The sequence below is a fragment of the Nelumbo nucifera genome, chromosome 3, assembly GCF_055504915.1.
Source record: "Nelumbo nucifera cultivar China Antique chromosome 3, China Antique-T2T, whole genome shotgun sequence".
In the NCBI taxonomy this organism is placed as follows: domain Eukaryota; kingdom Viridiplantae; phylum Streptophyta; class Magnoliopsida; order Proteales; family Nelumbonaceae; genus Nelumbo; species Nelumbo nucifera.
Genome location: NC_142651.1, coordinates 27,764,844 through 27,909,022, shown reverse-complemented (window position 1 = coordinate 27,909,022; position 144,179 = coordinate 27,764,844). Strand labels below are relative to the sequence as shown.

Here is a 144,179-nt window from a genome sequence, read left to right as displayed (position 1 = left end):
CTCATGCTGGGTCAGCCACCTACTAAGTTTGAATCCTTTGCGGTAGCTCGTCGTCCCTACCTCGACCAACTCTTTCGAGTATTCCACTGAGGACTTGTACCCCTTGACAGCCTTAGCCTTGGCCTCCCCCATTGCCTGAAGAAGTAGCTCGGTTCGCTCCTTCACATGAACCTCAAGGTTCTCCACCCCCTCTTCAATGCCGTCTCTCGCTCTTCGAGCTCCCTCTTCAAGGCCGCCTCACGCTCCTCGAGCTCCTTCTTCTCCGACATCAGCAATGTGAGCAGCTCCTTCTTAGCCCGCACATCATTCTTCAACTAGTTATTTTCGTTGCAAGCTAAGTTCAGCTCAGCGTGAGTTTTCCGAGAAGACTCCTCGGCTCCGAGGGCCCGCTTCAAGTTCACCTCGGACTGATAAGCCAAGGCATGGATGGCGGAATTCACTTGCCAAGAAAAGAAAACAAGCGTAAGTATATAAAGAAATTCAAGTACAAGATTAGAAAGACAAGTTCAGGAACGTACCACCATACAGTGAGTAGCCGCTCGAGCCCCGAGCTGAGCAACTGGCAGTTCGGCCCAATGAGCAACCTCCTTGGCAAATACCGCGTTCTTGCTCTTGAGGAGGCTGAACCTCCGAAGACGTAGCCTCCTCGGGCATCCGGGGTGGGGAGGACTTACCTGAGTCCTCCTCGACTAGGTCTATTACGAGAGGTTGATCGGTAGAAGGGTGCTCAAGCTTGGGAACGGTAGCTGGTGGGTGCTCAACACGAGCCCTTCTTCATGCTCCTGAAGAGTTCGTTGGCGGGGATGTCCATGATAGCTGCGACAAAAACGAGCTGTTAGAAACAATATCAAAGTAAAACAGAGAGAAAATATAGCAAACAACGACTTACCAGGACTCAGATTGGCTTACACGAGCTTCTCCTCGGTCACGAAGTTTTCGAACTTCAGACCAAGCTCTGCCCAAGATCGGAGCGCCTCCCTTGTCTTCAGGTCCAACCTAACACCGGGGTCCTGGATGGTTGCCCTCCAATGAGTCGGGAAAGGCTACCCCTAGTGTTGCGGACCACGAAATAGCACCTCTTCCAGGCCAAGACCTTGTTCGGGAGCTCGTTTAAAAGCTTGAAGCCAAGACAAGGGAACAGATAGTAAGTTCGTTTGTGCTTGGGCAGAACACAAGACGAATTCTCTTTTATAGAAGGGATAGAAGAAAAAATATCGAGGTCAAGGGGAAGATTGTAATTGTGGAAAAGTGAAATGGTCCCTACGACATTGCGGATGGAGTTTGGGTGCAACTGGTCTATGGTGATATTGAACAACTTTATGATCTTGACTATGAGAGGGTGAAGTGGAAGGCGAAGACCAGCTGCGAGCTGTTCCTCAAAGATCACGATCTCGTCATGACCATGATCCCAAGGGAAGTTACCTAAGGGAATGCTATAGACGAGGTCATTGGGAAGTCTGTACCAAGCTACTAGGGTTAGGAGCCTGTCTGTCGTCATTGTCGACGAGCCAAAGTTATCTGGCATGACCTCGATGTGAGATGGAAACCAAGTTACTTGAGGCCTCTCGCTCCCGCCGAGGTGAGTTCACCTCGGGAGGACCGTGGACTGCATCCTGGCCCGAAGTAACCTCCTTGGTAGGACGAGGATCTACGGCCTAAGCCGAGGTACCCGTCTATGAGACTATCGAAACTAAAACTAGACATGATAGAAAGACACGGAATCGAAAAGAAAAGGCAAAGGGGGACTCACCAAAAGAAAGACCGAAGGAAGGCGACCTCGGAAAGACACCGAACTGAAAGACTCGAGCGCGGCCTCAGATTGCGGATTAGCGGACTTGTAGCGAGGAAAATGAGCCCCTTGGCCCTTATTTATAGCCAGTGTATCCGGGGATCAACGATCAACATGATCCAATGGCTCCAAGAAAAACCGGTTGCACGACCCCTGAGGTTGAAATCGATTTAGCGCGTGTTTTGACGTCCACGGAGTTTATAAAACGGCGTGACGTCCGTGCGTAACTTTGACGCAACCTGGGTTATTCCTGCTTGAGTCGGGCGGTCGAACAGGTCCAACCAACGATTCGCCCATCAAGCCACCTAGACCTTGTGCCAAATCCACCTGGACTCGTCATGAACTCCCCGCACCGGATTGAGACCCCTGGCTCGGGGAGTGGGGGGCAATTGATGAAGGGTGATTTGGCCCGACCTAGCGAGAAGGGGACACGTGGACACAACCTGACCAAGGGATGACAGCTCAGCCTGGCAAGCCTAGTTCACGGCGTTTGAGCTCGGGTATTCAGCCCCCTCAGCCCAAAACTCACCTCGACATCCAATCCAATTCGGAACTGAAGAATCAAAGTATCAGTTCGGGGCTAACAACCTGAATCGCCACGTAACCAACTCCCGAGGTCTCTCTAACAGATCCCGAATCTCTTGAGATCACGATGAGCTAACAAATCCCGACTTTTCCGAAATCACAATGAGGACTCATCCCGGCTCCGCTAGAGTCGAAAGTGAAACGATAAACCTTATCTACATACTGCTCCTTCGGAAGCGAAACGAACCTTATCTCCACAGCCCGGGGATCCCAAAACTCTTTCGTGAGACCCACGATTAATCGAATATATAAATACGGGAAAGACAAAGTTACGCGTGATTACTACACGAGATCACGTAGTCAATTTCCTAAACGTTACTAATAATTTAAGAAATTTGCTCACTTGAGTCCAATAACTATTATTTTCTTCACTGACCCACATCCACATGCTTGTTTCTCAAGTAGGGCAGTTTGCATGCTTTGCTTTCTGTGAAACACAGCACACATAGTTGTCATATGGAGTCTATTGACTTGCCACGTGTCATATGGGACCCACCAAAGATCCGTTCTTATCATAGAGCCTGTAACACCATACCAGACATTTTTTAAATAAGTTCAAATTTAAAAAATGAAACCATTTCAGTTTTCATCAACATTCCTAAAAGGTATTTTTCTCACACGACAACATGCATGCCACCAAAAAGGCAGAACAAAGTTTTTGAACCATTTTGGCGCCTAATGGCGCCCAAATGCCTCGTGAGAAAACTAAAATCAAATGATTCAATTGTACATGACTACCAGACAGCCTCTCGACGTTTTCTGTGAAATATGAGGTGAGGGTTTTTGTCCAAGCTTCTCAATTGTATTTGTCTCTGCTAGTTGGACGGCTCAGTGGTTTCCGATGTCCAGTCTAGTTTTGGTATTGAAAAGAAAGGACTATAAGTAAAGGAAAGGGATAAATGCATGAGAGCCTGAGAATCATCTGAGAAATTGTATTTCAAGTTTCAACCAGACCAGAGAAATAGCCGCGTGGCAAATTTGCTGCCATTGGCCTGACTGATCACTCGCTCCACAAATGTCTCTACTGTCAATTCTGTCCATCTAATTCCACTGCAATTTCTGTTAAACGAAACTTTGTAAAAATAACGTTACTAGGTTTTGGATGATATGGCATTCTCCCATTAAACCCAAATTTTCCAGGTGGCCTTCTTTGAGTAGTAGTTTGATCTGCCACGTGGTCATGAACTTGGTCACATCAGAACATCGGTGAATCACCTGGGCTAGTGCTGTAAAACCTAGCAACAAGGCTAAATCGATTCTCTCCAAGTCAAGGGGTCAGCGGCTCACTGTTTGGGCCACGTCTGAGCCACCTAGGGGGATGGCAATTTTCCGTCCCCACTGGGCATCAGGTCGGGGATGGGAAAGAGAATAATTAGGATGCCCAGTTGGGAACAGGCATGAGATGGAGAGTGAAGTCACCACCCCAACCCGACCCCAAATAATTCTATTTAGTTACAATAATGTTATGACAATTTTCAATTTCTATTTTATTTTGGTGAATAATGATGGTTAGTTAAATGCTAAATCAATTTAGATTAATGATCTTACTCTTTAGGAAAAATCTATGATATAGACATGGTATAGGAAGAGATTTGACCAATCAAAATATCTTTCATGAATTTGATGAGTGCTACTTTATAAATCCTTTCTTTTATGATACTCATTGATTGGTTGTAAGTTTTTCTAGTATCATATCTTTTTGGTACAATAGTAGATTTTTAAGTAAATCTTCTTTCCAATCATTTGTAAAATCTTATGCAGTTCAAGTCCCAAACAAGATTTTAACTAAAAAAATGAATTTAGAAATTTGGGTCCTTAATGGAGAATCCATCTCCGCTAGATGAAACCAGATTCAGTTAGTACAAGGCCTATTAGTTGAACTAAATAATCATCATCGGTCCAACCAGTCAGGTCAACGGAGGCTTGAACAAAACACTGCTGGTAGGTGACCCAATATGGCAATAACTACGCAAAGGAGAAAGGAGTATAAGAAGATGCCCAATAAATAAAATAACATGAAATTGTGTTATTTTATACGTTGAAATATATAATAATAATTTTTTTAAATATTTAAATGTGAAATTTATCAACTGAAAATTTTGACATTTGAAATGCTCCAGAATATTTTCTTTTTATTAAAAATTATTTCCAAATATTATGACATAAAGAAAAACATTGTTAAATATTGACCAAAATAAATCTGTGTAAAATATTCAATGCAACATTTTGATATTACTTATAAAAACCCAAATGTTCCAAGATTTCATTAAAATTATACCCATTTGTCTTGATTAATATTCCCACCAACTTGATTCTTCTGTTCCCATCCATTAGCCTACGCAAAAGGGATTTTAAGGGAACAATGTAGGGCCCAATCCACATATGTAACATGACATTGTGATACTTGTGAAACACCTAGGGAACAATGTAGGGCCCAATCCACATATATCAATAGGGAACAATGTAGGGCCCAATCCACTCTAACTCACACTTGATCCTACCCACCCCACCAATGATATGTGTGTATTTTATGTAGGGATGCAAATCGGATTTGAATATATCCATATTTGAATCCGATTCAACATTGATCATAACGGATCTGATCTGAAGATTTGGTTGGATTTTATTGGATTTGATTCAAATTCGAATCCTATCGGTAAGTTGGATCTTCGGATTTGATCCGATCCGACTTGTTTTCTTTAAAAATTAATAAATTATTAAAAGAAAAATAAATATACTAATTTAAATAAAGTAAATATAAAAATATAAGGATTTTTAATTATTTTCATCATATATATATATATATATGTTTTTTATAAAAAATAAATAATATAATAAATTTATAAATAAATAAATAGCATGTATATGTATATGTATTATATATATTTATATTTATAAATATATAATATATATTGGATCAGATATTCTCGGATAGAGGTGATCCGAATTCGACCAAATAGGATCGGCTCATGATCCAATCCATTTGCACCCTTAATTTTATGTTATATTGTATGCTTATATAAATATTATAATATGAAACATGTAATTCATATTTTATATTACAATATATAAAATAAATTTTCTACTCGTATAAAAACATGAAATATATTTAATGTATTTATAGTAAAAGTTATAGACCTGAAACCCAGGTCCAAGGTATAGCCGTTATCACAAGTGCAAAGCCTGGTCCAAGCCCAGCCCAACCAAGCCCATGATCACCCTTAAATTGTACTCCTTTACACAAAAAAAATGTTATTTTTATATATGTTCCAATGATAATGAGTTGGGTTTCATGTGGGTTTACCTAGCTCGAACATGACCTAGAACCTAACTAAAGTTCATCCAACAATAACTCAATAAGATTGAGTGGAGGTGAAATCAAATCGAGTAATAATCGAATAGTTCGAGTTCAAGTTTGATTAGGATTGCTTTGAGTTAACTTCTAATCGAGTTCAAATTGAAATCAAGTCTCAGGGTAAATTCAATTAGTTATTCGAACTTAATCTTGACCAATAAAAATTTCAGCTAGAAAACTTGTAAGCCTGGCTAGATTAATATTTTTATGCCAAATATATTTGTACACTAGTATATTATAGAAATATATCATATAATAATATATATTTATAAAATATGAAAATATATAAATTTTTGAGCTTTGGATCCAAATTCAAACTCATCAAATATATAATTAAACCAAGCTCGAATTGAAAAATAGAGTTCAAATCGAATTCAAACTCAAGCTTAAACCTAGTAGCATTTTAGTTTGGCTCGGCTCGGCTCAATTACTACCCTAAGATCAGGTAAAGGCACGTGGACTTACCACTTAAGGCTGTTTTTGGTTGCAATGCAAATAAATATGCACTGATGTAAAATCATGGCAGTGTAAATGATTCGAGTGTAAATTCTAACCTATTTATGTTTCAAATTTTAACTTATTTTGTTTGATTGCAGTACAAATGAAGTAAATTAAGACATAAAGCAGAATAAAGTAAAATCCAAAACAAAATTAAACAAGAATTTATATTTGTTACATTTGCACTCCCATGCATTTGTACTAGTACAAATGAATTTGCACTGCAACCAAACAGAACCTAAAGAAACCCATTTACATATTCTTCCTTTTGGTTGCAATAGAAAAGGGGATTGAGGAATAAGAATAGTTGCTAATTACATTTTGGTTTTGCTTCCATAGAAGAGCCTAATGTGGAAATTAGCAAAGTTTGAGCTGCCAAATCCACAAGAAAGATGATCTATATTTGTATTATATAGAGGAAAGAGGGAGGCCAACAGTCCTCTCACAAGGACCTCCTCCTCTCATTTCTCACACATGTGGTTACTTATTAATTTAAAATGTCCAATAGATAACATTTTACAATATATAAAAACATTCATGTTAAAAATGCCAATTGTGATATTTCACTTTGTCACGGCTCATTTTTTGCAGGTAGATTTTGCCTTGCATTAAATTATTAAAAATATAAGAAATCATAATAAAGACCCTCGTAGGTCTTAACTTTCTTTGTAAGGATTAAGAAGTAAAAAGACCATCAACATCACCTGTAAGGATTAATGGGAAGTAATTTGTTTCTAAGTAAGAATAAAGAATAGACCAAAAAGAATATGGGTAGAAGTAGTAAAAAATGATTTAAGTGATAATAATTAACAATCGCAATTGCATTAAACATAACAGAACAAAATTCATGTAATCGACATAAGGCTTGGATGATGATGATGATGACTCTCTCTCTAATAAAATCATTCTTAAATCTCCCCCTCCCCTGTTCAGTCCCTCATTCCTCTTAAATTTTTAAACCCCTTTTACCCTCTATAATAAATCAAAGATATGATCAACCCAAGACCAATCTTAAACATCGACCTTAGCCTAAACTCAAACTGATGTAAAAAGTAAAAAACCCAAATATATCCAAATTTCTATTCTTGATAATTTCAAAATATGAGGGAGGTGGAGGTAGGATCATTTCTCTATTGATTCATTGATTTCATCAAAATAATTCACAAAGTTCTATAATATCAAGTTGTACAATGTTTGATAATTACAATACAAGGATCTAATCGGTTCTCTTGTCTAGATATGTTTATGTTAAATATAAATATTGTGTCTTTAGTCAAAAGAAGTATATTGAGTTGTGATTTGCTTGATTTAGCTCACCTGTCCCAACAGAGCATCAACAGACTGCTTGATTACAATTAGAATGTGGACTTTCATGAAAGAGAACCGGCAACCAGAAGGATAGTTGGTACAAATTTTGGAAGGAGAGCAGAACAAATGTCCTTACCGATTCCTTCTCCCACAGCCTCCCCAGGCTCCTTTTTCAGAAGAAAAATGGGCTTGTCCAAGCTAAAAAACAAAACAAAAATCTTGCATCTTTTTTTAGTTCAAAGATGGTATACATATCTACCTTCATTTTGTATTATTTGTTAGCTGTTAACAGAAGATTTTGTCTATATTCAAGATAACGAGTTTGAAGAAACAGCCAGGATCTGCAGCTTCTGGACATTGGCTTTGGAAGGATTGCTGAAGAGCAGCAGAGCACTGCAATCAGCTTGTCTTGTTCTCTCATCTCACCTATAGTAGCATGGAATCATGGATCTCCACTATAATTGCCACATCAGGGGTATAATTTGGGTACCTGGTTTGAAGATTTTCCACAAACAAAGTAGTCTAGGGCTGATGTGGCAAATTCAAATGGTGGGTGGATGTGTGTCATGTCATCTCCGCCTCCAATGTGGCGGAATCCGGAACCCTCCTATATTAAAATATAAACTCAGAATGAAAATCCAACGTTATGTAAAGGAGGTTTTGATGTACCCAAGAAGCAGCAAATTGAATAATCTCAACAGCCCAAAGCAATCAAACCCTTTTTGGATCACAATCAAGAGGAAAAGGAAAAGGTCTGTTTATATAGTCATAGCTATGTTGTTAAATGCATCTTATCAAGCTAATCCCTTCCTATATTTGGTAATACAAAAGATATTGCAACTTGCAACAAAATATTTATATAATTCTAGTGGCCTGTGAATACAAAGAACTAGAAACCCTAACCAGACAGGTTGGATTGACTGACCCTCTTGAGCAAGTTCGATCTACCTTTACTAAATGCAACTGGTCTACCTGAACCAGACCAAGTGCAAATCCTAAATCCACATATCACATGCCCTTAAGCGTAATTTTGTTGTAAATTAGACTTCCACTAGTTCATACAACTGGTCTACTTGAACAACTTTGTTAGACCCTAGTTCATACAACTGGTCTAACCGAACCAGACCAAATCGCACTGCTGACCGGGTCAAACTTGGACCAGGAAAAACTCTGAATCCTCATCAAACACACATAAACGTAAATGCGTAATTTCAATGTAAAATTACACTGCCACTGAAGTATGGATTAACTAATAGCCACATGTTTCTGATTAAAGAATGAAAAAGAGGTTAGTCTTCTCAAATTAAAATTAGAGGAAGGAAGGGAAAATGATGATGAATCATAGCTGTCCCATAAGCATGATCTATATTACAAGAAAAAGGCAAAATGGGCCTACAGAAAAAGAGGGTTTTCAATGGGAATTGCAATGATAGTGACTTGAGAGCAGTTGGATTTGAATGAATAAAGAAAACCTAAGTGATGGTGGGATGGGGGATATGGGATCCTCTCTTCTCTTCAGGTTGCTTTCCTCGCTGACTATCTCTCTTTGTTTAGCTTTTTGCCTCCTCTTTCACATTTCTCCTCCTTTTATCTTTTGAAAAAGTTCTTTAGCAGCTGGCCCTGACCGACCCCTTTACACAGTTATATTATGAAATTTTAAACTGTATAGAATCAAACTTATAAGAGTTTGAATGAGTAATCTAAAGCATTAACAGATCCAAGAGAATTTATTATATTAGGTATGCAAGCAACCAACCAAAGGCCGAAAGCAGGTGAACAAATAACTAATACTTTAACCCATCAGGAAAAAACAATAAGTTAGTACTGTCATTACCATATTGATCTATATATACTTAGTTAGTTAACAGAAAAAATATTCACTGCTTCGCAGTCCTCATCAATTATTAAACTTCTCCTAAAGGTTCCGACACCATTGACGTCACAAGTCGTAGCGTTGTAATTGAATGATTCCATCTGTTAAGAACTGTTGAGTGTTGATTTGATTGGATCCGAGAGCAACTCTTCAGGATGGTAAAGATGGTATAACAGGACTGATTAAATTTGGAAATTTCATGGTCATAGGATCCGAAAGCAATTCGAGGCCATCCCGATCTGATTGGATTTGGACTTGGATTTGTACTTCTAAAAATCGATTTAGACTTGATTCTTCAGAGATCTAATCCAAATCCGACCTACTTGTGTGGGTGGGGCCGGGGTACCGAACTAAGATCTTAAAATTGAATTTTATTTGAAAACGCAAGGCAAGGTAGATCCACGCACAAAGTCATGAAGCTACAAGTTAGGTTTGGTGTAATTTAAAAAAAAAAAAAGCCTCGAAAGGTTTACAATGAGCTGAAAAATCGATATTTCAATAAAGAAGAGATAGTCCAAGCAACGCTAAAACCTTCGCAGACGGACCCTAAATAGGATTAGTGGCTGGATTAGTCTCTCAATTCTACGATTCGGGTGAGGGATAAAAAAGGAATGGAATTTGCAGCACTAATCCTCAAGTTTCCAAATTTCCTCGTTTCTCTAAATTGTAATACACAAATACTATTATACTAATGGACTGGATGGAATTGAATGGAATTGATTTCAAGGCCCTCCTTGTGATCCAAACACAACATGCTTCATACTATCATAGGATTGCGGTGAGGTGTTGCTCTTAATCATAGTTTTGAAAACCGGATTGAAAACGGAACCTTTTTTACCACAACCGGACCCAAACCCATGACTGATTCTTGGGTCAAACAGGTCCAACCGTCTGGTCGATCCGAATGGTTCTTATGATTAATATAAATGAACTGAAAAAACATTATATCCAGGTAAAAAATGCTAGTCATACGGGTCCAGTCCTACGGAGTACGGAAACAATCACCGAACATATGAACCCGTGTGACTATAACTTTTCTATTCTATTATCCTATTATTTTTGATAGATGGGGTTGGGTTAAATTTGAACAACCAACCCATTTTTGCCAGGGGCGGGTTCAAAATTCAAATCCACCAAAATCCCAACTTGGCTGCTTCAGCCTTCAAGCCCTTGCTAGTTACAACGTGTAGAAACTTCGTATGTTATTGTATTCATGTGTAGATGCAGCAGGTTGGGTTAGGCTGCCTACGCAATCTTTCTGTGTATGCTGTCAAATGGGTTGGGTTCCATCTGGTCTGGGTCAGTATAGATCCGAGTCCGACCCAATAAGCAAATGTGCTGAACCAGTTTATAGGGTATGTAATTGGGATTTTACCTGATCTGATAAGAACCGATTGTAATCGGTAGCTCAATCTATAATTTACTTATTTTTGTCAAATTAACACATTTAGGCATCATAATATATAATAATTAATGATAGAAGTATATCATGACAAAGGTAATTTTTATGGTGAAAAAAAAAATAGGTATTAGATGAGGATTGTTTTTGGGTAATATATCACTAAGTGCACACACACATATGACATAACAATCACCCAAAATCCGTTCTCAAAAGTATGCATTTAACTTACCAACCTAGTGGTAGCTCGGTTCGATTGGCAATCCCGCTATTATCATCTTCGTTGAAAAGTTAATGTACCAAAAAAATACGTCCCACATCTCAAACATGATGATTACAGTCATCACAGTATGCCATGGCCCAATCAATAGCAACATACAATATATTTGAGATGTGTGCTTAGAGATCATGTTGAAAGTAATGTCGGTAGATCCAGTCTCAAGTTTTACACCCTTGTTTGGCATGTAATATACTCAATATCATGCATAGTTTTTTGAAGAAAGAAAAAAAGAAAATTCAATTCTCATTGACTGCATTGTTTTCAAAACCGGATCAGACCGGATGGTCGGATTGGAAAAACCGGAAACCTGTCATCTGATCGATTTCGTTTTCCTTCAAAACTGTTTTTTCCTCTAAAATCATTGATTTTGGTCAGTAAATCGCTGAACTGACCGGTTAATTGTTTGAACCATTCAAACAGTTTTGATCATTTTCCAATTTTTTATTTTATTATTAAAAAGAGTCGGCCGTTCAAGTCGAACGGTCCGACCATTCGAACTGATAACCAGACCCCTGATAGGTTCGGTCACTGGTTCATTTTTAAAAACCATGATATATACAGTGCAAATACAAGGTTTAGAAATACAATATGTCAGATTTTACACTCTATATATTTGTATTTGTACTCCTAAGCTTTGCAAATACAAGGTTTAGAAATACAAAATAGCAGATTTTGCATTATATTGTACTCTTCCCAAACCTTGTATTTGTACTCAGTTTGGGAACGGTACAAATACAAATATTGTAAATTTTCTTTTGCATTTAAAATAGGAGCAAAGCTTGCATCCAAAAAAAAAAATTGAAACAAACTTTTGCATTCAAAGTTAATCAATGTAAAAAAGATCAATTCCAGTCCTAAAATTTGTTTTATATCTATCCGCAACATTTTAGAGTGGTCAGATAATAAGAAACTAGTCCAAAAGGCTAAAACAACCTAAAATGCAAAGAAAATGGCCTGAAACTTTCAGAGTCCCTACATATGATATATGAAAGTGGCATGATCCAATATGGTTTACAAGATCAGACTTGAAAAAATACTATTGAATTATTCTCAAGTATTGCTGTTAAATGAAATCTAGTTTTAGCCTTTTAGAGCCCGGATCAATGGATGGGTGCAGTTAGGGCTTTAAATACTCAATTCAACAGTTTGAGATCTGATCTTAAAGTGGTTTTTGGATCAAGGGCGGAAATGGAATTCTGAAGCTAATTTTGTCAAATTTCCAAGATTTCCAAGTTTGGGTAAAATTCTATATTTCTGCTTATAGAAGCATTGTTCATCGGAGAACCATTTTCATTTCCAGTCTGCATAAATTCTTGAAATTACTGACTCCACTAGAACATGGAATTCAGAAGCTTCTTTTTCCATGTTTCTCCAAATCCCTTGATTCAGAAAGAGCTGCCAAGTAGAAAAATCCAATACATGGAATTGGAAATTCCAATTCCAAACCCACTCTCATCCACACACAGCCCAGTGGATCAAAACTAAGGGATTAGTGGACAAAATTGTAGAGAATTTATTTTCCATATTTAAATCATTTCCTTTGTGCTAGTAATACCTATGAAATTTATAAATCAAATATACCAACTTTACAATTTACAAGTTAAGGCCCACAGAGACACTGAACCATTAAAAAGTTTGGCGTTTCCATACTCTTGCTCCCCTATTATTGAATTAAGACATTAGAATGTATGTGCTTCCTTAGAGTCAATGTCATAAGCTCTTTCATATAGAACATCTCCTTCTAGTGGATGAAGCTTCTTCTAACGGATCTTGCAGATTCACCTCTTTTTTTTTTTTTTTTTTGCAATTGAGGAAAGCTAAAAAAAAAGAATAAAAGAGGGATTGATTCTTCCTATTTCAAATGGATGCAATAAACTGTCAAAAAACCAATCTTAGTAAATCTGAAGGTTGTGCTTGGTTTGAGAGAAAGTAAGAGAGAAACAGAGAGAGTTGAGGGAAAGTTGGATGGGTTTTTGTGAGATTATTTAACAACTTTTTACTCAACTTTCTTTTTCTCTCTTTTTTACTATCAAAAACCACACAGCAAAAATTACTATTGTACTGCATACTTTTGTGCATCCTAATTTCCTAATGTACCCTGCATGATTTTTGAGCCACTTTTTTAGTTACAAAATTAGACCCAAAAAAGTAGGGAAATGTAGGGCTGTCAATAGTGTAGTCAAAAAGCCTGGAATTCATCCAATCCGATTATTTTGGATTTGGATGATCCATTTATATAATAGGATTGATTGTGAATTGACCTTACCTGATCCGATTAAGAGTCAAAATCCAATTAATATAATACAATTATATGTATATTAATTTATGGTGCATGAATTACATCATGAAGCAAAAAAAAACGTGAACTAATGATAAAAGGAAAAGTTACAATGGATATTTTTAATGTTGTTAAATTTTGATAGTAAATATACCTTTTAAAAGTGAACAAATGAAAAATAAGTAGACCACGTGACATCTTTAATGTAATTGATTGAAATCTTAATTTAATGTGTAATAAATATAATAATTGGATTCAACTTATAATTAATAAATTTAGTATTTTATATTTAAGGAATTTTATTCTACATGTATAATAAATTTTGTTTGTTTTGAAAATAATGAAACAGGCTTGAATTAAATCCGAATTGAATGGGATCAAATCCAATTCGAGAACCCTACACCTGACCAAATTTGGTTTCAAATCATACATGAAAAATAAAGTAACAAAAGAAACCACATTTTTGTTTATTTATTTTTCACTCTCTTTACTCTTCCTTGTGCATATGCATATGTCAACCTGAACCACCTGTGCTTTATATGGGTTCTTTTTTTTTTAATCCTTTCTTTTGGGAAATGGATCTGGTCTGGTTGGCCTGACCCAAGTTGCACCTTAGATATACCAATACCAGCCAACATCTTTTCATCAGTAAAGAATATTAAATCTGACCACATGACATTTGTCATAACTGGTCCAGACCCTTCTACCGAAAAGAAAAGAATATAAAAACTGGTTCAGGCCCACAGATTTCCGTTAGTATGGTTCATTCCTTTAGTACGAATCGGGTCCGCGGACAATTTTTTATAGGGCCGAGTTATGAAGTCTGTTCCAAGCATTTGAATGGTTGAACATCGATGATTGAGTCATTTTTTCCATTGGTAAATAACTTGTTACAAGGGGAAAAAAAAGGTCTGGACCTTCAACTTGCATCAATTCACAACAGGAAGTGATATGGGCACATCCCAGTTTTGATAAGGGGTACCCAATACAAAATAATGGGGTCATGGGGTGTGCCCAAATCAATCTTTATCTCCATTGGAATTATTGTACGAGAGCCAAAAATGTATACTGAGAAATAGTAAGAAATACTAGTACCAGTACACAAGTTATCTGGCTTATGCAACTCTTTGAGTCTTAGCTTTGTATTACAGGCACTACACACTTCCAAGAAAAATGTTGAACATGCAATAAGTCCCACCTTGTCTGTACCGTGAGGAAGACACAAAGCTGCATAATATTGAATAAGGACCTAGCCTTCCATACAAGTAGGCCCCACAATTTGTAAATGCTAGGGAGGGGCATTGCCCATTGTGGATAGAGTGAATAAGGACCTAGCCTTCCGTACAAGAAATAGATGTCTTTATTTACCTCAATTAATTATTTATTGATCAATTTAGGGGTGAGCATTTGGTTTATTCTGTTAAAAATCGAACCGAATAAACTGAAATACAAAAATGAAAACCAAATAATAATAAAACCAAAATAACCGAATTGGAATTTTTTGTTCAGTTTTTAGTTATTTCGGTTAAAAATCTAATTTAATTAATATATATATAATATTATATATTATATATTATAACCTATAATATATTATGAAATTTAATTTCATTATAATACATTATATATAATATATAAATATATAGAATATTATATATTAAATATTGTATATTATATATTATATAAAAAATTTTAGTTAATTTGGTTTTTTTGATTAACCAAATTTATAAAACTGAAAACCAAAACCGAATTACTCAAAAACCAAACCAAAAAACCCAAAACCAAAATTTTCAGTTCGGTAGTTTGGTTTTAACCGAATAATGCTCACCCCTAAATCAACTCATCCTGATTTTGAATTTTGATAAAATGGGGCAGGATCCATTGTGTAGCCCAAATTATTATTGGCTACCCCTGTTGTGTAGCCCCATGAAAAAAAAAGAGACCAATTCACTACTTTAAAGAGAATGGTAATATTTTGTAGCTGGACTACAAACTACAAGGCCATGTAACATACAGAGAACCTGCACCCATCATTGAGAGGGCCCATCCTAGGGTGATCATTGCTGGGCCTAGGATTTTTATCCAAGCCTAGCCTGGGCCTATGTTTAGGGACACTATGTTGGTAAACATATGCTAGGCCAGGCCCAACCCGGCCATGATCATCCCTAGCCCAGCGTAGTAGAATAACCGGACAGCATATTTGCTCAGACTTTCAAACAAGATGCCGACAAGAAAACATGGATGGGTACGGGCCGAAAAAAGAAAACATAAGTAAGATAATGAAACTAAGAAAGGAAATGGTCTGTTAAAGCCTATAAATGATCTTGCTTCCTGCAGATTTATAATATATTTTTTAATCATAATAGTGGGCTCATTAGTAGTTTAGGCTGCATATGTTTAAGATACAAATGCAGAACCGGCCGGTTCGGTTCAATTGATGTTTTTGTGAGAGATATGTGGATCACTTTACCACATCCACCTGGCTATCTCCAAATGACAGTTCCAAGTTCAACCACCGAGTCATACCAATACTAGCATAGCTCATTTTTTGAAATTTGCGCCTTGCTTAAAAGTTAAATTGACTGATCAAGTTAGGATTGCCAATACCCATAATTTTGCAGATTCTAACGCTTCTCAAAGTCTCAATTGAAGAGCACCATTGAATGCCATGAATCAAGAGCACTCATCCTGGTATCATTTAATACAATATACACAACAAATTCACCAAGAAAGCAAATACCGCAGAGACCAGGCGGCAAGCATAGCTCCTACATGGCCTTCTTTGCAACCAAAAAGATTTGGCTTGTCAGTCTAGCACCATGGTTCAATGTATCAAACAAAATTGTTACCCTTCAGAGTTTATATCTATATTTGGACAAGGCAAGAATAAAGAGATTGACAAGAGTTCACTTTACAACATGATGACAATGTATCAAACTAGAAATTCTGAATCTTACATCTTTTCTCTACATTCCACAAATCATGACTTGTTTTCTAGTCCAAATTCCAATGACGTGGATAGAATACAGAAACACCAAAGCTCATCTGCAATTATGCCCCAATAAAGGGCGGCGGTAGATTACAATATAGGCATCCAGCAATGAAACTATAGAAGGCTTGTGCTTCCAAATGGGTTAGTATTCTGGGGATGAAGAGCAGGGTTCACAGGAAAAGCCCCAAAACCGGTATCGCCAAAAGGATTTGATGCGCCCATAATTAAATTCCGTTGTTGCTGTGGTTGATAGTTAGGCTGATAGTGTATGAAGGGATTTGATTGCTGTTGAGACATTGCAGCCATTTGAACAGCTGGAGGGGGAACCACATTGTTCGACAATGCAAATGGATCCTGTACCTCGAATGGGTTTGGGGTTGGTGCTCCATAAACAGGCTTCTGCGCTGCTCTATATGCACCTTCGTCATACAAACTGTTGAGAGTAAGTGTGTCCAATCCACCAGCCTGAATATAGCACTAGTCAGATGCTGAAAACAAAAGAACAGTATTGGGATGTAGAAGGTGATATTCACAGATAATCACATGCTTTATAGCAAGCAGTTAAGATCATCTGTTACAATCTCCAACCCCCCTCCCCAGTGAAAAAAAAAGAGGAAAAATAAATAAATTGAATATCTGAAGTTAGATTTTGCGTCAAACTCTTCAAAACAATGTTTAACACCTAGAGGAGTCGGAACAAATTGAATATGATACCAAGATGTTTCCCCAAAATGTAAAGCAAATAGACAATTTGTTCTTTAAATGAGCCAGGATTTTTGTGCCAAAAAAGAGAACAAATTAAGAAGACGTTAATGGGGGGCAGAACTTTTTCATCCTGATCCTGAGTTTTTTTTTTTTTCTTTTTCTTCTTTCAAGAAAAAAGCAAGGTATATTCCATGTATACATTCTGATACTTACATATAAAAAGCATCCTTCCCTAGCCATACTCTTCTATCCTTAGGACCCTACCCTCTCTAGAAGGTCTGGTTGCACGAATTCTTTGCATAAGATCTATCCAGGACCCAACCTCGGAACCTCCAAATTATTTAGAGGCCTTCTGAAAGTGGGGTTGAACTCACCCAACTCTCCTTGATGACTAAAGACATTAGAAATTCAGCATTCTTTGTTTTGGGATATCTCACAGAGATTTGGGAAAACCTTCTTGAGAATTTGATTTCCACAAATGTATTCTAAATCCATCCCCCACTTCAAATTTGATATCTTTTTTAAATTCACCAAAAGATTTCTGATTCCTCAGTTTGCCAAAGTACAGTTGAGTTTTGGGCTGACTTACTAAGGGCATACTTGTCTTTGTACTCTGTTTTTATTTGTAGGTATATAAGCTAATGAAAGGGGCAGCCAGACCTATTCCTGGTGGGAGCTAAACTCAGAAGCCGACAGTAGCTAAATCTGGCACTCACAGGGATTACCTATTTAGTGATAGCTTTCTGCCTATTAACTTTCTGAGTGCTTAATTGTTGTGTACATGTCCTCATGTACCTCTTTTTCAAAAAAAAAAAAAAAGAGTTGGTTGTGCAATTCCACATTACCCCATATAAGTAGGAAATTTTTATGGGTTAACACAGCTAAGGAGATTTGGGATAGAGTAGAAGAAACTTATTCGCAGAATGAGAATGTTGCTAGAGCCTACCAGTTGAGAAACCAAGTGATTGCTACTACGCAAGGAGATAAGTCTGTTGCTATTTATTTTTCAGCCCTCAAAACCTTATGGCAGGAGATAGATCATTTGGAGACTGTGGTTTAGGAAAATAGCAAAGATGCAGCAACTTATCAGAAGCTGGTAGAGATGGATCTAGCAGGACTTAACCCTGAGTATGACATTGCACGACAACATATTCTTTTCTAAGACAGTATGAGCCTGCATTTGGCGTTCTTTATTTTAAGGACTTATCTCCTTTTTGTAATTAAAATGCCCTTATGAACACTCAGTTTTTAACTACACAAAAGAGATAAGTCCTTAAAATAAGGAATGTTAAATGAAGCCTAATTCTCTCTCAGGCATAATATGCCTTTGTGCTTGGAGAGGAGAGTAGAAGGAATGTGATGATGAGGAACCCAAACCTTGAGCAGCCAGCTATGGTTAGCACAGTGAAGCTTAAGCCGAGTGGGGACAAGAGTGGAAATGAACCGAGGAAGGAGGACAAGAAGGATCTGATTTGTGACTATTGTAAAAAACCTAAACATACCAGAGATACCTACTATAAGTTTTACCACACCTTATATTGAACCGACTTAGAAACAAGGGAAATGTGAAAATGGCAATCATTGGTGATTTATCAGGACCACCTACTACAACTTCTCTAGAGTCTGTTAAAACACCTGCAATGCGGGCCGAATTGGAGAGATATGGGCAGTTTTTGAATCAGAGGGATACAGCCAATTCCAACTCATTATCAAGTGGATAGCAAGGTGCAAGTGGATCAGGAGGTAACCATTCTACTTCGTTTGCACATGCAGGTAGTTCACATGCCACTACAAATTATGTATCCATTACAGGTAAGGGGGGACCTCCCTGGATTATAGACTCAGGAGCCTCAGAACATATGACCTTTGTTGTGGCAAAGATAGAGTTTCCACAAATGATGGATCACATGTTCCCATTACTGGGAAAGGGTCTAGTAAGATAACCGATACCATTATCCTACCTTTTGTCCTTCATGTTCCTACACTGAGCACTAATCTTTTATCTGTTAGTATCTTGACAAAGAATTTGAATTGTTCAATGATTTTTTTCTCATGGTCATTGTGTTTTGCAAGATCTAGAATCAAAGAGGATGATTGGGAGTGATCGCGAGATTAATGAAATCTATCTTCTTAATGCGCTTCATAGTCATCAAATTCATCATGTCAGCAGGAACATTGAGTCAGAGTCAATGGATCAGATTATGCTTTGGCATAATCAGTTAGGGCATTTGTCTTTTGTTTCTTTGCGTTTTTTGTTTTCAAAATTGATTTTGTCAGTTTGTCCAGCTTGGAGTGTGAGGGTTGTCAACTTGGAAAGCGTTGTAGACAATCCTTTAAAGCAAATAATAAAAAATGTTCTTCTATTTTTTATGTTGTTCATATTTGATGTGTGGGGGCCATACCATATTTCCTCTCTGAGTGGCTATCGGTATTTTCTTCTGCTTATGGATGATTATTCTCAATACTCTTGGATATATTTGATGAGATCCTATGATGAGGTACTGTCTTTGGTTCAAAAGTTCCATCAGATGGTGTTGGCACAGTTTGAGGTACAAGTGAAAGTGTTTAGATCAGATAATGCCAAGAAATACTTTGAAAAAAACCTGGCATCATACCTATTGGAGCATGGAGTGCCATCAAAGCAGTTGTATATACACTCCACAATAGAATGGTGTAACAGAAACGAAGAATAGACATATTGTGGAAGTACCAAGAAATGTGACTTTGAGCTCTACAGTTCTAATTCGTTTTTGGAGTGATACAATCCCTACCGCAGTTTTCTTGATTAATCGAGTGCCTACTCGTGTTCTTGGATATAGCATTCCATCCAGCCTTCTTTTTCCCGAGGTGAAGATGTTCCATATTCCTCTAAGGGTTTTTGGATGTGTATGCTTTGCCCATGCTCTTGGTCCTCACCGCTTAAACCTGAACCCTAAGGCAAAGAAGTGTTTATTCCTTTGGTATGCAGGAAATTAAAAGGGGTATTGTTGTTATTATCCAGTCTCCGGGAGCCAATATGTTACTATGGATGTCACTTTTTTTGAGTCCACACCTTTTTTCTCGAGGGGTTCCTCTCAAGGGAAGTGTTTTGGAGAAGAAAGTGAGCAATCTATACCACTTCATGTTCCATCTCCTTTGTCCACTACAATGTCTAACCCACATACTCCACCCACCTTGCCACCTCCATTGTATCCTGCCTCTCAGTGTTTTACACAACAGCGCCTACAACAGCACAAGGAGGTTGATTCCATAATAGAGGAACCCACGTCACTCCATATCAGCTCATCGGAGATTCCAGGTTCAATTGACATAGACCCAAGTATGCCTCTTGTTTCCTCTAATGGTTTAATTCCTATTGATGCTACTATCCCTGCTCCTAACATCATTGCAAATGACCTAGATCTCCCTATTGCACTCTGAAAAGGGAAGATGAAGTGTACTACTCATTGCATCTCATACTATCTTTCCTATAGTAGATTATCCCCTTCATATTGGGCCTTCCTTTCCTCCCTCGACTCTGTGTCTATACCCAGGAATGTTAGTGAGGCTCTCTCCAAACCCAAGTGGAAGATATCTATGCAAAAGGAAATGAAAGCATTGATTAAAAATCATACATGGGGGATTATGGATTTACTTGATGGCAAGGAGACAGTTGGATGCAGATGGGTTTATATAGTGAAGTACAAGACTTGTGGGAGTATAAAAATGTACAAGGTGAGGCTGGTTGCAAAAGGGCATACTCAAACTTATGGCATAGATTACTTTGAGACTTTTGCACCAATGACAAAGATGAACTTAGTCCAAATTCTTCTATCACTAGTAGCTACATACTCTTGGCCACTCTTCCAACGTGATGTGAAGAACGCTTTTCTTAATGGGGACTTGCAAGAGGTGTACATGGACCTTCCAATTGGCTTTTACAATGATGTGGATAAAGGAAAGGTATGTAGGTTGAAGAAGTCTCTATATGGTTTGAAGCAATCACCCAAAGATTGGTTTGACAGGTTTAGAAGTGCATTGGTTGTATTTGGCTATACTCAAACTCAATCTGATTATACTCTTTTTGTAAAGAGGAGGGGGTCACTGGTGTCGGTTTTTATAGTGTATGTGGATGACATTGTAGTCACAGGAAATAATCTGAGTGAGATTGATACCTTGAAGAAGAACCTGCACAAAGAGTTTGAGATTAAGAATCTTGGGGAGCTGAAGTACTTTCTAGGCATTGAGGTGGCAAGATCCAAGCAAGGGATCTTCATCTCACAGAGGAAGTATGTTCTGAATCTACTATAGGGAGACATTAAAACTTGGGGCAAGGGTAGTTGATACACCTATTGATCAGAACCACAGTATAAATGCTTCAAAAGGTGAACTAGTGAATGATGTTGGAAGGTACCAAAAATTAATGGGCCAGTTGCTATACTTATGTATGACACGACCAGACATCTCTTATGCAGTGAGTGTAGTGAGTCAATACATGCATGCCCCACGAGTTCAACATCGGGAGGCTATTGACAAGATGGTTTCCCATTTGAAGGGACACCTAGGTAGAGGCATATTATTTGCTGACCATGGACAGTTGAATTTAGAGGCTTAAACAGATGATGATTGGGCAAGGTGTCTAGATGATAGGAGATCTACATCAGGAGTTTGCACTCTTGTTGGAGGTAATCTAGTTTCATGGAAGAGTAAGAAACAAACAGTTGTGGAAAGGTTAAGTGCAGAAGCTGAATATAGTGCCATGGCAGATGGTGTTTCAGAGCTCCTCTGGTCCATTCCTTGTTAGAGGAGATTATAGTTGAGGCCGAAGAACGTATGGTGCTATACTATGACAATCAAGCAGCAATTAACATTGCCCACAACCCAGTTCAGCATGATAGGACAAAGCGTGACATCCGGAGAAGTTTGCTTACCATATGTTGCATCTAACTTGAAGCTTGCTGATGTTCTTACAAAAGGTGTTGCAAGAAACAAACTGGAGCATGATCTACACAAGTTGGGAATGTGTGACATCTATTCCCACCTTGAGGGGGAGTGTTGAGTTTTGGGCTGACATCACTTGTTTTTATTTACATAGCATAGTTAGGGAGTTATTGGGCCCAAGGCCCATTAGTTTATGTTTTACGTTAAGAGTGTTTATTCAGTTCTTACAAGTAGTCGACTTAATAAGGGCATACTTGTCTTTGTACTCTGTTTTTATTTGTAAGTATATAAGCTAATGAAAGGGGCGGCCAGAACTAATTTTTGGCTTCTCCCATTCTCTTCAACCTCTCTACTCTTTCTTTCTCTATATAAACCTTCTCTTCTCTTTCTTTTGTTCTTTCTTTCACAGTTTTTATATCAAAACAGATCTTCCGTACTTTTCAACTCACAATTATATTATCTAAATTGCATAACTCAGGGGCTGTTTGATAACAACTAACTAAATATGATGAACTGAAAAGCTTATTGTTTGTCTTTTAGTGAATAAGATTTTTAGGAGGTTGCGGGCTCCTTAATGGCAAAAACTGAAATTGGGCAGACCACTATATCCTTAAAATCTTTATAATTTAATTATTTTTAACTAAAATACAAAGCAACAAATCTTTCAGTTCAATGACTTTAGCCATTATCAAACGGCCCCTCAGGCACATTACTGAAGTAATCTAGACTGATCAATATAATTGTGGCTGTGAATTGCATATATATTTGACTTTTTTTATAAGTGCATATATATTTCACCTTTATATGATAAAAAGGTTATGCAAACAAATAGTTTTGATTTCCAGTTACTTCTGTTCCACACATTAATATGCATATCTAGATATTAATCCACAAATTCAAAAGAAAAAAAAGTTTGGCTTTAGAGTCAACTCCCCAATATGCATCCAATCCAAGTCCAATGTCCTTACCTATGCAAGTACATAAAATTAGCAAGTTTCACTTTTATTTGGTTCTGTGATCTGGTCATACATAGAGTCATGCTGCAACTATTGTTGAAGAAAGAAAAGTTTATCCAGGTTCATACAAGAATGCAGTTAAAACCATCATTCTAATTACATTTATATACGTGTCTAGAAAATTCAATACAGATGCCAAATTATCAAACAGAGCAAACATAAATGCAATTTCATTGACCATAAGTGATGCATGTGATAAATATGACAAAAAAAATAGAAATGGAAATGAACTAACCAATTGCCTTTCAGTAACTGAAGAAATGTTGCTACTTGGAGTAGTAACAAGAGCAAGTTCCCATCCAGAAGGATCAAAATCTTTGGTTTGCACAGTACCATTGTCATGGGACGCATGGTCAGCTGCAAATACAAATTCATCTTTGGTCAATTAATGCAAATGACAAAAACAGCAGATCTTGGGAGAGAAGAAACAAAATCAGAATTTAATTGAACAGAAATGCTTACTAGATGGGACAATAGCAAGAGCTAAAGCATTGCTTTCCTCTATTACAGAAGCATCAGGACTTGTAGCATTTAATCCCTATAGATTAAGAAAATAATAAAAATAAAAACAATATTTGGAAAAAAAAAAGTAAGAAGGGCACAACAGAATAAACATCAGATAATAGGAAAATACAAATAACTGAAAAGATATACCAGTAAATCTCCATTATCCACAATGTCAGGAGGAGGAGCATCAGTGCCAGAAGGAGCAACATCATCAGAAGGCAGTGGCTTTGGGTTATCTACAGAAGGTTTATCAGCAGAAGTAGGAGAAGATTCTTCTTCTGGTTTGTATGTCAGAAGGAGTCTCTCTGGTAGTTCCTGATTAAGAATGGGCACGTTACTTTGTCTAACACAAGCCTAAGGTATTAAGTCTATTGATTGAAACAATAAAATCAAGACAAACATTTTTTAGATAATAAGGAACCCCAATGTTCCCTTTCTGAACCTAAACAAATCAGAATATACAACAGATGATAATAACTAAAAATTACATTAGCAATTAGAATATAGTTATGTTAGGATTGTCAATGGGTTGGGACAGGGCGATCGCAGTCCCGAACTGATTATTAATCAGGACAAGATCACGGGCCCAGAACTGTCGCAATTAATAATCAGGATAATTGGATCTTACAATAATTGATTATACTGAAAACTATATTTATTTAGTTATATAATAACTTAAACCTTAAATTTTTATAATATAACCTTAATAAAAATGATAGTAAAATTAGAGGTGTGAAAGTGGGTGCCCGCAGGCGGCCCGCACAAATGCGGGCCGTCACAGGCTGTGCCGCCCTCCCCGATGAAAATTTTGGGGGTCGGCCCGGCACGGCCCACGGCCCAGGTCCGCGTGGGCCCGTGCCGTGCCGTGGACCGGGCTGGCCCTTGGGCCAAGCCTTGGCCCAAGTTGGGCCATGGACAGGGCCAAAGCTATTTTTGCCTATTTATTTAAAAATATTGAAAAAAAAACTTAAAATTTTAATTTTATATGAATTTTGATGTATACAATTGCTTATATATACAATAATTAAATAAAGTAGTATAATAAAATTGAAAAAAAATTGTTTATTTTACTAATATATTATATACTATATACTATTATATAATTATAATTTATATTATATTATATATATGTATAAATATATATAAATAGTATATATGGGCCGTGTCACGGGCCATGGGCGGCATGGCCCGCTTGATCGTGCCGTGCTGTGCCAACCTGTGGACTTCAAACCCCAGGCCCAGCACGGCACAGACCATCGTGCCGGCCCGCGGGCAGCACAACCCGATTTACACCTCTAAGTAGAATACTAAATTATTTATATGTTAATAAATTAAACATTTTTAACTAATCTTATATTGTATATTATCTGCCAAATTTACCATTTCAAACAAAAAATATAAGAAAAATTAGAAGAACCTTATATGTATTTAATAAAATTATTGGCTTGGATCTGAATTGGTTCGGGACAAGCAAGAACCAGAACCAACCCAATTATTAATTGGGACAAAATCATGGAACCAGAACCGATATGATTGGTTTGGTTTGGTACGGGCAATCAGGCAGAACCAACCCATTGACAGCCCTAAGTTATGTAAAACACTGTCATACTAACCAGTGCTTCCCTTGGACCTGAAACCATGCGTGGTGCATCTTTAATATATTCTTCCATGGTTGCAAGAAATGACTGTGGAGGCTGGACAAAGAAGAGTATTGAGTTGACACAATTCAAACTGTCCCATCAAGGGAATCATAAAATCAACTAGAACTTATAATGCAGCACTATCACCTCTCTCAATGCTGGAAACTGGAAATTCCTTGCAAGTTCCAGTCCCCTGCAAATTTCATAGAAATCAGAAAGACCCCCAGCCTGCAGTTAGAAAAAGAAATTTCAGTAGTACACCACACAAACTATTAGATATGTATTCTTGAATACCATGATTAAGACCATCAGGTAAAGAACTGTAAAGAGCAAAATATTCAGAAAATTACCTGTTGGCCAGCTCGTTTATAGATTTCAAGAGCTTTCACGGCTTCATGTCTTGGCATTTCAAAGAACTGCAACAAAATGAAAAATAGTTATGGGAACACAAATAGAGGCTTCCTGGTCTCACAAGAAAAAAGAAGGAATCCACACATAAAGAAAAAGTTCATCTCACCTTATCAACGAGATTGATAATCCCATCATTAACAGCACAATAAACTTTAAAACTCTCCTTCAGTACCTACAAAGTGATTTTGGAACCACAAGCTGTCAGTGCATGTAAGCATATCCAATTAGGAAACACGAACTAAGATACCCAGGTAATTTATTTATATCCCTAGGTACCCATGTCAAAATCACAAACAGGAGTGAAACTATGAGATATCCGTCTGAGCAATCAGATCTTCACCCAATTTCTTCATTACAAGCATTGCTGAATTTGGTATATAATCATGGATCCAACATAAATTATTAAAAACATTCTTACAAATATTGTATTTCAAAAATAAACTGACAAATAATAAGTGTCCATTAATCTTACACACTAAGTTTTTAAGTACATTATGATTTTAGTTTATTATTCTAATATTGCAAATTCAGTATTGTATTATTTTGCTGTTTTTTTGGTGAAGGTATTATTTTGCTGCTGATTTTACATTATTTGGATGGTGTAATGGAATGCATTTATGTTCTTAAGGCTGTGTTTGGTTGCAGTGAGAATTTCATTTGCACTGGTGTAAATGCATGTGAGTCAGTGTTTTAAAAGCGCAAGGCACAAAAAAGTTGCAGGGGTCAATTTGCGCCTGAGGCACAAGGCACAAGGCGCAAGGCGAGGCATGCGCCTTTTTGAAGCAAAGCACAAAAATACAAAAAAAAATGCTAAAAAATCAAAAAAAAAATGTCAGAAAATTCAAAAAAAATGCCAAAAGATTCAAAAAATATTAAACATAATATTACTAAAAAATATAAGGTTAAAATTTAAAATAATGTTCCAACAAACCTATTATCTAAAATTAAAATACATAAACATAAGATGTAAAGCATATTCAAATGAGAATTTAAAAATAAAATCAAACATATAAAACATTTTCAAGCATGTAAAACCTCTAATCTCTTTTTTCACTCAATTGCAGTACTTCACATAGCTAATGTAGTGTAAAACATATTACATTCCTGATTCTACAAGCCGCCTTTGTGCCACGCCCCTCGAGGCAAGCCCAAACAAGTCCACGTTAGGTCTTAAATTCTTAGTTTTCACACAAAAAATAATGATTTTATAGTTTTAATTGTTTTTTAAGAAGACATTTTATTAGGATGAATGAATGAACAACGTTACCAAATTGGGGGTTCTCGGAGCCATTATGTTCAAAAAAAGCAAAAAAGCGCCAAATTTTCAAAAGGCACACGCCTTAGCTAAGGCACAAGGCGCATCAGGCGTATGCCTAGGCGCACCAGGCGTGCACCTTTTGAAAGGGCTGTGCCTAGGACCTTGGCGAGGCGCATACCCTGAAATGCGCCTCGCCTGTGTGCCTTTTAAATCACTGATGTGAGTGCTTTTTTTTGGGGTAATGGGCTACATAACTGGAGGTAGCTCTTTGGCAAACCCCTAGACCCCCCACAATCCGGGTGAAGGCAGGACTCATTCCCAGTTCATTGCTATAACCAGCTAGAGAATTTACCAACAGGCTAGCTATCACATTCCATGTAGTGCAAATAGGCTGAGTGTAAATTCTGGTATTTTTGCTTCAGATTTGGCCTTGTCTTGTTTGTTTGTGAAAAAATAAAATAGGAAATAAAACGGTATGGTCCCACTTTATATGCAAGAGAATGGAGGTAGGAGGGTTATTTGTTTCAGATTGAGGTAGGAAGCAAGATAATGTGATCCCCACTTTATATGAGAGAGAATTGAGGTTGGAGAAAGGAGGTGCAAATTTTGCATCGGCTTTTGAGATGCAATTTTTTTTTTTTGAGAAAATTTAACCAGGATTCATTAAGAGAAAAAGAGGTACATGAGAAGATGTACAAAGCAGGGGAAGAACCCCTACAAGTTACAAAGGAGGAAGCTTGTCGCTATACAAATGCTCTAAGAACACACCACATTTAGCTAAGCCATCTGCTGTATGATTTACACTGCTAGTGAGTGCAAATGAGAGAAAATTACTAATTTTGTATCTAGTAGGACTGCAAATCATAGTTACAAACAAGAAGACGCAAAACTGAGCTGGATGCAATCATGCAAAATTTGTATCTGACTCAAATTTGCACTGCAACCAAGCGCAGCCTAAACATCACTTGCTCCTTTGCATGGAAGTTATATATAAATGTCAAAACGCGAAATATGTTTTTTTGGTAATACATAAAAAATAAAATTTATTAATAAAAAAAGAAGGTACAACTGAGGGCTATGAGAAATCACCCAAAATACAAAACAGTACAGAGACAGGCACTCAGAAAAATAACAGACCAAAGCCAAAAAAAGGACACAGCTTTAAACCAACTCCAGAGAAATCCAAAATCCAACACCAAGATCTTCTTTTGAAACCCCTTCAGAATTTAGCTTCCTCAATAGAATATAGTCAGTCCTTCCATCAAGACCATACCTTCTTACAAACTCCCAAGAATTTCTCATAGCCCCGGTGATCCCGTTGTCCCCCCTTCCCCCTTTCCTTTCACTCAACTTCAAATAAGCAATAAAATCACCCCCCCACATCCAAGGAAAAGCCCTACCACTGAGAGCTCCCTCCAGATCCTCCCACAACTCCACCTTACCGCCCTCCCCTGAAGGCCCATGCACATTTGACACCAAAATCCTGCAAAGCAACACCAGATGATCCAGCACCACTGGCCCTTTTTCCTTTTTCTCTTTCTTTTTTTCTTTTTTTTTATTTTTGTTTTCTTTTTTTTCTAAGAAACAGGTTCTTTGTGGGTAATTTGTAATTCTCCTCCAATTCCTGGAACATTTTCCTTGTGAACAGACCTAGGGCTTTACTTACTTCCACTGTCGTATCTGCAACCTTAGTTAAGTCAACAGTTTTATCAATCTGATGAGTTTCATCTAAACAAGCTTCCTCCTCACCTGCCTCACTAATACTTCCATCCTCATCTGATGAAGGAACTTCATCCTGATTATTTTCAATCTCAAACTCTGTCAGCGGTCTTGTCCTGTGTGCTCTCTTCCTATTATACACTTTGGGCCACAAGCTGACCTGGCCTTTACCTTTGTTTCTTCCCCCTTCTTCTAACTCCTCCAAAAGAATGGCCATAACCAAGCTAGAGTGAATGTAAAACATATCCATGCACCCATACCCGGTTGGTGCACCCATCTCAAACAAGTCCCCAGTTCCATGACCCAGCCAACGACACAATGCCCACCCACCACAGAACATGCACATAACCTAAACTATTTATAGGATCAAGTACCAATTTATACAATTCCTGCCTATACTACTTCTGTCCAATGAACAGCTAATTTGTTGGCCGCCACAGAAGACACACATACCCTAAACTATTTTTATAGGATCAAGTACCGATTTATAAAATTCCTGCCTATACTACTACTTCTGTTCAATGAACAGATAATTCTTTGGCCGGTTTCTGGACCAAGCAGAATGAAGTGTTCCCACCAGCTGCCAAAGATCTAAGTTCTCTCATAAATATAGAGTGTCACACATATCCCCATCCTTCATCCCTATTACTGCCACAGTTATAATATATTAAATGCCATTTGAAAGAAACAACAGATCAACAAAGGAAGGTTTTAATTCTTCTGTTTAGGAGTGTTTTGCCACAACCAGAAGCAATAACTTGAGAAATTTATGTTGGTCTAACAATTAAAAGTAAGAAGCCCTCCTAATGTCTTTTACTTGTACACCTAAGGCCCCATTCATTTTTTGGAGTCTGGAGGGGGGAGTCGGTCAATGGAATTGTGGTTCCCATTGACCACTTTTCCCATGTTCGTTTTTCACGTTCATGTAGGATCCATGGAAAAATCACTTTCCCTAGGTATCACTTACCCAGGTAAGTTATACCCATAAAACATATTGGGACAATTTTGCCCATTCTAATAATGACTTCTTATGGATAAAAGAGTCATTGTAAAATTTACTTGAGAATCAAAAGAACACAATTAATCTCACTTACCTAGGTAAGTAAACTACCCAGGTAAAATTAGCTTTTTGAAAAACAAACGAAGCCTAAAGCTTAAACTTCCCTTGCAAAATTGAGATTTAAGTATAAAAGATTAAGTGGGCATACCAAAGCAAGGGCATATTGTATCACATAATTGCCAACAGCTGCTCCTTCTGGCTGTGAAGTCAATAAAATCCAACATTAACCTTGTCCTTAACTGAGGGAAAAAGATAAGCAAAAGAAGAAAATACATATTCAATAAACTATTAGATTCAACAAATTTCAGAAGGTACCCGGCATCCAACAAGACGATGCAGCAGCTGTTGCAAAGCTGGCAATTGCTCCAACAGTTCTTCACTGTGCAAATCCCTGGTTCTACTGTAGCCCTGATAATGGAAGGAAACAAACAATAAAGCTAGAGATCAACAATTGATGATGACCCATATGAGATTAGATGGACATAGAAATACCTATTTCATCCAGTTGATATGATATAATATGATTCAAATAGTGATGCTGAACACCGCATCCCTTTTCCCCCATTTCTCCAATCCGCAAGGTCCAGCAAATGTCTCAAGATTCATCTTTTTCTTTTTTTTTTAAGTATTGTACTCATTTAATATGTATCACCATGTACAAGTACAGACAGGTACAGTGAGGTCACTATACAAAAATTGCAGGCAACAATAACAAGCAGGCTTGCACAAAAATATCTCAAATTTTATCTTCTTGGTGAACTTACACGATTCTATCTTACTGGTTTTATTTGAAAAGAAGGTCTCAAGTCGATTATTTTATGACTTATTAACTTATTACCAGAAACTCCCCTTCACTTTTCTAACATTCTATTAAATATACACTGACTTTTCAATACTTCCACAGATCCCTCAGTCAGAAACTTTTGTTTATAACATATAGACTTTCTGTCAAGTCAACATCAGTGACCATAACAGAAGTGGTCCACATGCGCCATATTTATTTTTTAATGACAAAACGAACCCTGGCCAACTGGTCTACTCTATTAACTAAATTTTATATGACAAATACCCCTGCTTTATTTTACTCCCCTATTTCATGTTCATTCATCTCACAACCTGCCAATTTTTCAATTCTCCAACCAGCAGTTCAACTTGACTTAATAATCAACCCATGTTCATAACTTTGGTTCGAAGGATAGAATTTAATAGAGGGGCATCATTGTAATTTTGAAAATGCCATTCATTTTCTAACGAAAATTAGGGGTGCTCACGGTTCAGTTAACTGAACCATGGGCCTATTTCCAAACTGAACCGGTACCACTGGTTTTTTGAAAACTGGGAACCGAAACCAATCAGTTAACCAGTTGATCAAGATCAGTTCGGTTTTTGACCGGTTTGGTTCTTTGATTTTTTGACATTTATAATATAATATAAATACTAGAAACAAATATAATATATTACATTATAAATAATGAATAATATATTATATATTATACATTATAAATATATATATTTATATAATCCATATATATTTATTTATAATATATAGATAATATAATATATATGAAAAATATATATAATATACATGAATATATATATACAGGTCAGTTTGGTTAACCGCCAGTTTTTCATATTCGTTAACTGAAACCAAACTGGTACCTTCGGCTTTTCAAAAATACTGAACCAACTGGTTCAGTTAACTGGAATTTTTTGTTCATTTTCATTGGTTCAGTTTGGTTTTTTGGTCTTCCAGTTTTTTATGAGCACCCCTAATGAAAATGTTTTACAATGGAGGTCTCTTGAGAACTAGAGGTATCAAAAAGTCAAGATAAGTTTGAAATTTGAGGCCATTGTTTAGAAGAATCCCTTTATAAGATATTTAAGATTTACTTTTATCTGGTTTAAGAAATCGGGAGTTATTTAGAGCTCTCATGCAACAAGAATGTTTGAGAATGAACTTTATAATTGTTTAATTGGTCCACAATAAGTGTGGGGAATAATGATATTTGTTTAATGTTTCTACATCAGATTAGAAATGTAAGGGTGTAAGGGTCTTCATTCTTTCTAAAATCAATAATAACAACCAAAAAAATGGAAGGGAAAAAATAACTAGATGACCCAAAAAAACAACAATTAATACAAGTCAACTACCATTCATGAACCTTTGCTTGGAAAAGGAAGGAACCCACACAACTCGAACCTTCCAAACCCCCTGCTGGCAAAGATATCAGCCAAAGAGTTAGTCAACCTTGGCATCCATTTGAATAAGCTGTTTATCCTTGGAAGCAAAGGCATGAACTTCTCTCTCTTTTTTTTTTTTGATCAATAACTGTGGATTGAATTAATATTAAAAATATGAGAAAATTACAGGGCAAGGGGGCTAAACAATCTTAGCTCCCAAGAACAACCATTAAACATCAAAAGAACAAAAATTACAAGACAGCCCAAAAAATAGAATGTCTGTTCACCCCTTGTCTAGCTAGACCATCTGCCAAAGAGTCCGCACTTCTTTTTACCCATTTGTATTGGATTTCCATGTCCTTAGTCAGCCACTTGAATTTCCTCTTTTCATTACTATAATTCCAAAGTCTAAGACTATCCTCTTTCAGGCAGTTTACCACCACTTCAGAATCTCCTTCTATGATCAGCTTGTTAATATGCATATCCTTGATTCTTTGTACCCCTTCAAGAGCTGCAAGAATCTCCCACCCCAACTAGTCCAGAATACATAACTAACAGATTCCCTTGTTCATCTCTTATTACTCCTCCTATTCCGGATGGCCCTGGATTGCCAAAGCTGCTGCCATCAAAGTTCAGTTTAACAAAGTCATGGGGTGGGGGGATAAAACAAACATTTGAGGCCTTCCTCATTGGAACAAGTTCTGCTATCTCCTTCCACTTTCTTTGCAGCTCATCAACTGAAAATTCTGCGAACAGAGCCAAGGTTTTCAGCCAGTGTATAACCTTAATGTGGATGACCTCCAGCATTGCTTCCAAACTTCTCTCCTTATCTGTAAATATTCGTGAATTTATCTCCTCCCAAATAGTCCAACAGACTGCAGCCCTCATACACCTCCACATAAACTTGGCCCTTTTTGTTGGCCGAAACGGCATAAATGTGAATAGGCTTTGCACATTCGAAGGGGGGTCCACCTGCACCCAAACAAAGAAGTACACCACTCCCAAATGATGTTAGTGAACCAATAGGAGATTAGTAAGTGATACCCAAACTCACCATCAGCTTTACAGAGGACACACCAGTGAGGACAAAAACAACTATTGGGTCTTTTTCTTTGAAGTAAATCTATGTGTTAACTCTTTCCAGAAAGGCCTCCCAACAAAAACTCCCAACCTTAGGAGGTATAGGATGACACCACACCTCTTTAACAGGGAAAGACAAGCCAGAAGAAGAAGAATATGTGAGAGCACTAAAGAAAGAGGCACAAGTGAAAGAACCAGAGGGGGTGAGAGGCCAAATTCTACTATCTGCCTTTGTTGGCTCTAGGAACACCCCTTCAAAAATGGATAACAGTGATGAGATACCATCAAGTTCCGTGTCCTTGATATCTCTTCGCAAGCCCAAGTTCCAGTCGACCCCAGAAATAGAATTAGAAGGAACAATGAATGAAGACACTGGTTCATTTTTAAAAGTGGAAAGTGCAAAAAGGCTTGGGAATTGGTCTTTTAGGGTGGATCCCCAATCCAAACATGTTCCCAAAAATTAATGAAAGTTCTTGAGTGCAAGTCATACCTGATCCATGGAGAAAACAAAGGTAGAATAGCTTGAATAGCTTTCCAAGGAGATGCTCTTGTACTCCTTGCCAGAATCCCAGAGTCCCATCCATTTGCTGCAACCCCATGAATACTTCCCACTATCTTCACCCAAAGTTTGTCCTTCTCCAATGAGAACCTCCAAAGCCATTTCCCCAGAAGAGCCAAGTTCCTATTCCTTATGTTCCTGATACCCAAACCTCCCTCCCTCTTACTCCTACAAACCATCTCCCACCCCACCCTATGGTCCTTCTTCTCCTCCCCTGGCTCCTAGAGAAAGTCTCTCATTAGTTTTTCTAATCTACTAGCCACCTTTGTCGGAATCTTGAAGATTGAAAAAAAGTAAACAGGAATGTTAGCTAAAGTAAACCTGATTAGAGTGGTTCTCCCTCCAAGAGACACAATTTTTCTTCCAAGTTGCTAATTTCTTTTCAAACCTCTCCACAACCGGAACCCAAAACTCACCTTTCTGAGGGTTTCACCCAATGGCAAACCGAGGTAATTAAGGGGCCAATTTGCTATTGCACATTCTAAGATGTCTGCAGCCTCAAAGATCTCCCCCTCGCCCATATTTACCCCAACTATACAACTCTTCTCAAAATTCACCTTAAGGTTTGACATTTGCTCAAAAAGTCGTATAGTGAGCTTCAAATTTCTAATCCTTTTAGGGTCCCCTACTTCACAAAAGAGTATGGTGTCATCTGCAAATTGCAAATGTGTGAGTGGCACAAACTCCCTCCCAACTCTCCAACCTCTAATTAAACCCCTGGACTCTGCTCTACAAATTAGTCTCCCTAGAACTTCAGCTACCAAAGTAAATAAAAAGGGAGAGAGGGGGTCTCCTTGCCTAATCCCCCTCAAGGTTGGGAAGAAATTGACCACTATCCCATTTACCAGTATGAAGTAATGGCAGTTCCTGATACAACCCAAGACCCATCTGCACCGATTATCCCCAAAACCAAAATTGGTCATCACCTCCATCAAGAAAGACCAATCCACCAAATCATAAACCTTTTCCAAATCCAGTTTACAAATCACCCCTTTTTTCTTGGACCTCTTAAACTCCTCCAAGCTCTCATTTGCTATCAAAATCTAATCTGTTATTTGTCTCCCCTTCACAAAAGCTCCTTGATTATCTGCTATAATTGTTGGGAGCACTTTCCTTATTCTGATGGACAGCACCTTGGTGATAATCTTATAAAGGTTGTTGACTAGGTTGATCGGCATGAAATCCTTTGGGTGACATGCATTCCTCTTCTTAGGAACCAATGCAATAAAAGTGGAGTTCAGCCCTGGGTTGGTCACCCTCTAGAGTGGAATTCATCAAACACAATCCACAGATCTTCCTTTAATATCTCCCAACAATCTTGATAAAAAGCCATTGTAAAACCATCTGGGTCTGGCACCTTTGATCTATCCATAGAGAACATTGCCTTATCTCTTCCACTTCAAATTTCCTTTCCAACCAATCCCTATCCTCTATCTGCAAAGTTGTCCATTCCATACCCTCAATCCACACCCTATTATTTAAGGGTTTTCTAAAGATAGACCTAAAGTAATTTGCAAAAGCCCCTGCTATTTCTCTTTGGGTGGATAATGTAACCCCTTCAATCTCCAGACTTGATACAAAATTCCTTCTTCTTCTTCCACTTGCCACCGCATGAAAAAATTTGGTATTCCTATCCCCCTCCTTCAGCCATTACACCTTGATTTTTGTCTCCAACTTATCTCCTCCTGAAGAAGATAATCCTCTAACTGTTTATGCAATCTCCATCTTAGCTCCTTATCTTCTTCTGTAAGACAACCCCTTTCTTCCCTACCATCCAGGTCCTCAATTTGCGCAATCACTATTTGCTTTCTTTCCTCTAATCTCCCAAACTCTAACAGATTCCACTCCTTGATTTTGCCTTTCAAATAACGGAGCTTCTTATGAAACCTCATTCCACTCCATTTCATTGTTGGATTGCTTTCTAGCCACCACTCTTTGACTTTCTTTAGGAACCCTGGGTGTCCTAGCCACATGTTTTCAAACCTAAAGAGAGCAGGACCAACACTTCTCACTTCCTCCCTATAGATTACAATAGGCCAATGGTCAGAAGTCACCCTTGGATATGCTCTAGAGTTTAAATTCCCCCAATGTTCTTCCCAGTCATTTGAGAATAGAAATCTATCCAGCTTAGAGCAAATCGGGTTCACTTGGAAATTGAACCAAGTAAAACAACTGTGTGATAGTGGGATCTCTTTAAGCTCGTAAACATCCACAAAATGATTGAATTTCCTCATACTCAAGGTCGATCTCCGCCTCGGACTATTTGTCTCTTCCAGGAATCTTATAACATTAAAGTCACCTCCAAGACACCAAGGCCCTTCCCATAGTCCCCTTATATCGGCCAGTTCTTCCCACAACTTCCTTCTCTCTCTGTAATCATTTGGACCATATACATTGGTAAGAACCCATTCAAACCCATCCTCCACTTGTTTAAACTTCAAGGAAATAGAAAATTGGCCTATTAACTCTTCCTAACCTATGAGTACTTCATTCTTCCACATTGTGACAACACCCCCCACAAACCCCCAAGAATGCAGAGCCGCCCAATTAATCCCCCTGCCTCTCCAAACACTCCTTGCCCACCTAATGTCAAAATCTGCTCTCTTGGTCTCTTGCAAAAGTAACACATCTGGGTCTGTTTTCTTGACAGCCTCTTTTATTACTGCTCTCTTCCTAGCACTTCCCAAACCTCTGATATTCCAGCTTAAGATCCCCATCTAACTATCTTCTTTCCCCTTAGACCCTCCTGCCCTCAGTTATTCCTCTTCCTTCTTTCTCCTTGGACCTTCAAACCTCTATCTCCTCCCACCTCCTTTAGCAGCCTTTCAGCCTCATTCAATCTTCTCCTTTTAGATTTTGCTTCTTCTTTCTTTGTTTTCAAAAATACTTTGAGAGCATTTGGATCTTTCAATTTGCACCCCAATTTCTGTACAAAACCCGCCACAGAAACCTTACTAATTACATCTCTTACACTTGACTTTCTACTTCCCTCCCCTGTTTTTGTCTCCCCCCTTCTATCTCCTTCCTCCTCAGAACCCTCTACTCTAACTCCCTCTGACCCTTCCTTTTGACTGTTTTCCACCACTGCTTCATTTAGCAGACACTCTAGAATTTCCAGGATTCTTTTCATTTTTTCTGTTTCTCCTTCATTCCCTACTTCTCTCTCCTGACCCTCCCTGCCGCTTCTATTTTCTCTCACCCCATCCCCTCCTTCAAAGGCATGAACTTCTCTGAAGTGATGGTTCATTGAGCAGGGGCTAGTAGTACCACCAAGCATATAGCCAATAACAGATGGGCCTTTCCCTCAATCTCCACTCTAAAAACCTAGTAAGATAAAGGTCTAAGGCATTTAAGCATAGAGAGAATATCTACACAAAAAGAGTCTTCATGCCCAAACTGCCCCAGTACTCAATCCCAAAATTCAAACAATGCAATTTAGCCCAAAACATCTGCTGCCTATTTGCCCCTTGTTTAGTTAGAGCATCTTTCATGCCATTTTCAGTTCTCACCCACTAATTCAATTTCTCGGATATTGTGCCTGTATATCCAAGGACTTTGACTGTGAAACTTTGTGCAAGAAATAACCACCCGGGAGTCCCCTTCCACCTCCAACAGCTGGAATCCAAACTGCTTTGCAAATTTCAGTTCTTGAAGCAAAGTCAGCAGTTCTGCTGTCAATGAGTCTCCTTGCTCTACAGGGCTTGAAAATAGTGCTAGTACCTTCTCAATCTCAAAGGACATCCCCTAAACCAGTCCTTCCTTTACTTCCCAAAAAGCTTCCATCAAAGTATAATTTCACAGCATTGGTTGTTGGTGGTCTCCACTCCATTATCACTCTCTCCTTCTCTTGAGTCGAATGTGACACTTCCTTCCATGATCTCAAAATATCATGATACCTTTATCCCTTTAATCCCTATAAACTCCTCCAACACAAGATGTACCTGGTTACCCAGTGGGTCATCCATCAAAATTGAGCTAAGGATCTCCTGGAGAATATACAAACTCTGCAGATATTTTTCCTGTCAAGTAGTTTATCAACTTATATAAAATATGCACTATGAAGGTCAGGTTATTGCTGTGTTCTCAGGTCCAGTTGGAGTAGGGGACTTTTTTTTTGCAGAGTTCCAAGCTGTCCTGCAAGGAGTAAAGCTTGCTAAAGATTTAAATTATGATAGATTGTTAATTGAAGGTGACTCTAAACTGGTAATGGGTGGTTGAAGGAACCTGAAACTGTAATTTCGAAATACAAAGAATACATGAAAAGATTTAAGTGGCTGGTCAGAGATATGACAATTTCAGTCCAATGGGAAAGGAGGTCAGCTAACGGGATGGCTGATTTCTTTGCAAAACAGGGGGATGCAGAAGTCTGAATTATTCTGGGCTCAGTTGTAATCTGGTTATATGGCTGGGGCTGCATCTCACGCCTCCACTGGTTGTACTCTGTAATCTTGGGATACTTAACTATGCTCTAATAAAGTTTATATCATTTATCAAAAAAAAATATATATATATATATGCACTGATTTGCTGGGATACACTTGAAGAATAATATTAACATGATCAGATATAAAATTGTCAACATATAAAGGCTAGTTCAATAGCTTCTGCCCATGGATTGCCCAAGTCTTATAGCCTGCAATAGCTTTATGTATTCAAGTAACTAAGACAAGAAAATTTGTTTGGACATTTTAGAACTTCTTCCCAATGTCAAATTGATTTGACGATCATGCCCAAATACCAAAAGCAGAGATATGAAGATAAAATAGAGCAAATCGATTCAAAAATTATAAAGAAATAAGACTGGAACTATCTGATTCACAAGAACTTCCTGTCAAGCAATTTTAAGATTCTAGTTTGTCTTATTTTCTTCTTGTCTGTTTTAAAAAGTTTCTTCCCCCATTTTCTATTAAAATTTCCTATAAAAGGATGGTAGTTAAAGCTGATGATATCACATTAAGACATACCTTGTCTTCTCCTTGGGCAGGTCTTGGGAGACGCTCAGCCTCAATATCGTATTTCAAAATCCTAAAGCATTCTAATCTTTCTTCCAAAAACAGTGCATATGTACGAACCCATGCAGAGCAATCCCAAGCTGAAACAAACAACCATTTGAAAGTAAGAACTGCATTTCCTCATGTTCAACACAGCTTATATAGGATATGTTTGTGCACAAAAAGAGAAGCTTTTATAGAACAATATATTTCCAATAAAAAAATCCAGGATGTGAAGAAATTAACCAATGGGGCTTGAATCATCTTTGAAGTTAGATAGCTGGAGAATGTGCCCCCTCTGTGAGTAGTTCAGGAGCTCTTCCCGGAAAGTAGGATCACCCTCCCTCAAGGTTCTATGGATAACTATCAACGTTTTCAATGCCACCTGTGTAGTACAAACCAAGTCCAAATTATGTCATAATAAACAGTCATGTGACAAGGACAAGCAAAGAAAAAGCCAAAGAAAAAAAAACAATGTTAAATTATATCTTTTTTTAATCTTTGATCGTCAATATAAGCAGAGGATCTTATTAATTATTAGTGTTAGAAACAGTACATTGAGTGATAAGGACCCCCTTGCTTTACTGCAAGTGGGAGAAGAGAGCCTACAACACCACAGTTGAACTACTGACAAGCAATCAACAAGTAAAAGGGATTTCATTAACAAGGAAATAAAATAGTAAGGTACAATTGCTTCTGCTGTTCAAGATTACAACAGCAAGATCTTGAACAGCAGAAGCAAACAGCAGAAAACTGCTGAACAGTCCCAAGAACACTATCAAATCTTCAGATTGGGAAATACTAAGTTGAATGCTTCAAATAGTGTCCCTTCCCAAGGGGATCAAAAGTTCACAACTTCATTAATGCAAGGGATATTTCTTGCATGTGGCAGAGAGCACAATAACATAGGTTAGAATCTGAGAGCAGCCACTTTGTGTAAAAAAATAATACCAAATGTTTTCTGTATCCAGTATACCACTCCCAAGACCCTGGATAGCTTGGGCCATCATTGGGTAATGGTCCTTGTCATTAGATTTGGTCCCTGTTTGGGAGTGCTTCTTTTAAACACTTTATTGGGAAAAGCGCTTAAAAGATTCCAAAAGCACCTGAAAAAGAATTTATGGGCATTTGGTAAAAAAAAGCTTCAATAAGTGCTTTTTCAAGAGAATAATCCCATTTTGAAGAAGCCCAAGTTTTGGGCTTTTTAATAAGCACTTTTTAAAAAACTGATTCTTGTGTTTCTGGCCCGTCTTGGCCTGCCACCTAATTATCAAAATACCTATACTACCCCCCCCCAGTTTGAAAGAAGCACTTTTTCACCAAACATCATAAGCTGCTCATTTAATAAGCACTCCCAAACATTGCCATGATGAGGAGTCTGACTGTCAGAGGCAGTTTGTTATAGTTGTGCAGTTGGGAGTTTTACCCTGTCTGTCAGATGCAGTTTGTTAGCTGGGACCAAAAGCATGAAGATTGTCCTTAAACCCTCTCCTTTTTGTGAACATTATTAAATTTCTTACCTAGACTAGCTCCACATAGACCATTTTCCAATCTAGAAAAAAAAAAATAACTCTGCTAACATGAACCAATTGATGACTCCAAGCCACATAGACCATTTACCTTTATACCACAGCCTCACCAATGCAACTTAATTTTGTTCCAACCAACTTTAATGGCTCCAAGCCACACCTGAGCTCTTGCAACTCCTCTTCTTCCCTATTCAAATCTTCTATAAGAATCACACCTTCATTTCTGCCTACTAAGGCAACACTATGAGAATCAACTACCTCTTTTACCCCTTGTTGTTGCTTGTTCAAATTGCCATGTCAACTTATCTGTGCCTCTATTTTCTTCCCCTGTATGTGTACTAAGCTGCTTTGTTGAAGCCATCTCCCTTAATATCATTCTCAATTTGAGATACCATCCTCTGCACCAATACAAAATCTTTTATCATTTATCATCAAAACAAAGAATACATTGAGAAGCTTACCTATCCTCCTACTGTTTAGTTATTTGCTTTCCCCATGTTTATCATCAACGACAAATCAGGCATAATCTCATCACTGATCAAAGCATTATTCGGCTCTTCCACTCTGCTTGGTCCCAATACCCTCATTGAGTGGTTTTCCTTCTTGCATAGCCTGTTATGTCTACTATCCCTTGGTTTAATTAGCTTGTCTTCTTTCCTTGCTTTCTCCTCTGCTTGATTTTTCCATGTTTTTACATATTTAATCACCAACCATATCCACTAGTCTGAACCATCTTGAACTTCCTCTCCTCTCCTCCCTTGAAATTTTGGTTTTAACCAAAAAACCTTCCCCAAGGAAGCCTTTGTTATTCCCAGTACATCTTTCATTTGAACTTCTACAACAACCTCTGTATATTCTATGATATTACATCCCCCCACCCGGTTGCCATCTCATGTTGACCCATAACGTGCAATCTTCAATCTTTCTGCCTCAATTTACTCCCTGGTATCACAGTTTCCATCTACTACACCATTCATTATTGCATCTTCTCCTTTGGCCAAAATTACTAAAGGAATTTGAAATTTCTCTCTTCCCAGTCATATCTTCATTTTTTTTTATAATTGTGCAGTCATATCTTCATTAAGACCCAACACATGGCTGTTAATGAACACTTCAAATCCCACCTTACCTCTTCCTGAATTCCCAACTCAAATTCCTCTAGAAACCTCCCTTCAAAACTACCTTTGGTCTTCATCCCACTCTAGTAAGCCTCCATCTGCTCAAAATTTTTAACTGAAGAGTCTTCTCCTTCAATTACTATCCTTAACTCGTACTCCTTAGTCCCTACCTACGAATCCTAACTTCAACACCGACAGTATCAATGAAACATTTTCCATTTCAATTTCCTAAGTATAATGGGTTATTCCATTTTCCACTTCTCGCATTCCCACTTCATTACATCTTCTTCTTCTGAATAAGGATTCACAAATCGCCTCACTCACTTCCAGAAACTGCAATCTTTGTCTAATATTGCAAATATCTAAACTAAAACTTTGTCCTCCTTACCAGACTCATTCCAAACCCCATATTTTGTGGTTCCTTGTCAACTTCACTATCTCTATCAACCCCAGTACTGCCGCAACTGATTGAACTTTCACCTTGTCTTTTGTAATTATTTATATACTCCAGTGTTTTAAAAGGCGTGGGAGGCATACGCCTGGAGGCGCAGCGCTCCCAAAACGCCCTGAGGTGTATGCCAAAGGCGCTGACACCTCTGAGGCGTATGCCTCAGGTGTTTCATGAGGCGTGCTAGAGGCGTATTCCTCTTGCGCCTCATGCACATCTGATATGAAAATACAGAAAAAAAGAAAAAAAAAAAGGAAAGGAAAAGAAAAGAAAGGGAAAGGAAAGGAAAGGAAAGAGAAGAAAAAAAAGAGAAAATGAAAGAAAAGAAAAGGGAAGGAAAGGGAAGAAAAGATAAGGGGAAAGAAAATGGTTGGCCCCCCAGACCCCCCCTTGAACTACTGTTATGCATCTTTATTCTTCTTAATATAAAAGATTTTTATTAAAAATAAAGAAAAAATGAGATCCCCCCTTCCTCTTCATCCTCCTCTTAAGGAGGCTTACGCCTCTTGCGTTCTAAATTACGCCTCACGCCTCTAGGTAGTGGAACGCCTCCGCGTTTTAAAACATTGATATACTCTTGGTCATGCCCTCTATCCTTCCCCCATTTCCAGCCATACCTACATCATGCATCCAATTGATGATATCTTCCCCATGAATCCCTCATACTTCAGTGTTTGTCTTCTAACTAACCCCATACTTCACCAGTCCTAATAACAGGACCATAAGATTTCCTTTGAACCCTTAAAAATGCTTCGAGGAGGCCCCTTCTGTTACAAGAGGAGTATGGGAACTCATGGTTGGAAAAAATCCTTATGGTTTTGATACCCAATAGGAATAATATGAATGAAAGTCCAGGTTAGTTGGTGAGCCTAGTTGAACAGAATACCTAGCTTGGTTTGGAGAGCACCTGTTGGGTTAAAGATTTGTTTGTTGCTAAATGTTACAGGCTAGGTGTTGAACTATGACCCTACTTGTTCAGACAGGTGTTGACCCCAAAGTGTTCCCAGACTGCATGAGTACATCTGTAAGTAACTTAGTGCAACATGGCAAAATTCATTGAGAGGAATCAGCAAAGAAAAGAAAAGATGGTCAATATCTTAATGTGTATTTGAGTGATTGTCCTTGGGCTTAGGAGTGTCCACATGAGTTCGTTGAGGTGTCTACACAAGCCTGTGGGCCTCTTTTATTTTCTATCAAGAGTTTGGATTGCTCCACCTAAGTAGAATGAAAAGGAAGAATAGGAAATTCAAAGGGGAGAGTGAAGAAACAAGCGATAAAAATACAGGAGTGCTAGTAGCATGATTCAAAACTAATGTGCACTAGATCAAGCGGCAGCTTTTCTTGCTTCATTATGCCACCTTCAACATAGCATTTTTTCCAGTTCCTAAGTAGAATGAAAAGGAGGAATTGGAAATTCAAAGGGGGGAGCGAAGAAACAAGCAATACAAATACAGGAGCGCTAGTAGCATGATTCAAAACTACTGTGCACAATTGATCGAGCATCCCCGTTGCTTGCTTCATTATGTCCACCTTCAACATAGAGCATTTTTTCCCATTCCTTTTTGGTGGGGTGTCAATAGAGGACTTCAGGAAATACAAAGCTTTAGGTTTACATATACAAGTTCTCCTAGGATGATTTGATTTTTCACTGTGTAATCAGCTCATTATGATAGAAAAGTTTCTACATAATCAAAAGTAACAGAAAGGTCACTGTGAAAACTTGCAGGGAACTAATGACACTATTCTTTATTCTTAAATTTGATGGTGGATTTAGTACAAGAAAAACATGGTGCTTTGAAAACTTTTTTATATCCTGATAACGTGCTATTAACTCCATAAAGATGGAAATCAGAGTCACCTCCAGATAAAATTAGGAACCATGATCAATGCATATTGGGTCCTATGTCACTCACTTAAAAGAACTCAGTAAATGCAATAAGATGTTGAACTTAAGAATACCTATATCTTTGAAATCTTGCATTTTTCAGCTTTGACAATCAACAATGATATGAAACGAATAACTTGAAGGAAGTTCTGAGCTTTAAACTCCTGATTTCAGATACCTTTCTTCAAAATTTCAAATACAAAAATAAAATGATAGAGGTTTTATAGATAATTTCACAAACTGTGCCTCCACAAAGGAAACTCCAAAGAGAAAGGGCCTCAAAAGTGCAATACAAGGCAGATAGTTCTTAAGAAACAGAAGCAGAAGCATCATATGAAAAGTATGGGGGAACAAAAAGGAAAAAAAAAAGTATCATATACAAAACAGATTTTATTTTCTTTACAAGGACCAAGATAAGGATTTAACTTGACGGGAACCACTAATAAGGTTTCATATTATCAATCTGTGATAACCCAAAGAAAAATCTTGACAGTCCCCTTCCCGATTCCAACTTAATCAAGTAATAATCGTTTTAAAAGCATATTCCTTCCTTCACAATCCCGATCACTTTCAAAACCTCACAACTAAAATTTCACACAAATTTCAAGCAATAAGAGCATTAGCAATCAATTCCATTAAGATCTAGAACTAAATCCAAAGCCAAAATGAACAAACAAAAACAACAAATGGGACATCTAGATGAATTTGAAGCACAATGGAAGCATACCGTCCAGTTGTGGGTCTTTGCCAACCGCCTTGCAAGGGCACGTATGCAGTACGCAACATCTGCCCTAGGCCGCATCACTGATGTGACCGCCAAGATTTCTGAAAAAGAAAAACCATTTCTTCACAAAATCAAACCAACACTTCCAGAAAACAAAACCAAATTAGACTTGCAGAGCCACTCACTCCTGAGATGTCTCTCCTTCGGCGGGCATTCGACGTGATTCGTGGCTTTGACGATCGCAACATCGACATCCTTCCATTACAAACACCAATTAAGTCCAACCCAAAGATCAAACCCACAAGAAAAATACACAGATCACTCATTGCCAGTCTTCACAGAAGGAGAGATAAAGAAACAACATCAAAAATTTAAACTTTTCTTAGAAAACAAAATAGAAGAGGAGGGAATTGAAACAAAACCTTATATTCACTATTAACTTTAGCGAGGCCCACTTTGGTGGAGTCTTTGATAGCGCCGTAAGCCTTTCTCCATGTCTGAAGCGTGGCCATGTGTCAATACCCCCGTCGGCTTCTCTCCGACGACGGCTCTCTTCTTCTCCCCCCCCCCTCTCCCCTTCTCCGTTACCGCTGCAATCTCTCTCTTTCTCCTCTCTCTCTCTCCCTCTCGCCGTCCTTCTTCCTTCCTCTTACGTGGAGGGTGTCCTTTTTCTCTATTCCGGTCTTTTCAGTACAGCGAGCACGGTTGGAATTTTAATCAACCAGACCAAGGCACCCCCCAACTTAGATCTCTCTCTCTCTCTTCCGGCCTTGTTGGCTTTTGGCGGGCCCAATTGTTATGCGTCATCATTTATTTGATTTTTTTCCAAAATTAAATAATATTCCTCTGACAAGCCAGTAATTGTGATCTATAGATTGGAATATTTTCTCTCATAGACCATATCTAGAGTATAGAATACTGCAAATACATACTAGCTGGCCGTTGATCAGAAGTCAGAACTTGTTTAAATTGCTTGAAAGCAACCCAGTTGGATGTGTTTGACTGTGTCCCCTGTCCTGTGGCTCATCATCATAAGACAATGCAACAGAATAGTACCACGTGGCAGAGTTTGTCTTGCCACGTGAATTGCTTTTTCTAGGCATTAATAAGGTAAGGTATACAACAATTTTTATACACAATAGACCAATAGAAACAGTCTATGGGAATGGGACCCACGACTCTGGACCTGAATGTGAAGAAGCACCAAAACACATATTTTAGGTCAGTAGGTCACATAAAAAGCTGTTAAAGTGAGTAATTTGGGTGTGAGAATTGATACTTGATCCCTTGGCGGTGCTTAATTAATTAACTGTTACGAAGATGTTATGCTGCTCTCTTTCTGGTCAGCATGGGCCAGGGCCACCCAAGATTATTAGCTTACCAACTAATGATAATAAAAATAAATTTTAGATTAGTAGTAACCAACAATCTTGATTCATATATATTAACAATTGGCTCACTTGATGGAACCACTACGTAGAAAAGGAAATAGTAAGTTCCTACTTGCTAAAAGTAAAAAGGGTGTTTGGTATTGATGTGTTTCTTGCATCTGGGTTTAAATAATTTGCCACATTAATTAACATGTAAGCATAAATGTGCGAATTCTGCATTTATTGATGCCCATTTATGTGATCCAATCAACAATAAGGTGCCAACTAGTTCACTTGATAAAGTGTTTGGCTAGTTGTAGGCTTGTGGCAGAGACTTGGGATCAATTACTAGGGATACATTTTTTCCCAACCCCACCCCATCCAACCCAAAGGGCAATTATCAGAAGTTTCATTTTAAAATTTCTACAACTGGGGAAGGCACATTGTTACAGTTCCCCTTGTAATGCGGCACATTGAAAAAGTAGACAAGTTTTTTGGGAATTGCTTTGTTGTTTAGACTGTGTTTGGTTGCAATGCAAATAAATTTGTATCAATACAAAACCATGGCAGTGTAAATGACTCGAGTGTAAATTCTGATATTTTTATTTCAAATTTTAGCTTATTTTGTTTGATTGCAGTATCAATGAAGTAAATTAAGACATGAAGCATAATAAAGTAAAATCCAAAAATAAAAAATAAACAAGAATTTGCATTTTTTACATTTTCTCTCCCATGCATTTGTACTAGTGCAAATTTATTTGCACTGCAACCAAACACAGCCTTAGGTTCAATAATTGCAACAATGCCAAACACCCTCTAAGTTGATGCAATTTACACTTACAAAAGGGTGCAAAACATGGTTGTGAAGCCCATTTTTAATATATTTATTCATACATAGCATATTAGAGCTTTCTTCCAGTTTAGCTTAACAAACTTGCTAACTGTAAGATATCCTAAGACCACCCAATCAATTATTGTTAAAAAATATATATGTTTGGGCCTTTGGGGGAATAAATGATGTAAACAAACAACCTAAGAGAGGTTGTTACTTGTTAGGGACAGGCAATCAGCTACTATATCTCAACCAATGTTCATTGTGATTATCATCTCTTACCAATATGGGTTCCACTATGAATCTTGTATCGTCGCCCAATTCATGTTAGAGCAACAAAATTATTTATTCAAGGCTAGTATCTTTTCATGATTTAAAATTCAACACAGATCCGTCTGATACGTTGGTGATTGGCAATCTTGATTGAGCACCAACATTCATGGAAGGTGATGAAAGACAATGAGGTGGTTGTTTAAGCTGGTGCAAGCGATGAGTAACATCATGGATGTATCACATTGAGCTGGATTGGATGGGACTCAACTTGGATCTGCTCAGAGAGAATTCACATAGGCTGTGATCATAGTTGTAGCACTTTCTTGCAACCCTCCAATAAAATACAGAAATGCCAGCGATCAAATAATAAAAAACAGACTGTTGGATGTTTTCGAATTTAAAACAATTGCTGATGTGTCTATGTTTTATTGGACCCTCTGAGAGGTGGCCCCATCTGAGCCTGTCCTATGTATAAATAAGTCTAGAAGGAATGCCAACCCAAGTCATGGAAAACCCAGCATGCCAACCGGGTTGTTGGACCAAGGACCCAGTAGTAGGCCAGGATTGAATCAAATCAATCCTTGATAGAAGTAGCCAAACAAGCTTGGATTGCTTGAAAATTGGGCTGGGATATGTCAAGTTGTCAACACAGTCATGGATTGTAGGCAAAGAATTGGAGGATCTGGTAAGGAATTGTAATTCCATCAAGAGTTTGGGAAGTAGTAGACGCATGGTAGGCCATGGGCGATGGGATGGATAGGAAATCCTTTCACAGCCAAAAATGAGAATTTCGTAGGGAAGTCCTTGGACAGGCTACTGAAACATGCTGGGCCCAGTAAGGTGATCATTCCTTGGCCTCCTCATTACTTTTTTTGTCTTTGGATGAACTTGACAAGCTGGTCTGATGCTCATGGAAAAGCCAAAAGTTAAAAGATGAGTAAGCCTGGGAGATTGGGGAGAACCAATTATGAAAAAGTTGGGGGGACAATGTAATTTGCATCCCACGGAATTTGGCTTATAGCTGAACTCAATTCCATCCCCACTACCCCCTCTCTCTGTCTCTCCTAAATAGCTTTTTATATTTTAATTACTACTATTCGCTCATTTTGCGTAAAAATGGAGGATAACGAGGTGGGTTTTACAAAAAAAAAAATGCAATAATTTTGCATTCAGCCACCATTACAATAGGGCTTATGGTAATTTTTTTGGAGGGTGGATAAGTTATTTATCCATCCATCAAAAACGTCAATCATCTTGCTTGTTGCATCTTATCGGCGTAATCATCGGTTAAGCCGCTTGTTATGTTGTATTTGTGATCACTTATCCAAAGAAACGCCTTATCCCGATAACAAATTTAGGGTCCATTGGGTTTGCAGGAATAGGGGCCTGAAATCGGAATCGGAATGGGCTATTTTGATTCTAATTGTCTGTAGGGGTGCTCACGGACTGAACTGTGGGGTAAATTTTTGGACCGAACTGGTATGTTTGGTTTTTACATTTAACCGAACCGATGCACTTGGTTAATCAGTGGTTTGGTTTTTCGGTTTTTTATGCCCTTTATTTAAAAAAAAAAAAGGAAACACAGTTGAAGAGAACTAGGATGCCACTTCGCCGGTGTCACCGAGATGTAGTAGAGCTTGTAACTCGTAGCCAAGCCTCTGATGTCACCAAAGAGGCGAGAGAGAGAGAGAGAGAGAGTCGCGAGACGAGAGAGAGTGAGAGAGAGGCGAGAATCGCGAGACTAGAGATAGATAGATAGAGAGAGAAAGAGAGAGAGAGAGAGAGAGAGAGAGAGAGAGAGAGAGAGAGAAAGAGAGAGGGAAAGAAATGGATGAGGGAAATAGGGAATAGGGATACTGCACGTATGCAGCGGGTGTCAGAGTCAGACGACTCAGACTATCAGACAGGCTATGCCAATCTGGCAGCTTGAAAGTCTCAGACTATCAGTAGTTAGTTCGGCAATTTAAAACTTTAAAATGTGTTTATTAGATTAAAAAAAGTATATATAATATTATATAAAAATATATTACTATACATATATATATTGGTTGGTTCGGTTAACTACCAGTTTTTTTAAATGATTAATCGAAACCGAACATAAACTATAGGTTTTCTGAAAATGTTGAACCGAAACCGAACCGACCAGTTTGGTTAACCAATTTTTCGGTTTGGTTTCGGTCAGTTTTTTGGTGTTTTTTGCTCACCCCTAACTGTTTGATTGGGCGAAATCGGAATCCTAGTCCAATTTCTGTTGGGATGGCATTCCCCCATTTGAGGAAATGGCCATTCCTTGCCCCTCTCTTGGGAATAAAATCCCATTCTTGCCAATCTTAATTCCCATTTTCATTTATGTCTAAACCAAACAGACTATGGGAATGGACCATTTCAATTCCGATTCCAACTATAAACCAAACGGACCTTTAATTCATTTTCTATGATACAAAAGTTATTATAAATTCAAAATTGACAAACTTGTTAAACCCGAGCTTAGGTGGACACAGCCCAAAAGAGTTTGGGTTTAACTTGGGTTAGGCTCAAGCCTACAAGGTTGGGTTTGACCAGAGATTGGACTAGTTCAGGTCCTAGGTTTTGCATTTACGGTTGGGCTTGGTTTGGCCTTAAGCCCGGCCTATACAATTCAAGTTATAGCCCTCATCTAAACCCTAATAGAGTATGTATGTAGTAGACCAAGCCCCTTATTAGTTGTGCTTATGGGTTTAACGTGATAAGGTCGAATAATGGGTGAGCAAAAAAAAAATTTGAAAAATCGAACCGAAAAATTAGTTAATCGAATTGATCAGTTCAGTTTTGGTTCAGTGTTTTTAAAAACCCGAAGGTACCAGTTTGGTTTCGGTTAACCAATATAGAAAACCGGTGGTTAACCGAACCGACTGGTATACAAATATTCTATATATTTTATATATATTTATGTATGTTATATATATATATATATATTATAAATTAATAAATATGCATTATATGTATACATATTATTAATTAAAATATAATATTTTATACATATTTATAATATTTTATTATAGATTTATATAATATATGTTATAAAATTTGAAAAACCAAAAAACCAACAAAACCGAACCGGTCAACCAGTTCACCAACTGGTTTTAGTTCAGTTTCGATCACCGGTTTTCCAAAAACCGGTAGTACTGGTTCGGTCCTAAAAAAACCCCATCGAACCGTGAGCACCCCTAATTGATAGGCCTTTAACATGGCAAATTGACAAATAAACTTGTTAGGGTCTGTTTGGTTAGCAGTCAAGATTGAAATTGGAATCGGAATCAGAATTATCTATTCCCAATACATGCTTGGTTCAGATGGGAATTAGAGTTGGATTCCAATTGTTGTTGTTTGTTTTATTATTATTTTGTCTTAGTTTATTATTATTTAATAATTAATATTTTATTATTAATTTATATATATATATATTATAGTACTATTATATTATTTTTATTTACTAATGTTTTATTAATATTATTATTTTAAGGTTTTATCCCATTCCCAAGGGAGAGCTTAGAATGGGAAATCCCATTCCACCAAAAATGAGAATCAGAATCTCATTCCAACCAAACAAACAGCTATAATTGAAATGGGCCTTTCTAATTCTGATTCTAAACACCTATTCCAAGGAACCAAATGCACCCTTAGTTTCTTGCTCTATCTTCTAGAAACATCTTATATATTTCATTAGTTTTTAGACATCTTCTATGAATTTATTGCAAATAAATCATCATAAGCATATGCATATACATGTTATATGTATTTGTGTACACATACATGAATATATATGTATTTTACATAATCAGCCCAAGTCCTAACTGGTCCATCTCCCGACCATAATTGGAACTAAGAATGCACATCAAACTGCCTATAATTGGGACAAATAGCTTGGGTTCCGGCATGGCATACGGAGATTGATATATGACGGTGGCCACCTTGTACTTGTTAGGATCGTACCCAGTCTACCCCTCGCAAGACCCAGATATCGAAGTGGATAATGGGTTATTTTAACTTTGCTTCCATCAGGTTGATTTGTACCTTTGAAAACCTTAATTTCATGTCAACATTTTTCTGTCTCCTATAATAATATCAACAATCCTATCTTATTAAATGTTGCAATCAGATTGGATCAATCGGAAACGCCTAGGTTCATATTTGATTTGTTAATATTCGGATTTGAATTAAATTTTGTTCAGCAAATTCAGTTTATATTGAATATTGAGTACCATCAATAAATGAAACTAAAAAACAAGATCAAAAGTTCATGTATACATGTATAATTAATAAAATGCATTAAGAATGGCTTAGATATTGTATATCATCAATAAAATGACTTGCAAATAACTTATATGGGAATTGAACCTTTGTCCCTCCAGAAACATACAACAGCCAAATTTTATGTTGCCTTAATCAAATCGGATTTGAATTAGAATTAGGGCAAATTTATACCATTTTGCAGCCCCAAAACTATTTTTAGATGCTTCGGTAACTTGCTTGGGGTTTAATCCTTTCTAAACAAATTATAACTACTTTAAAAGGAATAATGAAATTGGTTTATTTAGGACTTCTTCAAGGGTGAATATTAAGTAGCCTCCGTCCTACCATATTTCGCATGATATGTGCAATGTCTCTGTCCATGGAAATTCTTTTATTAATCTGAAGTGCTTAATGTCCAGGCCATATCTTCAAGGTTTCAACATTGCTTAAATGTCATGTGACTTGTGAATTCTTGAAGACAATGAAGTCCCATCTCTATCACATTGGTGTTCATTAACTGCCTTTGTTCTTGAATGTGACAATAGAAAACCACCCCACATTAGATCCTCCATCCTAGGGCAACTGTTATTGTTTATCATGTTTCAGACCAGCTATCCACATGGCAAATCCTGGTTTGGTTGAGTTTTCTACTTGATTTGAGTAACTAAATTAGGATTTATGCATGATTCAACAACATACTTTAGATATAGAATGGGGCCTACACTGTTGTCTGTTGCTAACTTTTTGGGTTAGAGGCTTAAGGGCCATTTGATAGTGGGATGGCTGAAGTGGCTGAGATGAATGGTTTATTGCTCTGTCTCTACATGATTGGAGTTGTTTGTTCAATAACATAAGATTTGAGTGGTTCTGGTCGGTTGATTGGGTGAGGGTAGATGTGGGATGGGCCACACCCATTTAAGCTATACGTATATTACTGTTTAAATAGGCTGATGGGTTAAATGGGTAGGTTGTAGGTTGTAGCAAGTAGCAACCAACACCTAACCTACCCAATTGCCGCCCTCTCTATACATAGTCGGCAGAAAGCCATTTCATTACTTTGACTTGAAGTTACTTGTAGTTATTTGATAGGGAATCTTATGAAGTGTCTTAACTTTACCTTTGAGGCTTTGACTGAGCATAAAATGACAGGGAACCAAAAAAAAAAGGCTGCGAATAAAAAAGAACGTTTTCCAAGAAGCTAGAAGTAGGAAAATGACATCCCTTCAAATTTTCACATGTTGTTCCCAAACAGAAGATTGGTCTTCTAGTCTAAATCCCGTGAGTTATGGCATCCATTGATACATATATTTCTCAACCATTCACAGTCATTTTCCAGATTAAGTTAAACATTAGGTAAATTCCCATATTAAATGTCATTTTCCAAGAAGATTTATTTTCTTTCACTTATGGCGAAACAAGATTTATGTAGCAAGAAAGTATTTAAGCACTAATAATGATAATGTTATTGCCAACTGAGTGATGGTTCCATTGGCACATAATTCCCATATTAAAGTATTTAAGCTCCAGACGAGATGTGGTTTCAAATCCCGCTATTAATTCTCACTACCTTTGTGACGAGTTATTAGTATTGCTAGAAAAAAAAAATACTGTTTTATGCCAAGAAGAATTGAATTACAACCTCTATGGCGGCAAAGGCGATTAATCAATATAAAAAAAAAGATAATGATAGTGTTATTAAATAGAAGGAATTATCAATACCATTTATATTATATAATATAAAGAGTAAAGAGAGGAGATAAGGGACCTCACACGGACTCCTCTCAATTCTTATACAATGCATGTGTGGACTCAAAAGGTAAAAACAAAATATTAAAAATCATAATTACTTCTCCCCATACAATTTAGTGCACCATCCTATTTAATTCCCACAACCCATTATGTTCACTTTAATCCATCCTATTTAATCACCTAAATTCAAATTTAAGTTTGACAAAAAAATAACTAAGTTCTCTATACGTTAAACCATATTCCCACAACCCATTAGTTAATCCATCTTATTTAATCACCAAAATTCAAATTTAAATTTGACAAAGAGTAGTCTAAATTATTCTCTATACGTTACACCATATTCACCTAATTAATCACTTAATTAATTACCATTAGTTTCACTTAGTTCCACTTTAATCCATCTTATTTAATCACCTAAATTCAAATTTAAATTTGACAAACAAAAACCAATTCCCACCACCTAAATTTGGAAGTCTTTAGTCTTTTATGTCTCACTCTCTTCCTTTGCCCCCCCTTTCTCTCCCTCTCTCTAGGGTGTAAATGGATCAGATCCGCTCCGAAGTCCAATTGTATATTCTTGGATTTGGATGGCCCCACTTTGGATTTACATATCAAATTAGATTATAGGATCTTATCAAAAGCATATTGAATTTGAATCACCCCTATCCGATTTGAGAAGATCCAATCCGATATATATGTTATTTATTTATTTATAAATATATTATTTATATTACATTTTTATAAATTTGTTATATTATTTATTTTTTTTATAAAAACATGTATATATGATCAAAATAGTTGAAAAGATACTTGTATTTTTTTGTTTTTTCTTTATTTAACTTGTTATATTTATTTTTCTTTTAATAATTTATTTATTTAAAAAAAATCAAATCGGACCAGCTTAGATTTGAAGATCCGACTAACTCATCAGATTCAAATTCAAATCCATGTTTATGAGAACCAACCCAATCTGCAATTAATAGTGTCAGATTGGATTTAGATATACCATACCTCTCTCTTCTTTTTTAGCCTTTTGAATATTATAGTTTTTTTATCTACTATTCTTTCTATCAGGACCAATGCTTACTCTTTTTTTTTATTTCAGTGAAAATGGTGACTACTCTCTTCTTAGCTTAAAGTAATTAGTGCTACACGGAACTTGCTAGAGATTACCATATATCAACCATCACAATAAGTTTTGTATCTTTTTTTTTCTTCATGGAGTCATTAGCTACCCTTTATTGTTTCAAAGTGATCTTATAAAGTTGGTTACTTTCCCCCTTTTCCTTTTAGTTTTTCCTTTATTCTTTCCTTATTGTTAAAAATTAGGACAAGCTATTTAATTCCAAAAGAACGTATTTTAATATAATAGAAACTTGTCTCATAACATAGCTTTCTCTTTCTACCTATTAATTTTCTTTTTTTTGTAGGAATCTATTTTCCTTTTATCACCCAATTTGTAATTGGAGGTTAATGTGTATGTGTTGATCTTTTAAGAGGCGGCCAATGCACCAATTTCTTCGTTGTGGTCTGATCCAATTTGCTACAAGGAGGTCACACTGATCAATGCACCGGTATGGTGTTTTTAGTTTTTGTGATAATATGTTCATTTAATGATAATTTCTTTGATATCCCTAATTTAATTTATTTTATGGGGATGTTTTTATAGGTGGTGGGCCTAAATACATTTGGAAAACCAATAAAACAATTTTCAAAAGGGACTGAGCTCTAAAAAAAACATTTATTTAAATATTTAATTTATTAATTTAAATATAATAAGTTTGATTTGATTTCATTTATTATCATTTTTTCTCTTTCTCATCTTCTGTGCGATCTCGCTAGTATGGTTGGGATAAGGCTTGGATGATGATGAATGATCATTATGTGCGACCAAGCACAGCAGCCTTTATATATATGACCAAAAGAAGAATTAGAATGTAATCCTTGTATGTTTGGAAAGGCCAGCTAGCTTGCTGGTAAGGTCTTGTCTTGAAACACTAGCACAGGATGGTGATTGAGACGACCAAGTGGCAAATCAGACTAGTGGCCTCAAATATCCCCACCTCAAAATTTTCAGATCTTACTTAGTCTAAGATGGTCAATGGGTGGTTGTAAACTTGTAATCTGCTATGTGGCCATAAACTTTGGCCACTTCAGACCACAGGTGTCACTGGCCCTTGGGATTATGGGGGTGCACATGGGCTGGGCCTGGGCGAGGTCTTGGTAAGCTTCCCCAATTCTAACCCTAAAAAAACATATGGCCTAACCCAGTTATGATCCTAAAATAACCTACAAAGCTTCGGACCCTAGGCTAGGCTAGCTGGCCTTTGTAATAATTTCAGAACTAGCTAATGACCCTGTCCTCAGGCCAACTATATGTTTCTTTTATTTGAAATTTACTTATACTATATAGGTAGCAAGACAAACATGCTTTACATCTAAACAGAATCTACAATTGTAAGTGTATTTTAATCGGAACCCACTATCTACAAGACTACAATTACATGGTTTGTGATTCATTGAAATTTGAAAGACTGCAGCTACCTTTCAAAAACCACTTTGAATGAAGAAATAGAACATTCTTATATCTACATAGGACCAAATTCCAAAACCACTCCATATGGCACCAACATTACTTGGTCCTTTTTTTTTTGGAGAGGAAGACCAAGCTAGCGTTTGAAAGAACCAGTGTCTGAGGGGTTTGCTTTAGATGATAATCTTTCATTTGCTGTTTTATCTTAATTTTCATGATCAATATTAAGAATATATTTTTATATAAATAATATGAATAAACAATACATCCAGGTATAAGAACATAAACAACACAAAAAGAAATTCATAACAGAAGCATACTCAGATTACTATGATGAAGGGGAAAAAGAGCCCATATGTACGTATTTACAGAGAGAGACCAAGCAACCCATTCGCCACATCTATACATTTACCCCCAATTTCTTGGATTTAACCCTGATCACCGGGAAGGCAAGCTCGACAACATCTTCGTGGAGCAGTTAAATTGAAAACACAGCTTGAGCAGATGAAATGTGTTGAGATACTCATAATATCACATGAGCAAGTCATCCAGAAAAGGGGCACTGAAGGGTAGCTTTATAACCCCAGAGGCAACTAAGAGCAATAACACCCACACTGGTAGGACCCCTAGACATACCACCAGCAAAATTCTTTGCCCTGCATAATAGCAAGTTGGCAACAATTGATGTCAGGCTCGGTAAAATGAACTAAATTGTCCAATTAGCACAATGAAGGTGCCAAATGTGATATCCCACAAATAAGAAAGGAAAGATCCACTGTAATGTCCAGCTCCTTCTGTCTCAGAGTTGTTCTGAAGAATCATGACTGTGCTACTGACTTGACATGAAAATTAAACTAACTTGGAGGAAAGGCACACACAAAATGTGAACAGAGTACAAAACATAACCACTAGCTGTCAGTAGTGATGATAGGAGTCTGGACTCTGGGTCAGCTACCCACAAGATGCTACAGCCACACGTCTTACGTACACCCCCATCAATGATGGCATACAGGCTTGAAATGTGCGGTTGTAGCTTCTTATGGGTAGGTGTGGGTCCTTGTGGGTAGAAGATCTGGTCCTTAGTGTTAGTACTCCCTTTAAGGAGGAGTCAGGAAAAAGTGTTAAATTGGAAGGGAGAAAAAGGTTCTACCAATTCATGTACTGTTCATAGTTATCAAGGTGAAAGTGACAGACTGACAAAGGAAAAAATCCCTCCCTGAAAACCTTCATCACTCAAAAATAATGATTTAGGGGGGGAATAAAGAGCAGAGAATAAATTTTGCCATTAGGATGGCATAGCAGCATCCATCCACCTTATGGCAAAACTATTGCAGCTTTAGTTTTCATCCATTTGTTATTTGTTCAATGCACGATGGGTGGAAATTTTTTAAGGCTGAAATATTTCATATTTGAGCTATATTTCCACCCCTTTTACTATGAAAACTTTGTTTTATTGCCATTAACATCAAAACAGATTATAAGAGGTAGAGAATAATGTTAGGCATAAGAAATAATAGCTAAAATATTTTTCTCTAATATATTTGATGGAGAAGTAAATGCAGCCTTAACTCTCTTATATGGTTCCTCTCTGCATCCTGGAATTCAAATGATCCTAAAAATCATAAAGTATCCATTTTTTGTAACTGATAACCAAATATTCTTACACTCAAGGATTGGGGTATTCTCCTCTCTTTAGATAAAAAACGAGCCTGTGACCCCACTTCAACATTTTGCAGTGTAAATTCAGCCAAGGGCCTATATCAAGGATTTAAATAAAGAAAAGAGAGAGAGAGAGAGAGAGAGAGAGAGAGAAAGATAAGGAGCTTCTCAACTTACTTGTCATCATCCTTTTCCACTCAAAAGTCAATCAATAATAAGTTCGCACATGGCTATCCATCTTTCAGGTATTCAACTAAACAGTGAATTACTTCATATGAAGTTGATTTACTGGCTTGTAATCTCAAAGCAAGGTTCTAAATCCGCATACATGATCCACACCAGATCACCATCACCTTATCTACAGAACAGTGATCTGTCAACCCATCCTCCAAATAAAGGGTAAAGAATAAAAATCCAATAAACAAGGAGATTACCTTTGTCTATCTAGAGAAAAAGAGAAAGGGTGGGTTAAAAGGGGAGGTGGAAGGACATCTTTGCATCAGTGTCCACGAAGTTGGAATGACCATGTTGAATCTTATAAATTTAACATGCAGGGGCTGAGCAAGGGGTTGGAAACACCCTATTTATGCATTGGTGAGTTGTAGGAGATGTCATCAATCCTAATACAGTGGACCCCCATGATTTTAAGATGTACTAAGTGACCCCTCCAAATGAATGATCCCGACTCTTTCCATGCTGATATGCATACTCTATTAAGTTGACCCATATGAAGAAAAATACATGTGGAGGAGAAGGTATACATATTGACCATAAACATATAACAAGTAGCCTACCAGACAAAAATTCAAGATAACAAATTGATGTAAAATAAGCCTGCAGATAAAGACTAGATTATCAGTCTTATAACTGAAAATAGCTTCATCCATTAGAAGGAATAAGAAAATATAGACTATATAAAATTCTAGATGCAACAATAAACAAAATCCATGTCTTATCCCACTAAATCCACTTCACTCACCTGACTCCAAATGTGCTAACATGATATGACATGAGAAGACTAGGGAAAAGAGATTTAGTACAGATCTACCCATTATAAGTCATTATTTTGCCAGCCCACCCTTCTCTGTGTGCCATGTTACAAATTTATTACAGATCACCAACTCATCAACTCCTACAATTTACATCTCCAATTCAGTTGCAGACAGGCCTAGAACTTAACAGACATCATGTTGCTATGGTAATATGTTTCACAGTGAAGCATCATACTAAGTGTAAGATCCTTTTCCTTTTTATTTTTGGATTGGTAGACAAAGTATAAGATCAAGTTGTAATTCCTGGGTTTGGCAGTGTGAGCATGCATGTATATGCATTAAGTGTGATATGTCTAAATGATTCTACTTGTATACTTGTATCAGGACAAAATTATCACTGAATTATAGATTTGCTACATGAAGATTTCATATTGAAAATGTAGAAACTCATATTCAATTGGAAAATTTAACTCAAATTGTGCAATTAGGACGAAATGGAAGAATTTACAATTGTCACACCGAAAATTTTGTGGAGAGTCAGAATATGAGACATGTATATGCGATTATGTCTCCCATCACAACATATGCAACAGGAACTCAAAGTAAGAACAGGCAATAAAACAGCCAATAAATTATATCATCACAGAAGTGAGTGACTAGTATATATATATTCTAAAATTAGATGCTTGAGTAGTAGGGGAAATTGGATGCATTTGTATAGAGGATTCAAGTCCAAAAGTGACTGCAACCAATGACTTTGTTCCCTGTGAATAGCTAACATAATAAAAAACTGCATATGAAAAGAAAAGAAAAGAAAATTAAGAAGAAAAAAAGAGAACTTACTCTCAATCAATGATAAATTCTAATCAAGGTCATCTTGTTTTAAACCATGATGTTCAGATATGGATACGGACATGAGACAAACACAGATATGGGGAACAGGGATACAACTCTCCATTTCCTAAAATGCCAGACATGAATACAAGTAAGGGTATCCCACTTATATGCTTAGAGCATGTGTCAATATTAGGATTTTGAAGCTGATTGCAATTTCTTAAGACTTATGTCTTGTCAAATTTAATTAAGCTTCTAATATGTTTAGTTTTTTATAGTATAACTTGTTAAACATACCATTTTGCATATTTTACAAGGAGTTAAAGTGGCGGCAAAGAACCAAAGTTAAATGGCTTAAAGCGGGAGATAAAAACTCCAGTTTCTTTCACGAAATGGCAAAAGAAAGGAAAATAGTAAATCAAATTGAGAAACTTGAATGGGGAGAGCAAGTGGGTGAAGACTGGACATAAATGAAACACATTGCCACTGGTTTTTTCTCAGAGTTGTTCAAAGAAAATTGGGCAAGGAGGCCTTTTCCAGAAGAGCTTAACTTCAAAAGTCTTTCGGTGGATCAGCAGAGGGAGTTAGAAGCGCCTTCACAGAAAATGAGATATGGCAGGTAATTAAAAATCTGGGAACTGAAAAATCCCCAGGGCCAGATGGTTTGACTAACACCTTTTATAAACGGTGCTGGGAGGGGGTGAAAGGGGATCTGTTGAAGGTGTTACATGACTTTCACCAAAATGGGTCCTTGGTTAGAAGTTTGAACAGCACTTTCATCTCCCTTATTCCTAAGGTGGAAGGTGCAACAAACATTAAAGACTTCAAGCCAATTAGTCTGCTAAACAGCTTTTATAAAATTCTATCCAAAGTTCTTGCAGAAAGAACGAAGAAGGTCCTTAGTGTGATCATTGAGGAGAATCAGTTTGCTTTCAAATGAGTTGAATGACTCAAGAATAAGAGAAGGTAAACCAGGGTTGCTATGTAAGCTGGATTTGGAAAAGGCATATGATCATGTAAACTGGAAGTGTTTGGACTTAGTGCTAAAGAAAATGAACTTCGGGCAGAAGTGGAGAAATTGGATTAAGGTATGTATTTCCTCTCCAAAGTTCTCAGTTTTGTTTAATGGGCAATCCATGGGATTCTTCAAAAGTTCTAGAGGATTAAGACAAGGGGATCCCCTCTTCCCTCTTCTGTTTATATGCGTAATGGAAGTTTTAACTCTATTTGTGCAGAAGGTGGGGGATGAGGGTCTATGGAAGGGTTTTGAGGTCTCTCCGGGTGGGGAAAGTGTTCAAATCCTACAGTTTGCCGATGATACTCTGTATTTCATTGATGCGGATGTTGATGAACTAAAGATTCTCTTAGGGGTGCTTAGTTGGTTTGAAGTGGTTTTGGGTTTGAGAGTAAATTGAACCAAAAGTAGACTGATTCCGGTGGGCGAAGTGGAGAATCTAGAAGAGCTCACGGAGATCTTACCTGGTCAAATTGGATATTTGCCTATTTCCTATCTTGGCCTCCCTCTTGGAGCTAAATGTACTTCTGTAGTGGTGTGGGATCCGGTGGTTGAGAGAGTGGAGAGGAAGCTTATGTCTTGGAAATCCAAATATCTGTTTCTGGGGGGCAAAATCACATTACTAAAAAGCTCACTCTCTAATCTTCCGGCCTACTTTTTATCTTTATTCCCAATTCCAATCAAAGTAGCCCAAAGAATTGAGAAAATTCAGAGAGACTTCCTTTAGAGGGGTGGGAGGAGGAAAAGAAACTTCATCTGGTTAACTGGGATCAGGTATGTGGCCCTAAGGAGAAAGGGGGGTTGGGGATCAGGAAGCTAAAGTTGTTTAATAAAGCTCTTTTGGGAAAATGGATCTGGAGATTTGAGAAAGAAAAAGACAGATGGTGGAGGAAATTAATTACAGCGAAATATGATACTGACAGTGGGGACTGGGTAACCACTAATCAATTGAATTCTTTAGGTTGCTCCATGTGGAAAAAAGTCATGGAAGTTCTCCCTTGGATGAGTAGTGGATTAATTCCAAAGGTGGGGAATGGGAATAGGTTGCAGTTCTAGAAGGATACTTGGTGTGATAGTAGACCTCTGGCTGAAGTCTTCCCTCAGCTGTTTCAGATTGCAGAAAATCAGAATGGATTGATGGCTAGTCAGTTTGAAGTGAGTGGGGGTACTATTATTTGGAGCCCTTCCTTTAGAAGGTCATTCCAGGACTGGGAAATTGGGATAGTTGCTGATCTCTTGGGGTTGCTTTACAGGCAGTCCATTGACTTGTCTTCTGAGAACTCTTGGAACTGGAAGTTTAGTGTGGACAGCAGTTTCTCGGTTAGCTCTTTTGCGGGGGTTCTAAATGAAGCTGTGCATCCAAACATTCCAGCTGAGAAGATTTGAAACCCTTCTGTGCCTTCAAAAGTAAATGCTTTGGTTTGGGCTGCGGCTCTGAATAGATGCCTTACGAAAGACTCCCTGGTTAGAAGGGGTGTACAGATTCAGGACCTGCTGTTTGTTCTGTGTGGAGATGTGGATGAAGATGGCATGCACCTGTTCATTCACTGTCGGTTACAGCTGCAAATATGGAACCACTTCTTATCGGGGTTAGGGCTGCAATGGTGTATGCCTTATCCAGTGCTGGACATGATATGGAGTTGGGAGCGTCCTGCCTGCAGCCATCTTATGCACAGTCTGGACGGAAAGAAACAGAAGGATCTTTCAAAATAAGGCCTCCAGTATAGATTGCTTGATTGCCTTTGCTTTTGGCAAGCCAGTTTCCTGGGTGGCTGCGGAAAAGGGCCTTCAAGCTTCAGTCCTATGTTCTCAGATGAGATCTAGGAATTTTCTTGAGTTATGATGTATTGTAGATGTTAAAGTGAGTTTTGGCTCCTTGTCTTAGGGGCCTTGGTTGTAATTTGCCATTTCAGACTCATTTGAATAAAATTTTACCTTATCTTTTATAAAAAAAAAGTGTTATTTCTATAGCGTACATCTAAAAGTATTCCATGCAATATCCAGTATCATATCTGACACCAGCATGCTAGACATTTCTAGTTATCTGTGCTTCAAAAGGTCAAAATGTTCCAACTAAATCAAGAAACTAAGAATATAAATAACTAGGTTGTAGGTTCGGTATAAAATTGAAGACGAAGGAACCAGAAGAACTAGAGCAGACCGAAAAGGATATGGGTTGAAGCAGTGAGAGATGATTTAAGGGTCCATAATTTAACAATGGATGTCACTGAACAGAATGGAATGGTGGAACATGATTCATATAGCCAACCTCATATAGTTGGGAAAAATTTAGAAGATGATGACGATGATGATACTGTGCTTCAACAGCATAGTAGCAGCAAGAAAGAAACAGCAGCACAAAATTTATGCTGACCACCAAAATGGATAAAAACAGTAATAATTTCTATAATTAGATAGTTTCACTCTGGATTCAGCAACTGGAAGGTAAAAAAGATGATAGTAGGAAAAAAGATTCAAAATAAAGATGATAAAAGTGGGCTGAAAAAGTTGATTCACAGGCAGATCAAGGATCCAAGGTGAATGAAATGGAAAATCAGATCTTTTTTTCGTTCATAGTGAAAAAATGCATCTTTTAAGAAACTATGGAAAATAAGAATTCCACATAATAATGTAAGATATTCATGTTTCTAAAAGTTCTAACCTGTCTGGTACAGTCTTTCAGATCAGCTTCTTTTGACTTTTGGCAGGGGAAAAATATTCTCCCATTCCAACCAGTAGCTTAACTGCCTACTAAACTGTTCTTGCTCCCAGACTGGTCATGGCCAGTTGGGAGACACAGGTGAATCCAATTAAAATGGCTCTTGATGAGTTTGGATCTTCTGGATCTTCTGACCACAACACATTGCTGACCACGTGCATCCTGCCGCACATCAGGAACATTGGTTGTACTTTAAAACACCGATATTCCCGATGTATAGTTGGATGCGTGTGGCCAGCAATGTATCGTGATCAGTTGGGAGACACAGGTGAATCCAATTAAAATGGCTCTTGACGAGTTTGGATCTTCTGACCACAACACATTGCTGACCACGTGCATCCTGCCGCACATCAGGAACATTGGTTGTACTTTAAAACACCGATATTCCCGATGTATAGTTGGATGCGTGTGGCCAGCAATGTGTCGTGGTCAGCAGATCCAGACTCGCTCGAGCATAATAGCATGTAAGTATTCATGTAGTCAACCCGAATAATGGGAATTAGGGCGGATTTCAGTTGAAATCAGATTTGCTCCTCACAGCACATTGCAGCCCTGCATTGGAAACATCTTCCCATGAATGACGAGATCAAGTACGGGAGATGTTCTCAATGCACTGCTCAAAGCACTGTGCGGCTGCTGTGAGGCACACTCTGTGAGGAGCAAATCTGGATTCATTTCAGTTGAAGTGAAGCCAGCTAAATACATATTGCGTAGTCTCTTCTCAGGGTCCCAAAGTTGCTCACTGTGGGAGAATAAGGAGATCATAGAAGGAAATTTGGAAATATATTTAACCTACAAGATTTTTTCCCTATATTTTCTGTCTTTATTTTTTTAGAAATGTCAAGCTAGAGATATGTTTGTAATTTGCAAGTTTCTTGATTAAGAATCTAAGTAGCTCCCGTTTGTGCCCTTGATTGGAGCTCTTTGCTTCACTGAGGAAACAAATCTCTGTGCTCTATTTGGCTAGTGATTTTCTATAAACTGAAAATTAAAGCTTCCCTTCTAGGATTATGGGCCTCTCAAGATAATCTCTGAAAATTCTGTATGGTAATGGGTATATAGGAAGGTATCTTTCATTTTTTATCTGGGGATCTTTTTCTCAAGGAGAACTTGAAGTAATTATCTTGCTCTCATAAGGAACTATTAGACCGTTCTCAACATAAAGCTAAGATAAGGTTTATGATGCTTTGACTTTGATGGTTGTTTATGTATGAATCCAACAGAGGTGGCCTTACCAACTCTAATTGTTCAAACCTGTATGAACATTTTGAAGAAAGAATTGTTTTGAATGCAGAGGAAGATTAAACAGACCAGAAGTAAGACACAGAGAGAATGGAGAGAAATACCGGCAGAACGAGAGGCGCCTTCTGTTGTGTCGATGACCCACTCGCCAGTTTCACGAAGCTTCCTCTCGATGGATCCTTCAGGTTGGCCGAGAGGGCTCGACACTAGCATATCGAACAGAGTCGATCTCTCCCCTGAGCCCCTATATAAACCATTAAGTAAGAAATAGTGTAAGACACTTTTAAGGATAACGACGGTGTCTCTATAATTCGAAAAACGAGGAAACAATAAGAAAATGGCATGCATGCCTGGGGTCTCTGTCTCGGAAAATTCCGGCTCCGATGGCCCTTTCGACCTCTGCCACCGATGGCTGTTGCTGCTGCTTTGGTGGTGGTGTTACAGGCGCATTTCTCGTCCTTCTACGATTGTTACGAAGAGGAGGAAGAGGAGGAGGAGTGGCGTTGTCATGCAGAGATGCAGTAAGGAAACCTCTGGTGGTAACTCCGGTGGCAATAACTGAGAAGCAGCCAGAGCCAAAGCCTACTACGCGTCCCATGATCAAAACCCGGCTCCTGCTAAACCCACCACTGTGAGAATGCCTCCTACGCCTGCCTACAAAGGAGGCATAGATTAGTATCCGCCACTCAAGAGATATCTTTTTAGCGTTACGTAGGAGGTCGGTCGGGTGGATAGAATCCCACCCTAAAACCGATTTCTGTTATTACTGCATTAAGGATGGAACGGGGCGGGTTTGAATACGGTTTTGTATATTCTGTACCATACCCGCCTTCCTGAACCTCCAACTCGTATCCGTCCAAAACGCGTAACGGGTTGGATTATAAGAATCTAAATTCTCTTTGTACATGAAAATAAAAACCCTTTCCGATCCTACATTCAAGGGTAGGGGGTTAATTGGGTTTAAAACCGCATCTAATTTTTTATTATTTCTTATCATATATAAATAATAAATAAGAAAACAATACAAATAAATATCAAGATTTTTAATTATTTGATTAAGACATATAAAAAACACAAACTATCAAGTATCATTTCTATAAAATTCAAAATATTATTAAATTCAACGTCTAGTTCATAAAATTTATATACTTAACATATGCGGATCAGAGAGGGCCGGGTTTAGCTTAATACCATACCCCTACCCATATGCGTACGGATTATAGAAATTGTCATCCCTAAGTGCATAGTGATACTATAGATTGTAATATATAGATACTAGTTGGTATTACTATTAGGGGTGAGCATGGGTCGGTTCAGTTTGGTTCCATGGCAAAACTTGGAACCTACCCTGTAGGGGTCGGTTATAAGTTTTTGAAACCAGAACCTACCCTGTGAAGATCGGTTCTAGGGTCAATTCTAAGGTCTACCCATGGAACATGCTATTTCTTTACTCTCCCCTTTCAAGAAAAAAAAAGAAACATGTCATTCAAAAACTTGATTTTCAATAATGATAATATATAGTTTAAAACTTATATTATCTTTATTGAATAAAATGAGTAATTTAATATGTAGATTATCATAATATTTTAATATATGGTTGAAAGTTTGTCATTATAATTTAAATTTTGTAAATGTTACATTTTACATTATTTATTATATACATGCAAATATTAAAACGAAAACAAATGACCAAATCACTTAAATAACTTAATGGTCAAGTGAGATCATGGCTTTTATAACCACAAGTGCTTGGACTCAAATCTTCACATCCTTAAAAATATTTTGGGATTTATTTCAAAAAAAGTTTGGCTCCAAGGTCGATTCCACCAAGACCAATCAAGGTCGATTCCTTGAGTCGGTTCAGATAGGGTAAACCCCTAGACCCTGGAACCGACTTGGATGGGTTTGGTTCCAAGAATTCTGAACCAGATAATCCAAACCCTACCTTATAACAAATCAAGTAGGATCTATTCAAGATCAGATCTATTCAGTTCTGAGTAGAACCTACCCATTTGCTCACTTCTAATTACTAGTATAAATAAAGTAGCACAAGCTGAACCTCAATGGTCTGTATCACTTATCACTTCACTGCCTCTTATAATTTATCTCTTAAACTTGTTGGAGAGACCCCAATCTGAAAAACGGCCAAAAACGACATAGAGGTGTTTTTGATAACCCCTTTTTTCATATATTAAAAAATAAAAACATTAAAAATGCATAGTTTTAAGTATCGATACATCTCTCCCGATCGATACTTTAAACCATAATTTTAATAGTTTCATAAAAGCTATGTTTGGTTTGAGGGAAAAGGTAGGGGAAGGAAAAAAAATATAAGGAAACCTTTACAAACCTTGTATAGGTTTCCCGTCTTTATCTCCCTTTTCCTAAATTTTCCTTTAAATCAAACATAACCAAAAGGAAAAACCCTTACCACCATGGAGTAAAGCTTCTAATAAATAAGATTGTCAATGAATTGGGTATGCTATGAGACGGTCTGTGCCAGTCATTAGTTAATGGGGACAAAACCAGATATAGACCATCTCAATTAATAATCAGAATAATTGGATCTGACGCAATAGACCCGATTATACTCAGGAGTACAACTTGAGTGGGATCGGATTGAACTTTTATCAAAATTTGTATGGACTCAGCATGAATACCCGAACCCAAAGCAATATAAAATGCAAAGTCAGGTCAACCCAAGCTGCACCCCTGATAATACTGGCATATATAACTTTTTTATGTAAATGTAAATAATAATTTAAAACATGATTTTTGATAATAACCTTAATAAAACTGAGGACAAAATAGTATATTACTTACATTTAATAAATCATGTACTTTTAACCAAAATTATCATATGTATTATCCATCAAATTTACCGTTTTAAACAAAATATAATAAAACCCACAACTAAAATCAATTCACAACAACCAATAATTAAAACCAACGTAATCGGTTTGGTTCAATCCGTAAAACCGACACATTGACAGCCCTACTAATAAGTACTACAACTTCCCCTCACTTCTCCTGTTCTCCACCCTGATTCTTAAACATTCCTTTTCAAATAATTCCGCACTTATTATTCACGGAAATGAGAGAAACATCAAGAATTCACCTCCATATATATATATATATATATATATATAAAAGTTAATAAATTTTCTTATTTTTTGAATTTTTATTCTATATTATTTTTTAAATAATTAATGAGATGCACTTTTTCAATAACCTAAATGGATTTACATCCGCACGCCCACTTCGCCCAAAAAGTCATCCCCTCTCAAACTCTCACTCCTCTCTCTTGAATTTCAACCTCACTTGAACCTTCGACCTTTCATTCTCAGAATGCCCCCCTACGAGTTCCACGGGTCAACGCCAACGATCGTTCCGGCAGATTTATACATCGGAGGTAAGTTTCTCTCTTTATTCTCAGTTCTCATATCTGTTTTTTCTCATTTTTTACGTTGTTTTTTGTTTTTTGTTTTTTCTAATTTTCTACCTTCCGTTCTCAGATCTGAAACCCGCCGGAGCTTGCCCCCTTTGAGTTCTGCCAGGAGCAGCCTTTGCAACGAGTTAACCAAAGTCTTACCCAGCAAGGTCTTTGGCCTTTGCAGCAGCAACAAGTGCTGAAGCTGTATTGGGTGTAAGAGGGAGGGACAGGTGCGGACTATGGACTATCCTGGGATACAGGTTGCTGTTGAAGTTGCAAGAATGTTAATTCAAACATTCTGAGGATTAAAAAGTGTCAAAGATGAGGTTAATCGGAGCAGATGAACCTGCACGTCAATGAATAAGTGTCAAATATGACTGCATATACAAACACAGATATGAAAATTGAGAATAAATAGATACGAGAACGAAGCTTACCTCCGGTAAATAAATCTGTCGGAATGATCATTGGCGTCGACCAGCAGAACTCGAAGGGGGCAAGATCCGGCGGGTTTCAGTTCCGAGAATGGAAGGTCGAAGGTTCAAGTGAGGGGGATGACCTTTGGGCGAAGTGGGTTAGCTCCGCACGAGAGGGTCTAATTCGCGTGTGGGAGGACACGTGGCGCGCTGTGACTCCGTGGGATGTTTTTGAGAGGCAAACCTGGGGATGCATACCCAACCTAAATAATCTCTTCTCCTAAAATTACTCATAAAGTACCTCCCCTCATTCTCCAAAATTATCTCTAATTCCTATTTATCTTCTAAATTATCAATAATTCCTATTTATCTTCAAAATTATCTCTAATTCCTATTTATCATCTCCCCTACTTTTTATCTATATCTATCTAAAGAAAGTTTGGATCAAAAAAATTTAAGAATTATTTAAATATTCTAACAAAATTGTATAATAACGTTTAAACTATTTATTAAAAACACAAAAAATAATTTTATATTTTTACAAAATATAGCACCAAATTATGTACTAAAAATTTAAGTTATATTTTTCCAGATTATCAATTTAAATAAGAAAATACTTATCATAACTAGATTTTAAATAGTTAAAATAATGAAATTATGTAATAAATTTAAAAAAATTCTTTAAAGTAGAAAATTAATTATAACATAACATTGAAATTAATAATAATTTAGTATATTGCAAAATTAATAATAAAATCATGTAATAATAGTATAAATTATGATTTTATGGATAATTAAATTCAATAAATAATTAATATTTTAAAATTTAAATATTTTACACATTATTAAAGTATTTAAATAACTAAAAATTTTAAATAATAAAATATTTAACATAACTAGATTTTAAATAGCTAAAATAAATAAATTATGTAATAAATTAAAAAAAATATAAGAAAAATAATTATAACATAAGATTGAAGTTAATAATAATTTAATTTTTTTATAAATATTATAAATAATTAATTTCACTTATACCAAGTAATAATTTGAGAAAATAACTTTCGAAAAAAATAATATTTATTAATAATAATTTTAAACTCTTAATCTGTATTTATTATATAATTATATAAACTAAAATTAATATTTATTATCTTTTGTGATAAATGTATTTTCAATGATTATGTATAAATTTATTTTGTTTTGTTATTTAACAAAAAAACTTTCAATAATTATTGGAGATTAAATTACTATTATTGAAATTTTTAAATTTAATATATTATACTTATTATATTTATTGTATTTTTGTTATAAGTTATTGATTAATATTTATTAGAGATTAAACTATTATTTGAGATTATACTATTTATTGACTAAGTTAATATATTTTTAGTACATATTGTATTTTTGTAATTTCTGTAATTATTGTATTTTTCATTATCAACATATTTTCAATAATTGTGTATTTTTGCTATAAATTTTCAATAATTATTGGAGATTAAACTATTGTTATTTATTAGAGATAAGACTATTAATTTAGCTGACATTATGAGTGTTAATGAGTTGGTTCAGTTCAGTTATAGGCTATTTGGCCATCCAAATTGACTTGTCAGGTTAGGGAGTTGGTCAGCTGAAACCAGCTAACCTTTTTGTGAAAACCGACCCACTTAAGTTGTATCGGTTTGGGTTGATTTTTTTTGTTTGGTCAATTTGTTCAAAAGATTTAAACTTAAAATTTTAATTTAATTTTAAAAGTTACAGTGCAATTATTAAAAAATAAATTTAAAAATTAGATCTATGATATAAAATATGGGAAAATTCTCACTTTTCCATATTAAAAATTATATTTAAAATATAAAATATTAATATATATCCATGGTTAGGTCGTTCGATTTTGGTCAATTTACAAATGGCCAAAGTGAAACTGATCCAACTTGGTCGAATTGGGAAATTTTTGAACCAAAGCCAACCTAAAATAATAGAAAATTGACCAACTTGGGTCGAGTTAATCGGGTTGGTTGATTTCATCAGTTTTATGAATAAAACTAACTGAAATTAATTAATGTTATTTTTGTATCATAAATAATTTATTAAAAATAGTATATAAAATATAAAATAATTATTAATTTAAAAAGTTAAAAATATAAAACAATTGTATATTCCTATGTGTTTCTATTAGGGTCATTTATTACAACACACTTTTACGGATGACAATTTTCCCCATCCCCGACGGGGACTTGACTTCCTCGACCCGATGGGGCTAGTGATGGGGATTGTTTTGGTGGGGCGAGATCGGGGTCAAGGATTAATAGGAATCCCCGCCCCGACCCCTATTATATATATATATATATATATATATATATTAAATATACTATTATATTACTTATTATATATATCAAAACATATTTAAAACATTATTTATAGTTTAAAATTTTCATTTATTTAAAAAAATACTATTATCTGAAAACATTTTGGGGATTTGAGTCCCCACGGGGAACCCATCCTCATTAGGGATCGGAGATGGGGTTAATTTCAGAGTTGGGGTCGGGGATGCGGAATATGATCCCCGCCCCGCTGCCATTCCTACACACCTTATAGTTTTACATATTTACTTAAACCTACCTTATAGTTTTCATTTTACTAAAACATCCCATATATTTTGCAACTTATTTACTTAATTAACCTTTCATTAAGAAGTGTTGTTTTTCCATTAGGCCAATAAATTTTTATTACAAAAATACCCATAACACTTTTTTCTATAAAAAATAAAATTGACCAAATATAGCCAATAGAGTGGTTGTCTGTGTTATTAAGGGCAAAAGTGGTATTTTTATTTTTATTTTGTTTTGATTAAATTTATTTAAATGAATATTAGGGTCAACATTGTCATCTAATGGAAGATTGATTAAATCCATTGCAAATTACAATTGGTGTTTTAGTAAATGCTAACTATAAGGTAGATTTTAGTAAATCCATAAAACTATAAGGGGTATTTTATTATATGACCCTTTCTATTATTTAGCTTTCTCTTAATAAATCCTGTGCATCGCACGGGTCCACGCTAGTCTAATATATATATATATTAAAGGAAAGCTTCCAGGCTACAGCCCCCATCATTCAGACATGTGACTTTTTGAAATTTAAACGCATGGTATTTTCTAAGAAGTTGATGTTAAAGCCCACAGTTCACTATTCCATTCAGACAAGTGGCCTTATCATTTTCTAGAAAACTAGACACGTGGCAATTTTTGAGAAATTCCTCCTAAGGCCCACAACCCACTACTTGGCTAGAGCTCCCCACCATTCAAACACAATCTTCTCATTTTTTTGGAAAACTAGACACGTGGCATTTTCTGAGAAGTTTATGATAAAACCCACAACCCATTACTACCATTTTCAATCCATTCCTAAAAAAATGTAGAAAATGCAAAAGTGTTTATCCAAAACCACTTCTGCCTACATTCTATGAATCTTAGTTAATCATTAACCATCTACGTATTATAACAAAAGAAAACTATCCATATTCTAATAATTATTGAAAAACTATATTTTGAAATAAATATTTCTTGAAATTTTAAAAATTATTTAAAATATTAATAAATATAAATTTAACAGTATTGATTCCATAATGTAAATTTAACATTAGTGATTCCCCGTGCATAGTACGGGTCATTCACTAGTATATATTAAAGGAAGACTTTCATGCTACAACCCCCACATTTAGACACATGGCTTTTTCAAATTTAGACACATGACATTTTCTAAGAAGTTGTTGTTAAAGCCCAAAGCCCACTGCCACCATTTAGACAAGTGGCCTTCTCATTTTCTAGAAAACTAGACACGTGGCAATTTTTGAGAAATTCCTGCTAAAACCCATAACCTACTACCAGGCTACAGCTCCCCACCATTAAGAGGCATGGCCTTCTCATTTTTCTAGAAAGCTAAACACATGGCATTTTCTGAGAAGTTGCTGCTAAAGCCCACAACCCACTACCACCATTTTCAATCCATTCCTAAAAAAAATGCAGAAAATGCAAAAGTGGTTATCCACAACCACTTCCTACATTTTATCAATCTCACTTAATCATTAACCATCTACATATCATAACAAAAGAAAATTATCCATATTCTAATAATTATCGAAAAGCTATATTTTGAAATAAATATTTCTTTAAAATTTAATAATTATTTAAAATATTAATAAATATAAATTTAACAATGTTGATTCCATAATGTAAATTTAGCATTACTGATTCCCCGTGCTTAGTACGGGTCATTCACTAGTATATATTAAAGAAAGGCTTTCAGACTACAACCCCCACATTTAAACACATGGCATTTGCTGAGAAGTTGATGTTAAAGCCCAAAGCCCACTACCACCATTTAGACAATTGGCCTTCTCATTTTCTAGAAAATTAGACATGTGGCAATTTTTGAGAAATTCCTGCTAAAACCCATAACCTACTACCAGGCTATAGCTCCCCACCATTGAGACACATGGCCTTCTCATTTTTCTGGAAACTAAACACATGGCATTTTCTGAGAAGTTGCTGCTAAAGCCCACAACCCACTACCACCATTTTTAATCAATTCCTAAAAAAATGCAGAAAATGCAAAAGTGGTTATCCACAACCACTTCTGCCTACATTTTATCAATCTCACTTAATCATTAACCCTCTATGTATCATAACAAAAGAAAATGATCCATATTCTAATAATTGTTGAAAATCTATTTTTTGAAATTTAATAATTATTTAAAATTTTAATAAATATAAATTTAACAGTATTGATTCCATAATATAAATTTAACATTATTGATTCCCATAAGTATGGGGTCATTCACTAGTACTTCAATGAAAAGAGAGATTTAAATTCCTGTTAACCACTCAAGAGGAAAAAATTGCATAGCATTCACTAGTCTATTAATTTTGATAAAACACTTTTAAATTTGGGAGTAGACTAAAATTTGCAAGGTGAATTTGAGTTCAATCCCCCTTAGAATTCCAAGTTAAATCGTATGGTTAGAGAGGAAAAGATTCACGGAGGATGGTGTTTATACAGGGGATGGAAGTAAATACATTTGGAAAACCAATAAAACAATTACTTAGGAAAACTAAACTCTTAGAAAAGGCTTGATATAAAGAGTTTTAACTGTTCAGTCCACCCCTAGAAATCTTAGATCCACCTTAGGGGTGAAATGAATCCAAACCATAAATTGATGCCAAATCTACGGGCATGATGCAATTTATAGGAGGGGGAGGGCTACTAGTAAAATATGAGGTGGCTGTAATTTCAAATTTCTAAGGGGGAGCATAGTCTACTTATCCCTAATATATATAAAATAAAAAACAATAAGATTGGATTCTCCTGCATTGAATTCAAATCGGATGATTGGAATAGAATCTAATCCATTAACAGAATGACAACCCATCAAAACCACCAAATTTGATGTCAACTTTTATAAAAGGGGGTTCTATCAAATAATGACAACTTTTTACCTTTAATATCAATAAAAATTTTAAAATAGGTAACTTTTTTTTTAAAAAATATCGAAAGGACACCAGAACTGTTCACCTCATTCCTCTTTTGGAAGTACCGAACAGCGGGACAAACCTCCCCTACCTCTAGTCTCAGATCTTGCCACCAAGTTCTGAATAAGCTAAACGAATGTAAAGGTTCACTCTGCCAGTAGATAATTTCTGCAAATTGATCAAATTTTTGCTCCAAGTAGAGCTGGCCACGAGTTGAACTCTTCACAAACTATTCGAGCTCGACTTGGCTCGGTTTCAACTGAGCTTTAAGCCGAGCTCAAGCCCAATTTATAGGCTCGTTTATTAATTGGGTCGAGCTCGAGCCTAATAAAACTCAGCTCGTGAGTCTCGCGAGTCGGATCGAATAGCTACATACAATAATAATAATAATATAAAAAATAATTTATATAATAAAAATATTACATATATAATATTTTTATTTTTATAAAACATTTTTTTCAAGTCGAGCTCGAACTTACGAGCTTTTTACTCGAGCCGAGCTCAAAGTAACTAACTATTCAGCTCGGCTTGACTCGAATCCACCCCTAGCTCCAAGACATACACCTTATGTTGCCTTCAAAAGCGTAAGCTATACAAGAATAGTCGTTTAAACACTAGTCTTTACACTACTTCTCATGATCATCGATAGACCAAAAATCCATCCACTTTCTCTTTTTCACTGTTGCTGCTATTTCTCCCACATTGTAATTGAGTCCTCCTCTCACACCCATTGGACCAATTTCCCATACTCCACTCCTCTATAGACCTGGGTGTGAATCCATTCAAACAACTACAAATTGATGAATCTACTACATTACAACTTCCGAACATCACACTTCTGCACTTATAGTAAACATCACACTCTAGAGACCAATGAATAAACCAACCGTTTTTTGTTTTAGTCCAATGATATTCTACCATTGAGAATTTGCATCTAAATTGAATCCATCGAGGCATACAGAGTGCATATCTGGCACCCTATAAAGACAAACCTCTCGCTCTCTCTCAGTTCTTGTCGCCACACCACCACACCACCCTCCTCTCTTTCTCTCTGTGCCACTTAGATCTTCCATTTGAAGGTCTCTGCCGCACAATCTACAAGTTTAAAGAGGGGACTGTATTACAGCGCCCTTATTTGATTTTTTCATAAAAGTTATCCTACTTTACTTATTATATTGTACTATTTGTATTGATATTAGGGGCGAAAAGTTGCCCTTATCTGCTAGAACCCCTTTATAAAACAATGAACAAAAAAAACACACTGAAATTTTAACATACATTTTGGTCCATCGAATTTGAAGTCAGGAACTACTGAAATTTTATCATAACTTTGTCGCGTGTGCTTTTGTACTAACAACAGTAAACTCAGAATATGTGGGGTAGTTTTTGTACAAAGACATGTTGATCAAAAGGGAAGTAGGTTGAAGACTTTAAGGATTTGACTATTCAAGGATTTTCTTGTTTGGGTTCTTTTGTTTAAGGGGAAAGTTAGTCAGATTTTGATTCCCATTCACCAACCCATGTTCTCTTTTCAGATTTACGAGTCCAACGACCTAGGTACCATTTACCCAAATAAACCATCTCCCATGTGAATAAATAACTTTTCCAAATGAGAGAAATTTGCTAACACTTTGATAGGACAAAATTGTCACTTTTAAATAATGGTTTTTTATGACTAAAATCATCGTTGCTTTTTTTTAAATAAATAAAAATAAACTTTATTAGAAAATAGGAAAAGAATATTACAGCAGGTGATAAGTAATCACCCAACAAAAACAGACCCAACCTAACAAGCACCTGAAAACAAAGAATTAACCCTACAGACATACCAAAGCACTTTAAGAAACAAACCCATATCCAATTACGAATATCACAACAAAAATCACATAGGGCCCTACCACCAACCCCTAAAACAAACAAGAGACTGAAACCTAGAACCTCCAAATCCTGCCAGAAAACACATGAAAAAAGCATCTCGAAACCCAAACAATCCAACTCATGAAATGCTCAACTTAAACTTTATCCATTTCCTCGTCATGTCCACTGCCTAATATAGAAATCTCATGTCTCATCTGGGTAACTTTCTTTTATCTTTCTCCCTTTCTTTTTTAATCCCTCTCCATATACTCCTAGCTTCAGTCTCCCAAAAACATTTGAAACTTGTCTCTTCTAAAATCTTCTTATTGCATTAGGGCATTTATCCCCCCCCCCCCCCCCCCCTAGATCCCTCCCTTTGAGCATTAATTCTTTCTAACTCAAATATGACATTCTTCTCAAACAATGATCAACACCCAAGTCTTCTCTACCCTTCCCCTCCTCTACATCTCCAACTATCTTCAAACTTCCAAACTCCTTAGTTGTCCCTAAACCAGAATCAGCCGCCCCCTTAATCTTCTCTTTTGTCTGGACTCTAGTATTTTCCACCTCCTTAAGAACTTCCTTTGCAAAATCCTCTCCCCCCACGAAGAATAAACCTAACAATTTGCTGACCCTCACCCCTGTGTTCAGCACCCTTTCCATATCCGTAGATTTCTCAACTTCATGAGTCTCATCTATGGCTACTTCTTCCTACTTTGTACCTGTTGCTCCATCCTCTTCACCTGATTCTACATCCTCTTGCAAAGGCCTAGTTCTGTATTTTTGTTTTTGTTTTCGTTTTCGTTCCCTTATGTAGACACTTGACAAAGACTTTTTTTCTTTTCCTCATCCTCTTGATCAATGGTCTCTACTTCTTCCTTAGAGACCTAGAGGCCACCATTTTTCATCTCAAACCCTGTTTGAACTTCGTCCCTGTCTCCCCCTCCTCCATGTTCATTCTCCCCCAAACTGTTCTCCCTTCCACCCTCTTTTTTTTTTTTTTTTTCAAATTCCGGCTCTTCCAATATCTTTAAGTCATCTTCTTTCGTGAAAATTTCTCCCGGCTGAATCCACTCCATGACCTTGGATTCTGATCTTCCAACGCAGCATTTCCTTTTTGACACCTCCCTCACATCTGGTCGAGGGAGCCAAAATTCATAAGCCTAAAATATTGGAGCAGTCACCTAATCTTTCGTTGATACAAGGAGGTTTCTCAGATTCACCGTTTTCATTTTTAAGAGCAGACTCGCTGGGATTATCCAGCGAGTCGCTACAAGACCCCTGAAAGTCTGAAACCTGCCCAGTGCAGACCACTCGTCCCTATGACCTGAACCACTCTCTTTTCCTGGTTCAAAGTCTGGCTTAATCGGGTCAGATAACAAGCGACATTAAACTATCTACCCCCTCTTGTTTATCGAACATTGTTCAAATCTTCCTTCGCCCCTTCTTCTTCCATGCCTATCACATTAATCGAGCGTCTCTCTTACGATCTTTGTTTGCCACATGGTCCACGCCCTACCTCGTCAGCTTCATCTTCAGCCTCTCGCCCTTCCCCCCACAGCGACACGACGCGATCCAGACCTTCGTCCAAGCTCCATTTGTGAAGACATCAATTGAATGAGGAACTTCATCCGGCTTCACTCCATCAATTTTCACCGCTGCATAGTAGAGATTTGAGGTGTTACAAGATATGAATATCCCTCCCATCGCCATTGCTACCTTCTCCAACACCGGTTTCTTCCACAGATTGAAAGGGAATCCAACCAATCTGATAGTAAAAGGCTTCAGTATGAAACACCTTGTTGTTGCAGGCGGCAGTCCATTTTTTCACAAGAATAACGTCTAACTCAGTTTCAAGCCTGTCAAAATCCACTGTTTTTTCTTCGTCTCCTTAGGCGCATGTCTCAGCAACACAAAACGAGGGTTTCGCTCGTTATAGGACTTGACCAAACATCTCACGACACGAGCTGACGACAGCCATGCGATCCCGCTCGTGAAGGCAATGAAGTGATCCTCCTCGCAGAGTCCCAAACCAGTTGCAGCTTGCCGAGTACGGAAGGAAATCGTCGGAATTGGGTAGAGTTTCCGATACCGATGCCGAAGCACGGACCTTAGATCGAACCGAAGGCACGAGTGGATTAGTTGAGTGACTAGACTTAGACTCTCTTTGATATCCACTAAACAAAGTAGCAAAAATCATAAGAGAAGAAATGTGAAGGAGTACGCCCGGTTCACCAGGTTCTACCACTGCAGGGCCCAATCATACTCAAAAGAAGAGTTTGATCCTGGCTCAGAACGAACGCTAGCTATATGCTTAACACATGCAAGTCGAACGTTGTTTTCGGAGAGCTGGGCAGAAGGAAAAGAGGCTCCTAGCTAAAGGTAACTTGTCTCGCCCGGCTGAAAAACGGTTGGGCGCTAGACACAGAAGACCAAATGAATGTTACTGCCATTTCTTCTCCTTTTGTTCCACTTCTTCCATCCCGCTCTATGCCTTATGTCAAATATTCGATCATCATCTCAGTCCAAAGGTAGATCACTAATGAATATAATAGACATTTTTTGAATAGGAATCAGACAAAGTCGCTAGCCTGGTGAATTTGATTGGTCCGGGCTGAAATGTCCTGCCGTGTAGGAAGACTCACCCTAGCCACTATAGCGACCCCACCCCCAACTCTAGCTGAGAAGCACCCTCCATCCACTTCCCCTTTTCCGTGTGCCCAAAAGCCCGCCCGCCCGGTTTATGAGCCCCTTTCCGATTCCCTCACCCAATCTCATGAGAAGCAAGCCCAGCAGGCCTTGCCTTAACCTGTCCCCAGACAGCCAGCCCGAATGAAGGGAAATAAGGAAAGAAAGCTCACATGCCAGAAGCACCAGAATAAGCCTAACAATAACTACTAATAAAGAGCATTCTCCCCTGACTCTAATGCCCCTCTAAAGAGGGTACCTTCGATCTACTTACTTGAACCAGCTTAAAGGCGGTACCAAGATTCCATTCATCAGTCAGTTTGCTAAAAGGGAAAGGAAGGTCTTTAGCCAGAGAGAAGCCCTACGCTGAGGGGATACTAAAACCCGAGGGAAGTCGTCTCCTCCGAGTGCAGTGGTGTCCTCCTTAAATCACTAGAATTTGGGATTATCTTTTCTTGCCTTGTGGTGAAGCACAAGGGAAGAGGAAGCTAGTCCGAAAGCTAGTACCAAACTAGAGAAGCAAGGCTTAATAACAACCATTCCACTAGCCTTGACTGACTATAATCATTCCCAAGGAGCTTACTAATAGGGCTAGCTATAGGGGGCGCGCAACGAATCCCAAGAATTGCGTAATCCCTCAAAGCCTTGCCAATCACTTCAGCAGTGCAATATTACTTGTCTTCTATCAAATAGGAATATCTTAACTCCTTCCATTTGGGCTCCGTTTTTTTTACATTTATCCATGTTTTTTTATTTTTCACGTAAATAAATTAATGATCGTTTTAATCATAAAAATTTATTATTAAATGATATATTTTCGTCCCATCCAAAAGTGTTAACAACTTTCTTCCTAGATGAGAAAGTTATTTATCCATTTAGCAAATGGGTAGCATTTACCCAGAAAAATAAACTTTCCTAATCCCCAAATAAACTTTCTTCCAAAATCACTTTTCTTTCCACACTTCTGTATTTCCTTCCAACGTCAACCTTTTCACTTTGTTAACGTAACTTACAATTACTTCTTGTTCTACCTCTATATTTTTATTGCTTTGTTAGACTTCACCTCTGGTTGACATATCAACCTTCACCATCAGATATTCTTGCAGAGACCAACCTCTAACTCGCTCCCTACTTTCCCTCTCTAGAAAATAAACCATTTGTGGTTGTATTTCAAAGTCCCTTTTTGTATTATTTACCTAGAAAATTAAAATATGGGTAAGGAGAAAACACTTGTATGGGTAAATGCATTTTCCCATCTAAGTAATTATAGAAAAATTTGTGGAGTCCATAAAAAATTTATTTTTCCTTATATCACTTATCTGGGTAAGTGATATCCATCTCCCAAATGAGTAAGCAATTAAGAAAAAATTGCAACCACTTTAATGAAACAAAATTGCCTCCTTCAATAATAACTTTTTTTATGGCTAAAAGTTAATTTTGTTATTTACCCACATGTAAATGCATTTCCGTAGATAACAAAACTGATGGCCTAGGTAAATGCAATTATCAAGATAATTAGGCCATGTTTGGTTCAATTCTTATTATTTATCATTCTTACCCAAAATAAAATTCTAAAATGGACAAGAATGAGTAAAAATAGACAGAATGAAAAAATATTGCTATGAACCAAACACTTTTCTTACAAAAGAATTCTTTTAAGACTGGCAAGGGACTTGTGTAAAAGTACTTTTCTAAAAAGAGCTTTTGTGATTTCATAAAAATACTTTAATAAAAATGCTTTTATAAAAGTAAGTATTTTTGTAAAAGTACTTTTATAAAAATACTTTCATAGAAGTGTTTTTATAGTACTTTTAAAAGTACTTCCATGAAAGGGCTTTTATAAAAATTCTTTCACAAAAATACTAAAAGTACTTTTATTAAAGTGTTTGTGTAAAAATACTTTTATAAAAGTGCTTGTGTAAAAGTGTGTAAAATTACTTTTATAAAAATGCTTTCGTAAAAGTACTTCCATGGTAGTCCACTAATAAACATAAAATACTTTTATAAAAGTGCTTGTGTAAAAGTGTGTAAAATTACTTTTATAAAAATGCTTTCGTAAAAGTACTTCCATGGTAGTCCACTAATAAACATATATGGCAACAATTTTATAGGCAGAGTTTCCTCAAAAAATGAAAATGAACAATTTGAGACATGATTATTTTTCATGCTGCAGACTCTCAATTTTTGTGTTGTGAGCTCATTTTTCATTCTAAAAGGAATATAGCCCATGACAAGAATTTTATAACCAACCGATCTAATGTTATTCATTCTTGATCATTCTTGCCGATTCTTACCCAAAATGAATAAGAATTAAAAGAATGAAACTCAGAACAGTGAACAAAACATGACCTTACCTTCCCAAAAAAGAAGGCAAAGCCTTTCCCCATTTAACAAAATAAATAAATGTTCAAGTACGATACTGGAAAATTTTGTAACCAATCAACAGGGCCCTTCCAGTATCATGTCTTTCCCGCAGCATATTATGTTAATCTTGGGTCACAGCGTTGGTCAGGTTTGATCAGTAAGATCAGAAATGGTGGGGAAGCACAAAATTGCCCAGCAAATTTTGGCTTATAAAGGTTAGGCCTTTGTGTCCACTTTTTTTTTTCGAAAAAGTACAAGCCCAACGCAGATATCTGATTTCCACTGCATAGCTATAAACATTCAAAATGTCAAAAATCCCCACTCTACACACCAATGCCCGCTGTAGAGTGGATAAATTGAGTGATAAACGTAAGGGATACGGATCTCTCACCATGCGAGCATTCTCATCTGATCACATCAATCATTTCTCCCTGCAACAAACACCAAAAAATCTGCACATACCACAATCATTTCCAGATTTTCACTGTTCCAAACAGTGAACCAAATTATTAGCAGTAGCTGTCAAGTTTGCAGAAATTTGTGCAGCTTAAACAGAATTCTATACTACCACATCCAATGTAGAAAAGAAGAAAAGTATCTACATAAACTAATGAAACAATTAAACATGAAAATCCTCTCAGGGAATCGGGGTTGAACCATATAGGTTCCACCAGTGTCTGAAACCATTTCTATAAGATCATTTTTGCATGTATAGAAGAAAGTAATTAATTAACTTGGAAAAACTCCTACATCTAATGCATTAAAAATCAAGACAGAAGAGGCAAATGAAATCCTGAACTAAACATTCTCATCATCACTCCTTACTCTTGTCAGCCAATTTGTACTTTCATGAAGCTTTTTACTCCTCCCCCTAAGCCAATGATACTTGGCAAGTCTTATATAATAGATACCTCATTTGCTGACCCTACTTTGTGGACCAACTTGCTTACATTTCCTATGCCGAATGTTGTGAAAGCCTTGTTACTGTTATTCACCATTAGCCACCAACTTGCTCAGATGGATTCTGGAGCACTGAATATTACAGGTAGCTTGCTCAGATCCCAGAACTCCATGCTTGGGGACATGATGGCCACAGCCAAAGCAACTCCCCCAATCACCACCATACTCTTCAAGCAGCCATGACCACGTGATATTCTTCCCAAGATTGCCTTACAGTACTTGTCAGCGTCCTTGATGGAAGCTTGCTCACCAGCATCCCCTCCACTAGCCAAAACTTTCACATTCTAAAAAAACCAAAATTAGACAAATTAGCCTTATAATATATTTTATCCATAACTACTTAATGAAAATATGTACAATGACATGAATTGTGAAAAAAATAATTCAAACATAACAATGACATGATGAGGAAAAATTTAGGTAGTACCCATACCAAATTCTTAGAATCAGATGTGGCTCCTTAATTTAACATAAATATAACTTGAAGGGAAACAATTATATCCACATTTACCTTCAGTCTGAAACTCTTGAGAGTCTCTTTCAATGGGTCAAGAGAAGAATGTTTCACAGAATGCTCCTTCCATTCATCAGACAGCTTTTGCAGAATGACAACACTCGCCTCTATGTTATCCAGGTAAATCTTGTCCTGTTTCCACCATGTCACCAAGAAAAAGACCAAAAGTCATGATACAGCAGCTATGAGCCATCCACTAAGTGTAAAGTGCAATATACTAATGATTCAAGTTGCTTACCCAGATCTTGTAGCAATCAGGGTTTTGAGTCAAACACCAGATAAAAACAGCAGCTGCTTCTTTGGATAGTTCAGAAGTGCCTGCAAAAGGGAGTTTTCTATGTCAAAATCTGAAGTATTATCTGACCTCATAAGAAAAAGGCAATAAAGGGCGTCCATGAAAAATGGAACATACTTTCCCCGGCTGCTTGAACTGCAATACTGAATATTTGCTGAGAAATTTGCTTCATTGCTTTACTTCCAGGGGCACCAGAAAGTGCCAGCTCCTTCAAGGAGGGATATATTGCCTCAAACCTTTCAGTAGCCTGCACAGAAACAAGTTCAGAAGACTGCCTTCAACTCCTAGCAGTATAACAGGACCAATCAGATTGCATTTCAATGATCTAATCCTACAAAAACTTCCTAACAAAACCCACCTTAACTCGAGCTGAAGGAGCAGGGAAAGTGCTTCGCATCAACATCTCAAAAGCTGAAGGTGGCACCAACCGCTCCCCTTTTCTGACAGCACCATTCAATAAAATAGACCGAGCTTTGGGGGCAGACAAAATTCTGCATCAAAGAATACAAGAAACTTTCAGATCCACAACACAATATACTAATGGGAAGATTACATTTCAACCAAACATTCACACCTTTCAACTAACTGCAAGACCAAGTCTCTGGATTGTGGATTACAGTTTTTCCCATTGACTATAGGCAAGAGGTTATGTACCCATGCAAACATTCCTACAACCAAGTCTCCTTGACAAGCCTAAATAAATCGATTTTAGTATCAGGTATAAAGAGAATATAAACACAATTTATTTGTAGAAAATCCATATACCAAATTATCAATTCTTACCTGAGCAATCATCCATACAAGAAGTGGAAGTTTATCTTGCCCTTGATACTTGACATTCTCCCTCAATACTGGCAATATGCTGATTAAGATGTCAGGTTTACGTCGCAGAACCATTGCTAAAACTACAAATATAGCGACCTGCAACTCAAGATATCAATTAAACATTAACCTGTGAAAATGCTAAATAATAAAGTAAAACATTATCAGAAAAAATTTTTGGTACTGGATGCAAGTAAAGATAGCCAGGGAATAGCAATTACATTACACATGTACATTCACAACAGTCTTTTCTGGGACAAGTGACAGTAAAATTATTGAGAAAGAAAATATATACTTCACTACTCTCCAACATACATATTGGAGTAGGATAATAGCAATACAACAGCCATTAACTAACAGCTCCGTAGCCTCCATACATTACAAAAAGAAAACAGCAACAGGTTTTTCCCTAGACCCGGCATTCCCCATTATAGCTCTCTCTTGTTAACTCCCATCCTAGCTAGACTATCTGCTAAACTGTTAGCAGACCAAGGGATCATCCAACTGAATAAGCAATTCAGATTGGAAGACAAAGCTGTAGTTTCTTTAATTTTATATCCAAGAAACCAAGATCCTTCAGGTTCTTTATTTTGATAATTTCCTTTGCCCAAATGCAACAAAATCACTGATGAGGTTCTTTCATACTCATTTGGGGGTGATTTAGTCACGAACAATACAGTGCCAGATTTATGTTGCTTTACTTCCTCCAAGGTTAATAGTGCACTAGATTAGTAGCGAACAATGATGACAGATCAATCTTCAACTTGGCCTTCTTAAAGGAGGCTGATTATAAGGGCATGATGCAGGGCAGGTACATGATATACCTCTGAATCTAGATACGTTGTTTACAGGTAAAACTATGCACCCTGGCCATAACTAAAGTAAAAAACACATCATGGAGAACAAGTGAAACAGAGCATTTTTAATAATATTCTAAGACCAAGTTGCATAGTAGAGCAACAGTTAACAGATGGTTCAGTTGTAACAAGAGAAGGGAGGAAGGAATTAAACATTCAAATTATATGGTTCAAGATTCAAGAATTAATTCATTCTACACTTTGATCTAATACTCCATGGCCATTCCGGATCTGCTACCTACAATCTGTTCCCACATCTCTACCCATTGAACACCACCATTGTGTATTAGGAACAACTCCCAATGAATGACAAGGGAGATATTCCCAATGCACAGTTGTAATGTGCCGTGGATATAGATGTGGGAACAGATTTTGGGAAGCAGATCCAAGCCTCTCCATGGCATATATTGAGTTCAACTATCGAACCAACAGTTTAACCATAAGCCATCTCTCCCTTTTGGGTAGGCTTTCTTGCCCAGGGGTCTTAATGGATTGGGGAGGGGGAACCCACTGGCATTTTGATTTTTGGGATACAGATTAACAACTTGAGAATGAAATTTGTGAGTATGTGTGGGATATGCAAAGAAATATCATTTGGTGAAATGGGGTACAGTTTGCAGAACTTAAAAAGATGGTGGGTTTGATTTTAGAAGGGTGAGAACATTTAATAAGGTTTTATTGGGAAAGTGGTTATCGAGATTTGGGTTGGATAAGGAAAGGGGAGCTTTATGGAGAAAAGTAATGACATGCAAATATGGGGTATCTAGCTTCGAGTGGGACGCTAAGGAAGTTTCACATTCTTATCGAGTCTGTATTCGAAAAGGAATTATGTCACTTCAACAGTAGGGGTGCATCATAATTGCATTCTGGAAAAAATCCCTACATTTTTTTATAAACAAAGTACTTACATTATTTTTTTGGGTCATTTTTCTCCTAATTTATCTTTGGCATAAACAATAGGATAATTCAAGGGAAACAACAACCAAAGTTCAGCCAAATTATAAAAATGCAGCATAGGAAACCCAGTCTAAGTGCATATAAGATCTAGATTCAGAGGGTATCATAGCAATCACTTTCCTTTAACAAAATACCAAACTTTCATAAGTTGTCATAGGAAATAAAAAAGGAAAACCAGTTCCACTTACTAGGAAAAATGAAAAAACAGAAGCATATAATGTCTAATTTTTATTTTATTTTATTGAAAAAGTTAGGTATTTTATGTCTATTACTCTAGGAAAATAAGACAATACGCAAGTACTCCCTCAAATTACATCAAGATTGATCTTACAAGCATACCATTTTTCTAAAAAGCAACAGCGAGAAGATTGCACTCAGTGGTCACACCTTGTCTGAGCATCTCCACTTAGAAATTATAAAAATGGGAAGGGAAGGAAGAATATTTGATGAAGCCTTCTCATCTAGTGCTATATAATGCCCTTTGCATCAAGGAAAATTTCAAAGGATCTTCTCTTTTAAATTATATTTATTTTTTATAAGTGTAACAGGGTTCTTACTTTATTTAGTTCTTCGGATTTAAAAATAATTCCAGTCTCTCTATGTTGTTTTATTTGACACACCTTCTCATGATCTCATCTAATGTTATATAATGCTCTTTGCAAAGACTCCAAAATCCATGCTTGATTTATGAGCATTTTCTGGTTTTTCGGAAGTTGAAAAAGAGATAATACAAGGAACAATAGAACATATCATTTTCCAATTACAAGAACAAAGCACCATCACAATTTGTTAGAATTGTAATATGCTCAACATAAAACACAAACATGCATCAGAAAAAAGCTTGTAGAGCTGAAAATTACCTGAGACTTTGATGGTGCCTGATGAACTACCTTCTTGGAGCCCCTAACAAAACCTTGTTGATGTGCTAGGTCAGTAAGAATGCTGTCCAGTGACCATAAGACAAAGGAACTAAGGGCATCAGGAGATCGCTGACTTATCCAATCACTTGAGATCTTATAAACATCCTCAGAAATATGTGACAAAGGAATCTGTAAAAAATTGGCAAACTAGTTAAGCTTCCAAATGTGAGGAGGAAACTGTGGTTGAGCATCCTAAATAAATAAATAAATAAATAAAGTGGATACCTGAAGTCTGTCTGTACAACAAATAGAATAAAGAAATGAGATACAAATTAACCAGTGGTGGAATAAATTTGCCGGAACATGGCAGTTCATTTTCTTAATTCTTTAGTCAAAGAGTATGAATTCAAGAACATATCCTGTCAGTAAGAATTTGCATCGGACTACAATACTGTCAGGGCACATTAATATTTCAAAAATCAAACAGCCAAACATCATCCAATAATTAAACAAAAAAGGCTTATAAGTTACCAAATAAACCATGATAAGCACCAATTCAGAATTTTATAAACTAATAATATCTCTTAAACATTAAACTACTAACTCAACTCGTTGTCAAAATTAGGCATGCATGACAAATATTCACAGATGAGCAGGTTGTATGGATGGGCTACAAGTGGTAAAATACGCCATGATAAGCAAGCAACTTGTGGAGGTGACTGACAGAACCAATATACGACCATATACCAATCCAACAACTGCCATATCCAACTCCAGGTTGCTGCGTACTTAACTTAAAACTGCAGTATACATTATTTAAGCACGAAACCACAAAAACAGAATGCAGATACAGGGGATAACAAATAACAAATACAGAAAAGAACCAAGATAAAAACAAGTTAATGCAAAAAACTAGTGGAATAAAAAGGTTTTCTTCAAGCCTATCCGGTAAATGAAGGTCAAAAATATAGATATACTGGATATTAAGTAAACCCTTTGCATTGATCACAAACGAGTATAATAGTATAATTATAAATAGAGGGAATAAGGAAACCCTCGAGCTACAAAAATTAATAATGGAAACTAGTAGTGCTAAAAAGCAATTCAAGATCTTTCCGGTAAATGGCAATACAAAATATAAGCATGCATGTAGAAAACTCATGAAATTATTTAGCAAATAAAACTTTTTTCCCTCCATTACAATGAATTTGAACCTTCCCATAAAAATATTCGCAAAACTTCCCTAAATTTCTTATTATTTCTTCTTGCCCTTTTCCATTAGATTCTCATGTATGGATAAAAAGTAACAATACATCTGAAATAAGGAGGCAACAGTAACCCACATCTGCGATTTTTGCAACCGTTGACTCCTTGAGCATCTTGGTCCACTGGAATTGAGCTGCGCTAACTGAAGCGAATACCCGACCAAAATAATCCGCAAAGCGCATTAGCTGAATATCCTGCTGCGATTCATATGAAGCCTACGCCAAAGAAAATGATATTTTTTAAATCCAGAAAGTCAATTATGAAGAAAAGATCGAAACTTTTAACAGATCATATACTGAATTAGGCGACAGATCAGAGCAAATCAAATTAAAAATGCAAAATTCAAGAATTAAGAACATACAGTAACGTCAACAAGGTGTGCTGCCAGATCAGAAGCATCGATCTTGGAAGCCGCCTCGGCTACAGTAACCTTGAGCTTCTTGGGCTTTTTCTGCTTCGGCTTCTTCACTTCACTGGCCGCATTCTCGCCACCACCAGCAACCTCGCCATCGCTGTCATCGCCATCATCGTCAGAATGGTGTTTCGGTTTGGGAACGGGCTCGGAAAGAGCTGCAGCCGCGGCCGCCTTCTGAGCCTCGACACGGCGGCGGCGCTCCTTGGATTGTTCTTCGAGAGACTGAAAAACGTTGAGGTTGTCGCCGCCGACGACGACTCCGTTGGGGCGGAATTTGCCGGGATCGCCGGCGGAGTCAGAGGGTTTGTTCTTTCGCTGGCGTTTCGCGTAGGTAACCTTCTGCCAGCCATGGTCTTTATTGGTGGAAGAAGCATTGTTCAAGCTGTTCTCATCGTCTTCGTAGAGAGTTGGTTCGACGGCCGGTGCGGTTTTTTCGTCCATGATTCTCTATCCTCTGGTTCTTCTCTCTTGAATTTCGAATTCGTTTCTTTATTCTCTCTCCCCCTCTCCCTCTCTACAGATATCTTCTCGTGTTCTTCGTCGACGAGGGATCACAAGAAACTGAAGAGAAGGTCTCGCAGGGAGAAAGAAGAAAATGAGCGAGGGAATGTCGAGGTCGTAGTTGAGAAGAAGAAGAAGAAGAAGAAGAAATCGCACGAAACAATTAAAAAAAAAAGGCTCTCCGCCGGTTCTTCCCTTCGTCGTCGTCGGACAGGTGGAGTTTAAGTGTGGAGTCTCTCCTGATTTGACCAACATTACCTCCAGATTTACAGGAATACCAGTATTCATCTGAGACCAACTGATGATGACTCATGAAATTGCCGCACCTAGGATAATATCATACTTCTTGTTTCACCCAAAAGAATTTCACTCTTCGCTGTCTCAACTCTCAAGATCTCCAACGACAGCGACTTGCACGTTCTTATCAACCCACTGTTCCACTCCCTACCATCATGACAGGTAACACCATGTGGGTCCTATGTTTTCTGGAGCCGATGGATAGGAATCGATTGGTTTAGATGAGTAAAATCATTGACCGTTCGTTGGAGTGTGGTAGTGTTGAAAAGGTCGACTTTTTGAAGTCAAAGGTGGAGTGGCGGATTGGTAAATATGGGTGGGTTGGGCGGTCAAATTGTACAAGTACGTCCTGTGCGTTCTTGTTCGGCTTGCCGAGAGAAGAGTCCGCACGCAGAAAAGAGAGAAGAGATCCGATAAAGACGAGGATTATGGTCTCTCACGTGGCTTGTGAGTGGGGTCCACTACCGGCGACTTTTTGTGGCCTTACGATAATCCTTCTTCCTCTAGTTTGAGTCTTCGTTGTTATCTGGGGAGCTCCTGATCTGGTAGTATACTAGTTCTATATTAATAGCATGCTGCCGAGGGTTAAAGCGTTGTATTAGCAATCTATGGACGTGATCATATTGAAGCATAGTGTGGTTGAGGACTGAGGAGTAACTTAGCATTGCCAACGGTTAAGTGGGGAAGGAGAGCAAATGAGGAAAGGGTGCTGGACAAGATTCTCTGCAATTAATGTCTTAAAACCGTCTACCGGAAGATATTAATGTTTTAACATCCCATCGGGTCTAAATGGTTAGACCTGCTGACTTAGGCCGAACCCGTCTGAACCGGATATAAATTTTGCATCCATTTGTTTCTTGCAGTTTTGCATTATCTCATATAAAATTTGCATTTTTTTTTCATTTATATGCGCTGGCGGTGCAAATTTTGCAGCCCAAAAATCAATTAAGACTTGCACCACCTACCTCTCACCTCAATTCTATCTCATATCAAATGGAGACCACATCATTTTGATTCTTTTATCACTTCCAAACAAACAATCCTCTTCTTTCTCCTACTGAAAAATAGACTACTTCATATTTTACCTCCCACAAACAAACAATACAAGTGAAATTGGAATCAAAATTAAACCAGAATTTACATAACCTATTTGCAGTTATACTAATGCAAATGAAATTCACAGACAAACTGAGTCTTGGAAAGAGTACTTAAAGTGTGGAACCATGTATTTTGCATGTATTTATACTGTGTTCTTCCCAAACTGACCCTTAGGCTGCATTTGTTTGCGATATAAACACTGAACCAGGGTATTTATGCACTCAAGTTCGCGTTTGCAAGCGTTTGTTTGAAACGTAAAAAAGTAATGATTATCAAAGTAAAATTACATTTTCTGACACTTTTGTACTCCAAAAAGAGAGCATTATATACCTATTTTTTGGATACAAATTTGTATTCATTTGATAATTAACTTTTTGACCAAAGTTGAGGCATTGGAAAATAAGATAGTTGGAGCAGTTAATAATGGGCCCACACCTTTGCACCAATTTCAAACAAATAAGATGAATGCAAAAATGGTTTAAAATGGGAACCGCATTTGTATTCATGAACCGAAAAATAGATAAATATGTAGTGTACATATTTGCATTTGCATTGCAAACAAATACAGTCTTATATTCAATTGCAACAATGCCTAACACCCATTAAGTTGGATGCAATTTCTCTCTTATCCTAATGGTTAAAAAAAGTTGTCACGTTAAAATTTTATAACTACATTGTACAGTGCCATGACAGATGACACGTTTTTTTATTGCCATTTAAGCAATGGCACCTCCACTTATATATTACAACAGAAATAAACAATTCCATATATATATATATATATATATAAGGTTCTATTTGAAATGAATACAAATACAAATATGTAGAGTGTAAAACCTTACATTTTGTACTATTTGCATGTATCTGTATTGTATATATTTGAATTTGTACTCTTTCCAAACTGAACCTAAAGAACGACACCCAAAATGAAAATGAATTGTAAAGAGAAAAAAAGTGAAACAAAGGAAATAAAACAGAAATTAATTAAAGATTAAAGAATAACCAAAAGACTTCTTAAAAAAATGAATAACCAAAAGAAAGAAACAGCCCAGCACAAACAAACAGTATTTATTTATTTATTGCTTCATGGGCTAGCACAAACTAATAGCTGAGCTTCAGATTATTTTTTTTCAAAAAATGAGAAAAATATAGATTAAAAAAAATCACATAATCCAGGCATTCGGTCCTCGGATTCACTTTTCAACCAAAAGGGAATTTGATCTCAAGAAAGATAAGTGTGACGAGTAACTCATTACAATTGCAACCAATTATTCGGACTCATTTACACTCTGAAATGGTTGTAATTTTTTCCCTAAGCTTTTACCTTACTATTCCTTGGTTATGGCCATCTTGCAATCAGAGATTCTAACTCGCTAGTCACTACTCTAATATTTCTTGTTTTTCATACAATCACTAGGCAGTAGTACACAAAAACCTTCTTCATATTTCAAATAAATATGCAAATGCACCCCACTATTAAATGTGGTGGAATGATGATGTTGAAAATTGAAATTATGACTACAACTGTGTTACGAATGTACATTTATAATGAACAACATTGTTCATTCTTCAAATTGTGAATGCCATTTTTTCTAATGGGGGATGTCTATGTTTAACCCGAGCTTTGCCTTTATTGTTCAGTTGATGCATAAAACAGTTTACTTGAATACATAACCCAAGGTTTTTAAAACCAGACCGACATGTAACTGTTATGGGACTGATTCCTGGGTCAAATGGTCTGATCATTTGGTTCGTACAGACAGTTTATTTTAACTTTAATAAACGGCCAAAAATCATTGTTTGGATTAATGATTTGACTGAAGTCAGAGATTTATTGACTAAATTACCAGTTTTTGGCCCAAAAGCGATTTTAGGGTAAAACGGCACCAATTATCTAACCAATTCCCGGGTTTTCTGGTCCGATTCAATTTTCAAAAAACCATGGTATGAACTGAATAACCTGTTATGGGGTAGTTCAGTAAAAAACCCATTTTAACAAAAATAGGATGTTAAAAAATCTTAAAAGCATTATGTTAATGTTTTCCATTTGGACAAATAATAGAACAGGTGTGTTTGCAAGTATTTTAAGAAGCTTGAAGGGTGGTTTTGTGGTTTTGTAGTGGTCAAAGTACTGAAAGGTTTAAGCATTTGTTAGAAAACACAATGGATGTGCAAGTAATTTTACATATAAAGAAATATACATTTCTGTAAATGTAAATTTAGAAAAGGGTGCTATATATGATACAAAATAAATAGCATACTTTATGTACACAGAGACGGATATGGCAGAACTGTGGGCAGTCCATGAAGGTCTTCAACAGGCTCTTGGTAGGGGATTTAGTAATCTGATCATTCAACCAGATTCGAAGTCTACAATCATAGCCCTCCAAAAAAGGAAATATTGCAAGAATCTCTTTTTTATTATTTTAAGTCTTTTGGATAGGGTACAGAACGTAGAATTAAGACATTGCTATAGGGAAGCTTAATAACTATTCTGATATTATCTAAGTCATCCTCCATTACAAGTGCTCATGCTTATGAGAGAGGATATTTCTGGTCCCCCACATTGGCGTAGGTGCCAGACTGTTTCTGGAGTGTAGTTCGTTTATATAATATCAGTTTGAATCAAAATCAAAAAAAAAAAAGGTAGCCTTTTTGCAAATTAAAGGATTTGAAAGAGTTAATGAGGAATGATTTTAGGCCTCGTATATTAACAATTGATATGGCACTCAACAAAGTGGAATCGTGATTAATAGAACTGGCGGAGTTACCCGTGCTGAGCGCGGGCTTGTATATTTGTATGTTTTTTATATTTTTAATGGATAGTCATTAAGTCAAATTTTCCTATTAATACTAGGAGCATATGTGCATGTAGGACTCATCTTTCATAGCAGCGTACAAAGTTTTCCAAAGAGAAAATTTTCCTACTGCTACTTGAATTCACTAACCAACCTACTTAATTTTGAATAAGAAAAACCAGCAAATGGATCCAATTATGAACATAGCAATAATGATAATGACCATGTATTAGATGGGCTATTTGTGAATCCCAACAAAATTTATCTTTAATAGATTTTCCATGAAAAAATGATTTTTAGAATGAACATAGCAACAATGATAATAATCATGTATTAAATGGGCTATTTGTGAATTCCAATAAAATTTATCTTCAATAGATTCTCCATGAAGAATAATTTTTAGAGAAAGGGATAGACTCCATTCTTCTTGTAGAACTCTGGCATCTGGTCAGCCTATAAATATATGACTCTAGCTCATAAAGTCTGTGCAAACAAAGTTCTGAAAGAGCTGGAATTTCTACTAATACATGTCAATCAGAAGCCAAAGATATGCTTATCTGCATGTAATTATTTTAACACCAATCATATGGTAACAAAAGACATTAATTTCACGGTATTAGTACCATGAAATGGTTAAACCTGCTTCCATATAATGGAATGCATCTTTTTATTCTTAGAAGTTTTTTTTTTTATCAATAATAGAACTTATTCTTAGAAGTATTGGTACATTTGTCTTTCCAATTCTGATGCCCATTAAAAAATGGAATGCCCACATGCACCACAACTCTCTATTTAAGTAGACGAGGAAAATATGCCTTGAATAAGTGGTTATCAAAGTACAGATTCAGAATAAACTGTTTGGGCAATACTCATACCTGCCTCCCTTCATCCAGATATAACTGATGTCATTAGAAACCAAAGCATGTTCCAAGTTCCAATACATCTAGAACATCATTCCAACTGGAGAACACAAGGACTTTTGCTTTTGGGTCCGTAGATTTGATCCACAGGATTCTCCTTGTGACTGCTTCAAGCTGCATGGTACAGAAGAAAAGAACATCCATAGAAAAAGATTTAAGACTTACGAAGCAAAAACACTTCCAGTTAAAACTCACTAGATCAAATAAATTTGGACGGTTATGTAATCAAGTACAAAGTTCAAAACAAAGTTTCTGAAAACTGTTGAATACATGCTAAATGAACCAAAACTACAGGTTGAAATGAGCAATATATGCATATAGGTTTAGATTAAGCCTGGGCAGTGGGAAACCTAAATCCAAGCAACCACATATGACATAACCCAAAGAATAAGCTGCCAGATGGTTAAAGATTGACTGTGGTAGTTTGGTTGAATGCAGGATTGAACACATGGAAGCATATAAGTAGGGCTGTTGAGATACCAGATCTTTTTCTTTTTTTTTGGTGAAATACAAAAAGGATTAGCGACTAAGAGAAATCTTGTGAAAGACCCTATTAAATCAAAAATTTAAACTGAAAGTTTTATTCTAAAGTAGAAAAACTAAAAATGGCCCTACCAGTTCTATGCTTAAGTGTGTTTAGAAAGCAAAAAATTAAAATAATATACCAAGCAAAGATCTCTGTTCTTTTCCTAGGACTTTCCTATCAAAGGAAAGTATAACTTTCATGGTTGATTTCCATGAAATAAAACATGCTGTTTAGAGCTCATTAAAATAAGAATAGTTCATTGAGCTGAACGACCTGATCAAAGGTGTCTCAATTAAATGTTGATGGATGTACTTTGAGTAACCCGGGCGAATCTGATATGCAGGGTGATAAGGGATGGCAGTAGAAGAATACTATTTTTCTGGGCCAATAGGGTTTAATAATTTATTGAAAGCTGAAATGAGTAACTGCAACTCAAGGCCTAGAAGTGGTGGTGGACCAGAACTGGAATAATTTGTTAGTAGAAGGGGACTACCAAGTTGTTTATCATGGTTCTGTACAGATGATAAACACTTAATTTTTGCAAGATTTAGCTTAATGGAAGAAGCAAGAATGTCTCTATGAGTTTTATCCAAGTAAAAGTGAGATGCCAAGAGGATCTACCAAGAAACATTCTTAGCAATATCATCTTCACTAAAAGCAGGAAACAGCTCCAAAATCAAACTCCCACAATCCCTCTAAGGATCAAACTTTTATAACGCTATCAATTGGTTACCATTATCACAAATAAAATCTAGCACAAGTAAATCATCTTTGCATGAAACAATACCCAAAGAAATAAAACCCCGAGACTGAGGACATTGTGCAAAATCAAATTCTGTATAGCGAAATAAAAAAAAACAAAAAAACAAAAAACAAAAGTAATTGTAAAATAACAAAAAACATACCTGAACACAAAAACATAATAACATCACTTCCATATTTACAAGAATACATCTTAACCGTCATTAATTGTCTATAGCAACCAAATGGCAGATTTGCAAAACGTTACTAAGAATAGCACGACAACTGTGAAATAAAACATACAGAAATCAAATTAAAACAACACATAAGTAACCAGCTGTAAACATGCAAAATATGATTATTAGATAATAAGAAAATTTACGAACCAGGAATTCAGGGAGTTGAGAGAGGACAAGTTAGGAGTTAGAGACAAAGAATGTAAGTTGTTAAGCAAGGAGAAGGAAAAGGCGAATCTCATCTCATAAAATGACATAAATCGGTCTAATTGGAGATCCACTTGTCTTGGTGTGGCTCCAGTTTGTCGAAAAGGCAAACGGTGAACGTACTCGAACAGGGAAGAGGGAAGGGCAAAAGGAAGGTCAAAAGGAAAGAAAGAGAAAGCAATTCACAGTGACTGAAATCCTGAATTTCTTTGGCCTTAGTCTTGTAAAGAAAAAGATGAAGTTGCTTTCCTCGATAGCTTTGATTATGAATAATTCAAATTTCAAAGACGAATTTCAAAAATCATTTGTAAAAATAAATAGAGATATATAAACTAGTGACATTACCCTTCCGCTTTACCTGGCCAAAGTCTATAGCGAGCTGCTGAAGCTCTTGCTCGAACATGCCAAGGAGGACGCGAGAATCCAGCTGAGACTGAGAAATGCAAGGACGACCTCTACTACTGTCTACCGCTATAAGAAAAACAAGAAGATACGCTTTTGATCAAACCATAGTGTAATAAAATTATAAAATAATAAATGAGGCCCAGGAGAGGGAGAGAGAGAGAGAGTTTGAGGCAATATAGAGACAGAAAGAGGGTTTAGTTCGAAAAGAAAAAAGGTATAACCTGTTGAGTGTTGGTTTCCCCTCTTATGTGGAGGATGGCCCAAGAAGTCCATGTGGTATTTTTGAGCCTATGGATGAGGGTATTCTTGTTCAAATGAAAATTAGAAAAAGGAAATAACCTTTTAGTGGTGCTAGCTGCCAAAAAGATTGGGAGAAGAAGAGAAGAAAAAGGAAGAGAATCCCGTGCAAAAACGGAGAGAGAAAATGAGCGGATTCTTGAAATTCCAATCTGTGCAGTTTTTCATTTTGTGCTCTGATCGAATGTCGTTTATAGTCCGATTGAGCTGAAACTTTGCAGGCATGTTCGCGGCTTAAGGTTCTTCAATCTGAACGGGGGAGATCTGGTTTGGCTTACTGGTTTGTGAGATCTGAATCCGCAAACAGTACCTCCGTTTTGGGTGAGATTTCTCCATTATCTTGATATATTTGTTAGTTTTCAAGAAACATATTTTTTTGATGATTTGCTGATTGTATGCCTCTAGTTTTATCTAGAGAGAACCCTTGTACAACCACTTTCTTGATAGTGAAAGTTTTTGGGTGACCGTGGTTTTTTCTTTCCCACACCGGGAAGGTTTTTCCACGTAAATTTGGTTGTGTTCTTGTGTGCTTGTTCTTTGGTTTAAGCTCTACTAAATTGTTTTCTAACAGATTCACACAAAGAGGGAGGAAAATATTTTTCCGCTGTTTTTGAAACTTGGTTATAATTTGCTTGATTTTTTGATTCTCCCTACAAGTGGTATCAGAGCTAGGTTATTGTTACTGAATATCTTGTGCTAAATATGGAAGCTAATTTGAGTAGAATGATTACTTTGAATGGTGCAAATTATCATACTTGGAAAGGAAAAATGGAAGATCTCCTTTATGTTAAACAATTTCATCTACCGGTGTTTGCCACTGAGAAGCCAAAAAATATGTCTGAGGAACAATGGACCTTGTTACATCGACAGGTTTGTGGGTATATAAGGCAGTGGGTAGATGATAATGTTTTGAATCATATTAGTGGAGAAACACATGCACGGACACTCTGGAATAAACTTGAAGAGTTGTATGCTCGGAAAATGGGAAATAATAAAATGATTCTCATCAAGCAGTTGATGACTTTGAGGTATCGAGATGAAACTCCGTTGATAGATCACTTGAATACGTTCCAAGGTATAATTAATCAACTAGCTGGAATGGGTATCAAGTTTGATGATAAGATTCAGTGGTTGTGTCTACTTGGTACATTGCCAGACTCTTGGGAGACATTCAGAATGTCATTGAGTAACTCAGCTCCGAATAGTATAATCAATATGGATCTGGCTAAGAGCAGTATTTTAAATGAAGAAACGAGAAGAAAGTCACATGGGTCTTCTCAGCAGTCAGAGATTTTGGTTACAGAAAGAAGAGGGCGGAGTAAGAGCAAAGATTTCAGGAACAAAGATAAAGGAAGAAATATGTCCAACAGGTTTGTTAATTGAGTGTCATCACTGCGGCATGAAAGGACACATCAAAACAAGAAGAAAGGCAAAGAACAAGAGGGTGGTGATAGCAAGGAAAATGATAGAGTTGCTACCACTTCTACCGAAGACTTTCTTGATGTTTATGATAGTGATATTGTCAACATTGCATGTCATGAGACCAGTTGGGTTATTGATAGTGGAGCCTCCATTCATGCTACATCTCGAAAGGACTTCTTTACATCCTACACGGCAGGTGACTTTGGTACAGTAAAGATGGGCAATGATGGCTTGGTCAAAGTCATTGGTATTGGAGATGTGTGTTTGGAGATGAACAATGGCATGAAACTGCTTCTTAGAGGGGTAAAGCATACTCCTGATATTCGCTTGAATTTAATCTCTGCAGGTAAACTTGATGATGAAGGATATTGCAACACCTTCAGTAATGGTCAGTGGAATTTTACTAAAGGTGCTATGATTGTTGCTCGTGGAAACAAACATTCTACCTTGTATATACTGCAAATAGGACTCTCACAAGACGCTATCAATGCTGTGAAAGATAAGCTTACATCAGAGTTGTGGCATAAGAGACTTGCTCACATAAGCGAGAAAGGCTTGACAGTATTGGCTAAGAAGAATCTTCTTCCTGGCATGGATGATCCAAATTTGGAAAAGTGTATTCATTGTTTGGCAGGGAAGCAGAATAGAGTTTCTTTCAGCAGTTCCCCTTCTTCAAGAAAACGTGGTATACTTGATCTAGTACATTCAGATGTGTGTGGTCCTATGAATACAAGAACTCTGAGTGGTACATGTTATTTTGTGACCTTCATAGATGATTGTTTAATAAAGTTATGGGTGTACACTTAGAAGAGCAAAGATCAAGTGTTAGAGGTGTTCAAACAGTTTCAAGCTCTAGTTGAGTGACAGACTGGAAAGAAATTGCAATGCATCAGAACAGATAATGGGGGAGAGTATTTAGGTCATTTTGATGAGTACTGCAGGCATCAAGGCATTGGACATCAAAAGACGCCTCCCAAGACTCCTCAGTTGAATGGTTTGGCTGAGAGAATGAACAAGACTTTAGTTGAAAGAGTAAGATGTCTTCTTTCGCAGGCTCAGTTGCCAAGATCTTTCTGGGGTGAGGCTTTGAATACAATTGTACATGTTTTTAATCTCACACCATGTATTCATCTTCAGTTTGATGTTCCAAATAGAGTTTGGACTGGCAAAAATGTTTCTTATGATCATCTGCATGTTTTTGGTTGCAAGGCATTTGTGCACATCCCAAAAGACAAGAGGTCTAAGCTTGATGTGAAGACATGACAATGCATCTTTGTTGGTTATGGTCTAGATGAATTTGGGTACAGATTATATGATCCAGTTGAGAACAAGCTAGTTAGGAGTCATGATGTTGTGTTTATAGAAGATCAGACTATACAAGATGTTGAGAAGACAGAAAAAGCAATCCATCAATACAATGATGATTTGATTGACTTGGATCCGATTCCTTTATCAGCACAGGCGGAAAATACTTAGGATGATCAACAAGGTACTGATGATGTAAATGCTCCTACGCAGGTCGAGATAGATCATCAGACTATTAATCAGTTGCCAGAACCAGAAATTCCACTCAGAAGGTCTACCAGAGATCGATGTCCTTCCACACGGTATAATGCAAATGAGTATGTATTATTGACAGATGAGGGAGAGCCTCAATGTTATGCAGAAGCCATGGAAGATGAAAACAGGGCACATTGGGTTGGTGCTATGGAAGATGAGATGCAATCTTTGTATGACAATCACACGTTTGAGTTGGTAAAGTTGCCTAAGGGTAAGAGAGCTTTGAAGAATAAGTGGGTTTACAGGGTGGAGCAAGAAGAGCATACTTCATAACCACGATACAAAGCCAGATTGGTTGTTAAGGGATTTAGTCAGAGAAAATGTATTGATTTTGATGAAATTTTCTCTCCTGTTGTGAAAATGTCTTCCATACGTGTTGTTTTAGGCTTAGTAGCTAGCCTGGATTTAGAGATTGAGCAGATGGATGTGAAAACTGTCTTTCTTCATGGTGAATTAGAGGAAGAGATCTATATGGAGCAACCAGAGGGTTTCGAGGTAAAAGGAAAAGAGGGTTATGTTTCTCGGTTGAAAAAAAGCCTTTACGGTTTGAAACAAAGCACCCAGACAATGGTATAAGAAGTTTGAATCAGTTATGGGGGAGCATGACTATAAGAAGACTACTTCTAATCACTGTGTTTTTGTGCAGAAATTCTCTGATGATGATTTTATTATCTTATTACTTTACGTTGATGACATGTTGATTGTTGGCAGAAATTCTTCAAGGATTGAGAATTTGAAGAAGCAGTTAAATAAGTCCTTTGCCATGAAGGACTTGGGACCAACAAAACAAATTCTTGGCATTCAAATTTGTCGAGACAAGAAAAAGAAAAAGTTGTACATGTCACAGGAACGGTACATTAACAAGGTACTTGAAAGGTTCCATATGGATAAAACTAAAGTGGTTTCTTCTCCTTTATCTAACCACTTTAAGTTAAGATCAGATCAAGGCCCTTCAACAGATAAAGAGAAGGAAAATATGGAAAAGGTTCCATATGCGTCAGCAATAGGAAGTTTGATGTATGCAATGGTATGTACAAGGCCAGACATAGCTCATGCAGTTGGAGTTGTTAGTCGTTTCCTTTCGAACCCTGGAAGAAAACATTGGGATGCAGTAAAGTGGATAATGAGATATCTTCGAGATACTTGCAATTTAACACTGAGTTTCGACAGTGGTAAACCAGTGTTAGTTGGATACACTGATTCAAATATGGCAAGAGATGAGGATTCTCGTAAGTCTACTTCAGGTTATCTGATTACTTTTTTTGGTGGAGCTGTTTCGTGGCAGACAATGTTGGAGTAGTGTATTGTTCTTTCTACAGCAGAGGCAGAGTTTATTGCAGCAACAGAAGCTTGTAAAGAATTGTTATGGATGAAGCAGTTCGTGAGAGAGCTTGGTTTCAAGATACAGAAGTATGTTCTGTTCTGTGATAATCAGAGTACTATTCACTTGGCTAAGAACTCAACATTTCATGCAAGGTCAAAGCATATCGATGTGAGGTATCTTTGGATAAGAGATACTCTAAACAACAAATTACTTGAACTTGAAAAATTCACACAGATGATAATGGCTCTGATATGTTAACAAAGTCATTACCAAGAGAAAAACTTGAGGTTTGTCGCTTGGTCGCCGGGTTGGCAAATCCCTCCACTTAGTCGGAAAAGGGGGAGATTTGTTGGGTTTCCCTCTTATGTGGAGGATGGCCCAAGAAGCCCATGTGGTATTTTTGAGCCCATGGATGAGGGTATTCTTGTTCAAATGAAAATTAGAAAAAGGAAATAACCTTTTAGTGGTGTTAGCTGCCAAAAAGATTGGGAGAAGAAGAGAAGAAAAAGGAAGAGAATCCCGTGCAAAAACGGAGAGAAAAAATGAGCGGATTCTTGAAATTCCAATCTGTGCAGTTTTTCATTTTGTGCTCTGATTGAATGTCGTTTATAGTCCGATTGAGCTGAAACTTTGCAGGCATGTTCGCGGCTTAAGGTTCTTCAATCTGAACGGTGGAGATCTGGTTTGGCTTACTGGTTTGTGAGATCTGAGTCCGCGAACAGTACCTCCGTTTTGGCTGAGATTTCTCCATTATCTTGATATATTTGTTAGTTTTCAAGAAACATATTTTCTTGATGATTTGCTGATTGTATGCCTCTAGTTTTATCTAGAGATAACCCTTGTACAACCACTTTCTTGATAGTGAAAGTTTTTGGGTGACCGTGGTTTTTTCTTTCCCACACCGAGAAGGTTTTTCCACGTAAATTTGGTTGTGTTCTTGTGTGCTTGTTCTTTGGTTTAAGCTCTACTAAATTGTTTCCTAATAGATTCACACAAAGAAGGAGAAAAATATTTTTCCGTTGTTTTTGAAACTTGGTTATAATTTGCTTGATTTTGTGATTCTCCCTACATTGAGCTCTCGAGATGCTTGATGTAGTAAACCTTCTCCTCCTGCCAAGCAAGAGAAAGCCATCAAAGTTTCTATTGATAATAATAGTTTTCAGAGGAAACCGAGATAGGAGGAAAGAGGGAGCAAATGTGAAGCTCATCAGTTCATTCTCCAAACTTCTGAGTACTGAATAGATGGAGATATTTGTTTCTATCAAAAAAAAAAAAAAAACAGAGAGATATTTGATATTTCTACCCAAAAAAAGCAGATAGCAAATTGATGGACTGTAAACTGGAAGAAACGCCCCCTTAGTTTCAGAGGCTCTCAAAGCGAAACCAATTTCTACCATTTACTGTCAATGGGTGCCATTGAATTTGCAACACGAGTGTGGAGAGAAATTGTCTTGTAGAAGATCGTCCAGGAGGTAGCCATGGACGAGAGCCGGAGAAGACAACCCATAACAAGAGATTTCACGTGACGAAAAACTTCACGTGCGGATACTTCATCCTACTACAAGAGATTTTCGCAAACGAAATAAAAATTCACGTGTGGACCGCAGGAAAAGCCACGTCTTCTTAATAAAAACCCTTCCCTTGAAGTCTGGTAATTGCAATTGCCTCCCTTAAAATTTTCAACATAGTTGCAAGTAGACCCCTTTGTTAGAATCTTAAAAAAAAAATCATGAAAATGTCCAAAATATCCATGCAGTTACTTTTGACCAAAATTATTATTTTTTCAAATTTTTTCTTTATATGAATCACTAGCCCAAACCCTTCCATTCTCTTTTTTGAAGTTGATTTTTTTTTTTTTTTAATTTTCCCTTTATATCAATTGCTCAAATGTAAAGATGCAACTTTAAAGTTTTTATTGTTTTCTTGTGTAGAAACTAGCCTCAATAGTAACTACATGGATATTTTGGACATTTTTGTGTCTCTTGTTAGAAGATTCTAACAAAGGGGATGTATTTACAACTGTGTTAGAAAGTTCAACAGAGGTGATTGCAATCACCAAACTTCAGAGGAGGTTTCGGCAATTTACCCTAATTGAATCAATGTACTCAAATACTATATAATTGAGGCAAGGCTTTGTTTTTATAGTATACTAGTGGGGACCCTTCTATGCATGGGAAAATCCAAAATTTTGTTAAATTATTAGTTTATTAAATTAACAATTAAAAAGATAATTTATTTTGTTAATACATTGAAAATTATTGAATATTTTTCCAAACAATAAATTAACAATTTGCAAAATAGCAAAATTTATTACGCAATTTTATTGAAAATTAGTGAAAATTATTAAATATTTTTCCAACCAAATAATTGACAAAAAATCATTTCAATAATTAATAATTTTAGTAAATAATTATTATTATTACTATTTTCGTTTTTGAATAAATACTGGATAAAAATAATTTTTAATAACTACTGAAAAGTATTGAATAATTTTCCAACCAAGTTTCGATAATTACAGAAACTTATTGTTTTAAAATTTTGTATATTTATTAATTTCCAGTAATTAATAATTATTAATTCATTGAATAAAAGTTAATCAATAATTTAATGAAAATTTTAAATAATTCCAATAATTAGTTTTCAATAACTACTAATTCATAATTTTCAAAAAATATATGAAAGTTGACAATTTCACTATTTTATGATGAATAATTTTCAAAATAAGATAATTTATTTTGTTAATAATACCATTAATAACAATAATTTAACCAATAAATTCTTCAAGAATTACTAATTTTCTGAAATTATTAAATAACTTATATTATATGGAACCATAATTATATAGTTTAAATGAAAATAACTTCCAATAAATATCTTTAATTTTCCAATAAAAAATTATCAATAATTTCCTAAAATTATTTGAATAAATTATTAGTTTATTAAAAAATAAATTAATAATTTAATGATTAATTAATGGAATTTTAATGTTCAAAGTTACAGATTTTAGTATAATAATTAATAGAAATTTAGTATAATTTAATTATTAAAATAAAATTCCAATAATAATTAATAGTGTAATAAAATTATTTTGAAAAAACTGCAATTATTAAACTAATAATTTTTATTGGAATTACAGTGTTTTGAAAAATATTGTAGTTATAATAATTTCAGATAATATATTCTCGTGTAATAATTATCATTACAGTAATAATAATAAATATTCCAGTAATTTTATTGTAATCTTATAATTATGTGATAATTATCAAAAGATAGAAATTGGGGAAGTAGTGGATTTGGAAACGGACATGGGTTGGAAGGCCCAAAATCCGAGTCACATTAATCACCTTCTAACCCCGGATTTCGTTACAGTGGTCGCTCGGGCCCATATTGTTTTGGAAGAGTTCAACACACGAACATGTATAGTTAATTTCCCTCTCTTTTTTAAATTTAATTCATTTTTTTCTCTCTCATTAATGTCAATTTTAATAAGTTACTAAATACTTATATTATTTAATTAAATGCTCATTTGAGTTACCTTTAATTAAGACATTTAATATGTCATTAAATGTTATTTAACTCAAATAATTTGTGAAAAATCACAAACCCAAGGTAACAAGTTTCGAACCCAAGTCATTTGCTTACAAGAATAATTAATTAACCATTACACCAATCTTAATTGCTTATTAAAACAACATGTTACTAATAAATGACTTCAAAAAAATATTAACTAATAAATATTAGTATATATGCACACACATACATATTAGTTCTTCTATTATTTTTCAACAGTTATTAATTATATCCCGATACTTTATATAAATAATTAAAGAATGGTTTTTATGTTTAAATAAATTAGTTATAATCACATAAAACTCATTTTTATTGTTGTTCATATTTTTTAAGGATTTCTTTGGATTTTCTAGTCTATCCATACGTTTTTTTATTTATCGTCCGTATCTATGCATTTCCAAAGCGTATCTCAATATGTCTCTTAAAATTACCTTTTCGATACACCTTGTGTTTTTGATACTTTGAACCTTGAATTTAGGGTGGTTTGACGGCATAAAAACGCATCGCTCGTCGGAATGACGCTAGTGTCCATACCAACCCATTTGATCACCAATAGTTAGTGATTTTCAAAGGACTAGGAAGAAGATGCTCCCATATTTTAGGCCTCATTTGGCATGTCTTTCCTCAAAGTATGTTGACTATTTACAAGCCTGGTAGATCGTAATTCAATCTTTTTTTCATTCGGTTCACGGTAAATCTAGTTGGCAAAAGCCAATGTGTTGAAAAGACGCGAGAAGCCCAAAATGGGTGATCTTTGGAAAGCTCCAAATGGAGCTTTTGCATTTTTTTTCTACTTGTCTTCACACAGAAAGACATGCCTTAACCAAATGGGCTTCAAGCTGCTCAAATCTGAATGCAAAAAGTTCAATGCGTCTTTTGATTATGAGAGCCACCAAAAGATCTTTCCAAAAAGACTTGCCAAACGCCCCCTTAGAAAATACGATGGACCATTGGTTTCTGGGTCAACGGTTCGACCATCCGAGTCAAACGATTCAAGTGGTCTGATAAGATTAGAAAATTAGGGCTTTACTATCCTTAGTCTTTCATAAAAAAAGATTCAAAAAGTGATGTAAGGGATACTTAGCAGGCCTCATATCGTGTCACATGGCGTCAGCCAGATCAAATCCTGGCCTCACATCACCAATTGCTTCTAACCACTCCTAAGGCAATGTTAGCTATAAAAGGGGGAACTCACCTCAAGGTAAAAAAAAAAAAGAACCATTCTTAGCTATTAAGAACTAAGCTTTGAGCTATCGTCTTTTGCTAGCTCCAACCCCTCTTTAAGCACTTGGCTAACTTGATTGTCGGAGTCTCCGCCACTACGATAACACCCTGGACCTTTTACGTGTGCTCTTCTCTTGTTTACAGATCAGACTTATCAGCTTTGGACACTAGCAAAATCACCTTGTTGCCCACCCTGGACCTTTGACGTGTGCTCTTCTCTTGTTTACAGATCAGACTTATCAGCTTTGGACACTAGCAAAATCACCTTGTTGCCCTCAACCTCATATTTGGTAGCAACAAAAAGAGATGTGGTTGACAATTGAGAAAGAAAGAAAGAGATAGATAGATAGATAGATAGATAGATGAGGAGCATCCAATGTTCACTAGCGATAGCGATGACAACAGCGACATAGTGGCAACTTTGGATATCTTTGAGATCTCCGATCTACAATATTTCCTATTTCTTTTTCTTCTTCTTCTTCTTCTTCTTCTTCTTCTTCTCTTTCTCCCTCTTTCTCTCTCTCTCTCCCTCCCTCCCTCTCTCTCAGTCTCTGAGATCTAATTTCATATCATAATCTCATTCTTTCCCCATCTCTCAATCAGCTTTAATCCTATAAAAACGTGAACCGTTGTCCTAGTCACGATTCTTCAACCGGTTGCTCGAATGGTTTTCGGGCTGAACAGTCCGACTGTTTGGGTCAACGACGGTTCGAAAACAGGTTGCTAAAATTGTGGTTTTGACTATAAAAAGCAAGTTGCTTGTTGGAACAACACCAACTACCATTATTCAAATAAAAGCCGACCATTTTGCTCGCCAATGGTTGGTGGTTTTTATAGGGATGGGAGTAAGACACTCCCCTGTTTTAGATATTACAAAGGTTCCAAACAAATGCTAGGAAAAGTCATGCAACTCAGTGATCGGAAAACTACTTGGAGGGAGTTCACATCTGCACCCCACAACGTCCCATAACACATCCCCACCGTGTATTGGGAACATCTCCCAATGATAGTACCAGAACCGATGATGTAATCACCGGGAGATGTTCCCAATACATGGCGGGGATGTACTATGGGACGTTATGGGGCACATATTTGAACTCACCTAGAAGCGATGCAGAAGAAACCGGTTCTTTGAATCAAAGTCATAAGTTTTTGAAGCACGATTAACTTGTTGTGTTTGAGTAAAAGTTGAAGCTTTTGAAATAATAGAGATAGTGAATGATTAGTCTTGATATCACGACTTGACTTATAGAGTCATGATTCATTCAACAATGCTTTTTATGATTGTTTGTTGGGGGTGGGAAACGTAAATGAATGAACGCAGGTTAATTACATTAGTCTGGATCTCCTGTCCACACTACTCTGTCCACGTAAATGAATGAACGCAGGTTAATTACATTAGTCTGGATCTCCTGTCCACACTACTCTGCCCACGTCTACCCACATAACATCGCAGCCACACATGGAGAACATCTCATCCTCCATATAGGTGTGTAAAAGGATCGAATTCAAATTGGATCAAGCAATATTCGAATTCGAATCCAGTAAGAAAATCTAATATCCGAAGGATATTAAAAATTAATGTTTGAATTCAAATTCGATTAAATATTCAAATATTCGATTCAATTCCATTCCATTCCATTCAAAATTTGACTAATTAATTATTATAGGTAATTAATAAATATATAAAATAAATTTTTTATTTATATAAATATATAAACATATAAATTATTTATATAATTTACTTATTGTATATAGATTATATAAGACATTTAAATATTTTATATATTATATAAGAATTAAATAATCGGTCGAGTTCAGATATTCCTTGAATCGAATCGGGTCATATCCGAATTCAAATCCAATTAACTATTCGGTATGAATAAGATATCTGAATTCGACCGATTAGATATTCGAATTAATCGAATTCGATTCAATTATATCAAATCTCAAATTTGAAATCGGATTTTCGAATACTGTTGACACCCCAACCTCTACATAGTATTATGCAGGGGGAGATGTTCCCAATTCACGAGGGCAATGTATTGTGGGTAGACGTGGGCAAGTGATCCATAGTCTAATTACAAGGCCAATAAAATATCAAATATAAGATTTTGATTCGTTAAAAACAAAATAACATATAATAAAAAATTAGAAAAAAAGAAAATTTTTAGACTATTGTGTTTTAGTATATATAGCAGGCCCTACATGATTTGTTAAAAATAAATTAATGCTTAGCTTAGAAGGAGTACAAATACAAATATGTACAGTATAAATATATATAATAATACAAAATACAAAGTTTTGCACTCTACATATTTGTATTTGTACTCCTTCCAAACTGAGCCTAAAGTACAAATACCTATTTGACATTCTCAATTGAATAAATTCCATCCTAATCCAATTCAAAGCAATATTTTTTAGGTTATAGGCCAAACACAATCCAAGTTGCATCTCTAGCAAGGGAAACCCATTTCTTATGCTTTTTTCCTTATCTTTTTTAACTTGTACTAATTTTCATTAATTATTATTTTACTAGTTTCCATTAATCTTTAATGAAGATTTAAATAAACAAAAATCATTTTTAAGACTAATAAAGTATTATCAATATTCACAAGCTTCCTATTAATATTTACGAATTTTTATTTATTTTAAATGAACTCTACATGGGTATTAATTTGTGTGTGACCAATTTTGTTTATTTTTTATTGTTAGGTAAGCTTGTATTTATTTGTATTAATAATTTTATTTTTATCCCTTAGGCTGCATTTGGAATCAATGTAAACCGTTATCGGTGTAAAAATACATTGATAACATTTTACACTGAATCGTGAAAGTGACTATTGCTTTTTGAAAAACGTGATGGGTGGAAAAGTGTAAAGTTTTACATTGATAAAATCGATGTAGTATTTACATCGATTATCAATGTAAAACTTTATGCTTGATGAGGTTTTACATTGATTCATGATGTAAAACTCCACTCCATCCAAATGCACGCAAAACTGAATCAGAGTGAAGTTTTATGTCGATCATAATTACACGCTCCTTCCAAATGCCTACAAAACTGAAGCACTGTAAATTTTACATCGGTTCTTGATTTACATCACTTCCAAATGCAGCCTTACTGTTAATAATTTAGATTGTCTTTATTACTTTCAAACATTAATTTAAACTAATAAGAATGAATTAGTAAAATGAGTTTATTACTTTAAATTAACCACCTAATTGATTACTACTTTTATAATACCAGTTGATTGGGAGAGGGTATGAAGATCGTAGTGTTGATCACCTTTGATCTTTGAAGATGCTTCGTTAGGATTGGGCATACATGTCAATTAAGTCATTACTGAATACTAACCATGCAAAACAATCACTTCTGAAAAAGATGGAATATTAAACTAAGGGGGCGTTCTTTTTTTTTTGGATTTTGAGAGGAGGGGGGGGAGTTGGTCAATGAGAGTTTGATTCCCATTGACCAAAAAACCCATGTTATTTTTTCATATTTGTGTGGGGACCATGGAAAGTTTATTTTTATGGGTATCACTTACTTGGGTGGATAAAGAACTTTTCCACCCGGGGGAAGTTACCAATAATTGAATGGGATAAAAATGCCCCTCTTAATAATGGATTTTTATGGTTAAAATGGTATTTACATGAAAAATAAAAGAACATGGGTAAATGCACTTACCCGGGTAAGTCTTTCTTAGAAAACACTTACCCAGATAAATAACTTACCGAAAAGCGAATGAGGCCTAAATGAGAATGAATTATTTGTCAAAGCTAAAAACAAAAGAACACCTCTATTTATCCTTTTAAAACTTGACATTAGGATTGGATAATTAACAAAAAAAAATAAGTTAACAAAATAATATCTGAATTACTACTAAATAACAAAAATCATTAACAAAACCACTATTCATTAATTAAGCATAAAAATCAAATAACTATAACTTACTTTATTTTTTATTTTCAACAGAAATTACTGCTGAATATAAATTACATTTTTATATTTAAGAGAAATTTCCCTTATTTATATTAGACATAATTTAAAATAATTACTGTTATCTACAATTATCTCTTGATTATAAAAAAAAACAACACAATTACTAATTCCCACAACCAAACATCGTCGTTTACAAGTAATCCTAAATTCCTAATTCCCACAACAATAATAATAGCATCAAGAGCAACACACCACTAACAACTTACACCAAATCGAACATAGACTTAAGGCTATCTCTCTCTTTAGGTTTTTCAAGTGGTTGGTAGGGACCCCTTAAACACATGATATCAACCCCTCTAAATTCCTAATTCCCACAACAATAATAATAGCATCAAGAGCAACACACCACTAACAACTTACACCAAATCGAACATAGACTTAAGGCTATCTCTCTCTTTAGGTTTTTCAAGTGGTTGGTAGGGACCCCTTAAACACAAGATATCAACCCCTTTAAACACCACTAACAATCCTTGATTTGAAAATAGACTCTCTATTTTGAGGGCAGAAAACACAATATGAACTATTGTTTTTCATTTCATCATATTCTCTCTTGTTCATTCTTATATTTAAGATATTAATTCCTATTTTCTCTAATTGATTCATATATCTAATGCACTTTTGTGTTTTCTTTTGCCATAAAATCCAATAATTAACTCTATAATCCATGAATTTAATGACATGAAAACAAATATATTTTTCATTAATTCTTGCCTTTAAAAGCCATTTTTTTAGAATCTACCCATAATGAAAATCATTTTCCATCCAAGCACTGGGTTAACAAATCAACCATCTTGGTTAAATGGATCGCTTCATTTTGTCATTATCATATAATACAAATTTAGAAATGGGTAGAAATGCAAATGAATTATATCATATGATGAGGGGTGATTTGGCCCGACCTAGTGAACAACGGATACATGGACTCAATCAGGTGACTGGACACATATCAGCATCCTCAACTACTTGGCAGGTTAACTTTGTGCACCTGATCATCTTGACAGGTTGGGTCTACACCCCGACCACCTCGGCAGGTCACTCCACTTCGGGAACCTTGGCCACCTTTTGTAGTACTTAGGCGCGGGTATCTCAGAAGACCAAGCTTATCAGGCTGACACGTGGCAGATATCTAGAAGACTGACAGTTGTCTTTGAGCTTCTCGAGGGCACACCGCATAACCGTAGGAATTAATCTTATCCCATCCGAATCGGAAGGAAATGGTAACTCTCGACAGTTAGCAGAATCCCTGCCTTCTAGAAACAAACCCCAATGGCTTAGGGAAAAGATCTTGGGAGCATTTCGCGAGACCTATGGCAATCCACCTATATATGGGCATCAACCACCTGAAACCCAGGTATGTGCGATTATTTACTCTCTAGCTCTCTAGCACACAATTTCCAGCTCACACACCCAAGTACTGACTTAAGCATCGGAGCGGCCTCGCTGGGTTAGCCACCCCGGGTTCTCTGATCTATTTGTCTTGCAGATTGACCGTCCCACTAAGCAAGTGAAATCGACATTACTCTCCAGCTAGGAGCATCTAGGTCGTGCACAATCATCATACAATACAAGTTTAGAAATGGGTAGAAATGCAAGTGAATTATAGAAAAATCTAAGAATTTCTCTAATATTAACGATTTATCAATATTAAATAAAAATAAGTGTGATAAATAACAATTACTTTATTAAAAATAAAAATATTTATAAATAAGAAAAAATATGTTTATATGATATTCATTGATGTTGAGAAATCATATGATAGAATTTAAAGAGAAATATATTATAGGTTTAGAAAAGGAAAATAGTTAAAAGTACATGGATGTAATTAAAAGAATAAGTATAAATAATAAGGTTGCAACTTGGGCCGGGTTGGCCCGAACCCAACCCGAATTGGGTTGGGTTGATGCTCGGGTTAGGGTTAGGGTTGAAATTCATGAACCCGACTTAATTTCGAGTCGGGTTAGGGTTGACCCCTTGGGCAACCCGACCTAACCCGAATCCGACTCTATAATATATGTCATATATAAATATATGTTATATATTATATATCATACATTGATTTTTTTAGATGTACGATAGTTGTATAGCCCTCACTACATGCTATCATGTCTTTCTTTTAAGATAATCACTTTACTTAATCCTAAATGAAAAGACTAAAACCTTAATATCATATTTTATGTTTTTTGAATGTTTTATTCTTATCTCCTCTCTAATGTTTGGCACCTATAAAAGATCTATCATAAGTCATAACTCATAGTAAATTATAATCGTTTTAAACACTTATTTTTTTATGATTTTGTACTAAAAGAATCAATAAAAACATCAACAAACAAATAGTAATAGAGTTAAGATTTGAGATTAAATAGTTTTATGAGATTTTAAGGGATGGAAAGAAGGTTGGGTTAGAGTTAAACGAATTTAGTTTGAGTTAGGATTAAGGTTGGATAGATCATATTGAAAGTCGGATTGAGTTAAGGTTAGGATTGAGGATTTAAAACTTAAAATTGAAATAGGATTGACATCAACCCGACCTAACCCGACTTGCAGCCCTGATAAATAAGTGTACAAAACCAATGTTAGAAGAGACGTCAGATTTTACCATTACAAATTCTTCCCGAATTTGAATTCGCACCTTAATCCAAATGTTAATTTTGACGAGGTCGATTTGTTCGCAACAAAAAGCCATTCCAATATGACCTGTGTCCGTACATTGCAGACATCATGGATCCCAGTCTTATAGTTACGGTGGATACTCGTGGTTGGATGTGCTGACACAGATCAAGATGGAACAGTGTTGAAATAGTTTTTGTTGTCAGCCCATCCCAGCTCGCTTTTGTCACGGGCCGTGGTGCTAGCACTATACTCTGTGGGTCCCGACGAAGCAACGTGTCAAAAACCTATTGAACTTGACACGACAGCAACCTCTCCACTCCTCCGCTTTGTCAACTCGAACCAAACCTTCAAATACTTCTGTTCGGTCCGAAAGTCGGACTCTCTGGGGAGTCTGAAAGAAGTATACCAGAAAGAGAAATTGGAGATGCGTCGCCACAAATTCAATCCCTACTTACTTCTTTTCGCTCTCCTTTCCTTCTCTCTCCTTCCTCTCCATGCCATAGCGCGCCCTTTCGTTCTGGTCCTTACCAAAGACGACCTCATCGACAACCCTTCTCCCTCCGACGACGACTCCTCTGCCGGCGACCCTGAGTGGGATGAGTTCAGCGACTCGGATAACAACTCCGAGGAAGAGCTTGATCCCGGCTCATGGCGCCCGATCTTCGAGCCGGACGTCGACGTCCCGCCGAAAACCGAAGAGGAGGAGATTTATTACTCCGGCGTCCGGAAGATGATCTCCGCGGCTACTTCTGGCGATCCTAGAGCGATGGGGGAAGCCGCTTCATTGATCGAGTCAGCTGCGGTGGCCGGGTTCCCTCATGCCCAGTCCGCTCTAGGTTTTCTGTTCGGGACCGGGCAATTGAGAGAGCAGAGCGGTGCCAAGGCTTTCCTGTATCATCACTTTGCCGCCGAAGGCGGCAATATGCAGTCCAAGATGGCCCTCGCGTATAATTACTTCCGACAAGATGTATGAGAACCTTAGGAATAAACTTGCTCTTTACTTATTTCAACCTTAATTCATCTTTGTTGGGCCAATTTGATTAGGGCTGTTCTTGTTTGGTTGCAGATGTATGAGAAAGCTGTTAAGCTTTACGCCGAATTGGCAGAAGCAGCAGTGTCGAGTTTCTTGATTTCGAAGGATTCGCCGGTAATTGAGCCTATTAGGTTGCATAATGGAGCAGAAGAGAATAAGGAAGCTTTGCGGAAGTCGCGAGGAGAGGAGGATGAAGATTTCCAGATTACGGAGTATCAGGCGCAAAAGGGGAATGCCGGGGCAATGTACAAACTTGGAATGATTTATTATTTTGGATTGAGAGGGGTGAGACGTGATCACGGGAAAGCGTTGTCGTGGTTTCTGAAGGCTGTGGAGAAGGGAGAGCCGAGGTCGATGGAACTTCTTGGTGAGATATACGCGAGGGGAGCAGGGGTTGAGAGGAATTACACCAAGGCGTTCGAGTGGCTTACTCTTGCATCTAAGCAACAACATTTTTCTGCTTATAATGGGATGGGGTATTTGTATGTCAAAGGCTATGGAGTGGAAAAGAAGAACTTCACTAAGGTCAGTTCTTATTGGGGTGTTTGTATTCCGCACGCTTTCTTCAGCTTTCAGACTGTAGTCTAATTTTGTCTGCCATTGTTTGTTTGAAGGCTGCATGTTTTCCCCTTCATTTAATTCCCTCTCCTTCCAAATTCTTTTGCTTACATATTCTGCTTTACCATGGCTATTTGACTGGTATTAGCTGCTCTTATAGAGCTGAAAAGCAGATTATAGGTGTAATGCCGTGGTACATAAGGTTACTAATATTCTAGACAGTCCATGGAGCCATAAATTTTACCATGTTAGTGCTAAATTCTAATGCTTTTTCACTGGCCATAGAATACAATAAATTCTTTGTGCAGTGAAATAATGTTCTAAGAGTTTCTTTGAAAACTCATTGTATACTCTCAGCAGATTATTGCATTGCTTTTTTACTTGTTCCACAGATTTCTGAATGGGATTGCCCTGTCTTGATTGTCTAAGGCTAATGATCAACCATTTAACATAAGTTGAATAAAAATGTGAATCCCACTTTTCCCCAGGACATTGAAACAACAAGGCAAGATTGTCTGATATGCCCCTTTGGAAAGAATGCATGAAATTTGATGGTTCTTCTGGGGTGAACTCCATGGGAGGAGTCATCAGAGATATTACTGACAATACTGTGCTGAGCCATTCCAGGGACCAGGCTGTGGGGTGGGGGTGGGGGGATGGATTGTCAATGACCTTTCTGACTGCTCCAAGATGAGCTTGTTGTTTATTGCACTGGTTTGTCATGAGGTTGTGACTTGGGAGGGGTTAGTGGTGGAAGGATATTGTAGATTGGTAATTGGTTGGAAGTCTTCAAGCAATGAAGGTCTATAGGAACTTCCTCATGATATTCTAGAAGCAAAGCCATTGATCTCCCAACCTGACATTTCTTCTAGGTGGGTCTCTGGAGTCAATCTTGCTGAATCTAGGAAGAGAAGGTGTCAGCAGAGCTAGTTTACAATGGGTCATTTTGGAGCCAATATTTATGCTGTATTCCATTCCTTTGTTTGGTGATTCACAAGAGTATTAGAGCCAATTGTAGGGGCTTATCTTTTTGCTTGTGTTAGCATTGTTACTCTCTTTATTTGATTACTGGAGCTCCTTGACATTGTCAATGATTAATAGGAAAAAAAAGGAAATGCATGAAACATTCAGTAGGTTTCATGATCTCTTTGGAAACATCTAATAAAATTGGAATGATACAAAGAAGATTAGCATGATCCCTACGCAAGGTTTGCAACAAGGATATACTATCTTGCCTCCGCTCTTTGTTTTGGTGGTGGAAACATTCAGTAGGTTTGTTCTAAAAGGGGAGAGCTGGGTCTGATTGGAGGATTTTGGGTTGAGGTATGCTGGCAATGTTTTTATTTTTATTTATACATCTATTGAACAAGGTCTGAATTTGAGGCCAGCCCCCAAGGGTTTTGAGTTGTTCTCAAATCTGAAGCTAAACTTAAATAAAAGCATGATGATTGTAGTCAGGACATCGATTCAAGCCTACTTGAACAGTGTGCTGCTGTTTTGGACTGTCACATAGGTAATTTTCCACTTACATATCTTGGTATTGTTCCTACTGGAGTGATGGCATTGGCTGTCTCCACTAAGCAGCAGTTGGTTGTCAAAAGATTAGAAAAGTATATGGCTGGTCGAAAAGGCAGATGTTTATCTTGGGAGGAAGAATTAAGTTGATCAAGAGTGCTCTTTGCCTATTTATTAGTTGTCCTTATTGATGATACCAGCATTAGTAGCTAATAATATTCAGAAAATCCAAAGGGACTTTTGTATGGGATGGAAAGGAGAGAAAGAAGATATTTCATTAAGTGGAAGTGGGTGTCTACCAGAAAGGCATGAGGATTGGGTTTGAGAAGAATTAGAATAATGAACAAGGCATTGTTTTTTTTTTTTGATGAATAAGGCATTGTTAGGAACAATGTTTTTGAACTGTCGTTGACCCGGACTGTTGGAACGTTCGGCCCAGGAACTGTCCAGGCAACCGCTTCCGTTTTACCCCAAACCCGGTCCCTGGCCAAAAACCATTGAATTGGCGGTTGAACCATCGACCCGTTCAACGGTTTTTGGCCGTTTTTTATTTTTATTATTTGGGCAAATTTCTTAAACTACCCTTATGGTTTAGCTAATTGACTAACTCTACCCTGACTGTTTACATAGTCTTAAAGTACCCCTAAGTTTTCTGACAATTGTCTAAAACCTCCCCTACCATTAACTTATGACATCACGTGACTAATATATTTTCCAAAAATTCCTAAAATACCCTTTCTAACAAATTGTCTAAGTCTACTCCATCTCCATCTCCATCTCCATCTCCATCTCCATCTCCGTCTCCGTCTCCAGCATCATTCCAGTCACCCCAAGTTGTACTGTTCACCCGAATGGAGGACAAGAAAGGGGAGAAGGCCAAGGAAGGAGAGGAGATGGTTTCCATCTGGTTCAGCACTCGGGCTGATGAAGCATATGCATATGCAGAGGCGTGCATTATCCATTTTGGCAGTTGTGCTTTGAAGCACACCCAGGTTTAGGAGCAGTTCCTTTGAAAGAGCTACTGCAATGGTGGTCCTAGAATTAGCTGCACTATGGGCAGAGAAAAAATATTACCAAATTGAACACAATGCATGAAATCACTGAAATTATCAAACTGAAAAGCAAAAATATTGGTTTAAACAAGAAGTGGAATGAAGATCCTCAGTTGGAATGTGAGGGGAATTGGGAGTGCAAGGAAGAGAGCGACAATAAAAGAGGTAATAAAACAGTTTGACCTAGACATTGTGCTGTTGCAAGAGTCTAAAAGAATGGAGTTTAATAACAATTAGGCATGGAGTGTTTGGAAAGCCACGGGGGTCAGTTGGGTGGTTGCTCCCTCTAGGGGTGCATCCGGGGGGATTGTAACAATGTGGAAGAGGGATGTGGTTGAAGGCCTGGAGGAGTTGATCAGAAAGTTCTCGGTTTCCGTGAAGTTTAAGCAGCTTGAGGGTGATTTTATGTGGGTTCTCACAAATGTTTACGGACCGAATGACTACAGAAAGAGAAAGGAGTTGTGGGAGGAATTGGCGGATGTTAGAGGGTTGTGGGATGGGCCCTGGTGCATGGGTGGGGACTTCAATGTGATTAGATTCTCAGAGGAATCCAATAAAGTTAACCAAAGAGTGACAAAAAGCATGAGGAAGTTTAACAGCTTTGTGGATGACTTTGAGCTTAAAGAGATCCCCCTAGCTCATAAGACATTTACTTGGTCAAATCTCCAATCTAGACCCATTTGTTCTAAATTGGATAGATTCCTGTTCTCTCTGGATTGGGAAGTCCATTGGGGAACCTTGGCTTCTAGAGCTCTTCCAAGGGTGACCTCCGATCATTGGCCCATAGTGTTATGTAAGGAGGAAAGAAGGCGTGGAGGTCCTACCCCCTTTAGATTTGAAAATATGTGGTTACTCCACCCAGGGTTTAACAACAAAGTGAGGGAGTGGTGGTTTGAGTGTAACCCATTGGTGGAATGGGAGGGGATGAAATTCCATAAGAAACTTCAATTTTTGAAAGAAAAAATCAAGGAGTGGAATTTGGTGGAGTTTGGGAGGATAGAAAAAAGAAAGGGAGATCTGCTGGATAAGATTGAAAGCCTTGACTCTAAAGAAGAAAGGGGAGAACTTGGAGAGGAAGACATTGAGCTCAGGAGAGATTTAAGAAGACAGTTAGAGGATTGCCTGCACAAGGAGGAAATTAGTTGGAGGCAAAAATCTCGGTGTAAATGGGTGCAAGAGGGGGACAGAAACACTAGGTTTTTCCACTCTCTAGCAGAAGGCAGGAGAAGGAAGAACCTGATCTCCAAATTGGTAGTAGATGGAGTTGAGCTAGTGCATCAAGAGGAGATTGCCGGGGCTTGTGTGGAGCACTTCAAATCTATCCTAAGAAGGCCTGTGTGTAGAAGGGTGTGGGTAGAAGGTTTGGACTGGCCAGATGTAGGGGTGGAGAACAGGAGAAGGTTGGAGAGAAGCTTTAGTTTAGAAGAGATCAAGGAGGCTGTATTTTCTATGGATAGAACAAAAGCCCCGGGGCCGGATGGGTTCACTATGGGTTTTTATCAGGACTGTTGGGACATTTTGAAAGATGATCTTTTGCAGGTATTTGAGGAGTTTTATAGGAGTGGAATTGTCAATCTGGGTGTGAATTCCACATTTACAGCCTTAATTCCAAAAAAGAAAGATGCTTCCCACCTGAAGGATTTTAGGCCAATTAGCTTGGTTAATAGCTTGTATAAGATCATTGCAAAAGTGTTGTCTTTAAGGTTGAAGAAGGTTTTGCCAGATATTGTTGCACACTACCAAGGAGCTTTTGTGAATGGAAGACAAATCACTGTTCATATTTTAATTGCTAATGAGAGTGTGGAGAACTTTAAGAGGGATAAGAAGAAGGGAGTGGTTTGTAAATTGGACTTGGAAAAGGCTTATGACTTGGTGGACTGGGAATTTTTTAGGAAAGTTTTGACTAAATTCGGGTTCGGGGCTAGATGGTGTAAGTGGATCATGGGTTGTGTCCGGAATTTTTATTACTCAGTGCTAGTGAATGGGACAGTGGTAGACTTCTTTCCAGCCAGTAGGGGTATAAGACAAGGAGACCCCCTTTCTCCTTTTTTGTTCATTCTAATTGCGGAGGTTTTGGGGAAATTGATTCACAGAACAGATTCTAGGGGGCTCATTAGAGGCTGGAGAGTTGGGAGGGCGGAAACCCCTCTTACTCACTTGCAGTTTGCTGACGACACGATTCTGTTTTGTGAAGGCGGTAATGTGAGCTTTATTAGGAATTTGAAGTCGGTGATACAACTGTTTGAGCAAATATCCAACTTGAAAGTTAACCTTGGGAAAAGTTGTGCTGTGGGGGTGAATTTGGAGGAGGGAGAGATCAGGGAGAGTGCTGAAGTATTGGGGTGTGAAGTCTCGGGTTGGCCTTCGAACTACTTAGGGTTGCCTTTAGGGGATAATCCCATGAGAGAGAGCTTTTGGAACCCGGTGGTGGAAAGGTTCGAAAAAAGACTGGTGTCATGGAAAAAGAACTACCTCTCTCTTGGTGGGAGAATTACTCTTATTAAGGCCACGCTTGCTAATTTACCTATCTTTTTCCTGTCGGTGTTTAAAATCCCAGTGAAGGTTGCTAATAGATTGGAGAAGTTAATGAGAGATTTCCTGTGGGAACCGGGAGAGGAAAAGAGGGATCATAGAGTGAGCTGGGAGATAGTTTGTAGGAGTAAGACATGTGGTGGCTTGGGTCTTGGGAATATTAGGAGAAGGAATATGACTATGTTGGGAAAGTGGTTGTGGAGATTCCCAGTGGAGAAGGAGAAGCTTTGGGCTAGAATAGTGGCAAGTATTCTTGGGCTGGAGCATAATGGATGGGACGCTGGAATCAGAGCTAGGACCACAAGCAATTCTCCTTGGAAAGCCATTCATGACCTACTTCCACTTTTCTCCCCTAATATCAGGTATGTTTTGAATTCCGGTAACTCCATAAAATTTTGGGAACAAACCTGGGTGGGGAGTGCCCCTCTAAAGGATTAGTTTTCTTCTTTGTTTGTTCTTTCTGATTTGAAAAATGAGCCAATCTCGTCTTTTACCACCCCGTCCTCTTCCATTTCTGGGATTGGGTGGAACTTGGGTCTAAGAAGGGATTTGAGGGACTCAGACTTTGACACTATTTTGAGCCTTATTGCAATTCTTGATAACGTTGTCTTAGACCCCACTAGGGCGGACTCTAGAATTTGGACACCTTCTCCCAATGGCATTTTTACTTGTGCTTCTTTCTTCAAAGTCTTAAGTCAGTCCACCAGTCCTACCTTCCCTCCTTTTCTTGTTGATGAGGTTTGGTGCAGAGCAAAACCTCCTAGGGTTGGTAGTTTTTGTTGGGAAGCCTATCTGGGAAGAATCAACACTGGTGATTTACTCCAAAAGAAGAGACCCAATACTTGTTTGTCACCTCAGTGGTGTGTTCTTTGTAAAGCGGATGGGGAGACTGGTTTTCACCTACTAGTGTCTTGCCATTTTGCGAGGTCATTTTGGGAATGAGCTTTGTCCCTATTTGGTTGTTGCTAGAACCCCCCATCAGGCTTCCAAGGCCTTTTTTCCCCTTCTTTTTTCAGGTGGCGGATAAAAAGGGGAAGGACAATGTGGAGAGGACTAAGGGCTGCGGTATGTTGGACACTTTGGGAAGAAAGAAACTCCAGGATATTCTCAGAAGCTCAGAGAGGAGTAGCAGATCTGAGGGCTATCATTCATATTAGGGCGGTACAGTGGCTGAAATCTTTGGAGCTTTTCACAGATTACACTGTGGATGACATGTTAAGGAAGTGGCGTGAAATTGCAAGTTGCACACAAATTAAGTTATGAATGTGGCTTGGACCCCTCCACCTAGTGGATTCGTGAAACTAAACTTTGATGGGTGCAGCAGGGGAAATCCGGGACAATCGGGGATTGGGGGTGTTTTTAGGGATGGAAATGGGGTCATTTCTGCCATGTTCTCAGGCCCAATTGGAGTGGGTGGCTCCCTTAGAGCTGAGATCTTTGCAGTTATGGAAGGAGTTCAAAAAGCTAAGGAGTTGAACATCAGGAAACTCTTAATTGAAGGGGATTCAGAGGTGGTGATAGGGTGGCTGCTTAAAGATCACAATGGCTTATGGAAGTACAATAATGAGAGGAGGAAATTCAAGTGGCTGGTGTGGGAGATGGAAGTTAAGATACGTTGGGTTAAAAGATCGGCTAATTCCCTAGCTAACGGTTTAGCTAAACAAGGGGCAGAAAGGGATTCACTTTTTTGGGCCAAGTTGTAACTTTAGTGTGTTTTCTTTCTTTTTCTCTTTTTTTTTCCTTTTCTTGAGGTTCTTTGTTGCTCTTGGAAGATAAGCGTGTTTGTCTTCCTTTTGTAAATCTTCTATTGATGAATTAATGAAAGTGTTATTGATCAAAAAAAAAAAAATTGGCAAACTGGATCTGGATCCGATGGATCATCTCAAGGAAAATAGCGCCCTTGATCTTGCCAAGGAAAACAGAGTTTTTGCTAAGATGATAGATAGGTGGAAGCAGATGGGATATGAAGAGAAAAAGGCAGCAATTCATGCAGAAATGAAAAGAGTGAACCAACTCCCTGCAAACAACAGTTATGCAATGCATCACTCAAGGGTTCTTAACAAAGTGTTGCAACTTACATCAAGTTGTTGGCTGATGAAAAGTCTCCAGGGCCTGATGGTCTTACAAATCTCTTCTACATTAAACGCTGGGACGTTGTGAGACAGGATATATTGAATGTTTTCCAGGACTTTTTTGAGAGGGGTTCATTGCAGAGAAGTCTGAACACTACCTTTATAACCCTCATTCCAAAGATTGAAGGTGCTGTGAATATTAAGGATTTTAGGCCAATTAGTTTGTTGCATAGCTTCTATAAAATCCTAGCTAAAGTCCTTGCTGAAAGATTGAAAACAGTTCTTGGTAGGGTTATCCCAAATAACCAAAGTGCTTTTATTCCGGGTAGACAGATGCTAGATTCAATTCTTATTGCCAATGAGCTCATTCATTCCAGGAAAAAAGAAGATTCTCCGGGTTTGATTTGTAAACTTGATACTGAGAAGGCCTACGATCATGTTAACTGGAGATGTGTAGACCTTGTGCTTCTTCATATGAATTTTGGGCAAAAATTGAGGAATTGGATGAAAGTATGTATCACTTCTCCAAAGTTCTCAGTCTTGGTAAACGGACAGTCTGCAGGTTTCTTTGATAGTTCCAAGGGTCTTAGGCAAGGAGACTCTCTATCTCATCTTTTATTTATATGTGTAAAGGAGATCCTCACTCTGTTCTGTAAGAAGGCTGCTGAGTCAGGGGATTGGAAAGGCTTTGCAATGGTGCCAGGGGGAGAGAAGGTGAACATTCTTCAATTTGTAGATGATACAATATGTTTTGTGGATTCTTCCCCCACTTAGGTGGAGCTAATTCTTGGGATTCTCTCTTGGTTTGAAGTGATTACAGGTTTGAAAGTTAATTGGAATAAGAGCCAAGTTATCCCAGTTGGATATATTTTCGATTTAGCTGAGTGTGCTGGTATTCTGGCTTGTCAGATTGAATCTCTCCCGGTCAAACATTTGGGACTCCCGCTTGGGGTGAGTAGTGGTTCCTCCGCTGTCCACTATTTCGGACCCAATTATTGAGAGATTGGAAAGGAAGCTGGCTTCTTGGAAGGCAAAATACCTTTCTTTTGGGGGGAGGGTGACTCTGATTAAGAGAGTACTCTCTCCAATTTGCCTACCTACTTCCTATCTCTTTTCTCTATTCCTAAGAAGGTGGCAAATCAGATTGAAAAGCTTCAATGGAATTTCCTTTGGAGAGGCTGGGAGGAGGAGAAAAAAGCGCACTTGGTGAGTTGGGAACAAGTCTGTCTCCCCAAATCTGATGGGGGGTTAGGTATAAGGAAGCTGAAATATTTTAACTATGCCCTCCTATGTAAATGGATTTGGAGATTTGCTGTAGAATCTGATGCTTGGTGGAGATCTCTCATAGCTAGCAAATATGGTGTGAGCTGGGGAAATTGGAGATCTAGGGACCCCCCTTCTAACTGGGGCAACTCTCTGTGGAAGGGGATAATGAAGCACTTTCCAGAGTTGGCCAGGGGGATCGCAGTCAGGGCTGGTAATGGTAATAGGATCAAATTCTGGAAGGACCCTTGGTGCCTAGATGTTCCTCTTGCTGAGTCCTTCCCTCTCATCTTCCAGTGTGCTTCAGACCACGAGGCCTCAGTTGCTGAGTGCTATAGTATTTCTGGTGGTTCTGTTCTTTGGACTCCCTCTTTCCGAAGAAATCTCTTTGATTGGGAGGTGGATGAGGTAGTGAATCTTTTGACCTGCCTCCAGCATCAAGAGATGGACTTTAGTATGGAGGATAAGTGGCATTGGAAGTGGAATCCTGACGGGATATTCTCTGTTAAATCTTTGGCAGCTAGGCTTGGTAGGATGGGTGTTCCTGATTTCCCAGTTCAGCAAGTGTGGAATCCTATCAGTCCGACTAAAGCCAGTTTCCTTGTTTGGACTATGGCTCTTAACAAATGCCTTTCCAAGGAGAACCTTGTAAGCAGGGGAATTCAGATTTTAGACCAGTCTTGCAGCGTATGTGGGTGCAGTGCTGAATCTACTGATCATCTGTGTTTACACTGCCCGTTCTCGGCTCAGTTGTGGAACCACCTCCTCAAGTCCTTGAAGGTTTGTTGGGTGATGCCGAGTTCGATTAAAGAGCTGTTATGCTGCTGGCATATTGTGGGCTGGAGCAAGAAAAAGAAGACTTTATGGGAAGCGATTCCAAGTGCTGTAATGTGGTGTATCTGGACCGAGAGGAATAGAAGGGTGTTCAGCAACAAGTTTCCAAGTCTGGAGGACCTAACCCAGAAGTTAGTGGGCAAACTGATTTCTTGATTGTCTGCGGCGGCAGATTTTAGAAACTGTAATGTATCAGATGTACTTTTTCCTTGTCTTGACGGCTTGTGTAATCACTGTTTAGATCAGTCAGCCTGTTTTGGAACTGATCTCAGCCTCCGGTGTGTATTTCATTCTCAATAAATATTACTTTACCTTTTCCAAAAAAAAAAAAAAAACTTCAATTCAAAGGACCCAATCATAGGATGAAGAGTTAGAACTGCTATTTGCTGGGATATCCCTGTGAAGAATCATTCAACTTGAAGGGCACTGATTTTCAAAATGTAGCTTCCATATTAACTATGGAAAAGGATGGAGGCAAAACCTTGTAGCATATACTCAGCAATGACAAAAATCAACAGAGAAGGAAATGCCGAACCCACAGAGGGTTAGTTCCACATTTCCACCAAGTTTATTCTCCAGATTTAACATACTCATCGGAAAAGGGGATCGGAGTAGACTTCACCAAGCTATAATTTGGAAAATAAAGAATTAGCAGGATTCTAACATACCTTTATTAACCAATATTGATCCTGGGCGGAGACTAGAGATTCTCATGAGCTTGTATGATACTCTTTTCAATGCCATCAACGATGACATCAAATGATTGATGCACAAATCCAAGGGATATTACAATATATACAATATATTGAAGATAACCTCCAGGTCCAGCATGAGTGTGAATACCACTAATGGCAACATTCTGTTTATTATATAGATCTCCATACAGAGAGTTCAAAAAATCAGACAGAACTCTACCTACTGTTTCGAAAACCAGACAAGGTGGAGATGAGTGGAAAGTGGGCAAAACCTTAAAGTACTCTGGTTTGGTCCTCTGACGAGGTGGATATGTGGGGAGATAGGGGTAGATTTTTTCCCAGTATTGCTTCTGTACCTGAAGCGGACCTGTGCCAACTGGCTCTAAAACTTGTCATTGTTGCCTGCTGCAGTTGCTGATGCTTAGCAAAGGCCATTGCTGGAAGCGGCATCAGATCATTTGTTGAGGTTACGGAGATGGAGACGGAGCAGCGATCTGCTTTCTTGTCTTCCTGAAATTTTTCATCAAATGGGTTTTATTTTGAAAATTTGAGGAATAGTGAAGGGCAAATTCGATATTTCATTTTTTCCGTTAGTACTTAACAATGATGTCAATTGTCAGAAAATTTAGGGGTACTTTAAGACAACATGTTAACAGTAAGGGTAGAGTTAGTCAATTAGCTAAACCATAAGGGTAGTTTAAGAAAAGTGCCCTTATTATTATTTTTGTCAGAACAGGCCGTCTATTCTAACCGGATGGTCAAACCGTTGACCCGGAAACCGGTGGCCAGAATGGTTCCGGTTTCAGGTTGGTTTTTAAAACATTGGTTAGGAAAGTGGTTATGGAGGTCTGGGGTGGAGGAAGATGTGTTATAGAGGAGGGTCATTAAATAAATAATTAGATATGGAGTTGTTCAATTTGAACAGGGTTCAAGATTGATGTCAGCTACATATGGATATTGTCTTTGGATATAAAATAATGGAATTTTGTTATTTTTGGGTAGTGTTAATGAATTATGTGATGTTATCTATCAAAAATAATGAAATTTCATCAATACTTTTCAAGGTGCACAAAGTTTAAAGTGGGAGAGGGTATAGGATGTGTTTTTGGGAAGATGTATAGTGTGGGACTGGAAAATTTATGAACTGTTGCCAGGATTACATCAGCAAAGTGAGAAGGATATCAGAGAGAGAGAGAGAGGGAGTCAATGTTGTCACAGATGCTACATGGTGGAAGGAGTTTTCTAGGAGTGTGTTAACAGTGAAATCCTTTTATGCCTCTATGATTATGTGTGAGGAAATTCTTTTATGCTAAGGGTGTGTTAACAGTGAAACTGAGACATCAGATGTGTGTGGGGGAAATCCTGTTTTGCCAACAGTTTCCAATGTCTAATGTGTGGGGATTTTTAGGAATCTGTTATTAACTTATTCATCAGATATAGACTAGCATAATTTCTGTGGAAGTTCTTTGTTTTACAGCTTAGAAAACCAAAGCATGTCCCAATTGATCTAAAGGATTTTTCCCCAAGTGACCTGCAATATCAAGTAGCAAGAGAAAATTTTTTCTGGAGTTCAATTCCATTTGCAACATGCTGGGGTAATTGGGGAGAAAGAAATATAAGAATGAAAAAAGATATATAAAGAGAATTGTGACTGTTATTGGATCTTTAGTTCAGTTGCTTGTGCATCCTGAATTTAAAGATCCATATCATTCATATTTTTGTGTCCGAGGCTTGGTGAATATTGGAAGTTGACATGAAATAATGGTGTGAATATGTATCTGGTGTTTGTTGAGGTTATCAACATAAGATTGATGTGGTCCAAGTTGGTTGTCAGCAGGTCAGGTTATAACTGTGTTACTTACTTCTATTTTCTTATTTAATAAAATTGTATTTTGCTTTATTATCAAAAAATGCTATGCACTTAATTGCAGGAACAAATGGCCCAATAACATCAACTAAGGTGAAAATTTTCACTTGTTTGGAGAATATTATCTCCTGCTTCCTTTTCTGAAGTTGTAACTTTGCCTTTTTCTTACTTGTCCTCATAAGTGAAAAATTGAAGATTGGGTGAAAGCATGATATAACTTCTAGGAATTGGTCAACATCCAAGTGGTTCATGACCTTGTAATGATGTATTTCCTATATTTTTTTATCAGTAAAACTTTGATTATATTAATAATATGTGAAAAAACAGTACAATTTTGATTTGCTGACCATGATATATGACCTAAAATTAACACTGTTACAAAGATTCCCAGAACAATTGGTCCCTTTCTGCCCCTTGTTAATATAATCAAAGTTTTACTGATAAAAAAAATATAGGAAATACATCATTACAGTTAGCAAGAGAATTAGCTAACCCATTTGCACTCCTTCTGACCCATTTGAATTCAGCACCCAGATCTCTTGCAATCCTTTCTACTTCCCTATAGGCATTCTTGAGGGTCCAAGGAATATTTCTGTTACATCTTGCCCAAGAAATGATTACTTTTGAGTCCCCTTCCACCTCCAAGTGACTGAAGCCCAATTGCTTAGCTAACCTGAGACTTTGTAGTAAAGCCAACAATTACGCTTTTATGAGGTTAGTAGCCACACCAATTGGTCAAGAGAAAAGAGCTAACAATCTGCCCTCTGAATTTCTTATTGCCCCAACAATACCAACCATACCGGGGTTACCCAAAGAGCTTTTATCAAAAATTCAGCTTTACTTTACCGCCTTGTGGTGGTTTCCATTCGATTTCTATTTTGTCTGTCTCTATAAGAGAGTGCTATCTCCTTCCAATCCCTTAGAATATCGGTCACGGTGAAACTCTGAAAGCAATCCATACTTTTAATCCACAAAATGACCTTCACTTTTATTGCCTCTATTACCTCCTCCACAATTCTATTTTTGCCATTAAAGATTCTGTTGTTCCTCTCCTCCCAAACCACTCAAATAGTTTTATATAATAAAATTATTACACTGCTTATTTTTCCTTTTTCTTTTGTGGATTGATAACAAAGGATTTTATTATGTGAAGAGGATGGGATTCCTCTAGCTATCTGTTTTGGTATAGGAAGTTCTATATCATTAATCTGCTCTTTATTCATTTTTTGGTGATTGTCTGTTTTGAAGGTTGTGTTACCAGTTTTGTTTCAGCATGACTTCTAGTTAACAAACTACGATCTTTTCATTGCAGGCAAAAGAATACTTTGAGAAGGCTGCTGAAAATGAAGAGCCTGGGGGGCATTACAACCTGGGGGTCTTGTATCTTAAAGGGATCGGAGTAAAAAAAGATGTGAAGGTGGCATGCCGACATTTCTTAACAGCTGCTAATGTTGGTCAGCCAAAGGCATTTTACCAATTGGCAAAAATGTTCCACACGGGTGTAGGTCTTAAGAAGAGTCTTCCTATGGTAAGTTTAAGTTTTCCTTGTGTTCTCAAGCTTTGAGACTATTCATCCTTCATTCAGTGTGTAAGATGCATAATTTTTCAAGGCTAGTTCGCGACTTACCTGTTAATTGTTAAAAGTTATTTCTGCCTGTCCATATTTATGTTAAAGAGAACATAATTATCAATGCAATATTGTAATTCTCCTGTCTGTACTATTTTGTCTCAGAATAATATTCTCATTTATTAATTGTCATGGAGCATGAAAGCAAGTTTTCTATCTACAAAGTTAAAGCTGAAAATATAAGTTTTTCCTGACTCAGGAAGAATCTGAACTTATTCATGCTTAAGGTCATTATGCAACATTTCTTCTTGCCCCCAGTGACTGATCTTTCACTCTTAAAAAAATTGATTGGGCCGAGATTCTTCATTTCTGATGCCTTTATGGAATTGACATACTTGTTTCTTTGGAAAATAAATACACATGTTTCTGTTGATTTATTAATTATTATGATAATCAAGCTCATTGTGAAGTTTGAATGTTAAAGCAATTTATGAACTGGTCCGCTGCATTTAATTTAAAGGGCTTATGCTAGGACTATCATTACATGCATTAGAAATCAGAAATATATTTATAAAAGGTTCTAATGTTGTCTCCATTTTTCACTTTTCAGTTCACCATTTTCTTGTTTACTTGAGCATCTGCAAGTATGGTCAAGCTAATAATGAACTTTGAATGTTAACGCAATTTATGAATTAGTCCACTGTGTTTTATTTAACGGGCTTATACTCGAACAATCATTGCATGCATTAGAAATCAGAAATATTTCTAAAAAGGTTGTAATGCTTGTCTATATTTTTTATTCATCACTTTACCATTTTCTTGTTTAGCTTGAATGGTCTTGAGCATCTGCAAGCACGTCTACTTTGTTTATGACTGTCCAGTTTTCTTTGGTTTCAGGCCACTACATTATACAAATTAGTTGCGGAGCGAGGGCCTTGGAATTCCTTATCAAGATGGGCACTAGAGTCGTACTTAAAGGGTGAAGTTGGAAAAGCATTCCTCTTGTACTCCAGAATGGCAGAGCTGGGATATGAGATTGCACAAAGTAATGCTGCCTGGATTCTTGAGAAATATGGTGAGCGCAGTATGTGCATGGGAGAATCTGGGTTTTGCACAGATGCAGAAAGGCATCAACGTGCACATTCTTTGTGGTGGCAGGCTTCAGAACAGGGGAATGAACATGCAGCTCTGCTAATTGGGGATGCATATTATTATGGTCGGGTATGTGTCTCTGGCAATTAGGTGCATTGGTAATTCTAGGCCTTAGAAATTAGCTTTTGGGATTGTTGCATCATGCAACTTCCTCTCTGAATTATTCAATTTCATTTTAGTTGGTACTAGTAGTGTATGACGGTCACCATGATGTTCAGTATTTTCAGCGGTAGCGTTGAGAATAGAGACAACCTAAAAAGGTATTCATCCAAGGGTCTTATTTTTCTGAATTAGACTGTTCCATTACAGTTACCATCACCTCGGATTTTTTTCCTATAGTGGATGACCAACCGAACATGGATTTGGGCCATTTGGCTCACTTTTTTTGCTCCATTTGGGTATTTGATGCTTGCCATTGAATTTTGAGTTAATGGTGAGTATCCTTATTTTTGCTGCTGCCATTAATAGATGGGTTGTGCTGTGGTGGGTTTTGTAGGTATGCAAGCAATATCTGATGTAGGAAATTCTATAGTTAATTTCTTTAAAAAATCTAAAAGAATGAATGTTTGAATTTTTAACCATTTTTATTTCTAATTTTTTCTATTTTCTGTATATTTTAGTGCATTTCTTTCTAATTAGAGAGATATAGGACGATGTTAAAGATGGAATAAGAATAGGATGACTGGAAGGGCATCCATAGAATTAAGTTTCATAGAAAAGAATGAAAGAAATGGATTGAATTCATTAGTTGGACATAGTAGAACCCAAGTAGGACAGTTTAGGACATAAGTTAAGAGTTTGTAATTGTTCCTTTTTTGTGTGGGGAATGATGAAAAGCCTACCCAAGGGCTAAGCATCAATGTTTTAAAAGGCATTAAGCGCCTAAGAGGCATACACCCTGAGGTGTGTCTCCAAGTGAGGCATAGGGGAAAAGCTTCAAGATGCATGGTGGAGATGTGCATACACGTGAGGTGCATGCCTCTTGTACAAAGGTGTGTACTGTGTAGTGGCATATATCTCTGTTATTGCCTTAAAATATGGCCCTTGTTCTTCCTCATCTTCCTCTTCTTGAGGTGGCTTATGTTTCTTTTTGTTCAGGCAGCTTACACCTCAGTCATGAGTTCATATTAGCTATGAACACACGGTGCTGACAACGTCCCAACCAGCCATTGCAACTGTATATCGGGAACATCTCCCCATGAATTAGAAAGGAGTTGTTCCCAATGTGCTGACCTGTTGGGACAATGCTGAGAGTGTTTTGTTGGTAGCAGATCCCTACCCCTTAGTTGCCTCTTACATTCTGAGTTGTGCCCAAGAGTAGTGGAACAGCTTGTGTCACACCTCGTTTTAAAACATTGCTAAGGTTGAAATTTCCAGATATCACTTTATCTATTTGTTTAATTCTAATCTAAAATTGAGAAATTTTTGAAGGGTTGGGACAGATGGAGAGCCTTCCAACTTACATGTCGTCCTGATTTTTCTCTCTCTCTTCCATCCTTGCAGGGCACCGAGATAGATTATGATCGTGCTGCAGAGGCTTACATGCATGCAAAATCACAAGCCAATTCACAGGCCATGTTCAACCTTGGATACATGCATGAGCATGGCAAGGGGCTTCCTTTTGATCTTCATCTTGCTAAGCGTTATTATGATCAGGCCCTAGAGAATGATCCTGCAGCAAAGTTGCCTGTGACATTAGCACTTGCGAGCTTGTGGATAAGGAAAAACTATGCCAACAGTTTCCTGGTTAGGTTCTTTTTCATTTGCTTTCAGTTTTTCTTTCTCTTCCCATCAGCAGATGATGAAACCAATTCTTTGCTTGTTTTAGACAATATCTTTAATATTTGTGTAAAATTTGGAAAATGTTAATTTGAGGCTTTATATACAATTGGAAGTAGTGGAACCATCTCACATATTTTTTATTATCAAATTAAAAAATCTCTCATATTTTGGGACATAGCTTTTTATTGCAATTTAGGTATACCCCATGCAACTGCATCTTTTACTTTGTTTTTTCATTAATATGAAATTAGAGAGAGAGAGAGAGAGAGAGAGAGAGAGATGTAGATATGTACAATGTGCCCAGCATCCCTTAAGAATAGGCAGTCCTCACCCCTTACCCATTTACTTTGTTTTTAACATTATCAGATACAAATAAGCCCAGTATTTTTCTGCCCTACTCACCCCTTGCTTGGGTAGGTCATTTGTTGATCGATGGACTATTGACATCCTACCACACCCTCCCACTAGATAGATGCCTAATCCGTCATACCTCTTTCAAATCTTTCCTTTCCACTTTTGATGATTTTTCCTTATTATGAATTCCCCTAGTTTGTCCATCCTTCTCTAGTGTATTACCTCATAAAAAAGGCACAGTACCCTGGACATTTGCAAACAGGAGTCGCAATTCAACCGTATGATGCTTGTCCCACATTCCTATTGAAAAATTAGTGCTTCACCTAGTGTGTTTCTGCAAGGAAAGGGTCTCTAGCATATCAGTCCAGTCTTTTAACTGGAATGATTCTCTTTTCCTGCATTATAGGTGCTTGTGCAGACTGTCCATCATTTCAACAACCCTTGGTTTTTTCATATAGAGGTTGACTCAACCTAATGGAATATTATCTCCAAAAGAGGCAACCTATTTCCTTTTTCATTTATTTTGAAGGACTGAAAAGCAAAGTAAATAAATAAATAATAAAAGAGGTAAAAGATGGGAATAAAAGCATGAACAGAAAGTTCAAAAAGCTGGCCTCTATTTACACCTAACATTAAGGTGGCCATTGGAAGTCTAACATATTGCCACTTTCCTCGGTGTGTTAGGTTATAGGTGTGATATGCTTAACATCTGAAATTTTTAACAAGTGACTGAATCACCACTTCTCACTTGTCATCGTGCACATAAGTTTTTTCATTTGCTCCTATCTCTGACACCCCTCGTAACCATATCCAAGGGAAATGAACTCTTACGAGTTAAGATCCAAAATAACAAATTCATCATGATAACCAGATAGGGCTTCAAAGTTCAAACGAACTATTCTTACGTAACAATAAGCTCTTAATAAGATCTATCACCAAGTTATCAGGGTTTCAGACTTCCAAATGCTATTTGTCAATGTAAAACCCTCGCTTTGTTATTTGTTCTATTTAATGATCTTTAAAGAAAGCTTGCTTGCACATTTCAGCTTCTTTCATACTTACTTCCCATTTGTAATACTCTTTATTTGTCTGAGTAGAGATTGTCGAAACCGAATCCATTCATTGAATTCAAGGCTTACATCTTTTGTTCTATGATTTAAGGTTGACTTGATTGATTCACTGCCTGAAGTTTATCCGAAAGTAGGAGCGTGGGTAGAGAATGTGATCCTGGATGAAGGCAATCCCATGATCCTCACTCTGATTGTCTGCCTCATTACGGTCCTCTACCTTCGTGAGCGGCACCGGAGGCAAGATGTGGGTGCTGCACTGGGGGACGTACCCATCCCATTCCAACCCAACGAGCATGATGCACCGCCGGTGAATTAATGAAGCTGCTTTCCAATACGATATGGAAGCTGCAGTCCCAGGTGAAGATGAAAGATCCCAAAAATGTGTACATAGGATGCTTTCATCCCATCTTCTGTTTTGAGTTTCATCGTAGTTGCTTCATTGGTTGAGCACATACTAGAGGTGATCGAGCCAGGTTGCTGAAGAAATTGAGCCGGGTGTCATCCTATTTCTGCTTTTGAGAGCTTGTAACATTTTAGATATTTGGTATAGACATTTATGTAGGACTGATCAGATGTTCGTGATTAATATATAACATCACCATCATTTATTTAATAATAGAAACAAAAAAAAAACGCATTAATGAGCTGGTTCATGAGAAATTACTCAATCCTATTTATAGAGACATCAACTGTCGATTTTTGTCAGAAGGCATGGTGAAATCATTCCTTATGGGGCTGGGGGGGGTGGACATTTTGGCCCCGTTTGGTTCGTGGGTATAGGGGTCTGTAATCGGAATTATTCTGATTCCAACTGTTAGGTTGAATGGAATCGGAATTTCTTTCCCATTTCTGCTGGAATGACATTCCCCCATTTGAGGGAATAGTCATTCCCTGCCCCTCTCTTGTGAAATCTCATTGCTGATTTCAATTCTCATTCTCATTCCTTTATGAACCAAACAAACTATGGGAATGAACCATTTTGATTTCGATTCCAGAGGATTTTGATTTTGGTTTTGATTTCGATTTCGATTGCAAACCAAATGGACCCTTAGAGTTTGCTGATGAACAAGCCAAAAATTAACAAATTGATGTCTATCCATTCCAGAAGGAATGGTAATGGGATTCCATTTCTGCCCAACAAACAATTGGAATTGGAATGTCATTCCGGTTCTGATTCTAAACCCCTATTCCCTTGAACCAAATGGGGCTGTAATTCTATCTGTAGCTAGAATGGCAACGGTTTTTGTACCTATGGGTGGATAGAGTTTGGCTTTGATCAGGGCAAAGCTCACTCGAACAACCTTTACTGTCTTGCACTTGCATGCTTTATTTCATTGAGAGATGTTCCCAATGCAAGGTTGCAAAAGGCTGTTAGCAAGGTTCAGTATCGTATCGGTACTTAGAAACGTCCAAAAAATTATTTTTTTTTAGTTTTTTTTTCAAATTTTGGTTTTTTGGGAGGCTAAAAACATGTTTTTTATTATTGAAAAAAATTTGGGATTCCAATACACCTGGAAACAGGCGTTTCAGAGCGTATCGTATTGATACTTTAAACCATGGCTGTTAGATCAGTGTGGGCACAACAACACAAGTTTGCCGTGATGAAACCCGATCTCAGGTGGATATATCTAATATATATATTAAATGAATGATTTCAGGCCAAAGTCCCCTACAATCAGATATGTGGCCCATCTACATTCAAAGTTTCAGACACCTGTTATTCCAAATATTTAAACAAAATGGACATGTGTCAAATTTTGATTAGTAGTAGTTCAAGAACAAAGCCCATTAGACATGTGTCAAATTCTGATTAGTGGTATTTCAAGAAAAGAGCCCACTAACATGCAGAGTGGAGCCCACCACCATGCAGAGTTGTGAGAAGTGGGAAGCTCCCACTTTTAATCCTTTCATAAAAAAAAGGAAACTATGCTATTAATTACTATTAACTACTAAACTAATTAATTAATTCAAGTTATTGCTTACTAATAATAATTACTATTAACTCCTTATAATTAATTAATTACAGCTATTAATTACTAATAATAATTATTGTTAATTACTAATTAATTACTGTTAACTACTTCTAATTAATTAATTCCAGCTATTAATTACTAATAATAATTACTCACTGATAATAATTAATTACTGATAATAATTTCTTATAATAATAAATTCTATTACTTAATTATTGATAATAATTAATTAGTGATAATATTGCTCATTATTAATTTAGAAATTAATTTCTTATAATAATTAATGCTAATACTTAATTACTGATAATTTATTACTAACTATTACTCATTATTAATTCGAGGCGATAATTAATAAATATTTTCATAATGGTAATTAATAATTCAAAAATAATCATTTTATATTTATATTAACTCATATTAATTATTTTGAAAATAAATATTTAATGTTAATTATTTATATTATAATTATTATAAGAAATTATAATTCATACATTTATATGAAATAATTAATTATATTATTATAATTAATAACATTATATTAATTAATATGATTATATTATTATTATTATCAATAATTATAATTAATTATTACTAATACTAATGATAATAATTATTACTTCGGAATGTTAATTAATTAATGATAATTAATAATCATTTTAATAATGTTAATTATTAATTGGGATATAGTCATTTTATATTAATATTAACTCATATTAAATATTTTATAAATATATTATTAGTGTTATGTTTTTACATTATTATTATTACAAGTAATTATAATTAATACTATTATTATTCTCCAATGAATACTTCATTTAGTGAAAGTTAAAATATAAAACTTTCAATTATTCAATATTGTTAAAATTAAAGAATTATAAAAGCAAATATTATTTTATTAATTAAATAAAAATTATAATTATAACAAATTAATTACTTAATAAAAATAAAAATAAAATAATAATAATAATAATGGTAATAATAATAATACTTTAATATTACTGATTTCAAAACCAATACACACATAATAAGAGTATATTATTAGTTAATAATAATAATATACTTATTATTACTATTGATTTCATAATTATTAATATATTATTATCTATTAATAATACTGGTTATTATTAAAAAAATGTCAATGGCAAAATTTAATTACTTAAAATTATTTGCTGAAATTACCCATTTTAATTTGTATAGATAATTAATAATTAATTTTAATTTTTTAAAATTATTATTTAGTGAATAATTTTAGTTACTCTTTGATTTAATGAACTTATTTTTGAATAATTGGTTTTTTATGTTCAATAATTTTTTTTTTTGCAAAAATTCAAATAAATTTTCATTTGCAATGCTAACCATTTTATTTTTCTCTTATTCAGTTTTCCAAAAGATAAAAAAATAAATTAACAATATTTACCTATTTTTATCAAATTATGTAGTTATCAAGTTGTTGTCATTGATGATGACGATGATAATGGGTCAACGTTTTGAAAGAGAGAGGTACTAATAATAATTAATGACTTCTAATTAATTAATTTCAGCTATTAATTACTACTAATAATAACTCACTGATAATAATTTCTTATAATAATTACCGCTAATGCTTAATTACTGATAATTTTTCTCATTGTTATTTTGGAATGATAATTAATAATGATTTTCATAATGGTATTTAATAATTTGGAAATAATCATTTTATATTTATATTAACTAATATTAGTTATTTTGAAAATAAATATTTAATGTTAATTACTTATATTATAATTATTATCAGAAATTATAATTCATACATTTATATGAAATAATTAATTATATTATTATTATCAATAATTATAATTAATTATTACTAATAATAATGATTTTTGACAAAAATTAATTATTGATTATACTTACTTACTGATATTTAATTCCTTAATTATAACAATGATAATTATTACTTTGAAATGTTAATTAATTAATGATAATTAATAATTATTTTAATAATGTTAGTTATTAATTGGGATATAATCATTTTATATTTATATTAATTTATATTAATTATTTAATAAATATATAATTAGTGTTACTTATTTACATTATTATTGTTGTTGTTGTTGTTGTTATTATTATTATTATTATTATTATTATTATAAGTAATCATAATTAATACTATTATTATTCTCCAATAAGTATTTCATTTAGTGAAAGTTAAATTATAAACTTTCAATTACTCATTATTGTTAAACTAAAAGAATTATAAAAGCAATTACTATTTCAGGAATTTATTAAAAATCATAATTATAACAAATTAATTACTTAATAATAATAATTTAATATTACTTTTTTTAAAATCAATACACACATAATAATAATATAATATTAGTAAATAATAGTAATAATAATATACTTATTATTATTACTGATTTCGTAATTATTAATATAGTATTAATCTATGTTACTCAATAAAGACATGGAATAAAAAAATATATTCAAATTACCACTAAATAAATGAACTAAAAATCTATGAGTATTCTAATTGACTTGAATTTGAGACATCAACATACCCAAAATTATAATTTCAATCTACATTTCCTATTTCTATCTCCCAATTCTCATAATTCAAACATAGCATTAGGCTATGCACATGTTTCCCTACCTTTTTCCTAAAGATAAATTATAGCCTGTTTACGTGCACTGTGGGGAGCTTAAATCTAAAATCCATAACCACAATTGACCAAAAGAAGTGTTGCCACCTAACATGGAGGTGACTTCCATACTTAGGATGGTTACATTATTCTCCTTTCTTTCATGTTTCTTCTGTTGTATGGTCTTTGGAGTCTTGATTATATTATCAATTGATTGTAGCCATACATGATGATGATTTGATTGTAGTCATATATTTTTCATCTCTTACTTCAGAGGATGGATGCATCTACAAATGTTGTTTGACATGGATTGTTTTTTTATAGCAGCTATTTGAATGTTTTTCTTCCTTCTTTGCCTCTTTGAATAGATATCATTTAAATGTTTTTTATCTATTCATATGTCCCTAAATATTAAGCAGTATAAGTGATATTGTTGTAAACATCCATCTAATTTACTATTTTATAAATAGATTAATGATTTCAAAGTTATTGATACATTTTGGGGGGTGGGTTGTTCAACATGACATTTCTTTTTTATTGTTAAATAGTAAATTTCAAATTAAATGATACTATAGTTGCCCCTTACTTAGTATGGGGTCATTGTCTAGATAAAACATGGTAAGCCTCTTAAATCAAATAAAGATCCTACCCAAGATGTCTATTATAAATAATAAAAAAAATGATATACTTCAAATTAAATCAAATATTTACTTGCTGGAAATTATTGGATTAAGTAAATAATAATAACAATCAATTATTTATTGAAATAATTAATAATAATAACAATCATCAAGTACTTAATTAAGTAAATAATAAAAAATGAAATAACAATCATTAGTTATCATTAGTGTTCATTCAAAGCATGCCCCATAATAATTACCGAATATAGTAATTAAACCTTAAATAAGAATCAATATTTATTAACAGTCATTAAAATTGTTAAGCCAAATCATTAATGTTTATTCTTAAATGCAAAATATGAATTAACAAATCTATTATATTATCATTATACTCGGTTGGAAAAATTATTTTAAATAAATATTTAAATAATTACAAATTTAGTTATTATTATTACTATATAACAAAAAATTTAAATTAAATAATAAAATAAATTAATAATAATAATAATAATGTTTGAATTAAAATGATAAATGGTTCAAGTTGAATTTAATGACCCGTATAATTTTACGGGTTTGACATATAAGGGTCAATTTATATGGACCCGTTGATTGTATGAATGTCTTAAAAATGACAGTTTATAAATAATAATAAAAATGGTGATAAAAATCATTGATGTTTATATATATATATAACTTCCCTGTACTTAGTACGGGGTCATTCACTAATTTATATACAATAGAAAAAAGCCAAGAGCTTGTTTTCTTTAACAAACAATTGAGGGTATTTTGGCCATCAAATGACAAAATGCAAACAGCCCAAAACATTTCACTTACATTGCATATTTGTGACAAGTGAGGCCATGGAGAAGTGGTTTTAGAAAGCACATGGTATATTAAGTAGTTTATTCAAATTAAAGGATATATTTAAATAATTATTTCTAATAATAATTAAATTAATGGACCGAATTCGGACAATGAATACCATTTAAATCCCTAGTTTAGGTTTAAAATTTACCTGCACTACAACTCTCTTCAGCCACCTAGGACTGCAAATGGTATGTGATTATCTAAATTTGAATTCGAATTCAATCCTATTAAGGGTGGTCCTAATTTAACCCATTTATAATTTGGTCTGATATAATATGATTCCTTTCTATTTAAATATATATGCTCACATATATTTAAAAACTATATTATATCTATCATTGAAATTGGTCCCAATGTTATATTTTCACTAATTTTTCATAGGGTTTTTGTAAATAATTTTAAAATCATTTTATTTATAAAATACTATTAAAATTATTTTTAGCTCATTTTATTAATAATAAATAATATTTTGATCATTTGTATTCTAATTTGATTCGAATCCATTAGATAATGATCCCATTCAAATTCAAATATGAACTAAGACTAGCAATTTTGACCTTGACCCATTTGACCCACCCAAACCCATCAATTTCAATAGTGGGTCAATGTGGGTCGAGTGATCTATTAGGGTCAGGGAAAAGAGGGTTAAGGTGAGTTGGGTCGAGGGCACCTAGTGCGTCGTAAAGGGTCAAGGCAATGTTTTTCAATCCACCGTTGACCCTGCCGGTGGAATCGTTTGAACTGTCACCTGACTAGGACTCCGGGTCCAGTTTAGTTAGGACTTGTTAGACGATTAAAACTGTTGACTTGGTCAAGAACTGCCCGACTCAGCCGGTTTGACCTTTGACTCGTTCGATATGGTGACTAAATCGTGGGTTGCACACTAAATACATGCAAACTTTTGGAGGCCATAACTTTGCACTCCGATTATTCGATTGTGGTGTTTATTTATTTATTTATTTTGGGTAACTTTTCGAGATCTATGCATCCCAAGGGGCCATAGGTGCCCTGTTCCGCTATTTATTTTCATCCTCACTCATTGTTTCTCTGTTCTACCAATCACTGTTTCCCTTCTCTTATCTATCTCTGCTATTTTTATGAAATGATCAATCTCCCTTCTGTTTCATTCCACGCATGTAGATTAATTAAATTGCTGGACTATGTTTTTTGAAAAAGTTGCAGGTTTTAAAATTACGGTTTGATTGTATAAAAGAGACTCTTATCAGATTGGGTTGGGGTTCGAGTATTGGACATTTGGTGTTTATTGAGAAGCTCGGGTATACGGATCAACCCCACTTATATCTGCCAAGTGACATTGTGGAGAGATATGATCTATAAAAAAAAGTAAAGGGTAAAATACAAAATCTTTTATTAAAGTTTTTGACAATCATAAAATCCTTTCTTATAATTTTATTGTAAGCTTCCCTTAATTTTTGAGAAACTCGATAAAACCCTCACTTTTGTCACTGACCTAGATGAAAAGCATTAGTTGATGCATCAATTTTTTTAAATACGGATTTTAGCCTTTTACCACTAACGCAAACGGACAACGATAAGTTCCATTCAATAGCCTACCACCATGACTGAAGCAAAGCCTGTAAAGTCAAATTGAGCCCCGCTCTTGGCCTTCAATTAAATGCAAAGTAAGCCAAGTGCTTGAATGCTGGTTTTCTTTTCTTTTGTATGTTCTGCAAGTCCAATCATCATGGTTTTTAAAATCGGACTGAACTGGAAAATTGGGAATCGGTCATTTGATCGGTTCTATTTTTCTCTAAAATCATTGATTTTGGTTAATAAACCGTTGAACCGGCTGATTAATTGTTTGAACGGTTTTGACCATTTTTAATTTTTTTGTTAAAATAGACCAATCATTCGGGTCAAATGGTCAGACCATTCAAACCGATAATCAGACCCCTAACTGATTCAATCACCAAATCGGTTTTAAAAACCATGCCAATCATCCCATGGCAGGATGAATTGCTTTTGTTTCTTTTTTCTTTTGGTACAAGAACTGTTTTTGTTTTAATTCCTTTTATAAATATCTAGGTGACTTGACAGAAAAAAAAAAGATGAAGAGAAATAAAAGATATACCAGCCCACTCTGTTTTGGGGCACGCCTGAGCCATTTATCAAAACCCAAGATTGGCACTCAGCGGAGTGGTTGCCTGAAGAGGCTGAGAAAATTTGACAATGGCCAACTCCAAGTCGCCAGCATTACATGTTTTTTGACGTTGCTGTGTCGTCTAGTTGTATCCTCCCTCCTCCTCATAAATGCCAAGCATTCTCAGTATAAGTTTCGATTTCAAGCTCTAAATTCTACACTCTAGCTATTTTGTGCGGTCCACAAACTTCGTAATAGGGCTACCAGAAGGCACTTTAGCTAGTGTGAGTGAACAAGACCATTTGATTAAAGTGACTTTGATATTATCTCAAAAAATCATTCAACCTAAAAGCTTAAGCTATTAAGTGAGGTCTTTGAATAGATTTATATGTTCAGGGAAGTTATTTATTACAATAAAACCATAGTAAAGGGTTTTATGATTGTGATAAACTTTAGGAGAGATTTTTGTATTTTATCCAAAATAAAAAAATATTATTTTCAAATATATGGATTGATCCGACCCATTTATGCATTTATAGATGATGGTAGGTTAGTTAGTATGAGTGAAGATGAGTAAGGGTCATTATAGATGGGTCAAGATGGGCTGTGACCCATTAAGAAAGGTTGATGATGCGTTATGGTGGGTTGGTGGGTCGATATTGAGTGAACTGGTATTTAACCTCAACCTTACCCAACCCAATTCACCCATTTGCCAATTGCCAATTGTTAGGGGTGTCAATGGATCGATTTTGGGTTGGACTCCGTCGATATCGAAAGTGTTATGGACGGTCCTTGAACTCGGACCGGTCCGAACACAAATCGTCCATTCATAAAATGGATCGAAAATAGACCGACCCTAAAAGTTCGAACAGCCCACTGGTCCGTTCATTTTCGTTTGAAGTTTGAACGGACGTTTCACTTTCTCAAAGTCTAGGGTTCGGCGCTCCATCTCAAAGTCTCGCCGGCGGTATTTCCCTCTCTCCGGCGATCTTCCTCTCGCCCTCTCACTTTCTCCAACGGCAGCAGTCCTTCTCTTAGCGCCTCTCACTTTCTCTAGCGAGCAGTACAACACTCTCTCTTCTCTCAGCGCCCTCTCACTTTCTTCAGGAGCGACAGCAGTCACAGCACTCCCTCTTCAGCGGCGACAGTCTCTCCTCTGACCTCTGCGATTTGTTCATTCAGGTATTTCATCTATCCTCTGTCATTAGAACCTAGCACAGAAATCACCATTCTCTCTTTCTTTGCTTGGATTTCAGGATGTTTCCTAAGGAAACGTTATGTGTTAGTTTGTGTTGAATAGATCACTTGTTATTTTATGTTTTAGAAATATAGCTTGGATTTTGTCTTCTACATTTGAAATAATTTATTTTTTCTCCTTTTTTTTGTGTAATTGAGTGATTAACCATTATGATTTGAATATGCTTAAGTTTGAAATCATACTATCATTTTGTTTTTCAAAGTAAAACTATATTTTAAATTCTATTTATCAAATTAGTAAGTTGATCCCAACAAAGGGCAAGGGGTTGTTATTGCTATTGGTTTTCACAACAATGGTAAACTAAGAATTTTGAAACTGAGATTATACTTTTTATAAAATATAAAGTTTGGATTGGATTGGTTTTTAAATTTTTATAAATTTAAAATATTTTATAAACTTAAAATATTTTATAAACTGAGATTATAAATTTTTTATAAAATATAAAATATAAAACTAAGATTTTTTCACAACAATGCTATTGGGTTTTAAATTTTTCTTATATTTTTTATTAAATATTTGCTTATAAAATTTGGATTGGATTGGATTGGACCTAGTCCATTTGTAATGGTTTATAGTGGTCTAGGTTGGGTTGAAGTTTTGAACCAATATCAAGTCTATTGATAGAAGATAAGAGTGGGGCTGTGAGGCTGTCAATGGACCAGGTTTGGGTTGGACACAATCTGAATTAAAACCAAATTGAACAAGTTGGGAAGTCCAATAGGACAGTGGATTGGATTAAACCAGTCCAATCCGGTCTAGGTTGAACATATTGAACAGTCCAATAAGTCAATGGATTGGATTGGACTAGCCCATTTTTTTTTCTATTTTGTATTGTTTTGTAACATTATCCACGTATGTAACAATTAAAAAAAAATTATCCACGCATTTGCATCTACTGGCATGTAATTGGAAAATCTGTTCAACCTTGACAAAAACATGCCAGTAGCAACTTTTAGTTTCTTATGGAATTTTGGAACTTAAATATACAACTGCAAATTGTCTTCTGTATTGTAATAGAAACTTCTTTCACTAGAGCCTAAGGTTAGAACTTTGAAGTACAAGATGGTGTCACTTTTCTTTTGAAAATAGTCACACCCTTCCATATGTGCTGTGTTCTGTGTTTCATTTAAATCCATCTAATGCTGGAGATGGTTTGACGCTGCCTATATGCTCAATTTATACAAAAAGAATAATATCGAAATTTAGTTATCATTTTGATCAAGGAAATTACTATCTTGTTGACTGTAGAATATAGATAGTTATGACATTTTCCTATCTACTGCTCTAAGTTTTATCAACTGTGCTAATTTAAGTAGCCATGCAACAAGCTTGTCCTAATCCCTTTCTACCTACGACAATGCTAACCATATCTAAGCATCAAGTTTCTTAAAGTTCTTCTTCAAGCACATATTTCCCCTCAAGCTTTTGTTCTTCTTGAAGTTCTCTTAATCTTTTTTTTTTTTTTTTCCTGTGACATGCTCTCTCTGTTCTGAGTTTGAGAATCCTGGTGATATTTTCAATTTTCTCATATGAGATTTCGTTTCAGTTCAGGTAATTTGACTAATAGAAAGCTTGTGAATTGAATACAGAATTAAAGTATAGTCTCTGGGCGTGACATTACAGTCACTAGTTTTATTTATTAGAAGTAATTTTGGGTTTGAGTTGTTGTACAAGCAATATACATTTGGCCTGGTCCGGGATATTTTTTCAGGTGAAGAGGACTTGTTTGATCGGATGTTGCTACAAGTAGCAAAGTTTCACTCTAAAATATTGTAATCTGTTGTTCAAATAACATTTGCAAGTGGAAAAAGGATGGGATATGATTTTTAACTTTCTTCTAACCAATTGTGAGTTAAGGATTACTGAAAATAATAAATAAAATTGTGACTTAGGAGATAAGCCTGATCCTAGCTTCCAATTCTATGGGGCCGGGGGGGGGGGGATCCTGGGAAAGAGCACAGCTGCTGAAGCAAACACCGGGTAATTTGGTCCAATTTTCTCATACAAGGTTTGGTTCTTCATAAGAGATTTGGGGGCATTTTGATTGAGAGAGGTTAATAAGGAAGTGGAATCAGTTCAGGTAAAACAGAGGTGTTCAAATCATTGAGGACATTTCTTGTTAAAAAGAGATAGTGGATGTTTCTAGTAGCTGAAATGGGATTTCTTGGTTTGCATTTTCATGTAGTTAAGTTCTGTTGTTAGCTTGTTTTGTGTTTTTCCAATTGGATTTGTGGGGTAGAATTTGTTAAACCTTGTGTTATCTTTTTCTCAGTATGGGGTAACACCAAGCCTTTGTAATCTCTCTTTATTTTATATTTTAATGAAGTTTTCATTAGAGATCAGAAATCCAATGCTCTAGTAGATTTTGCTCTGGTTCTTATCTTGCATATTCAGCTTTTGTTCATCTCGTCTTCACCATTTTTTTCTATATATTCTTCATTACAGTTTTCAAACCATCTGTGGATGGAATAGAGTCAGCTCCAGCTCCTACTGTCTTCTTCCAACCATCCTATTTCGTTTTTTTGGTTTCTGGTTTTTTGGTTTTTGATGAACATCCCTGATTCCAACCATCCTATTTCTAGCTTACATACTTGTCTGAGTATTCTGGGCTAAGCAGGTCTGACCAGACATTCAAATCATGTTTACCTATTAACACACCCGGCAGAGATAGTCAAACAAATGGATGCAAGATTCCTGATTCATCTGGGTAAGTTTCATATGGTCCAGAACTTGGGCTATTCAACTTACCGGACCAGGTTTACTGAGAATGTTCCAAGAACCAACCTTCATGCATCCATGCTGCACCACTTATCTGGTCCTAAAATGTGAACGAGTTGGCCAATATGAAGTCCTAAAGTCAAAAAACATGGCCGACTGAAAATGGGAAAGAGTCGTCCTTTCTGGTGTAAGTGCTGCAGAAGACCACAAGTCACAAGTGATGTTAATGGTAGTGACCCACAACTGAACCGACCCAGCAAACAGAACCTTAAAATTTGACCAACTGCTTTCACATGTAAGTGGCCCGGTCCAATTCAGACACTTCCTCTTTGTCGATTGCTTTCAGATCAGATGATGCAGTAAACTGCTTGTGTGAAATGAAATCATATCCTTTTATGTTGACTTTTAAGTAGGGAAAACATTTAATTTGGACTGGATTGGGTCCACTCCGGTCCATTTGCATTTCAATTGGACTGGACTGGATCTGGTTTGTATGGGGTTTGGACTGGATTTGGTCCAGTCCATTTGTAAATGGACCAATGTTGGACTGGACTGGATTGGACCAAATCCTGTCCAATTGACAGCCCTACCAGTTGCCACCCCTATACGAACAAATCAAATTCGGATATGCCTGTATCGGATTCATTCCGATCTGTTTGCAGCCCTACCTCCACTTCCACTTCCACCTCCCGCTTCGTCTTGTATTCAAACTTGTATACTAGTTAAGTTACGCAAGCGTTTTAGCCCAGGGAAGCTACTTTCTTCGTCTCTGCTTGTCGCCACACCGACTAGACGAGGGAGCTGTCGATTCAAGCTTGCGTGAACCAGCGTTCGTTGTTCTTTCTTCTTTCCTTCACTGGTAACGATCTGGACTCGGGTAATATCACTTTTTTTTTTCCGTTTTCTTCCCTTTTTTCTCCTGGTATCGATTTTTCATGCCTGAAACCCAATGACTTTATCCGTAACAGAGTCTGGATTCCTCCATGTTTGGTCCCCATTTTCTCTATTGTTTTGTTTTATTTATTTATTTTTTTTTTCAGGTTAGGTCGATCTTCTCTTCCATTCGACCCTGTGAGCTCGACTATCCAAGCCCCTCTTCCATTCCATTCGACCCATCGATTAATGTTACTGATATGCAAGCGCACCTATTTCCCTTATTGATTTATAAAAAAATGAAGTATCTCCTACCTGTTCCTTGAGTCGAGATCAATATAGTATAGATAGGGAGATTCAATCATATAATAAACACTGTTCCTCAGGAACAATTTGCCCATCATGTCACTTGTTTCTCAAGAATAAGAAACCGGATAATTGTTCTAGTACAGGAAATTCCTTAGGAATAGAAATACACAGGAACGAGACCAAATGGGGCTGCTATTGCTAGTATTAGTTGTTTCTCCAATCATTTTCGTTTCTTGCAGACAAGAAGTGTCACTTCAGATGAAATAGTAATGGAGAATTTTAAGTATTGATTTCTTGAGCTGTCCACATGTTGATATTTCTTTTTCCAAATGACAACATAGATGTAGTTGTACATAGTGTTTGAAGGTTGGTCGAGGAATATAATGATAGGGGTAACATAGGAATGTCATTGCTAGATAGATCTGTCAAGACTGTTGGAACAGACCAACAGAAGGCAGTTAGTTAGTTTTACAAGAGGAGGCCACTAACCAGCCACTTGTAATAACCGCCATCCACATGTAACAACTGCCACCCAATTGGACTGTCAAGACTGTTGGAACAGACCAACAGAAGGCAGTTAGTCAGTTACAAGAAGAGGCCACATCAGCAGCCACTTGTCACAACTGCCATCCACTTGTAACAGCTGTAACAGTCAAGATTGTAACACTATAAGTAGTAGAGCCAAAAAGGAATAGAGGAGGACTCTCTCAGCATTAAACTCTCTCTCTCTCTCCTTCCCAAGAATTCAGGAGGTTGGCCCCTCAAAGAGCCCTGAGTTAAGCAGGTTCCTAACAAGATTCAAAACTTTCAGAGATGGCATTCCTTCAAAGAATGCATTTGGCATCCTTATCTCAGATTTTATGCTTAGTTGCATCTGGGGGTGGGGAGGGGGGGGGCAATGCCGGATGGTGGTGGAGACATTCG

At 36.6% G+C, this 144,179-nt stretch overlaps 5 protein-coding genes, 1 long non-coding RNA gene and 1 pseudogene across 10 annotated transcripts in view; 3 read left to right on the top strand and 4 right to left on the bottom strand.

The window, feature by feature from the left end:
• Positions 1-16,192: 16,192 nt before the first annotated feature.
• LOC104603220 (putative clathrin assembly protein At2g01600) lies at positions 16,193-44,824 on the bottom strand. 2 transcript variants are annotated; one of them, XM_088900275.1, is made up of 15 exons: positions 44,528-44,824; positions 44,291-44,360; positions 44,109-44,206; positions 38,648-38,786; positions 38,375-38,502; positions 29,906-29,998; positions 29,739-29,789; positions 25,660-25,725; positions 25,493-25,558; positions 25,290-25,370; positions 25,116-25,196; positions 23,650-23,817; positions 23,458-23,533; positions 23,231-23,352; positions 16,193-16,842 (listed from the first exon to the last, which is right to left on the bottom strand). In XM_088900275.1, exons 1-15 carry the CDS (start codon positions 44,615-44,617, stop codon positions 16,579-16,581), a joined length of 1,593 nt encoding a protein of 530 aa, XP_088756401.1. In that variant the 5' UTR covers positions 44,618-44,824; the 3' UTR covers positions 16,193-16,578. The 2 variants fall into 2 exon arrangements, with proteins under 2 accessions (XP_088756401.1, XP_010265534.1); XM_010267232.3 differs by having other exon boundaries at positions 16,193-16,819.
• A 10,532-nt stretch (positions 44,825-55,356) lies between these two features.
• CRR3 (chlororespiratory reduction 3) lies at positions 55,357-64,302 on the bottom strand. 2 transcript variants are annotated; one of them, XR_016083497.1, is made up of 4 exons: positions 63,946-64,302; positions 63,700-63,839; positions 56,971-57,151; positions 55,357-55,790 (listed from the first exon to the last, which is right to left on the bottom strand). XR_016083497.1 is itself a non-coding variant. In XM_010267134.3 (3 exons), exons 1-3 carry the CDS (start codon positions 64,191-64,193, stop codon positions 55,666-55,668), a joined length of 513 nt encoding a protein of 170 aa, XP_010265436.1. In that variant the 5' UTR covers positions 64,194-64,291; the 3' UTR covers positions 55,357-55,665. The 2 variants fall into 2 exon arrangements, 1 of the variants encoding a protein (XP_010265436.1); XM_010267134.3 differs by lacking the exon at positions 56,971-57,151 and having other exon boundaries at positions 63,946-64,291.
• A 16,116-nt stretch (positions 64,303-80,418) lies between these two features.
• LOC104603071 (uncharacterized) lies at positions 80,419-88,668 on the bottom strand. The gene is made up of 10 exons (XM_010267042.3): positions 86,774-88,668; positions 86,490-86,627; positions 85,147-85,335; positions 82,434-82,571; positions 82,225-82,343; positions 82,009-82,141; positions 81,768-81,897; positions 81,594-81,673; positions 81,353-81,487; positions 80,419-81,125 (listed from the first exon to the last, which is right to left on the bottom strand). Exons 1-10 carry the CDS (start codon positions 87,266-87,268, stop codon positions 80,895-80,897), a joined length of 1,788 nt encoding a protein of 595 aa, XP_010265344.1. The 5' UTR covers positions 87,269-88,668; the 3' UTR covers positions 80,419-80,894.
• A 147-nt stretch (positions 88,669-88,815) lies between these two features.
• On the bottom strand, positions 88,816-94,855 carry LOC148801067 (uncharacterized). The gene is made up of 3 exons (XR_016083549.1): positions 94,778-94,855; positions 94,510-94,622; positions 88,816-92,555 (listed from the first exon to the last, which is right to left on the bottom strand). It is a non-coding gene; the product is annotated as an uncharacterized LOC148801067 (long non-coding RNA).
• Positions 94,856-110,924: 16,069 nt separating this feature from the next.
• Positions 110,925-130,587, top strand: LOC104602856 (ERAD-associated E3 ubiquitin-protein ligase component HRD3A). Its single transcript, XM_010266744.3, has 6 exons — positions 110,925-111,533; positions 111,633-112,124; positions 125,300-125,515; positions 126,452-126,775; positions 128,210-128,452; positions 130,004-130,587. Exons 1-6 carry the CDS (start codon positions 110,991-110,993, stop codon positions 130,226-130,228), a joined length of 2,043 nt encoding a protein of 680 aa, XP_010265046.1. The 5' UTR covers positions 110,925-110,990; the 3' UTR covers positions 130,229-130,587.
• LOC148801066 (U6 spliceosomal RNA) lies at positions 113,292-113,402 on the top strand (annotated as a pseudogene).
• An 8,249-nt stretch (positions 130,588-138,836) lies between the features above and the next one.
• Positions 138,837-144,179, top strand: part of LOC104602677 (CDK inhibitor P21 binding protein) — a 15,758-nt gene continuing 10,415 nt past the window's right edge. Inside the window, exon 1 of one of the 3 annotated variants that reach the window (XR_016084604.1) lies at positions 138,837-139,279. The gene's annotated coding sequence lies outside the window, so the exon portion shown is untranslated. The remainder of the gene's footprint in view (positions 139,280-144,179) is intronic. The other 2 variants (XM_010266560.3, XM_010266483.3) reach the window with 2 other exon arrangements.

Coding starts and splice junctions, on each gene's coding strand:
- LOC104603220 (XM_010267232.3), bottom strand. CDS start 44,617: ATGGCCACGCTTCAGACATGGAGAAAGGCTTACGGCGCTATCAAAGAC. Junction 38,787..44,108: donor CAAAGACCCACAACTGGACG/GTATGCTTCCAT, acceptor TGTACTACACAG/GTGGCATTGAAAACGTTGAT. Junction 23,818..25,115: donor CAGGTCCAAGGGAAGCACTG/GTTAGTATGACA, acceptor ATTCTTAATCAG/GAACTACCAGAGAGACTCCT.
- LOC104603071 (XM_010267042.3), bottom strand. CDS start 87,268: ATGGACGAAAAAACCGCACCGGCCGTCGAACCAACTCTCTACGAAGAC. Junction 81,898..82,008: donor CTCCTTCAGCTCGAGTTAAG/GTGGGTTTTGTT, acceptor GTTTCTGTGCAG/GCTACTGAAAGGTTTGAGGC. Junction 81,126..81,352: donor TCAAGAGTTTCAGACTGAAG/GTAAATGTGGAT, acceptor TGGTTTTTTTAG/AATGTGAAAGTTTTGGCTAG.
- LOC104602856 (XM_010266744.3), top strand. CDS start 110,991: ATGCGTCGCCACAAATTCAATCCCTACTTACTTCTTTTCGCTCTCCTT. Junction 112,125..125,299: donor AAAAGAAGAACTTCACTAAG/GTCAGTTCTTAT, acceptor TTTTCATTGCAG/GCAAAAGAATACTTTGAGAA. Junction 128,453..130,003: donor ACTATGCCAACAGTTTCCTG/GTTAGGTTCTTT, acceptor CTATGATTTAAG/GTTGACTTGATTGATTCACT.
- CRR3 (XM_010267134.3), bottom strand. CDS start 64,193: ATGGGACGCGTAGTAGGCTTTGGCTCTGGCTGCTTCTCAGTTATTGCC. Junction 63,840..63,945: donor TTCCGAGACAGAGACCCCAG/GCATGCATGCCA, acceptor TGGTTTATATAG/GGGCTCAGGGGAGAGATCGA. Junction 55,791..63,699: donor AGGCGCCTCTCGTTCTGCCG/GTATTTCTCTCC, acceptor GCTATTATGCAG/GGCAAAGAATTTTGCTGGTG.